The following is a 138,937-nucleotide window of genomic DNA, read 5'->3' as shown; positions in this document are numbered from 1 at the left end:
TCTTCCATTCTTCCCTTTCTACTGTTGTATTTGAAAAACAAAAGCTCTTCTTATTTTTTTAAATGTGTAATTTTAATATTTTTATTTTTTAATTGAGATATTTCATTTTTTACCTTTAAAAAATTTACGATTTTAGTTTCTTATAATCAAGATATTTCGTCTTTCACTTTTAAAAAATCCATAATTTTAATTCTTATGAGAAATTTTAAATAATGATCTATGTATTCTATACTCTATAAATATTTACTGATATATGTCTATTTATTATTTATATGATAAATGTTTTTTTAAAATTATTTAATTGCTAACAAACTTGTAAAAAAAATACATTGTCAAGTCTGAAATTAAAAAAAAGGATTAAAATTATAATTTTTTAAAATTAACGGACCGGAATATCTCAATTAAAATATAGGATGATTAAAATTACGGATTTTAAAAAGTAATGGACAAAGTGCCTCAAATAAAAAATAAAAGAACTAAAATTGAGGATTTAAAGAAATAGGGAATGAAAATTACATTATAGCTAAAATAAAAAAAATGATGAGAAAGAATGAGAGAGAAGAAAATGAAATAAAAATAAATAAATTATTTAAATGGAGAAAAAGTCAGGACAAAGGATGATTGTTCTATTTGTTATATAAAAAAAGTGAAAAATATTACATTTTAATATAAAAATTTCTTTTCTTGTATAAAATAATGATAATTTTTTCTTAATCTTGAAAAAGTTATACCGTGTGAGAATAAAACTGGCATTTATTTATTTTTTAGCGTTTTCTATATAGGCCTTGCTAGTTTTTGTAAGCGGGAGAAATATAACATTTTAATATAGATTTTTGTTTTCTTTGAATAAGTGGGATGAGTTTTTTCTTTATGGGCCTTACTTTTCTTCTTGCGTAATTCTATTTGCATTCTCCCTTTCTTTTTCTTCTCCGTATCTCTTTATTTTTTGTTTGGCAACTTTTATATTTTCTGTTTTGCCGCCAATATATTGATGCAGAGAATCTGGATGACTATATGAACAAACCTAATTCTAGTAGGGCCAACTAAATGTTGGTGGTAACTTCTATATTCTAATAATATTTTTTATACGTATTTAATTTCTAAAATTAAATTTCAGACTTTTAGAATTTTATAAAAAAATATTTTTAAAGAATTTCATTTCTGGAACTAAATTTTTTACTTTCAGAACACACTTCAAACTACTGAGAATACGTTTCTGGAGCAGTTTAGAAATTACTCAGTTTCCCTTATATTTGCGTACAATTCCGGAACCAAAGACATATTCAGAGGATAAAAACATAACGAAATTAACACCATTCATGCAGGGTGTTCCTACCATTCAGAGCATAAATGAGTCACTCCCAATCAACCTGAGTGAGAAAAGGTACAAAGATGTTGTGCAGGAGGGGTGAAAGAACGTTATTCCATTATTAAGGAAAATATATTTTTGTTGTGTAATTTTTTTACCTCTCTTATAATATACAACTAGAATGTGATTTTGTTCATAATGGAATTACCTTTTGTTGTATAATTTTGTTACATCTCTTGTATAACGATAATATGATTTCATGGTTAAATATATAATGGAAATGTGATTCCATTAGATAACTTGCTCAATGAAAAATCATTTTTTGTGCTAATTTTTTATAATTTTTTTAATTAATTAAATATGTTATTTTTAAGTAATTAAATTAATTATGATATAAATTATTATTTTTTAATAGGAGTTGGTATCGTATAGATTATATTTTTTAATTAATTAGATAAAAGTAACCATTTCAAAAGTAATCGAAGTAATTATCATATGAATTACTCTTATTAATTTTATATCCAAATAATTTTTTATACTAATTTGTATCATAATTAATTCAATTATAATTAAAAAGAGTAATCTATGTCATTATTAATTTATATTTAAATTAAAAAGTTATTATATTGTAATTAATTTTATTACTGCTAAAAAAGATAATGAGATAATGAGTGTCGTTATTAACATGATTTATATCATAATTAATTCAAGAATAATAAAAAAAGTTAACCTTTTTACAATTAATAACATCTTTTTTAGAAAAAAAATAACAAAATCAAAACATATTTTCATTGAGTAAGAGAGGGTGCAAAAAATACACAATGAAAATTCATTTGTGTTGTATAGAGTACTCAACGGTTTTTGTTGTGTATTTTTTCACACTCCTCTCACTCAATAAAAACATATTTTTTATTATACAAGGAAGAATATTTTGGGAACATTATTTTACAACTCCCATCAGCTTTTATTTGACTGGTAATTTCTCCACAAAGAAAAGAAATTATCCTTCCCTTTTATGGGTATGAACTTATGAGTGGAAAGGAAGAGTTTTTTTTTTCTTCTTCACATTACTCTATTCTTCCCTTTGGAAGGATTGAAAGTAAACTAGAAATTATTTTTTATTTTATTTGCCTTGTCCGTTTTATTAGATGAGGATTATACATTTTTGTTTTTCTATTTTAGAATATCATATTAGGTGAGTGGTATAACTATTTTATTTCTTACTTTCCTTTAATTTTTCTATTATATTAAAAAAAATTACCGAAGAATCTAATTCAATTAATTGAATAAAACATATGAATTGTTATAAACCTCCTAATATTTGTGCATATTATTTTTTTTCTCTCTCAATGAAATCAAACAACTTTCTAAATCATGTGAATTTACTTTTTGTACTTCTTTCCCACAATTTTCTTTCCCTAAATGTAAGCACTTTGTCAACTTTTTTACGATTCTCTCTCTCTTTCTCTGCAACGGTGGTGTTGATTAACGCATGGGGGGCAATGTATTTAGAGCTGAGCAGGGGATATTTGAAGCAGAAGCATTGGAAGGAAGGAGGTGGTGAGCAAAAAAAGGAATACACGAAGGCGAAGATCATCTAAGACTAATATTCAGTGCAAAAACCATAACAACATAGTTAACAAGTACAAATCAAAGAAGGCAAAGATGGTCGCCGCCAACACCACCAATAACTCTTAAACAATTTTTAAAGCTAAACCAAACCTAGACTTTTCCAATAACCAATAAATCACATACGAAACATCAAGCCCCTCTATTTTGTAGAACAAATCCACAGCATCTAAAACGTTCCTCCCTTGAAAAACACGTTAATCGCAATGGCCATCACAAAAATCAAATCATGCGAGAATCACGATTTCCTATTTAGGGATTTTTGGTGGTTTTGTTTTCCAATGACACAAGAAACGTAATTTGCTTTTAGGGAGTTTCGATTATTTTTTATCTTTTAGGGAGGTCAATGACATCATTTCATATTTTTAAATTTTAATTGTGCTTACGTGTAAAATTAAAAATAAAAAACAGCAAAAGTTATTATTAAAACAATTAAAAAAACTGGTCCACCGCAAACCAAATTCACTAGTGATCCACCAAGAGTATCAAATATCATATTAAAAACATAAAAATGAAAATAATCTAATAATTACTTATATTGGATTAAAAATTGCATTCCAAGTTTTACTATAAATTTTGTTTTCAAGATAAAAGTTTTTAAACATAAGTTTGAAGTTGGATTCAACGTTTTATGAATGGCATTCAAAGTTTTTAACAACGTTGTGTTCCAAATAGTTAAGAGCTAATAGCATTCAAAAACTAATGAGCAAAAGTAACAGCAGCATCAAAATGTACATGGCAAAGCATAAACTTCAAGCACATGTACGCTGCCAAGAACTTCAGGCAATTAAACTCTCCTCACCATGGCACAATCAGCTCTTGTTAAATAATGCCAATAGAATGAGATGCAACAGTCAATTCAGTCCGAACCTGTTTGAGCAAAAAGTAAGGACGCATTTGTGCCTCCGAAACCAAAAGAGTTTGACATGGCAACTCTAATTGGCATTTCTTCTGAAGCAGACAATGGCATGAAACCATCACCGAACACAGGATCTGGCTTAGTTAAATTAAGAGTTAATGGAGCAATACCCTGTTACAACAAGCATCACAGAAACCATTTTATTATATTAAGCATACAGGCCTGGCTCTTAGATTAAGCACAAAAGCTACAGTATTATGTGCAAAAATGCTTCCCTACAAGTTGATGCAAGTGGGCAAAATAAATAAATAAAAACTGCTTACATGCCGTATTGCCAAAACTGCAAAAATTGCTTCAACAGCTCCAGCAGCGCCTAGGAGATGACCAATAGCACCCTGAAAAAATTGCTACAGTTAATCACTTCTCCCCATCCAAATAAAATCAAAACTAAATGGCATCTAACATAGGTGAGAGCTAACATCTAAGAAGCAACCAACACTAGGATTATATGCTCAATCAGATAAGTATATAATTTGTTGGTCATAAAGCTTGCTTTACCTTTGTGGAGGAGAGGGCTAAAGCAGACGAGCTTGCACGGTCAGAGAACATGGTTTTGATAGCATTAGCTTCTATTGCATCGCCTATATAAAGGATACGGGTGAGACAATTTATGACAATAGCACAAACTCGCAGAGATGAAATATTCAAAAATAATAATATTCAAGCTTAAATTGCTGGAATCAGTAAAGGTCCACTTCACTTGCCCAAAGGTGTAGATGTAGCATGTGCATTTATGTAATCCACTTCAGAAGGATGAAAACCTGACTGCATGTCATGAAAAAGCAATCATTTAAAATGATCATCTAGACTATGGCAAAGCCTAATGCAAGAGTAAAAAAAAATACAATATGGCACAAGAATTTAACTTATAATTATTAAGACTTAATTTCTGCTAAATAAGCATCTAGAACAGTCTCAAATAATAAATGCTAAAAGCACTGAAGTATCTACCCTTTAACAGGATAATCTCATTTCACTTTCAAGCTTAGCTAACATCTAATCAACACTGATACTAATAATGGCTTGGCCATCTTATCACTGTAACATAGCAGAAGCTTCCATTCCCCGAACTTGATAGATCTCATTTAGGGAGGGCAATTGGTAGAGTTTGGGTTTGGATTTGGGCAAGGTAAGGGTACTACTATAGTATCCATCCCCAAACTTCATTTAAAAAAATTACTCGTTCTTAAGACCCATACATGTACCCATACCTGCAATTTTTTACGGGTAATTACTCATACTTGACCTAAACTGTGGGTAATTACTCATACATATGTCTGTACATTTATATGATATAATATGTAAAAAAAACATTGGAGAGAGAAAAAAAATAGACAAAGAATGGCAGGTCACACCATCAGGTCATGCACAAACCAAAAGTAGGCAGCTTAGCCAACAGAAAACCGTTAATGATGCATGAAAAATACAAATCATTACAGGAAGATATAGGACACCTGTCTTAAAGCACGAGTCATGGCCAAAATGGCTCCTCTCCCATCACTAGGAGGTTGAGTAATATGATATGCATCACCTAGTCAAAATCCACATGAAATAAGTCAACCAAATATAAACTAAGGCTAGAAGAAAATCCTACATATCCTGCAATTAGACAAACTACCTGACATCCCATAGCCACGGACCTCTGCATAGATTTTGGCTCCTCGGTTTTTTGCATGCTCAAATTCCTAAAAGATAGGAGAAACAAATAAATAACAAAGATCAAATATTATAAATAAAGTAGGTCAAGAGGAATTGTAGGGATAGATGATAGATGCACAATAAATTTCTTAACAACCAACCTCCAAGACCAAGACTCCAGAACCTTCACCTATCCTGAGTAAAAGTATAACTTTGATGTAAGCAGCAAGACAAACAAACCATGAAAACCAATAATTTGTGGTCAGACAACAAACACATTATTATAATGAGAGACAAATCTACAATGTTATTATACTCACACAAACCCATCTCGACCACTATCAAATGGCCGTGATGCTTCCTGTGGGCTTGAATTATATTTTGTTGTCAAAGCTCGAGACCTGCAAGTCTCCAGTATCAGATATAAATATCAGAGGGAAAAAGGATGCAAGGCATTGGTCATAATTTACCTGCAGAATCCTGCAATTGATAATGCATCAATGCTGGACTCTGTGCCTCCAGCTACCATAACATCTGCATCCCCAAATTGAATCATTCTCATTGCATCACCAATAGAATGTGAACCAGTGGCACAGGCAGTGACTGCAGCATGATTTGGTCCCTATATTCCAGAATAGGAAACACGTGCTTGACATGCTCAGGATTATTAATGATTACAAAGATCATAGCATAAAGTGATATTCTAATAGCTCTGCAACAACAATAGCTATACTATATTATTTTTCTGATAATTTTGTTGACATATGTTATAAACTTATAATTTTTCTACTAGGACATATAATTACTCGTATCCAAATTAACATGAAGGAAAGCTCTGTTTCAGAAGGTTGTTATTTCTCATTGGATTATGATGTTGGAAATTATTATAAGTTAAAGAAACAAGGAAGCAAGAAGATATATTCCCTACATCTGTTCTATGGGAGGCCAATTCATTCTGCAATAAAAAAATAATTTTCATCTTGAAATCCATGTTTATATATATATTTATATATTAGTAAATGAAAATGCAGTTGCCTGTCTAGCACTACAGCAGCTGAAGGACGCTAGGAGCTCATTCATATTTGTAGTATAAAATATCAGCCAGTTGAAAGTCGTGTCTTCACCTGGAACCCATATTTTATGCTCACATGACCTGATGCCATGTTGATCAATATCCGCGGGATAAAAAATGGACTAAGGCGACGAAGGCGCTGTATTCAGGGAAGAAAAAATTAAACATCAAATACAGTATAGTTTATTTAAATTACCAAATCATTTTTCTGTCATAACTAAAAGCACTTGGGAAAAAATCTTAAACAGGGAAAGATCATCAAAGTTCTTCAATACCAGTGAGTTTCAACAAACTGACCTTCTCACAGATCAGTTGTACAGAATCTAAGATGTCACTAACGCTTCCAGTTCCCCCACCAATAGACACCCCCTGATAGTTTTTGAAGTTATAATACAAGTCACAAGGGAATAGTTGTCAAAAAATGACTTATTACCCATTAAAAAAAATGCATACCGTTCTTTCCTTATCTTCTTGTTCAATGGGAAACCAATTAGAATCCTTGAGAGCTTCATCAACAGCACATAGTGCATATGCTATAAACCTTGCTATTGATCGATGGTCCTAAGGGAAATGTCACAAAACTACAATGACATCAATAAGCATAATAGAAATCCAGATCCAACATATGCAAGTAAAAGCAAAGCAATGCCAGAAGACAACATTAAAAAGCAGAAGAAACTACACAACACTTAGCTAAAGGTTAGTGGGTTACTGATTTCATGTTAGCAAGTTTTCTCCTTCTCATTTAAAGAGAGCAAGCAACCATGGGTTACTTTTCATGTTAGCAAGTTTTCTTTGACTGTGTACATATATACAGTTGTATCTTCAACACACAAATTTATATTAAAACTCCAGCACTAACATTACAGTTGCTTCAAGTTATCTAGAATATATAATAGTTGATATTAGCCCTTGAATTTTTTTGACAGTGATGCACGACAGCCTTCATGAGCTCTTGACAATTTATAATTCTATTTCACTTAACTTATTTAACATAACACCAATTGCTGCGGCATTGCAAGAATATAAAAATGTAAATGTCATGTGCCAATGTAGCAAACAACAACAACAACAATAGTAGTTAAAATACCTTAGAATTAAGCCAGATTTGGTCGTCGAATTCGCCGAGATGGGTTCCTGTAGGAACAAGAGCAGCAACCTTGGATGTCAACTGATCAAACGTACTCAACTGAGTTTCCTTGTCAAAAGAATTCATCTTGAGGTCTTCCAGAGACAAAGCCCTCACCCCACATTCCCCATCGACGAGGCGCTTCCACGTTGTGTCCACTCCACAACCAAGTGGCGTCACCATGCCTAACCCTAAAAGACCATCAAATGAAATGAATAATACATTTCCTTTTCGCTTACCCATCCAACCCACCTTATATTTTCAAAATGAATAATAGATATATGTGCAGTGAAGTAAGAGAAAGAGAATTAGTTAGGAGTAAGCAGTTACCAGTGACAACTACTCTTCGGGAAGAAACAACGGGAGGAGGTGGGAAAGTTGAAGAGGAAATGGTTCGGTAAAAGGAATTGAAGAGTTTTCTGGCGCGCATTGTTGGCATAGATATATACTAAGAAGTAAGAAGAAGAATCTGAAAGTAGAATTCCCCAATCCTTGATTCCTTTCTACTTTCAATGGGGCTGAGAGGAATATGAACAAAACGGTGCGTATTAAGGGTCCCTTTGTTTTCTTCCGGTTTGGTTGGTGATGTTCAGTATCTTTAACCTACGACCCCTGCAGTGGCTAACTTCTCTCTCTTTTTTTATTAATTGTGTTTTTTTTCTTAAACTTTTTGCGAATTTCAAAATTACGTATTTGACAAAATAAAGTCACCAAAGTTATATTTAATTTTTAATTTTTTTTAATTATATAAAATAAATATTTTAAGAGTTTAGGTTACTGGTTAAAAAATTAAAAGAAAATTCTTTTATTGAAAATCATGGGAACTACATTTAAAAATCATAGAAAAACGTATTTGTATGTATTTTAATATTTTTTTTCTTTAACTAGTATTCTTAATACACCGATTAGTATATATTATATTTTAATACTAGAAAAAAAAATAGTTAAGAAAAAATTAAGGAAGTTGACGGTCAAAAAGTAAGAACAAAAAAATAGGAACGTTGATCAATATAAAAAGTTTAGTGAATAAAAAATTGAAAATATTCGACAACTAAAAAATAATAAGAGTTTAACGTACTTAATATAATTATAATTTAATTACAAATTATGATTATATGATTTTAAAATATATATATATATATATATATATATATATATATATATATAAAAGTCAACAAAAAAGTGTATCTTATAAGCAAAATTCTTTTTTTATGATAATCTAAAAGCAAAATTCTAATTCAGCAAAAAAACAAAAATCTTAAGCAAAATTCTGATATATACCTCGTATAATATGACCACACAATCTGATACCTCGTACCAAAGACGGCGATAGTCACGATGGCTTGTGTGTTTCATTGAATCTGAATTCCATTTTGTTGGTATTCTGGTTTCACTGCTGTAACCATTATTCCATTTCATTCCTTCTCGATGGCTACTACTCAAGGACAAGTCATTACATGCAAAGGTTCTCTTTCTCTCTTCTCTCTATTCACTATCAAAGCCTATCTTCTCTCTCTCTCTCTTTGTTATTATCATTTACACGTGAATCACTGAAACGTACCGTTTTCATGGTGAAGCCGCGGTGGCCTGGGAACCCAACAAGCCATTGTCCATCGAGGACGTTCAGGTGGCGCCGCCGCAGAATGGAGAGGTCCGTATCCAAATTCTCTACACTGCTCTCTGTCACACCGATGCTTACACTTGGAGCGGCAAGGTACATTACATTACATTCATACCTACCCATCTTTTGATTTCATATCAGAGTTTTTTCTCTTTTGATTTGATTAGTGTTTTCTGTTTCTGGGTATAATACTAGGTCGACAATTTAGGATAAAAAAATGATCTTTTTCTTTTGGGTATCTACGTTGGTTTATGCACTGCAAGATATGTTTGATTCATGCATGGAGGTTTTTCTAATATGAATTTATCTTGAATTGCTTTTGCAGGATCCAGAAGGTCTTTTCCCATGTATACTTGGTCATGAGGCTGCGGGGTGCGTATAATATATGGATTAAAAAAAATACGTTTTTTTTTTGTTTTCCACGTGTATTCTCCTTGGAAGTTAAACTTGTTCCAGATATTAAACGTGGAAGGAGATTTGTCACATTATGAGAGACTAATTACTTTTGTTAGACTAAATCTTCCACTAACAAACCAACCACCAACATTTGACATTAAAAAAATAGAATGAGTTTTGAAGTATATGATAAAAGCATTTACTTTGGCACACTTGATTGTTGATGTGAGTTTATGTTTTTGGAACAGGATTGTGGAAAGTGTAGGAGAAGGAGTTACTGCAGTTCAGCCAGGTGATCATGTCATCCCTTGTTACCAGGCTGAGTGTGGAGAGTGCAAGTTTTGCAAATCAGGCAAAACCAATCTGTGTGGCAAAGTTCGAGCCGCCACTGGAGTAGGGGTCATGCTGAGTGACCGCAAGAGTCGTTTCTCTGTTAATGGAAAACCCCTCTATCATTTTATGGGAACCTCCACATTTAGTCAATACACTGTCGTTCATGATGTTAGTGTAGCTAAGATCGATCCCAAAGCTCCTTTGGACAAAGTTTGTCTCCTTGGATGTGGTGTTCCAACTGGTAAGTTATGTCCTTTTGTAATATGAAAATTGTATTGAGACATTGCATGTTAAGTATAAAGTGCTTATCCCTTCTTTGCATCATTTTGTCACGGTTCATAGCCTGTAAGCAAGTCATGAAATGCCAGTGGACAATGGTGTTCCATTTGCCTGTGGGAAAGCATAGTGTGGTCATGAGAAACTTCTTAAATGCTGCTGATTAAATATTTTTTTCTTACCAGGGTGACAAATTTAACTCAACTTGCTGGCTAGAAATAGAATAGCCCCTTATATACCTTTTGACGAAACCGTGCTATGAAATACTTCTTCTCGCTTAATTTTCTAAATATGAACTTTGGATGTATTTAAGTGGTTTAGCTAGGTAATGGAGGGTATTTGTTGTATTGTTGAATAAAAATTTTGAGGAGAGAGATTATGGGATGAATATATAAGTTTCGGTTAACCATGTATGATGCATCCATTTTGTTTGAGTTCTCAAAACAATGTTTCTATCCTTATTCTCTATCCCCCTATTTTCAGTTTGTTAATGAATGAAACAAATTGAAGACAATGTGGTTTTCATTTTTATTTCTTACTCTTTTTTCTTTCTTCTATCTAAGCAATATGGTGTACAAGAATTGGATGGTGTATTTTTATGGCAGTTATTTTGTTAATATCTTATGCCCAATTCAATTACTGTTTTAACTGTCTTTTTAGGCCTTGGAGCTGTCTGGAACACAGCAAAAGTGGAACCCGGGTCAATTGTTGCTATTTTTGGCCTTGGAACTGTTGGGCTTGCTGTGAGTTTCTAAAATGACAGTAGTAAACTTTTGCATTTTTGCCTGGTCTTGTGGCTTCCAATATGAGTTATGACTCAAAATTTACACTTACAGGTTGCAGAGGGTGCAAAAGCTGTTGGTGCATCACGGATTATTGGCATAGATATTGATAGCAATAGGTTTGAAAGAGGTACACCGTAAGCTTGTTGACAGAACTTTGACAGTATGCCTTTAATGCTGTGTAGTGATCTGCTGTCATGTATCTGTACTATGTTTTGACGAATGCTTTTCCAAATTCAGTGTATTGACTATCAGCTACAGTGCACCATACAATAACCAAAATTTTTACTATGCTATCTGATAAAGATGATTCCATTTTTGAATAATTTCATTCACAAGTGGAATAATATAGCTATAATATGATCCCAATATCTTTGCTCTTTCGGTTTGTATTTGTATTTTATCGATTTGTTGTTTCGGTCCTGACACAGCAGTAAAATCGTGCCTTGGTGACCAGTTGGTCATGGGTTCAAATCCGAAAATGACCCCTTTGCATATGCAAGGGTAAGGCTGTGTAAAATGACCCTCCTCCATACCTTCAGATAGCCTAGGGTTCGTTAGTTTTAACTGCTATAGGCCTAAGAACTCGGTCTATTTATATTATGTGCTACTTTTTGTTGCTGTTTGCTTTCAGCTTTGGTTTTATTCAGTTTTTTTGATTTAGGGATGGACATAAAATGCTAAAGCCTTCATGTAATTAGTACATTTCTTTTATTTACTGGTCTTACTTTACTTTGCAGCAAAGAACTTTGGAGTCACCGAGTTCATTAATCCAAATGAACATGAGAAACCAGTTCAGCAGGTCATAGTTGAACTCACAGATGGTGGGGTTGATTATAGTTTTGAGTGCATTGGAAATGTCTTGGTGATGAGGTCTGCCTTGGAGTGCTGCCATAAGGTGAGTGTTGCTGCTTGCCTGCTAAAGCCTACCTCATTGTTGGCTCAACTTCTCATATCATACACTATACCATGGTATCACTGAGCCCGTAGATCAACTAATATGGGTTTGTTTTAGTATAACTAGAGGTCTTGAGTTGGAGTCCTAAGTTTGCAACTGCGTTAAATACTCACAGGAAGAGTTTTGCAATCCATAGTGATCCTATCCGATTCCAACCGTCTAGACAAAAACAAAATAAATAATATATTTTTTTGTTTGAAAAAATTGCAGGGCTGGGGGACATCAGTTATTGTGGGTGTTGCAGCATCAGGGCAGGAAATATGTACTCGACCTTTCCAATTGGTGACCGGGCGTGTATGGAAAGGAACAGCCTTTGGTGGCTTCAAGAGCCGCTCTCAGGTGCCTTGGCTTGTAGACAAGTACTTGAAGAAGGTAAAAGTTTTGAACTTGAATGTTGTAGTTGGAAAGTGGAAATGCATGGTTATGAATAGTTATGAGCATTATATGAATATATATGGTTCACTGATTTTGCAGGAAATCAAGGTTGATGAGTACATTACCCACAGTTTGAGTCTTGCGGAGATCAATAAGGCATTTGACCTCATGCATGAAGGAGGATGTCTCCGTTGTGTGCTTGCAATGAATGTATGAGGTGGTAGTCTAGTTAGTTTAGCCTTTGCTTTTCCCTCTTATGGTAGTGGTTGAAGTAAAATAAATCGTTAGTGTCTATAATTCATCACGTCATGCCTTTATAATAATATGAACGTTGTATTCCTAAGTTACTTTAGCATGAAACATGTGATGAGAATGCCTTTTGCAATCGATTGGAGTTTTGACTTTTGTTATCCTTTTACTTGTCAAATGTCAATACTGAATAACCATTTGCTCTCCATCAATTGCGCACCACTCCAGCTGTCTTGATTAACAGTATAATAAGAGAAAATATATTATGTATTTCACACTTTAAAATAATTTTACACTATTAACTAATTCTAAACTATTATATATATGATAACTTCATTAATTTTTATAATAATTATAGAACTACCTCAAAAATCATACTAACTCGATGATTTGTGATAATCACTAAAATATGAATAACATGAGCAATTGAGCACGTTAAGTTGTGCAGCCTCCAAAGTCCTAAGGATCATCATAGTTGAACTGGAATCTCAACTAGCATATTACATCCAATGAGTCCCCAAAGAACACAAAATCCACACACTATACAATTGCAGCCCAAGGCACTAAGGATGTGCAAAAGCCGATTCGAAACCAAACTAATTTTAAAGAATTAGTTCATAATCAAATGAGTTGAACTAGTTCTGAACTGATTTCAAATAAGCCTAAGAACCGAACCAATTCTGAATTGGTTTTCAAACTACTTCTTTTAGAGAGAAAAACTGAGTTAGAAGAAAATCAGCTTGGTTAATCGAATTCGTTTAGAAAAAAAATTGGTTCAAACCGAACTTGTTTTGAAAACCAATTCAGTTTGTTTCAATGTGACCAGTTCAACTCCAAACTGGTTCGATTCAGGTTCAGTTCAAAGCAGGTTTTTTGCACACCCCTTAGGGTCCACCTTACTGCAGTGTTAGCACCAAAACATCTCCCAAAGTGTGGTGTCAGAGCAGCAAAGCAACCAGCAACAATTGTGGTCACTGAAGTCCTTCCAACAGCAATCCATCGCCCATATTTTTGGAACTAAATTTATTTGTATATTCATAAATTAAAATTTTGGAAGTTTAATTCCAGAATACATACAAATACACTTCCGGAAGTTTAATTTTACAATATGTAATTAGACTTCTAAAAGTTTGATTCCGAAATATACCATTTTTTTTTACAGTTCAAAACATAACAATTAAAACTTAGTAATCACACGATTGCTTAAAAAGATCCTTACATTTGTTTTTTTATTTTCAATTATTCAAATAAGATTTAATCATTTATAGCTGTTATCATTTTTTAATTAATTATTCTGACCTGAATAACTCCTACATATAATCCATCTCTTGCTGCTAATTTAACCCCTATTATTGTTTTTTTTTTTTCATTTTTAATTTATTCCCTGTACAAAAAATCATAAGACTGAAAAGAGGTAGCGTGCAAATGATTGTAACAAGGTATATTTATAAAGAAAACGTTTGGAAACTAGAATGCACCAATTATCCCTTACCAAGGGTGTGTCTAAGTGAAAAAGTAAATAGGACATTCTACCTATTGAAAATTGAAAAACATTATGCACCTAGAACTTGATAAAAGTCTAGAACAAAACCTATCAAATTATACATGTACCAAAAAATCACAAGCTATATCAAATTAGACTTTGTTCACTAGGTTACAAGAGAGCAAAAGAATTAGACCCATTGAAAGGAGGTTCCTCGTATTCTAACACTATCATTGGCACACACTAGGACCTGCCTGAAATCTTTCACTCACCAAACAACTGCAATTAGCAGGTAACTCTAGTTTAAAAGGAAGTGCAAAAAGTTGGAAGAACTCAGGGCAATCTTCAAGACTTCCAGGTTGAGACATTAACTCTTGAATCTAGTTATTGCAAAACATGTCTGTTTGGACATCAGCTACATGTTGCTTCCCTCATATACTTGGAGGTGCCCACTTCCCAGCTTTGAACTTGCCATAAAAGCTGGATTGCTTTGAAACAACATAGAAGACTGCAAAGACATCATAATCAGAGGAAATTCTAAACAAACCAAAAAAGCCACTATATTTTCAGGACTACATTTTACCTGGGATCCCAGGAATGATGAAATTAGGCTCTTTGAGAACATCGTGGAGTGTTCTCCTTTCGTTCACTTTGATCCATTTAGGGGGACCTGTGAACATAGACAACCACATCATATAAGTTTTTGTGTTAAGGCACAGAGAGACCAAGACATAGCAGCATCACTTGAACTTGTCAAAAACCTCCAAACAAATGCAAGTTCAAAGGGTGTACTACCAGTGTAAGAACATCCTAGCTACAGCAAAACCCACACATGATCAAAGGATATAGACTAGAGAAGAAACCTTCAGATTAGAAGTCTCTATTCCTTAGACAAAGTACACGCAAAAGCCAGACATACTGGTTTAAGACTTCACATACTTGACAGTAACCATCCATTAACATTTTATAAATTGTAATTTTATCGATCCAACTATTAAATTACAGCTTTGCAGCTATTTATCATGTTGATCTTGCATGTTAAATTTTGAAAAAAACAAACAACAAAAACAATGTAATCAAATAGTTTATATTTTCTTATAATTGATTATATATTCTGTTAAACTCATGTGCCAATGGAGTATAATAAATAATTTTGGATCAACATTAAACTTTGAGTATGGCCTATATTAGAGGGAAAGAGCATAATTATGTTCACAGCTTTTCTCTAAAAATTTCAAACTCAAATCCAAGCATTATCAATCCCTTGTTCTATTTTGTTAGAAAAATCAGAATGACAATGTATTGATTCTCTTTTACTTGATCCCATAACTAGAAAGGAGAAACTAAATGGCTGAATTCACATGAGGGAGACAAGCATAAATCAGGAATGTATCTGCACTGACATATTTTCATATAAACCAATAGCAAAGAAAGGGAGTACGTGTAAAGTGTAAACAAAAACCATGAATATGTAGTATGAATACATGTAAGACGTGATATTAATTAAAAACTAATATAACTTTCTTTAAGCACTAAGATTCATCATTTCAACATAAATGACTACATACAAGCACAGAAGCACTGCATCATTTTTCAGAAAAAACTGCTATTACTGGAAAATAGAACTAATTACTTAACATCAACATGGTTTGAGATATCTATTAGAGAAGTCATATAAAACCATTGACTTCACCTAACAGCTTAAGTTTTTGGAATAGTTGGTTTGTAGCATGATATCTAAGCATTTATGACCAAGCACTAGCAATTTAGAGTTTGTTTATCCTTGATATCCTCATTCTTCTAACAGAAGGTTGAATTTCAGCAGCACAAGGTAGATGGGTCTGTGCATTATCCGCACTTCAATCCTAAAGGACCCTTATGTGAGGGAGTGTGACCAAAGTAATATAAAAATCATTCACGCATCTTCATGCTTTTAGGATGGTTGTATCATGACAATATCATTCAAGAATTATTTAATCAATCCAAGAATACAGCTCCTACCCAAGTTACATGGTTGGCTACAAGACCAAAGGATTTAGCTAATGAGAGATTCACTTTAGAGAGTAAAGTGAGGAATTATAGTCGTTGATTGAAAAATCAATGGTTAAGATTTAAACATGTACATAATTCATTATACATGTGCATATATTTAATCATAATTTAAACAGTTGATTTTTTAATCAATAGTTAGAACACCTCGCTTTACTCTGAAAAATGAATCCTTACTCTAGATAAGTCAAATACAAGACATAAATTTGGCAAAACAAAAGAAGTTTATGAAGTACATTATGGAGACATTTGCCTTGCAAGTATGATGGGGCTATTTTTTAAAATGTTATGAGTTTTATAAAACTTCGTACCCCATTGCCCAGAGGCTCTTCGCTATGCGAAGGTATGGGGGAGGGATGTTGTACGCAGCCTTACCCTTGCATATGCAAAGAGGCTGTTTCCGGATTCGAACCCATGACCAACAAGTCACCAAGGCACAACTTTACCACTGCACCAATGTTATGAGTTTTATAATCACTTAAAATTGAACAAGTTCTTATTTGATCAATATCTTAATAGAAACAATTTTTAAAAAAAATCCATTAAAACATTGGTCTTAAACTAACTAGTTTTATTTGAAATGGAAGTTTCTTCATTGTTGCCTTTTCTTTTCTGTAATTTATCTGAACTTTAAAAGGGATTTACCGCAATTTACCAAAGATATTAAACTACACAAAATCAAATTTAAGACAAGCCAAGTATCAAATTCAAATAATCTAAAAACCAGTTTGAACTCAAAACAACTATGAAATATTTCTTTATTATCCAAAACTAACACCTTATGAGGTTTAATTGTAAGGATTAGACAAGTTCGAAAAGTTTTATCATACGTCATAAAAAATGGTTCACCATAAATTAGAGCAACACATGCTTTCCCCATTGTTTATATCCTCCTGATTGCTCAGGTTATAATACTTAAACTTCAGAAGTAACTAACCCGTGTGTTGCTTATAATCCTCAATTGTGTCTTTCTCTTCATCACCAACACCTTCCCTGTGAGCAGCTGCAGTTCCCTCTAATAGACAATGAAGAAGTTTTTCCTTTGATAGACTAACTCCAGAACCAGCCTGATAAAACAAAGACCAAGGGTGAGAAAAAAAATGCTTTTAAAGAATAAATAGCCATACATTTGATACAAAATACGTCAATAAGAACTATGCTGCCAAAAATTGATGTTGTAAATATCATCTAAGCAGTCCAAGTTAGTAATACATAAAATGTTTATAAAAGAAAAAGTGGAATGTGGTGATAACTACTCAGCAAAGAGTCAAAATGAATTAAAAGATTAGGATTATGACAACTCCAATTATCTACTTAAGTGGTATCTGAAGCCGATTTTTGCTTTCATTTACAATTTTCCCATTCAATTTTGATCACCAATCAAACCAGTAGATAATTTTGAGATCAATATGTGCAAACTGAAGCAACATTTGATATGATTTTAGATCCAGCACACAAACTTTGAGCATTTACGTAAATAATCACAATTTCTTTTGTCTGCCAAAAATCCCCAATTGCTGACACCATAACTCTTGGCATGCCCAGCTGGACAGTACCACATCCTCAAGTAAGAGAAACTAAAGATGAACTGTACACAGTTGAAGTATACAACTGATATTGCCTTGCCCTGTGTGAAATTCAACATTACCATTTACATATCTTTCAATAACAAAATGTGATCACATTACATTTCAGGAAAGCAAGCAAAGTCAAAGTGTCAAACTACAAAGGTATTTCAAAGATAGCTTACCTCATAGTATAATTCAACAAATTCACGTTTGTAGTTGGTTTCAACATCCCATGACAACAACTGATCTTCTGCAAATACGTTTGATAGATAAGGCTGTACATAACACATTCATATTCATAAAAACTAACTTACATACAACCCATATACCATAAACCACTTCACAGAAAAGGATATCATATCAAGGTGAACCGAAAACATGTCAGTCTCACAGAAATCCTCAATGAAGTCGCTGGACATAACCTCTGCATACAGAAGAACAACGGGCCAATGAAGGATATTACTTTTATCCAACACAGGTTTCCGTAATCCAATAAGTTCTCGATACATTGCCTTTCCAATCTTCAAGCCTCTATGTTCTATCACAGACGCAAGTTCCTGCATAGTTTTCGTTTAATAAACAAGGACATCAACCACCATACAACCAAAACAGATATAAATCAAACACATAACAAAACAGTTCAAACAAAACTCCATACCTTTGTCTCCGCAACGGCCTTGGAGAATTCAGCCTCGTGCTTCTCCTTCTCTGATATCTTGAGACCTATCAGCCGGTCAAGCTTCTTCAAGTCCTCATTATTGGGATCAAACTGAAGACCCTTCAAGCAATACTCTCTAGCTTCAGCCAACATATCTAGTGAAAGAGAAGCCTTGGAAGCTCTATAAATTGCCTAATCACAGTTGGCATCACTTTTAAACATCAAACCAAGCAATTATAATTACAATAAACAACCAAAAAACCTCAAACACAAATACCTTAATATTTGAAGGGCACAACTTGAGGGCCTCATTAGAATCTGTGAGAGCACGTCTAAGATTCCCTAGAAGCAAATTCACATGTGCTCTATTTGCAAAAAGAATAGAGGTCTCAGAGTCACTCAAGGCTTTCTGATCAATTGCCCTTGTGTAGCAATCAATGGCATCAGAGTAATGCTTCTTACCCATCTTCACATATTGGTTACCCTTTTCCTGAATTTGAAGGGTGGGTGAAGTGAAATCAAAAGCCAAAGAGAGAAAAAGATTGTTTTTTTAGTATTCACAGAGCATTAATATACCTTGAATTCAAAAGCAGCAGACTCTTTGAGTGCAGCAATGGCTTCAAGGTCTGCTTTTTCGCTTTCGGTTAATGGCTCTGAACCCTTTTCCATCCATAGCGCCATCTTCACTTTCTTTCGCTACTGGCTCTCACCAGTCACAGACAAAGCTTAGAACTCTTTCTCAGTTTTTCTTTTGATTTTAGAACCCACCAGAAACTATGTGTTACTATGTTACCATGGACTATGTAGTATGTAGTCAAAATATCAATTAAATAGGAAAAACTTTATATATATATATATATATATATATATATATATATATATATATAAAGAGAGAGAGAGAGAGAGAGGTGATGGAGAAACCTTTGTAACCTAGTAAGTTTTTGTTTGACTACTCCCTCCATTCTTAATATTTTTACACATATATTGAAAAATATTTATTAATCTATATAAATTTATATTTAAATATCCTCATTTATTATTTTACAACTTTTGACAAATGATCATTTTATGCAGCTCTTTGAAGAGATGACTATATTTTTTCAAAGCAAATTCTACTAAAAAATAGCATTAATGTTCTCTATTATAAGTATTGTCTAAAAAAATTATTAATATTATATTGAGAAATATTCTTAATTACTCCACTGTATCTAAAGATATTATATAATTGAAGAAAACTTCAACAATAAAAATATATAATTGATGAAAAATGCACAATTATGTATTAGAATTCTAAAACAACAAAATTGGGAAACAAAACAAGATGTTAAATCAACCCAAAACTAGGGACTAATGTTTCAGAAGAAGCCAGAGTATTGGCTAAGAGCATGTTTGAATTTGCAGTGCAAAAGTACTTTTGAGATATAAGTAATTTTGTCAAAGGATCAGAATCATTATTTTCCTTTCCTTTTACTTTTATATGTTGAATTTGCATTAGAATGTGTGTCGTAACAATTCTAACTGCAAACCAAACAGGTTGGTAATACAACTTTTGCTGCCCAGTTGAGAGCTCGGCTGTGAGTAAACATCATATGACCCATTGCAATTTCTTGGTACTTCATCCAGTTGTTATTAAGTTGTCTCCGAATTCTGTATTACCGAATCCAGCATCTCAATCCGCTGCAAGGTAATACAGAATTTGAAGACAAGTTAATAAGACCTGGAAGGAGATGTCCTGGTCTGAGTGAAGTACCAAAATTAGTTGAAGCTGGTAATGGGGAACTCTAGCCCAGCTTGAAATTTTTTTCTCTGAATTTTCCACAACTCAGTTTTATCAATTGCATGACAATGATGTGCCCCACTTGAGAGATGGTGCTTGATATTTATGGAGTGCACACCTGCTGTTTTGGCATTTATCGATTTCACTGGGAAAGCGGTAGATGAAGAAGCCCAAAAGGATGAAAGATAAAGGCTTAAATAAGTCAAGAGATGTTGAACTTGCCTTAAAGAAGAATGAAGATGAACACATGATTGAAGAAGAATGCCAGAGAAAAAATGGACGAAAAGAAGGCAACCAAGCATGGTATGTGGTCTGCAGGGGACGCTACTATAAATTTGTTGATGAAAATCGCCTGTCAAAGGAGTTCTTTTGTTTTATATTTATTGTCCTTATAATTTTTAATAAGGCTTGTGTATAAAGAGGTGGGGAGGGATCAACTGTGACTGTAGAACGTTTTGTTTGTATCTACAGGACAATGGTAAGCATGCTGTTAGCGTGGGGCAGTACATATGGTGGCTGTAGTGAATGAGCTTTTGTTGTTCACATTAGCACAACTTGTGCTAGACATGTTCTGCATCAATAGAAGTTATTGGCTTATAAAAAAGAGAGTTTCGTGATCAAATTAGTCTCTTTTTGAGAGAAATCAAATTAGTCTCTTAAGAACACTAGAAATGGTAAAAAAAATAACTTTCCTAAGTCTTGTAATCAAATTAAGCTATTCCATTTTTAATTGGTTTCGTTGGTTAAAATTGATTCATGGTTGCCTACTATTTTTTACTTAAGCGACGGGAAATATTCTCTAAATATGACTTAAGCAAGGGCCACCAGGAAAAATAAGAATCCTTCCATCATGCCATAGTATATAAAGATAGACAAGCATTGTAGATATGGATAACCAATTAACAATAAAATATGGAATATGGTGAGAAGTTTTGCAAATAGCTCCAACAACTAAAGGCTGATATTTAATTGGAGCCAAATTCCAGAAGAAAATAATGCTATTGTCTACAATTTGTTACACGAACTTGTATTAATTTCTCCAGAACTTGGCAGGCCAATAATTTGGATATATATGCACAACAATCTCTGCCAAACTGGAAGGATTAAAGATTGCCTAACTTCCATGGTGTGTATGCGTATTGCATCATTGACGCAACATCTGTTGTAGCTGCAGCACTTGATTTCGTTGTTCTGGAGGAAGGAGATTTATCTGCTCCGGTGTGAGGCTCATGACCTGTTGAAGCAGTGCCTTCTCCATATCTGGTGTCAACTGCATGTATGCAAGAAAAGAATATCAATAAACTGCAGAACTATTTACAAAAACTAAATGGTAATTCAAAATAACTACCGCAGGAGGCCGAAGAGGCTGATTAGCAGCACCCATCTGACCAGAAACTACATATGGAGGTCCAGGAGGACCAGAAAGATGTGCTAGGTTATCTGAGGGACCGGGCATCAAAGAAGCCCCTCTGTCCACTTGCATAGCATTTCCAGCTTGATTGCCAAACTCGGGCCCTGAAGGAACATTTCCAACCTAACAAGCAAGCATCACTTAGCACCTGAATAACCCATTACTACAAAGCACGTTATCACGATGGATACTGCTCTTTAAGTCCTGCTATTTAGATTTACTTTCTTAATCAGCAAAATCAACTTGCGTACCCCAATTTCAAAATTCAAATGGAGCAATGATAAATTTGTTAGGAATAAATTCAGTTAGGTACAGAGAAGATTCACATAAGTGGCAGGAAAATTAAATGATATCTGAAAAATTCATGTTTCAAGTGTGGGAAAAACTGCTAACTATAAATGTAAAAATAATTTTAAAAAAAAATCTGGCAAAACTAGGATAGAAAACATACTGTTTTCCTGTTATGCCATTACTATTATTAATCGGCTTTCCATAATTTGATCATGTCAAATATGTTGTTTTTAAGGGTATGTTTAGAAGTTGAATTTTGAAGAGAAAAGAAAGGGATGACAAATTTTTTATTTTTAAATTAAAAGAGTTCAAAAATAAACAAAAAAAAATAGGAAACTAAGTTTATTCTAATATATTATTTTATTTCTTTTATTTCAAAATATTATTAACTTAAAGAATATTTATTAGAAATGAAAAATTCCCCCTCCCACTTCCCTTCAATAACCCAACTCCAAAATATACTCCTAAACAAATATAATTCTTTTGTTGTAAAAGCTTTATAAGCCAGCATCATCAATAACAGTGCAATTACCAATCGCAGATAGCTTAGTGACTCATAACTTAGGGGGTAAGCCCTATATTTAAAACAAAAGACTGAGCTTTAATGCAGACAATCATAAATTCATAATGGTAACAATAAGGCCTTGTAAAAACCAATAATGCAGGTGCCATAGAGCCTAATTGCTCTCTCAGAATTCATGGTACCAACACACAGTCTTTAAGTCTTAACCATCAGTTACTGCTCAACGTACCTGATAAGGTGGCTGAGATGATTTTTGACTTGGAAGCCCCTGTGGGAATGTGGATCCAACACTAGCAGGAGGTTTTGTGCCTGGCTGAAAATTTCATCAATAACACAATATTCAACTTACATGAAACATGCCATTAGATTATGAATTGCAAACTGAAAAATCCATCTTACATGAAACATGGACTGCGAAAGATTGTGAGAAGCACCAGCATGTTGAAAACCTAAGTTTGCACCCATTTGAGGGGGATATTGAGGATGGAAGGTTGGCATTGCAGGTTGTCTAATCTGTGGTGGCAGAGACATATGTGGAAATCCAGGTGTCAGCAATGGATGCTGTAAGTGACTGGAAGCAGTTGACATTTGAGTTGGATGAAGAGGTTGTGACAATGAATGAAGAGAAGGCGAAGGTATGTTTGGAAGTTGTGATGATTGTGGAAGAGACGCTAGAGCCACTTGGGGAGCCAGATGTCCTTTAGGCTGTTGTGGCATTGTCAAAGATTGTGCAGCCATGGGCTGAGATTGATGACTCAATGCAGGAACAGCAGATGAAACTGGCACTGAAGGTTGGTTCTGGTGTTTCCTCAGAGGAATCTGGGTTTGAGATACACCTGCTTGATCCTGTGCACCACCAAGCCCAGGCAATAATGGAGCAGGCTGAATATTTGGTTTTTGTGTTGGTTGTACTGACTGCAGATTGTTCTGCGGAACCATTGGCTGAACTTTTGGAACCTAGAAGCAAACAATTTTTATCATCCAAATTTCTACCACGGGATGGTAGTGAAGAAGACATCAAAAGAAAGTCAAATGCATACCGTTTGAGGTGCTTGCACCATTCCAAGCATAATTTGTGCCTGATTAAACAACACAAAATTGACAAAAATGTCAAAGAGCGTGATGAGGCTGAAGACCCTCAAATGAATACTTCAGTTTCTGAACAATAAAACCAAATCAAAGCACGCACACACACACACACTACTGTATTCATTAAAAAAAATTCTGGACTGCACCAAAAATAAATAAGTTTATTCTCATACACTTGAAGATATTAATGCTTTAGTAAGACTACTACTAGAATAGTGCTAAGACAAACAAACATGAATCCCATTGTTCTGAATATAATTCAAAGGAAGTTCAAGAAATGCATACACTCATACACATGAATCTTAAAGTATTCAAAGAAGCAAATAAATCCCCATCACCTCAAACTCAAAATCTGAAACTAATATTGTAAAGGGCATCAACAATTGAAACACGAGTAGTTTGCCAAGGGGCCCACTAACCACGAGTGAAGAGTGAGAACTGTTTCCTCAAACAAGACAATAACTCAATAAGGTTTAGGGTTTTATCTTATGACAAAGCATTAGGGAAAATAGCTCCTTTAAATGTAATCACCAGAAAATAACTAAATGACTGTAAATGTAATATTTAAGTGAAATTTAGAAGTTGCATGAGCGAAATTGGAAGCATTGAGTGAAGCGACAAAAAGAGAAAAAAGAATTGAAAACCCTAAGAACCTGGAAAAGCGCTTTGGTTAACATGGGGTTTTGGATTAGGATCTGCTTGGCCTGTTGCTGGTTCTGTTCGATCAAACTCTGAGGGACAACAAACGAAATGGTTAGCATGTTGTTCTTCGTGAGATTGAAGAGTGAAAAATAAGAAGAAGAAGAAGAAGAAGAAGAAGAAATGTGTGTACCTTCATCTGAGACATGATATCGTAGAGCTGGTTCTTCGACATTCCAGCCAGGTTTACCGATAGGCCCTCGCCGCCGACCTGTTTTCCGGCCATTGCTCCGCCCACAATGCCACCAACCACCGGGCCAAAGAAGATTGAATGGGAAATAGTTTGCTCACTTTGTGCTTATTGATTATTCATTGGGAGTTGCTAGGTGCACCTAGCAGTATTGCTGGTGCACCCAGCATTCCAAGAAAAAGCCAAAAATGCCCCTGTTCCTCGCACACATATGGATCAATTTGATCTGTAAGTAACTTACAGATCAAGTTGATCTGTAAGACTTCTGCGGATCAAGTTGTTGATCCGTAAATAACTTACAGCTTCTGCGGATCAAATTGATCCGTATGTGTGCAGAAGATAATTTTTTAAAAATTGAAGGCTATTTTTTTAAAATTTGAAGCTTTATTTATTTGGGTCATGACCAATCAAAAAAATATTTACAAACTAAAATCCATTTGAAAAAAATTAAACACTTAAAAGCTAATTGTTATTTTTATATTATTTTAATAATGTAAATAGATTAAAATAATTAAATTTATTTTATGTCTCATTTGTTTATGTAAATAAAATATTATCCTAATGGTTATCTTTTTTGTTATGTGTTACCATTATAAAATTAAGTCTAATGAATGTTTAGTTAAACGTAACATTCATACTATTTCAACGAAATTGAAATGAATTTAGAATCAAGTAATTTAAAAATAACACTTAAACGTTTCCACTAATATTATAAACAAAAATAACTTTAAATATACAAAATGTTCAGTAAAAAACAAAAATGTTGTCAAGTACAAGAAATGTATATACATCGAATATCAATATGAAATGTGTAAAGAAACTACGATTGATCCATGCGACGCCTACATCGTGACCTCACGTACACAATGCGGTCTTCCGTGACACTCCTGACAATCGTAAGGCATTCTTCGATGACCTCATGTGTTGATGTGTCTGGCGTGACTACCCCTAGACTGAGATGACGCTCCAACCTCTTGGCGATCACATCGCAAGCCTCCTATTAAATAGAAAATAAAAAAATTAGACAAATTAGTATTAAAAATTTGAAGTAAATGACATTTCATACATCTAACCATATAGTAACACTTACCACTACATGTATGGGCTCGTCGACATTAGACCTGGCAAGATCATCTGGGACCTGAGGGACATATCTGGGCTGCGCAGCATGTGCATTTGGCAGAGGATTTGATGGTTGTGTCGCGGTCATGAGTGGATGAGAAATGCAGAAGAAACAATCAATGTAGTCTGGCGCAAACTGACCTGGCACAACGCACATCTCACATGTTGGCGCAAGATGGTCAGGGTAATGCATCCACCTGTCGTCTATGTCATTAAGTGACACCCATGAATCGACAGGCGGAGCAGGAATGGTCTGCACGTATCCAAACTGTCACATGACCCTCTCTGGTCGGTACCTGACAGCAACATGCCCCCAACAGAGTTGACCGGAATATCATGAAATCAGCTTAAACGCCTGGACCGGTCGATGCTCGGCATATGGCATCCAACAGACATCTGGAATCCTCAGACGATCCAGACGCTGCATGTACGTCGTTGTAGATATCTTCTTGACGGTCTTCTTTGTGGCAATTCAACGACACGCACATGGTGACACCTCGCCGTAGTCAGGATCAACGTTGCACTCCGCAACTGACGAAAAGTGCTCGTATATCCAACACTACAGAGTTTACAAGAACATCATACAAATTTCAAATGAACGTCTAAAATAAAATACACTCATTAAACCATTATTGTAATTAACTTATGAAAAACATGTTAATTACCTGTAACAACGTGATGTAACCAATAACCTGTCGGCTAGTGCTGATACTGGCATCATTAAGATGATCGTACGTATGGACGAGGCCAACAACTCCCCATGCATACCTCTTAGTCTGAGTGAGGTCACGCAGGGCGTCTAAGAATGGTCCACAACACTGTCCTATCTCGGCGATGGCTACCTCTAGTGAAACCATCAGTAACTCAACCAGCATCAACACCACCTCGTCGATGTGTAGAGGCTGGAAGGCATGGAGGTTGCCAATGATCGAAAGATGAAGAAGACAGGCGGCGGCGTCCAACGTGATCGAAACCTCCCCCACAAGAAGATGGAAACTAGAAGTCTCCCGGTGCCACCTCTCAACAAACGAGGATATAAGTCTCTGATCGCCAGTGTCTACTGAACACGCGATTAAGGGACTTAATCCTGTCCCAGCAACGAGCTCCTCAATTGCAGGAATAGGCTTGCCTAATTTATGCACCTTTCTCCCATGGGAGGACAACCTTAACTCATGACGTTCCTGAATTGAAGTATACAGGAACAAACAATTTGTTTAAAGCAACCAAAAAAACTCAATAAAAAAGAATACTTAGCTAACTTAAATTGAATACTATAAATACCTCTCCGAACCATACGCTCGCTGCAACATGGTCAGCATAGCCCGTAAGCACAGATGGGTCCTTAGGTCCACCAGGAAACCCCTCAACATCATCCGTAGCATCGTCTGCATCGGTATCGTGTGCGTCATCCTCTGCACCGGTGTCTTGTGCGTCAGCATCAATCATCACCTCATCACCAACAACAGGAGGCTCAGCCGCAGGTACCGCAGGCGAGTTTGCAAGTACCGCAGGCACATCATTGGCAATAGTAACAGGTACCCGTTGCCTGCGCGCCGATGCGGTCGGCCTTCGACGTTGGGGAGCACCGTCAGAATCATGACCATCCCCTCTCCCCAGACCTCTGCCAACAACACTACTTAAGGTACGGCCTGATCCTCTAGTCTTAACCATGATCTGCATTATTTCCACCAGTAAATCACACAATTTCATCACAATATTAGCCACTTACTCTTAATAGTTTTTTATGCCATTTTATTATTCTATCAGTGGTAATGAGTTGCATAAGACTTTGGGCAAAACTTGGACCTGCACTATCCATTAGCCACTTACTCTTTCAGTGCCCATGTTCTTCCCTTATATGGAGTCAATGGTATTCTAAGGTGGGTATTTTAACAGCATCTCCATGGACTGTTGGGGCACATTTTAATCAACATTATGTGTTCTTAATTAAGAAACTAGTAGCTCAACAGAGAAAAGAATGAGAAACTCATAATTCATTACTTACATTTATCAAAATAGTATATAAGTATACCTTGAAAGTTGTCAGTGCCACAACAATGTCTTTCATAAGTCTTAATTGCAAAACCATATCATTTTCATCTACTACTCCATGTTCTAGCAATTTGAGTTAAATTCAAAGCTAACAGACTCAATTTGCACGATCCACTTCTTCAATCCTTTTAATTAGCATTAACAATTATAGTTTTAAAATCAGTAACAATTTTCTTGACTTTTACTTAAATAACATTATTCGTAAACCAAATGACACTCGTAGCACACATCCAAGGATATTTTGCATTTTTTGTTATAGAGTTAAACACTCATCTCTATAAGGTGAGGTAAATGTAAGTATTTTTGTATCTGTTTTGTGTTTAGAGACTCCCTGCCTTAGACTAGGGTATCATCTCCCTGGTCTCTTAATTTTCATGTACCTAAAAATATATTGTTAAAACATATAATCATGCATTCATAATTTGTTGATGTTGAAGCAAATTTTCTTGGTGGCAAAATGCTATTATTACATACCTCTTGTAAGGAAGTATGAGATTAATCAATCAATTATGATATTTAACCAGATTATAGGCATGTTATTCATGCATGAGATATGCAGTAGCACGGTCAATACAATGTACAACATATGATAATAATCAAATATGAAAGATGTGTATCAATTACAAACAAAACAACTAAAACAAGGACCTAATTATTCTTGTGGTTCTGATTTATCTATCTTAAAACTGAAACATAAGCCCATGATCTTGTGGTTCTGATTCTAATTCTTGGGACAATTTGGTTCTACAATCAGTGAAAGGCTCACTCCAGATTCTCGGCCGTAAGATTCTTTGGATGTTTGATCCTGAATCATTTTTCTGTCTTGCTTGTACTACCACCATTTCATTTCACTATTTAAAAAAGATCTGAAATGCTTTTGTATCTTCCTTTCATAGTCTATAGAATATGTGATCATGGTTGATGATGATAATAAAATCCAGATACTTTGATTTCCGAATGTAAACTCTTTTGGATCAAAAAGTCATTTCTATATGGTATAAAAAAATGTCACATTTCTAATTATGTGTTTTTTTCTTCTTTTTCGAACTTCCAATCAACCTCCCTTAACCGTCTTCGATAACTTAAGAAAAAACCAACTTATACATTTTAAGGGAACCAAAATAAATTGATAGGTTGTAGCCACTAGAATGAAACCACATCATATATATATATTATTTGTTGTAATTTAGTTAGTTTGTTTGTTTATTATATTGCTAGTTACGGTTAGAGACTTTCATATATAAGAGAGTCATTAAGAAGTGGTGCGTGTAGTCAAGGTGTGAATGATAAAATTCCTCTTCCTATCTCTTTCTCTATCTTTGTGAGTGTGTGTTTCAACAAATTGGTATTCAGAGCTGTGTTTGTTTTCCTGGAATCACATGCTTTCATGCACAAAGATGGCATCCTCTAATGGAAATCTCCCCGCTTCTCTACCCATTCTCAACAGCAAGAATTATGATAGGTGGTGTGTCCAAATGAGAGCAATCTTTTGCTTTCAAGATGTCACAAAAATTGTACAAGGTCTTCAAGAACTTGGGACAAATCTCAGTGAGGCGCAAATGGCAGCTTATCATGATGCAAAACAAGAAAGATGGTAAGGCGTTGTTCATCATTCATCAAAGTGTAGATGTAGATATCTTTGAGAAAATAATGTTTGCTAATACTGCAAAGGAGGCATAGGACATTCTTGTTAAGTCCTATGGGGGTGTTGGCAAATTAAATGAGCTTCTGCAGATGAATGATCAAGAGAGTGTGGCTGAGTATTTCACTCAGATTCTGACCCTTAGAAATCAAATGAAGAATTATGACGAGAAGCTCGAAGATGTGATGGTCATTGGCAAGATCATGAGAACCTTAACTCCAAGGTTTGATTATATAGTGGTTGCAATAGAACAAGGCACAGATCTTGAAGGGATGAAGGTGGAAGAGCCGACAGGGATACTTGAGGCACAAGAGTTGAGGCTCAATGAAAGAAACTCATTGAGATCCTCTGATCAAGCCCTTCAAGCTCAGACATGTAAAGGAAATTCTAATAATGGTGGCAAGAACAAGAAAGGAAAGGAAAATGGAAGAACAAAGGGAAGAACTCTGGTGAAGATCCAAGCAATTGGAACCAGAGTCATAATGAAGAAAACAACAAGAAGAATGGTGGAAAAAATAAGGGTGGCAAGAAGAAATTCAACAAGAAAGGGATCCAGTGCTATAATTGTCAAAAATGGGATCATTTTGCTGATGAATGTTAGGGCAAGAAAGTGCCAAGAAAGGAAGATGAAGCTCAATTGGCATATGATGAGGGTTCTGATTCTGATGATAATGTATTGCTAATGGTGACTACCAATTCAGAAGATGATAATTCTAATCTCTGGTATCTAGACACAGGATGTTCCAATCACATGATTGGCTATAGAGAGTGGTTTGTGAATCTTGATGAAAAGGTGAAGAGCAAGACCAAATTTGCTGACAATAGTACTCTGATTGCATAAGGTATTGGCAAGGTGATGATCTAAAGAAGAGATGAACAACGATCCTTCATTAGTGATGTGTTGTATGTTCCCAACATGAAGAATAATCTTCTCAGCCTTGGACAACTATTGGAGAAAGGCTACTCAATGAACATGGAGCATAACCAATTATAGGTGTTTGACAACATAGGAAGACTGATCTTGAAGTCTCCTCTTTCAAATAATAGAACCTTCAAGATTGAGATTCAAATTATGGAGCACCAATGCTTAGCCACAACAATCAATGATGGGAGTTGGGTGTCCATCATAGGTTTGGGCATCTGAATTTCAGGAGCTTAAATCTATTAAGAAACGAGTGTAGTGTAGGGTCTTCCTTCAATTGGAATGCAAAAGCAATTGTGTGCTGATTGCTGAATGTTGTGAGTCCAAGCAACCAAGAAACTCCTTCAAGTCAGAATTACAAATAAGATCCAAAGAGAAGCTTAAGGTGATATTTTCATATACGTGTGACCCCTTTGAAGTTAAAACATTGGGAGGTAACAACTACTTTGTGTCTTTTATTTATGAATTTACTAGAAAAATATGGATTTATCTCAAAGAGAAAGAGTGAAGTGTTTGATATATTCAAAAAGTTTAAATTACTTGCTGAATAACAAAGTGAGAAAGTAATCAAGGTACTTAGAACAAATGGAGGGGGTGAATACAACTCACATGAATTTCAGAAATTCTGTGATAAAGATGGTATAATTCATGAGGTGACATCTCCTTACACACCTCAGCATAATGGTGTTGCTAAGAGAAGAAATAAGACAATTCTGGACATGGTCATAAGTATAATGAACGGGAAGAAGATGTCTCATCACTTCTGGGGGGAGGCAGTATCTACTACTACCTATATCTTGAACAGAAGTCCAACTAAGAGACTGAAAGGAATTACACCTGAAGAGGCTTGGTCAGGGAACATGCTTGATGTTAGTAATTTTTGAATATTTGGCTCTGTGCTTCGAGCATGTAGCTGAACCAACTAGAAGGAAATTGGATGATCGTGCTATACAAATGGTGCTTCTTGGATATTATCCAACAAGTGCTTACAAGTTGTATGATCCAAAAATGAGAAAGGTTGTCATCAATAGAGATGTTGTAGTGGATGAAACAAGGTGTTGGAATTGGGAAACAAATTCTACAGAAGCATTGAAAAGACTGGTTATGAACCTTGAAGATGATCAACATAAAAAGAGCAGTGTAGTAGCTAGAAATCAGCCTAGAAGATCTCAAAGGGAGAGACATACACCACAAACATTGAATAATTATGAAATGTTTCCTGATACAACAATTACTACAGAAGGAGACTTAGTGTAGTTTGCTTTGTGTGCTAAGACAAAACTTGTGAGTTTTGAGCAAGCTCTACAAGACTCTAATTTGTTGGTTGCAATGCAAGAAGAATTGAAGTCAATCGAGAAAAATTAAAGTTGGGAATTGGTCTCTTTGCCTCATCAAGAAGAGACCTATAGCTGTAAGGTGGGTCTACAAGGCTAAAGTGAAGCCAACTGGAGAAATTGCTAAATACAAGGTTAGATTTGTGGCCAAAGGTTTTTGCAAAAACCTGGCTTGGATTACCATGAAGTTTTTGCTCTAGTTGCAAGGATTGAAACAATTAGACTTGTGGTTGCAATTGTCTCTCTCTTCTGTGGTTGCTGTATCAATAAGAGGTGAAGTCAACCTTTTTAAATGGCCCCCTAGAAGAAGTCTATGTAAGTCAGCCACCTGGATTTGAAGTGAAAGGACAAGAGGACAAAGTGTACAAGCTCAGGAAGGCTCTATATGGCTTGAAACAAATCCGTTGAGCCTGGAACTAGAGAATATATAGTTTTCTTATGCAACAAAATTATGGGAAATGCACTACTAAACATGGTGTTTATATTAGAAACTCAACTGCTTTGCATCCATTGATTTTGTGTCTCTATGTGGATGATCTGTTAGTGACTGGTAGTAATAAAGTAGAAATAGTTGAGTTCAAGAAGAGGATAATGGAAGAATTTGAAATGACATATTTGAGGGTGTTATCCTACTTCCATGGGATAAAGTTTGCGGCCACCAAGAAGGGAATTTTCATAGATCAAAAGAAGTATGCGACTGATATCTTGAAGAGATTCAACATGACTAATTGTAATCCAACCACTACTCCAGCTGAAACAGATCTCAAACTTGAAAAGGAAGGAAGTGAGCAACTGGTTGATGCTATATTGTATAAACAGATTGTAGGATTATTGAAATGCCTATGCAACTCTAAACCTGACTTGGCCTACAGTGTCGATCTGATAAGAAGATTTATGAAGGAGCCGAGAACACCTCAACTCTTGGCAACCAAAAGAATTCGGAGGTATGCCAAAGGAACATTAGATTATAGCATATTGTTTCCTAACGATAAAATGAGTGTAGAAGCAGAAATGTTTGGCTACTCAAACTCTGATTGGTGTGGTGATAAATATGATCAAAAGAGCACAACATGATATGTTTTTATGTTTGGTAAAGCACTAATCTCTTGGTGTTCAAAGAAGCAAGGTGTGGTAGCATTTGTCTTCATGTTATGTAGGATATATTGCTACATCTATGGCAGCTTGTCAAGTTGTATGGCTGGAAACCTTATTAGAGGAGTTAAATCTAAAAAGAAGTTAAACCAATGAGGTTGTTGGTTGACAACAAGTCAGCAATTGACTTGGTTAAGCATCCTATTGCACATGGTAGGAGCAAGCACGTTGAGACACAATTCCACTTCCTGGGTGATCAAGTGACTAAAGAGAAGCTTGAATTAGAGATTGCAAATTAAAGGAGTAAGTTGTTGATAGTTTGACCAAGCCTTTGAAGTTGGTCAAGTTTCATGAGTTGAGAGACAAATTAGGAATGCTTTCTCTAGTTAATCTGGATATGGGTGTGCTAGTTGTAAGTTGGTTAGTTAGTTTGTTATATTATTAGTTACCGATAGAGACTTTCATATACAAGAGAGGTTTTAAGAAGTGGTGTGTAATCAAAGTGGGAATAATAAATTTTCTTTTCCTATCTTTTTCTCTATCTCTAAGAGTAAGTGAGTGTTTTAACATATATATTATAAAAATTTATTTCTAATTGCCTACAGTGTCGATCTGATAAGAAGATTTATGAAGGAGCCGAGAACACCTCAACTCTTGGCAACCAAAAGAATTCGGAGGTATGCCAAAGGAACATTAGATTATAGCATATTGTTTCCTAACGATAAAATGAGTGTAGAAGCAGAAATGTTTGGCTACTCAAACTCTGATTGGTGTGGTGATAAATATGATCAAAAGAGCACAACATGATATGTTTTTATGTTTGGTAAAGCACTAATCTCTTGGTGTTCAAAGAAGCAAGGTGTGGTAGCATTTGTCTTCATGTTATGTAGGATATATTGCTACATCTATGGCAGCTTGTCAAGTTGTATGGCTGGAAACCTTATTAGAGGAGTTAAATCTAAAAAGACGTTAAACCAATGAGGTTGTTGGTTGACAACAAGTCAGCAATTGACTTGGTTAAGCATCCTATTGCACATGGTAGGAGCAAGCACGTTGAGACACAATTCCACTTCCTGGGTGATCAAGTGACTAAAGAGAAGCTTGAATTAGAGATTGCAAATTAAAGGAGTAAGTTGTTGATAGTTTGACCAAGCCTTTGAAGTTGGTCAAGTTTCATGAGTTGAGAGACAAATTAGGAATGCTTTCTCTAGTTAATCTGGATATGGGTGTGCTAGTTGTAAGTTGGTTAGTTAGTTTGTTATATTATTAGTTACCGATAGAGACTTTCATATACAAGAGAGGTTTTAAGAAGTGGTGTGTAATCAAAGTGGGAATAATAAATTTTTTTTTCCTATCTTTTTCTCTATCTCTAAGAGTAAGTGAGTGTTTTAAAATATATATTATAAAAATTTATTTCTAATTGATATGTTGAAGGGTAAACGAATGAATTTTTTTTATGTTTTTTAAATTATAAAAACTAAAATGCCTTAATATTTTATTTTATCTATATTTTCATTAATTTTAGAAGATTATAATAATATGATAATTTTTTATTTTTTTTGCACATCAAATTAGGAAGACCTTTTCTTTCTCCCTTCACTCTCAAATCAAATTAAATGAGGGACTCAGTCTTTTCCTTTCTTCTTATCCGTCAATTTTTTTTTAACCTAATTACATTATAAAAGTATTTTTAGATAAAATAAAAGAATGCTTTTTATCTATAAAAATTAAATACGGTATAAAAAATTTATAATATTTATACATTCTGCTTAACTAACTAAATTAGACCTTAAAAAAAATATTCAAGAACACTTAGAGATTTTTTATTAGAAGAGAAAATAATATAACAAAAGTTTTTAAAATAAGTGTTAGTGTTGTCACTTTTTTTCCCCATTCTATTCTAACAATTTTAGGTGTCGGCTGGACTTTGACCCGTATGTTAGGGACCTGTTCTGCGGGCATGAATAGTAGCGTGACGCCTTTTTATTGCCTGCCTTTTCTTTTTGGATCTCTAGCCCCTTCTCGTGGACCGTAGCCGCCTACCAATCTAATTTATTCTATTCATTTTTTATTACTGGATAAATTATTTCATTTCATTATGCGTTTTTTTTTACGGAACATTATGCGTTTTTATAACATTAAAATAATATATTTTTTATAAACTTTAGAATTAATCTTTTTTAACGTAGTTCAACAACTTTGAAAATGGAAAGAACTTTTTACTATATAAATCCAAAAAATAATAAATTCATATTAATAACCAATAAATTTCTTGTTCGATTAATATTAAACTTGATTTTTTAAAATAAAATCTTAAATTTAAACTTATGAATAAAAAAAGTATAATTCAAAGGAAAAAATCCCCTAAAATAATCAATCAATTAATCATTGATAAAATTAATATGATCAAAAAATATTTTATACCAATAAATATTAAAAGGGGAAGAAAGCAGTCTTGAGCAAAAGTAGGGTTTTTAAAGTGGAAAAGGTTGCGCTTTGCTAAACCCCCTAGTGATGATTTGTTGAGAAAAACGATTTGTTTTACCTTTTCTATTCAAGGGAAACCCAAAAAGGGGATTACACATTGACAATGTCCGTAATAGACTGCACTTTATATACACCTAATATTGCTTAGTACTTTAAAAGAATAAGAAATTATTGAAAGTTTTAAAAATAAAATATAAAAAATGATGAGTGGAGGACATAAAACGTGGGGATTTCCCTTCCGGTCCTTGATTTGTTGGTTCTGGCAGCCTCAAGTGTTATTGACGCTGAGTTATTACAAAATTTATATTTCATGCAAATCGTTGATGAAAAAGGTTGAGAAAAATGTTTATATTTAATATCGTGAAGATGATTATTTTTAAAGGAGAAGAGAAGATAGATGAAAAACCAAATAAAAATATTTATTTAATGGGAACAAAAAATGTTACACGCGTTGCAATCTCACACGACACCGACATGTAACACAACCCCCGCGCACGTTGCTAACATGCGCCGCCCTCCCTCTCTCTCCTTCATATATCAATCTCTCTGCAAAGTTCACTCCTTCATATGCTCGATTCCTCTCTCTCTCTCTCTCTCTCTGTTCTTTATTCTGCTCATCATATGATTTCGTTTTGTCAAATCTGAGCATCGAATTCAAACAAACACGGTTTCTCCTCAATTCCCATTCAATCATTCATTCATGTTTTCTTTTTGCTCTGCTAAGTGCCATCACTCGTTTTTGATTTCATTTCCAACAACGCCAATTTCATATTGCCTTGTCTTGTGATCATTCTCTAGTATTTAGCATACCTGCAGAAAGTTCTTATGTCTCCCCCTTTGGTTTGAGCTCTCAGATTACTCACTACTCACTACTCAGTAATCAAAATCTTTGTTGTTAGCTTTAGGTTTTTTCTGATTTGGCTCTGTGACCTATGAATCGGTGTTTGTTTGTTTGTTTAAATTGAAATGCAATGAGGAAGCGCCCCGACCAAATGGAAAAAGGGGCAGCAGCAAAGAACCAGAATTCCCGCATTTGCTTTTTGGCATCCCTTTCTGCCTTCTTCTGGTTTTTGCTCCTTTACTTCCATTTTGTGGTCCTTGCAGGAGATAATAGCAATAGAAAGATTAGTTATAATAATCAAGTTGATCTTGATCACTCAACCCTATCAACAACACCTGTTTCTGTTAGTTATGAACCTCCCCCAACCCATCAAGTGCAAGCCCCTCCTAGAAAGATTGGCTTCCCTGACACCGACACTGACACCCTACACGCCACCAAGAAGAGTTTCCCTTTCATGAGAGCAATGAGAGCTTCTGAGAACAAGAGTGATCCCTGTGGGGGGAGGTACATTTATGTGCATGACCTTCCCTCCAGGTTTAATGAGGATATGTTGAAGGAGTGCCGGAGTTTGAGTCTTTGGACTAATATGTGTAAGTTCACAACCAATGCCGGTCTTGGTCCACCCCTTGAGAATGCTGAAGGGGTGTTCTCGAATACTGGCTGGTATGCTACCAATCAGTTTGCTGTTGATGTGATATTTGGCAACCGGATGAAGCAGTATGAGTGCTTGACAAATGATTCCTCCATTGCTGCTGCGGTTTTCGTGCCCTTTTATGCTGGATTTGACATAGCGCGTTACCTTTGGGGTTATAATATTTCAACGAGGGATGCAGCTTCACTTGCTCTGGTTGACTGGCTCATGAAGAGGCCGGAGTGGAGCACAATGAATGGAAGAGACCATTTTCTTGTTGCAGGAAGGATAACCTGGGATTTCAGGAGACTGTCTGAGGAAGAATCAGATTGGGGCAATAAGCTTTTGTTTTTACCAGCGGCGAAGAATATGTCCATGCTTGTGGTTGAATCCAGCCCTTGGAATGCAAATGATTTTGGAATTCCATATCCTACATACTTCCACCCTGCAAAGGATGCTGATGTGTTCATGTGGCAAGATCGAATGAGGCAACTAGAGAGGAAGTGGCTTTTCTCCTTTGCCGGTGCTCCCCGTCCTGGCAACCCCAAATCAATCAGGGGTCAGTTAATTGATCAATGCAGACGGTCAAATGTTTGTAAACTGTTGGAATGTGACTTTGGCGAAAGCAAATGTCATTATCCCAGCAGCATAATGCAGATGTTTCAAAGCTCGCTTTTCTGCTTGCAACCCCAGGGTGATTCATACACGCGAAGATCTGCTTTTGATTCAATGCTGGCTGGTTGTATACCTGTCTTCTTCCATCCAGGCTCAGCATATACACAGTATACTTGGCATCTTCCCAAGAATTTCACAAAGTATTCTGTCTTCATTCCCGAGGATGATATTCGTAAGAGGAATATCAGTATAGAGGAAAGGCTTAGTCAGATACCCCCTGAGCAAGTGAAGATCATGAGAGAAGAGGTCATTAGTCTCATTCCAAGACTAGTGTATGCTGATCCTCGCTCCAAATTAGAAACTCTTAAAGATGCATTTGATGTTGCGGTGCAAGCAGTAATTGACAAGGTTACAAATTTGAGGAAGGATATTATTGAAGGCCGTACAGATGACAACTTCATTGAGGAGAACAGTTGGAAATATGCTTTGCTGCCTGAGGGAGAGCACGAGGTAGGACCTCATGAATGGGATCCTTTCTTCTCCAAACCAAAGGATGGTAATGGAGATTCCAATGATTCATCTGCTGAAGTTGCAAAAAACTCTTGGAAGAATGAGCGAAGAAATCAATCATGAAAGGAAGGGGGGAAAAATCTACAGGGCGCTTAAGGCTTAATCCTGACTTAACAATGCTTTGCTTGAATTGGAGAAGAATTACAAATTATTGTTGGGTCTTGCAGTGCACTAACATGTCTTGCTTATATTGAGCGAGCTTCCCTCATGGAAACCCTCGACATGGAGACATATTGTTTGCTATACACATTTTTGTGTTATAGGTTTTTCTGATTTCTGCTTCATGTATTTCTCCTCACTACTTAGTGGTTCCAAGAATGATTTGGGAGGTTTAATAATTCCTTTCATGTAATAGTTTTATTCATTTGATTCATATAGGAAATATAAACAAAATTATTACAGTTAATGGCACCAGAACAAGTTTAACCATTGAAGTCATGGATAGATCAGTTGAAGTTTCATTTCTCCGATACATCAGCCTGCCATACACGAAAATGCGTTGAGAAAATGTATGAGCTGTTTTCATTTTAGTATATTGGGTTATTTCATTTTGCTGAATGCACCTGTGTGAATGGCTTGTCTTGTTTAACTACCTGTAATGGAAGCAACTAGAGAAAATGTATGAGCTGTTTTCTTTCCACGCCAGCTGCTTTCTGGTTTATATAATTCACGTTTCTACATTCTGGGTTAAAAAAATTGTAGGCGCAATTAAAATATGAAATTCTATGGTATTGCACAATACTATGTCCAATTGATATCAATTTAATTTGTTAAAAGACCTTTGAACAGTCGGTGGTAGTAAAGAAGTCACTGTAAAATTCTCGAAAGTACGTAACGATTCATTTATTTCTTTGATATGAATGAAATTAAACTCTATTGAGTATTGACGTGTAGATTCGCTTTGATGAAATAATTCATCATATTTTGAGAAAAATACCAGAAGTTTCTTTCCATACAGTTTTTTTAACATTGTTTTTAGCAAAGACAGTGTGGTAAATGGTATTTTTGTCCTTAATGAAAATGGTTAGATGGAAGTGCTGAGCAATTGTCATTGTTTTTAGCATTCTGTTTTCCCCATCTGCGTGTAATTTTCTCCTGTTTTTGTCATCTTCCATCTGTCCACCATGATTATTTTATAGAGCAATTTTCTCCTTAAAGTACTGTTCCCCAATAGTGTGATGCAACACATAACTATAATTAATTAAAAAAATACAGCTGTTTATAATTGAAACCATTGGCATTTGGCACCATAATCCTGATGCGAAGAAAATCAATTCAGATTGGACCAGGCCCAGACCAACAATTTGCACAAGGTTTTGATTTGTCTGTCTTATGTCACGCGGAAAATGATCAATGAAAAGGAAAATCCAGTACAAGTTTGACTCTTATTCATGTTTTAATTTTTTTTAATTTCTTCTACTACTAGGAGGGATGGGAAGAGAAGAATGAGACATGTGAAATAACATGTTTAATATATTAGAGACAAAAAAAAAAGAGAGTTGTAAACAGATATTATATGAACAAAACAATTCTTCTTAGAAAACCAGTGGGAAACAAATAAAACTTGGCGTTTTGTTTTTTCAATGATTGATGATACTTCTACAAATTTATACTCGTATATTTTATTTTTTACAATTTTGTTGTAAATCTTTAGATAATAGATGACACCTTTTTTCAATCTGTAACCTCTTCAGAATTTTGAAGTGCTCACATTGTTGACATACCGGGACCCAATACTGTCTCTGGGAGAGCCAGAGCCCACACAGCTTTCATTGCTGAACTAGACCAAGGCCGGTGCACATGTAACGTTAGAGTATTTAAGTACATTAATTAAGAAATAAGTTTAAGATTGCTATGAGAAATTACAATTTATAAGAGTATATTAATAATATTTAAATGTTATATTATTTTTTATAAAATCTTTTTATGTTGGACCTCAGCTATGTATCAGAATCATGGCAACAGAACATGGCATTCCATGAGTGACTGACGCCAGTTTCTCTTTGTTACTGTTAGTCCAGCATTAGTAGTGGTAGGGTTATGATGACTTATTATGGACAAAAACTTGCATATAGTTCTATAGGAGCTGGTGTCCGATTAGAGTTAGAGTTTCACATTGGTAACATGTATAATTCTTTAATGAAAACTTTTTTTCAGTGAAACTCCAATTTTAATTGAAGAACAACACATGCAGTACAACACCTATTGAACTGTAAGTTTTTTCCTTTTACTTATTCCTTAATCGAAACTCATGTTACACTTCTATATGATCTAAAATTTGCACTCCTAAACCTTGAGAATATAACTCACTTAAGATATTTGTTTAAAAAAGGTGGTTTAACAATCCTTGATGATCCTTCTATGTTTAATCCATGAACAGGTTCTATATAGACAGTTAGACACATAGACCCATGAATCCATACATCTTGATCGAAGAAGAACCAAAACTGATGAATATCTCTCTCGAAACAATCCAAAAGGAAACAAAACATACTAAGATATTAATATGCAGCATGTTGGGGGTACTATATTTCCTGACAGTTTTTTGCTTATTCAAAACATAATAGAAGGAAGTCATTGAGTGATGAGCTTTCCATCCAACTTGTCTATAGAAAACAGATACATGATAGCCAAACAGCTGCAGGACAAGCAAAATTTCATAAAATTTTGGGGGTGTCAGAAAAGACATTAGTATGTGAATTGAAGTTACATGCACGCCAATATATCATTTCACTCGGGTTTTATATGACTATATTGTAGAACACAAACTTCCTGAAAAAGGGCAAAAGAATAGAAGGGCAGAGTTAGCACATTGACTCATTTTTTGACAAATTGCAAACCATTTGCATTTGAGTATCGCTCCATGAATCTCATGAATCTATCCCACTCCCTTGGACTCCGCATTACATACTTGGCTTCAATTATTGAGGGCTTCCCATTGACAAATTTAGCACTTACATCAACCGACTGAAGGACTCCTTCCTCATCAATCATGTAAAACCCGGTGATATCACCTATTTCACCGGAAGAATCGAATACCGAGGGTTGATCAAATGTGAAGATAGCCATGCCATTTGTTCCATCCCTTGATTTGGTCAGCCTCACATCGGGTATTGTTTGTTCATCAGTTCCCTGGATGAACTGTATTTTTGGTTTGGCCATCATGATAACTGGCATGTGCATGGGAGTACTTTGTCTTAGCACAGGTAACCTCAAACATGGCATGCGTAAAGTTTGACCATTGAATGAAGAGTTTGTACTTTGATGAACAATTGAAGATGGGACTGCATAAACAAAGAGGCTGTTATGTTCACCAGGAACATCATAACTCATAAGCATTATTTCATATTTTGCTAGTGATAAATATCATCAAAGAAACAAAATATGCATATATATCCAAAGTTCAAAGAACTTCTACACTTTTGGATCAAGGGTAAGGGTCAAAGAAGATGATACAACAAACTGCTCTACACATATAGAATGGCGCAATGTAGCTTGGAACTAAAGGGGCTTCTAAGATTACTTCATATACTTGACAACATTAGAAAATTGTATATTCTTTTAAGAAAATTGTAGATTCTCGGTTGTCCAGTCACTTTTCTCTACAACATGGGATGTCATCAATCAAAACATACCATCAAAGCAACATATCACCTCTTTGCATGTCTTCAAGAACATGACACATTTTTGGTCCATCAATGTTTTTATGTTCAAGTTGGAAATTGTATCAAATTGATGGAAGTTTGAACACTTAAAATCTAAACTTTAATGTAATGAGTATGGCATATAATGAAAAATGAAGCACCATATCAATAATTTTATGTTGTCAAGAAAAAAAAAGAGGGCAAAAACAAAGGAAAAGAAAACAATGCCACCTCATTTAGTTTATCCTATTTTCTTATTTGGCCTCCTTGAATGCAAAGTGTCTCGTAACAGAGGCAAACCATATTGAATTGAAAATGATTCAAGGACCTTAACAACACAAAAAAAATTAATTCGAATGCAATTATGGAATTTCAGGTGTAGAACTTTAGATGAACCATTTAAGTTGAGTCCCCAAGAATGCCTAAGAGAAGAAAAATGAACATTTTTTTTCCTAACTTAACGCAAATATGATCAAATTCAATAGGAGAACATACATTGTCCAACTTAATCTCATCACCCTTGTAAACTAGTAAAATCATCTCAGACTAAGTCTTTGCACATTTCATAGAAAAATAGAAAAAAAAAATAATGTTAGAGAAGATAATTTTGAAGAGTGTTATGTTACCTGCATATAAGTGCGGCTTCTGAAGTGAGTTGGAGAGTGGAGAGGACAATGCAAGAGAGTGGAGGGTTGCCATTTCCAGAAGGAGAGAAAGAAATGAAGTTCACAGCACCTCTCTCTCTGTAGCATAAAGGAGTGCAAAATTGTGGTCCAAAAAAAGTGCTTGGTGTGTAACAAACTTAGCCATTCACTTATGATAATACTTTTGCATTTTGCAAAGGATTGTGTGAGAGACAGTGATCTGATTTGTCATAATCGATTGAGGATGCTGACATGGCATCTCACTAATGATACACGTTACACCAATTATGATATTTGTTATTTTTTCGTTGTTTCGGCTAAACTAAGTGTTGTGTTTTTTTTTGTGTGTGTGGGTAAATCTATGCACCACTCACATGTGTCGCACATGGTTGGTATCTGAAAAAAAAATAAAACTCTAGCCCGTATAGTGTTTCACCAACTCAAAAATGGCCACCCCATATGGGCTTGTTTAGCTTTCTTGATCTATTATGACACAGTTTTGTTCTCGTGGAAAAAGATGACAATAAATTTTTTTTTGGGGGGGCAGATACTATCGTAAGCATGATAGTGAGGTGATAATTAATGAAAATCCTCCCAAAAGTGACATTAAGGATTGAGATGAAAGGCTATAAAGAGAACCATAAGACTGCATCTTATGTTTTCTTTTTTTTCTCTCTCTTTTCCGTATCCACAAGCACCCTTTTCAAAATTCCTAAGGGTAAGCCGTAAGCCATATAGCATACCTTGATTACAAATTAGCGTATTCAATACCATGAGGATAATTCATCTTCATCTGTGTTTTTTTTTTAATGTTTTGATTGAAGTATATTATTTTACAAAAGGGTATTTTTTTCTTCACTTTCGAAATTGCTTCATATGCACTTCCCATGTTGTCATTCCGGAAGCAATATGAGAAGTACAGAATGAAACAATTGCCTTTACAAAACCACGTTGTAAACAAAACTGAAGCCCAATATGTGTTGGGCCTAAAATTCATGGTATGTGTTACCTGACTTGCATGTCAAACAGTCAAAGTTTCAATTAAAGAGCGCCCAAAATTCGTGTGGCATTTCTGTGTAAAGGGGAAAAAAAGGAGGAAAGGAAAATAATAGAGCAAACACACACAGAAAAGATTAAAAAAAATCGAAAATGTTTGTTTGTTCCATCAACTAGCATGTACATGTGCAATTAGGAGCACTATGATCCCGTTTTAGCATCTCTTTGCTGTGTGTAAATATGGACTTTTCTTTTTCTTTTCATTTTTAAAATGGTGAAAAGGCTGGTTCTGGTTTTCCTTGGCATAAAGGCACGTGGACACATGTAAGCAATGTTCTCAATTTAACATCCTCTCCATTGTAGCACTAGCACCCCCCCTTGGATTCCCATTTCCCACGATTAAAAAACTAAAGGGTATAAGAAAGAAATCAAATCAAATAATTCAAAATATGACTAATTGATTATTTGAAATCCTCACTCTCTGTTAGTCTCTCTCCAATAATAAGGAAAAAAATGTACTTCACCAGGATGCTGCTATATTCACGTGGCATCCATCTGTTTTGGTACATCAACAGGTGCCAAATGTGTTCCAATTTCCGAACAATTAAAAGGGCAGTGATATATAATGATTACTTTCTTAAACCCAACACTCCACATGCATGCATGTGAATATTGGAAAAGATAAAAGTGCAAAAACAAAAAAAAATAATAAAAAAAAATTGATCTGAAAGAAGTGGCACAGTTGGTGGGCTCAGACCATGATTGATTTAGCGCAGCTAGCACCTTGCTCCCATTTCCTTCTGCTTTCTAACTTCTCTAATACTTTATTTTCTTTTCTCAAGGCCATCAAATTAATATCATCTACAATAGTTTCGCATGCTTCTGAAAAGAAAATTTCCTTCAGCATTAACAAAAATAACTCCCAGATTCATTTGAGGACTTTTGGTTTTGTACTATCAAATTGTAGTAAAACAATGAAATTTTTTGATACATTACTTGGGTTCCTCTCTTGGCTGGTTTATTTGCATTTGCTTCTTTGCTTCTAGTATGTCACAAATGATCAATTAAGTGAATGTCACTCTAGTTCTTAAAATAACTGATGCTCTAGTTTTAAGAATACCTCATTATCATTTTTGTAGCCCTTTTTATTTTTATGGAGGGTAGAATTTGTCTTATTTTCATGTTTCCTTCTCCCTGTTACATGGAAAGATTCCCTTCTCTAAATCATAACCAATAATTAACATCTAAGGCTAAAACCATGAAATGGGCAATGGATAATGGTTCTCACATTTCCTTTATTATATTTTCCCTTTTTCTCTCTAATGTCTCTTCTTTTCTTCCTCCCTTCCTCTTCCTATTGGATTACAAAATAAGTGGGGGAGAGGGGTACACAGTTTCTTCACTCTTTTTTCTTAAAAGACTCCCATTATCACATGGTTTTCAGATTTAGGTTTGAATTTTGAAGAAAAAAATTAATGAGTACACCAATGTTCTGGTGGATCCTAACTTTAGCCGTATGTTAGTAGGGCCATTTATGCATCATTTCTGAATCTTTGTCATGGTTAGAAGTTACCCCTTAAATCCTCTTGAAATTCAACTTTTACAATCATGGAACAAACTTAAAGTAGCTTAATGAATTTATTTATTAAATGTACTGGCAAGGCAAGATGCTTTCTGCTAGATACTGTTTATTAACAACCCCAAGGTTCTGAAAGCTGCTATCGTAAAAGATGAAACGAGGTTATAAAGTTTACCTTCACTATGTACTGTGGGAGTTCTATTTTTTTTTTTTAACTTCTTAATTATCTTTTTTCTCATTTCTGGTTGCTGATTGAATCTCAATCATAAATTGCTAAATTCATATCATTTTTGTGGACTGATTGGAAATGAAACTCAGATGGAGTGAAATATTTGTTGCATGTACATTTATTTATTACCTACCTAGAGAAGCTAGACAAAACACTTAAGAGAGAAACTAAATACATACTTCACCTCGATCTGTCCATTAAATGCAGAAGATCTAAATTCTTTCATTCCTTTATTCACATTTCACAATCTTTTAAGCAAGAATGTAATTGCCGTAAAAGGGATTCATAATAAACAAATAAGAGAGAAACAATAGTTGTTTTTTTATGTATAAAAAAATACAATAACTGCATCATTATTCCTCCTTCAAGTTGACAATGATCAGATGATTACAGATAAAGGGAAGAATTAGAAACTAAACTAGTAAGAAGGGCCACATTCTCTCCCATGTTTTATGTCGGAGGAGCTTCAAATAATTCCAAAGCTTCACTGTCCTTGCATGAACATTACTATCTGCTTTGAAATACCAATCCACTAACCTGAAAAGCCCTTAAAAATTGAACACATCTAATCAATGGTTTATTATTAGCCTACAGTATTATATATCGAATCAACTACTTAACCATCCTCCTTTGTCCTTTCCACACAAACCTGAGATGTCACTCTCTGTCAGTGTTCTGTCCACCCCCCACATGATCACCCTTCTACTCCAGTAGAGAGTGCATGCAAATGGTGCACAACAACTGAGACACTGATCAAGCAAAAGAAGAACAACAATAAGAAAGATGCAGATGAAAACTCAGTTTTTCTTCTACTTCTGTTGCATTTGCTGTTTCTCTTATGGCTATGCAGCTGCAGCAAATGATGAAGTAGCTGCTTTACTTTCTATAAAAGAAGGACTCACTGATCCACTGAATAGCCTGCATGATTGGAAATTGGTGGACAAAGCAGAAGGGAAGAATGCAGCTCATTGTAACTGGACTGGTGTCCGGTGCAACTCCATTGGAGCCGTGGAGAAGCTCGATCTCTCCCGCATGAATCTGAGTGGCATTGTGTCCAATGAGATACAAAGGCTAAAGAGTCTCACTTCTCTAAACTTGTGTTGCAATGAATTTGCCTCATCATTGTCATCCATAGCCAATCTCACCACACTGAAGAGTCTTGATGTGAGCCAGAATTTCTTCACTGGTGACTTTCCATTAGGTCTTGGAAAGGCATCAGGACTAATAACTTTAAATGCATCCAGCAACAATTTCTCTGGCTTTCTTCCTGAGGATTTTGGAAATGTCTCTTCTTTGGAGACTTTGGATCTCAGAGGCAGCTTCTTTGAAGGGTCAATTCCAAAATCCTTCAGTAACTTGCACAAATTGAAGTTCCTTGGTTTATCTGGGAATAATCTCACCGGGGAAATCCCGGGAGGGCTGGGACAGCTTTCATCACTGGAATGCATGATCATTGGATACAATGAATTTGAAGGAGGGATTCCACCCGAGTTTGGAAATCTCACCAAGCTGAAGTATCTTGATTTAGCAGAAGGTAATCTTGGTGGTGAAATTCCAGCTGAGTTGGGAAGGCTCAAATTGTTGAATACAGTTTTCTTGTATAAAAACAAATTTGAAGGCAAGATTCCACCAGCAATTGGCAACATGACTTCATTGGTGCAGCTGGATCTCTCAGACAACATGTTATCAGGAAATATTCCAGGTGAAATAAGTAAGCTGAAGAATTTGCAGCTTCTGAACTTCATGCGGAACTGGCTATCGGGTCCTGTGCCTTCTGGCCTTGGTGATTTACCTCAACTTGAGGTGCTTGAGCTATGGAACAATTCCTTGTCAGGGACATTGCCTAGAAACCTTGGCAAGAATTCACCATTGCAGTGGTTGGATGTATCATCCAATTCACTCTCTGGTGAGATTCCAGAAACTCTTTGCACCAAGGGCTATCTCACCAAGCTCATACTTTTCAATAATGCCTTCTTGGGTCCAATTCCCGCAAGCCTATCAACATGTCCTTCACTTGTTCGTGTTCGAATTCAGAACAATTTTCTTAATGGGACAATTCCTGTGGGTCTGGGTAAGCTTGGGAAGCTTCAGAGGTTAGAATGGGCTAACAATAGTCTCACTGGTGGAATTCCTGATGACATTGGTTCTTCTACATCCCTTTCTTTCATTGATTTTTCCAGAAACAACCTCCACTCTTCTCTTCCTTCGACCATTATTTCCATTCCAAATCTGCAAACTTTAATTGTCTCCAACAACAACTTGGGAGGTGAAATCCCTGACCAATTCCAGGATTGTCCCTCACTTGGTGTCCTTGATCTCTCATCAAATCGATTCTCTGGAAGCATTCCATCTAGCATTGCATCATGTCAGAAATTGGTAAACTTGAACCTACAGAATAACCAATTGACTGGTGGAATCCCAAAATCATTAGCAAGCATGCCTACATTGGCCATTCTTGATCTTGCCAACAACACTCTGAGTGGTCATATACCTGAAAGCTTTGGTATGTCTCCAGCTCTAGAAACATTCAATGTCTCACACAACAAGCTAGAAGGTCCTGTCCCAGAAAATGGCGTGCTAAGAACAATAAACCCGAATGATCTTGTGGGAAATGCTGGCTTATGTGGTGGCGTTCTCCCTCCATGTGGCCAAACCTCAGCATATCCATTAAGTCATGGGAGCTCACGTGCAAAGCACATTCTTGTAGGATGGATCATTGGAGTATCATCAATACTAGCAATAGGGGTTGCAACTTTGGTAGCAAGATCTTTATACATGAAGTGGTACACAGATGGATTGTGCTTTCGAGAAAGATTTTATAAGGGTAGGAAGGGGTGGCCTTGGAGATTGATGGCCTTTCAGAGGCTAGATTTTACGAGTAGCGACATTTTATCTTGCATTAAGGATACAAATATGATTGGGATGGGAGCAACTGGGGTTGTTTACAAGGCTGAGATACCACAATCAAGTACAATTGTGGCAGTAAAAAAGTTGTGGAGATCAGGATCTGATATTGAAGTAGGAAGCAGCGATGACCTTGTTGGAGAGGTGAATCTTTTAGGGAGGCTAAGGCATAGGAACATTGTTAGACTACTAGGATTTCTTTACAATGACGCCGATGTTATGATAGTTTATGAATTTATGCACAATGGAAACCTTGGAGAGGCCCTGCATGGTAAACAAGCAGGGAGATTGCTTGTAGACTGGGTTTCCCGATATAACATAGCTCTAGGAATAGCACAAGGACTTGCTTATCTTCACCATGACTGTCATCCACCTGTTATCCATAGAGACATCAAGTCTAATAATATACTCCTAGATGCAAATCTCGAGGCAAGGATAGCGGATTTCGGATTGGCCAAGATGATGTTCCAAAAGAATGAAACAGTTTCCATGATTGCTGGATCCTATGGATACATTGCCCCTGGTGAGTTACTAGTTCATACATACTTTTGCAGGTTAATCACATTACTATTATGCTTTTCACTTTTCAGAATACCTAAGACTGAGTTTGTTAGTTAAACTTAGAGGCTCAAAAATCATAATTTTCTATCAGCAGATTAAGATACAAGAGAGACTGTCTATATTCATATCTGTGAAGAGATGTTTCTTCCTGCTTAATGTGCAAGATTTAAATTTCTAACCATTTCAGTACTTTATTACTTGGCAGAATATGGATACTCCTTGAAAGTGGATGAAAAGATTGACATTTACAGTTATGGAGTGGTTTTGTTGGAGCTTCTCACTGGAAAGCGGCCTTTAAATTCGGAGTTTGGAGAATCTATAGACCTAGTAGGGTGGATTAGAAGGAAGATAGACAACAAATCTCCAGAAGAAGCATTAGACCCCAGTGTAGGAAACTGCAAGCATGTTCAAGAAGAGATGCTATTAGTTCTCAGAATTGCACTTCTTTGCACTGCCAAGTTCCCCAAGGATAGACCCTCCATGAGGGATGTTATGATGATGCTCGGAGAGGCAAAGCCTCGGAGAAAGAGTGGTAGGAGCAGTGAGACATTTTCAGCAAACAAGGAGATGCCAGCTATTAGCTCATCACCAGTTAATGGCCTTCTGTAGGAATCAAAATTGAAGTTTTCCCAGGCCAGAAATTTTCATTGTACTTAGAACAGTAGTTTTGTTAATTTCTTGTAATTTTGTAATCAATTCAGTGGTTCACATTTGTTGTTAAAATATGTACATCAAGATGAATTAACTTTTGCAAGGAATTTTCTATGTACTGTGGTTTTGGTGATGAAGCATATATTTCAGTCAGAACCAAATAAAGCAATTGTACCTACTTTCATTTGAATAGCACTGATATATTTTTTTATATAATTTTTTAGCATGTGCATGGTTTATGTATGTACATAAAGTACTTTTTCATTCCTTAAGTCAATGGAATTCTTATTTACGAATCGTTTGTGCTTTGTCGAAATCAAACGCTATCTGCATCAAAATGAGGGCCACAAATACCCGAAAGTGATGACTTTAGATCAAAGTTCCAGCAATTATTCTTTTCAAACCCAAGAGATTGCTTGTGATTCAAGTTCTTGACCACAAGATTGATGACAAAACAGATCTTGCACACATTTTAGCTTTGTCTAAAAGCTACAACCATGGATCACATGGGTGAGGGCTTGCACTAAAAGCATTTTTCTCACAATTTTCAATGAGTGCTATTTTAAAATTATGGTACCAACAATCAATATGATCAGACTGGTCATTTTTTAAAATAGGTATTCATTCAAGGGAAATTTGAATTACCGTAGCAGGGAACTAAAGTTCAAACAAAACTTTATAGCTGAAATAGTTAGCAAACATTCCACATTTACAACACTAACAAGCAGTCTGACTTGTATGATTAGTTGTATTGCATGAAAATCTATGATGCCTGCACCCTCCAAGTGAGATGAATAGAGAGGCCGCAACAAAGATACCAAATTAAACAAACAAACTGAATTAATTAAGCAAAAGTGTGAGATTTTATCATTCAAATCTCAAAACTTCATACATTTGCAGTATTCCTATACTTTTCTGTTTCGGTTTTTCCTCTTCATCTATTTGACAGGTTTTTCATGTCCTTAGCCATGAAAACGGAATCTATATGGGCTTGCATCTCTTTTTTATGTTTTCTTCCAATCTCGGTGCTGCAAACAAGTATGCATTAGCAAAAGAAAAACATGGGTAAGTTGTGTTTGGAAAAATAAAGCATTTGCTTACCAAGTCCATTAGCCTCAGATGTCCTCATGATTCTTAGCCTCCTCACTGAGCTAAAGAACATCCTGATAGCAATTTGAAAGAGCAAGATAGATGAATATCAAAGCAGAGGAACAAAGATCCTCACAACCAGTGTTAAATCATAAAAAGACAAGCTAAATGAAACTACAAATATGAAATCTTTTTCCTTGTCCAAGAAAAAAGACATGACCCTATCAATCTCTTAATAGGATAGAGTATAGCACCAATATTTGACATGTAGCTTTTAGAGTATAGCACCAAATATTTTTACCAATCTCTTTATTGCCTGATGAAAACATTACATGTACTATTGGACAATTAATTGGCAACACATTTTTGTACTGCAGTATCAGTTTTAACATCGCATATTTGATGCTAAAATAAAATTGATGTTTGTGGACCAATTACTTACCCCCAGGGAACATCCCCAACAAGCATCCAATCTCCTTCCTTGTCTTCATAAGTGAGCACAAACTTGGAAGATCCATCTAATAATTTTGAATGCCTTTCTCCTCCGATAATAAAGCCATAATCCTCACCATTTGATCCTATAAACAATGATGTCAATACCATTGGGGGAAAGAATAGAACACAATGAAAACACAATTAAATGGAATAATCCATCTCAAAACAAAATCCTAAAGAGAGAAGTAGAAAAAATGACATGCAATAATTATTTTAATGATGAAAACATAGCATCAAGGTGTGGTATGTTTGTTTACATTTTGTCCATTGTCACTGCGTTTGGAAAGTAAAAAATAGTAGCTTCATAAAAAAAAACTCCTAAAAACACTCTTGCAAACTGCAGTTGAAGAGAATCTTAAGTAGGTTGTTGCTTGGTGGTTTCTTATCTTTAAAGTTTTGTTATATTTTGAAAGCTCATAGGTCAAAGAACCATAATAGATATGCCTGAAGAAAAAGAGTACAAAGAAAAATCTATTCTTAACATGGCAAGGGGAAGATGAGAAAGGGAGAATAGAAGTTTAAACCCCTATCATTAAATACAACCTGCATAAAGTATTCCACGTATGCTTCTCAGTTTTTAAGTTTTCACCAAACTTAAGAATAAACAATTTTGAGTTATTCACATGATATGGCTAGAATTTACAAAGTTGAGAAGAGAGGAAGCATTAAGTTACTGTTAAGCCATATTTAAAGCAGACACAAAAGAAATGATACAAAGTCAACAAAATATTCATCAAGCGGTAAAATCTCAGTGATCATGAAATATATCAGAATTCCCTGAAGGAGATGCATTCTCTTTATTATGAGTATAAAGACCAACAAGGAAACTCACCTTTACAAGTGGTGACTGTAGTTGATTCATTAAACATATCCTCTAATGTTTGCGCTAAGGTTTCATAGGAACTATGAGCACTCAAATCAACCTTCCTTCCAATTGGTATCCCATCCATATTTACCTTGACAAACAGGGAACTCCTGAGGTGTCTTTTCTCTTTGGCATTTATGTTATTATCATTGCCATTGTCATTAGTCTTCCTGGCCACAGTATTATCGGTCTTACTTTTCTCAGCCACAGAGTTGAATACTTCAGTTGATTTTGCATGGCTATTGAAGCTATTCACTCTATATGTTCGAAGTGGAGGCCATCCAACTACTTGACTGTTTGGTAAATTCAATCACAACAGAAATGACAACCCCATCAGTGAAGAAACGAGAAAAAAATGGTAATTATTTGATTTGCTTTGTTTCAAGAAAGGTAAAGCAACACCATAGACTACTGGTTGGATGGCAAACCACTTGTTGAGAAATAGTTAAATGGAAACCAATTCTTTTGGAAATAGTAAAAGAAGGTGACAAATTAAAAGCAAGAAAATCATTCTGCAACTCAATCTACTGGTGCCAATTGATGATAGTTCTGTATACTTTCACATCTACGGGTAATTCCAACTCCATAATAAGATCCAGCCAGCTGCTTTATTTTTGTCCAACAAATCTATTAGGATATTGACATGACCCACAGAACAGACAAAACATACCATAGGTTTTTACACAAGCTGAATTATGTATTGCAGTTAGGGCATAGTTTTTTACACAAGCTGAACTATGTACTGCAGTTCGGGGCAGGGATTATACCAAATCCTCTTCAAAATCACACATTCAATTTTCATGATGTTAAAAACATTCTCTAAGAAAATAGAAGTTTAGCCCTCTTTCATCTTCCACTGCTGATTCTAATTCTGATCCTGACTATATAAATTGCCTTATTCTTTTAAAGTTGCTAACTATAAGGAAACTCAGGAATCTCTTAAGCATGCATTAGATTACATTTTTTAGATTGTACATTCATCAATGGAATTCAATATAAAAGTCAATATGTTTAGTTTCAGTTACGTTCAAGGAAGATCATAGCAATCTTTCTCTTCAGAGTCACAAGAATGAAAGACTCCAACGTTGAGAATTATGATATAAAATTCTCCAACATGTATGAAACCAAGTGAATCTAGATCATCATAAACACACAAATACTCACTTTTAAATACCACAACCATTCCTCTTCACCGTAACTATTACCAACCCCCCCCTACGGATTGTAGCAATACAAATCGAATTCTCAAAGGGCAAAATTGTTTTAAAAGGTAACCTCATAATAAGATACTAATATTAGAAAAATACAACATCTAGTTAGGTTATATTCTATTAACTCGTTTAGTCATTGAGCTTTCCAAACTCAGTCAAGCAAATTGAATTCCATCGGGTAAGTACCACCATGTGATTCACAAACTCACAAATTAAAAGGAACGAATTTTAGACAGCAGCACAAAACCCAAAATGCATAATTCCACATCAGATAAAAAATTCAACAAGATCAAATCATAAAACTATTGTACTAACAAAGAACTAAGGTAACCTATTCAATTTCAAAGCAAGACAACATAACCACATAGGTAAAAAAAAAAGAGTAAATTAAGATAAGAAAAAGATGATAGATACCTGGGACGGTTATTGGCAACAAGAGAATCAGCAGCAGCTCTCTTGGTGCCAGCAGTGATGTTGTTGGGAGAGGAAGAAGAAGAGGAAGGTGATGATGATGCTGCTGCTGCTGCTGCTGCTGCTGCTGCAGAAGAAGGAAAATCCTTAGCAGTGTAAATTCTAGCATGATGGTGGTGATGAGATTTTGATGAAGAGCCAGAGGAGAGGCTCAACCCAAGACCCAATTCAAGCTCAGACTCTTCTGGGCATGAAGAGTCCTCCGAAGAAAGCGCCAAGTTGTCATCTTTTGACACAGTTGACATCGACCCACAAGCTGAAAAACCACTCGGAGTGTAAAAATATGATTTTTGGGAGAATTGAAGAAGAATAACGAAAAGGGGTAGTGGAAGAATTAGAAGGGAATTGAATAGTTTTGAGGGCAGAAAAAGAAGAAGAGTATGATAAACGGGACGGTTAGGTGGGAATGCTGATGGAAGTGTGAGAGAGAAGGGGAAAGGGCATTAGGCAGTGTGGGCCCACATGTCTGGTCTGGTTCGTGCGGTTCCTCCATTGATGTTTTCACTTTAACTTGATTGTACTTTTATTATTACTATATTTTCTTCTGCTCCTAGATTCTCTCTCGTCCTTTTCTTTGTCTACACTCTGGCTCGCTCGAGTCAAGCACAATTGCTGAATTGCAATTGGACACTACACAATACATTCATCATCAGTCCCCAATTTATCGTCCTCCTATCGTGAGATGCACTATTACACACATACCGTGGCATGATATATTTAAAGATTAATTGAATATAATTTGTTCAATCTCATTTTTTTTATCAATTACAAAATTACTATTCAAAATTATATAATGAAGTGTTTCTAAATTTTTACTATCAATTTATAAAACCATACAAAACATTTAATTTATCTTTTAACATAGTTAATATAAAGAAATTTTTAATAGTTTTAATTTTGAAAAACAACTTTCAACAATAACAATAATTATAGGTATTACCAAATAACATTGTAAAAACAATTAACACATTTGAAAAATAATCATTTTTTTAAAATAACTATTATTTTTTTAGTGAAATACAAATTTATTTTCTCTATACTTCAGGCAATATTTTTATTTTTAAAAATAAATCTAAATCTTTGATATTATAATATTTGGTACAACTTAAAATATTTTCAAAAATAATACAACATTCTTCATAATTCATATTGGTTCGAAGCTTTCAATTGTTCAATTAATGTAATTTTAAAATTGTAGCCTTACTAATAAAAATAATAACATGTAATAAATTTAATGCATATGTATTGAGAATGTAAAATTACACTATCATTCAATTATATATTACCGTTTAAATTACTTTAGGATAATTATTTTAAAAATTAATAAATTTATTATACATGATAATTATTTAATTACAATAATTACGTAAAATTTGTATACTTTCAAAATATAATGTTTTTTTCATATATAATAATTCAAATTAATAATTAATATATATTTTTTAAAAAAATATATACAAAATTTTAAGCCTTAAATAATTTGGGGGCTAAGGCAACTGTAAATGACTCGGTCCTGTACTGTGGGATTATTGGGAGGAAAGGAAAGGTTGCAACGCAAACCAAAGGGTACATTGTACATTTTTTTTTTTTTTTGTCATTTATAAACATTATGTACTAAAACAAATTTACTTTTATTTGTCTGATATTTATGCATGTTAGAGCGGTTTTCAATTTTGTAAATTCACATGATGTTGTTGTCTAAAAATATTTGCAATAGAGAACAGTTATTTGTGATCAGCTAACAGCTAATTGCCTAATTCTAATTGAGTCGGTTAATTCGGTTGATGGTCATTGATTGGTTCGGTCTCAATCTAAATGAATTTTAACTTGACTTAGTACTAAAGATGATTATTAAAATAATCATCTTTTAACTATTAAAATAATTGTTTCTGATGTCTAATAATTAAAATTATCATTTTTGACATTATGACGGCTAACACAATTAAATTAGACCGAGAAGTGTCATAATCAAACCTTAACTGTGAAAAAGAGTTGCAATTAGTTTTTCAAAGGATAAATGTATATGAAATCATGGTTTGCTAACAAAGAGAGAGAGAGAGAAATAAGTAGTGAAAGTTAACGACTCATGAAAAATGTGGAAAAATGTTCAGATTCTTTGATAACGGCTCATGAAGGAAGCGTGTTTCCATAACTCTCATATATATGTAGTTATCGAAAATGGCAGATGTTTGTAACACTTCAAAGAACATTATAAATATCATAAAATATGATGTAAACTAGGTTCTCTGCCAAAACAACGAAATTTATCTTTTCAAGACATTTTTCTTTTATTTATATTTATTTATAGATTGTCTTGTTATTTTCCTTTACCTCAATTTTGTAGGAGTAATGTTGCATAAAATTTTTGGTTCAATGATTGCTAAAATGTTTTTTTTGGAGTGGATCAATAACACAATTTCTTTCTTGAATCAGTCGTTCTAAAAAGAATTAACCCGTTGATAATTAATCATATTTCATGACTAATTAGTCACAATGTCACACCTACACATATATAATTATATCTACTTTTTTTTTTATTTTGTTCTATGTACACAAATTTTAAAGTAAACAATTCAAAGAACAAGAAAAAAAGACAATTTTCTGCTGTCTCTTTTTAATATTTATAAAATAAATTTAAATGCTTCTAGTAAGAAATTTGAATCTCAAATTCAATACTACATGATTAGCTCGCTTTTTTTATAGGAAAATACATGGTTAGCTTTTTTTTCCAGGAAAATACCTGATTAGCTGTACCTTTAAAATTATAATGATTTTCGAATAAACAACTACACGAACTGGAATTAGACACAGTTTAGGTAGTTTCTTTGACCAAATAAGTTTTAAAAACTCACAAATCAACCAAATCTCTTTTGTTTGATAAAAAAAAATCAGTTTGAGTTACTTAAAAAATGTGAAACATAAGATTTACTCAAAGTTGTATATATAGAGAGAGAGAATTGCTTGTGTGATTATACAGAAACATGCAGCAACAACTAACAATGACAATTAAATAAAAATTAAAACATAATAGATGATTAAATTAAAATTTAATTATAAATATTTTTTATGAGACTACTTGATTATTATCATCAAATTTATTACAATTATCATCTCCATCACCTCATATTATTAATCATGGCTATTATTATTAATGTCATCATTATTGTCAATCTCATCGTTAATATTATTATTCTTAACTTTTGAACTAATTAATAAATAGGATAGGATAAAAAATAATTTTTCATCCATAATTTACTAAATAATAAATTAAAATGGATATAATAAAACTTCCTGTTTTATTTTCTTAATTTATCTTAACCATCTAAAAAGCCAATGATTTGAAGCAAAATTCATAAAATTATTATATACTGGTGAAGAAATGAGTTGGGGTGTGTCATCATTAGTCTTCCCCACCAAAAATCAAAGGCAATGACTCACGAGGAGATAACAATTAACAAATGGTCAAAGTCTATTTGGTACGATAAGAATTAAGTTTTTGGTAGTAATATAATATGTTTCTGAGCAAGTAATTTAATGGTATTATTTTTTAGATTTTACAAGCAGCGCGAGCGAAGACGTGAGAAGAGAAGAGATCGATATTTGCAAAAACGGGGCGTTAGAAATAAAAATATATAAAACTGAAAGAATGGGGGAGTGTGGTATGCATTCCAAACGACAAGGGGACAAAGGTGGGACCAGACATCACACGACTCGGGAAAAGTAAAATTGAAGACCACCACACAAGACCGTGACCCACTCATCCTTACAACCCTTTCGGTTCAGTGCCTATGTGTGGACACAGGGATTTTGAGAATTAGGTTTCAAGTTAAAAATTTGATTTTGAGGTTGTTTGATTTCATTGATGAATAATTTTAAATTGATTGTAAATTCAAGTAATTTTGAATAAATTTTATGTTGGGATCTAAAATTTTATATTCAATATTACTGTTAACTCTTAATTTCTATTATTTTGGCTCATCTTGTGCTTCTGTAATTGCTTGGAGTTGGGTTAATATCATTTCTTTTCTCATTTAAAAAAATACTTGATTTTATAATAAAAAATATTTAAATATAAATTACATCATTTTAAAATTAATTTTATAAAATCAATTATATTTAAAATTAATTTTACCAATGCTGACATGAACATGTTTTTGTAGAACTAAGTTTGAGGCAAAAATTATTTTATGGTCGGATCAAAAAATTTTCTTTTGTGTTTTTTATTTTATTTTATATTAAAATGAACATTGTAACATTTCTAACTATAAGTCAAAACATGCACTTAATTGTAAACCAATTTATATGTATTTCTTCTGTTTCCACGATAAATTTGCCCAATCTTGTTAGTTGTGTTATCACACGTAAATGTATGAGTGCGACCTTACCTCTGTTTCTTTCTTTGATAACAACTTTTGGTTCGTGCTTGCTGCTTTTGATTTTTGCTTTTAGCTTCCAAACAATTTACTCCTTTATAAACCAAAACAAAGAAAGGTGATTATTTCTTCCTAATAAAATAAGAAAAATCTTTATTGACAAATAAATGGTAACAACAATAACAAATTCTTTTCGTAATAGATTTCTGCTCTATTTTTTTTAAGATAATAACAAATAATAGTTTTTTTTAATTTTTTTTCTTTTATTTAGTTGTACTTTTGATCCCTTAAGTTTTGTAATGGTAAAATTTCAGTTTCCAAAGTTCAGTTGCATCATTTGTCCCAAAAAAATTAGTTTCAATCGCAATATTATGAAATTTAAGAAACTAAAAATGTTACAACTTTGGTAACTCAGAGACCAAATTGAGATATAAAAGATAAAAATTACGCAATTGTGATAGAGAAAAAAATACAATTAAGTCTTTTTATTTTTGTTTTTACCAATTCTCATTTTTCTCTCCCAGGCAAACACAAGTTATCTTTTTATTTTTTGAATTCAGTGGGACTTTGCAAGTTGCGGGCTTTGCGGAGTCAGGTTACCAGCATACCCAACTCTGATTATGACTGAAAATTATCTTAACAAAATATATCAAGAGATGTAGCTTATTAGGTAGAGTTTTAAGTTAAAAGATAAAGGTGTATGTATATTGGGAATTGAATTTTTATTATTAAAATTTAGGTAGTTTAAATGTAAAGTAAAAGATTGTATTTTACTAGATGAACCTTAGTTGAATGGATGCATTAGAAGTTGTTTTTATTTCAATTTCTTATTATAACTGATAGCAATTTTCACTATATAAATAGAGAAGAGAATTAATGGAGAAACATAACACATGAAGTGTGTGAGAAGAAAAATTGTGAAATAAAATCACTTTGTTGAGAGAAAAATATCTTTGTGTGAGAGTATTATCATTTCTTGTAACCATTGAGTGAAGTACTCGGGTTTATAAAATGATACACTTGTAGTGAAATACTTTTTAAGACGATTTGGTGGACGTAGACAAAAGGTGTTAAATCATGTTAAATTTTTATATTTATTATTATGTTTGTACGGTATAATATTTGTGTGTATTCTCACGATCCTCCTTTGTGGGCGTGGATAATTTATTTGAAAAAGTTTTAATTACCCAACATGCTAAAATAAGAGTGTATACATTAGCAAAATGATAATCATATTGTGATTCATATATCTCTTTTAAATTTAAATCACTTTATCTTTTACCTTCGTATAATTATTATTCACACCAAACCCTATATAAAAAAGTTGGAAGGTCTGATGTAAATAAATATTTTTACCTTCTCTGTACATATTTGATTTGATATAACAATATAATTTATTCACCCTAAACTCTAAATATAGGCATCCTAGCTGCTAGGAGCAATTCATAGTGGATAGTATCTGGAATGGAAGGAGAAAACAGGACGAAGTTGGAAGAATGGCTGGCAAAAATAGTGTGTGGGATCGTTTTAATTATTTAATTATTGGCCACAACTGTCCAAGATAATTGAATATGATTTTTCTGTAGATTTGAATTTTGAAGGTTGAAAGGCATATTGCTGGAATTAGAATATTGAAAATTAGCATACCGTGCTTGGTAAAAATCGAAGCTGATGACCTCAAGCACTTAAAGGATGATCTATATTTTTCTAAGATTCACATTTTACTAAAGTAGTTGGAATTCTGTAAGGTACATCTGCTGTGAACCGTATTCAAATTTGAAATTTGAAGCCTAAAATTGCTACAATTAGGGAGTTTGAGTAGTTGTTTTTCTCATGGTTCATGGTGTTTGTGATTGGAAACAATGGCTGGTCTTTAGGACATTGGAACCTCTTTAAGTGCAGAAAGTATATACACAGATTTTTTTTTTTAATTAACCAGAAATGGAAACACCATTTCCCCTACACTAGAACCTGCTTGTAATATCTCCTCTACTTCAGAAAGTTCTACGTTGTAATGCCACAAGTTGATTTCTGTTTGTGTGTGTTGTACCCTATCTGTGGCATTTATTTCTATTTTCCAACTTTATGATCCATATTGGCTGTGACCTTTTGTAGGTACTGTATATTTACCTTGTGACACAGCAACCAAATTAAAAATATCAAAGTTACTCAAGGTTTGTGATTATGTTATATTGATTTTTTTCCCATTATTTGCTTGATAGCACTGAAGTTCTGAGACTTCAAAATTCAAATCGCAAACTTTCTGCACGGAGGATGTTGGGTGCAATCCTACAATTTCAGTGGGAGCACCTGCTTCAATTAATTGTGAATCACTCTTTTTTAATTAACCTTTTTAGTTTTTTCTCGTTTTTCTCATATCCTTAGAATATAATAACAGAGTCATGACATTAATTACAAAAGGAAGATTTTTCTTTGTTTTATCAACTTATTTTTTGTCCATGCACACAAATAATGAAGTAAATTTTAAGGGGCGCTCAAGAAAGTTGTGAATAGATAGAAAGGATAGACAACACATTTCAATATGATTGAAGAGGCAGCTAATATGATTCAACTATGCTAGCAGGCATCTAGTGCTGGGGTTTTCTGGATCTTTCTGCATCATGTGCTATGTCTACTGTATATAACTTAAGAAAATGTTAAGATTCCAGTGTTTACTTTACCAGACTACCTAAGAAAACAATTTCTTCTGGATATCATAAACAAATTTATCCGCCAGCTGAAGTAGATTTTAGTTATAATTTTTTAACTTTCCCTTCCATAATAGTGTTACTTGACCATGAAAAGTGAAACATAGAGACAAAAAAATAATACTAAATATAAAATAAAAACTAAAAAAACAAAAGATGGATATCTGAGCTCGTAATAGAAAGAGAAACAACTAGTGTTTCCTGTTGAAAATAATTAAACTCGTTAAGATATTGTCAATTCACACAAAATTACAAATTGTCAGATTTTTTAAAAATACAGAACACTCTAAAGAAGCACTGGCATGTATGATCGGCCAAAACTTCACTCTCATAAGAATTTCCTATTTCAAATTGTAATTATAAAAGCCCAACTCAATGAACCTTCTTTGATGTCTCTTCTTTCAAGCATGGCCTCTTAAATATTAAAAGTTTCTAACATGCACTTTGGAAGGAGTTTTGCCTTTGTTGAATGCCTCACATTCCTCCTTGTCCGAATATTTTCCTTCCTTCACCTGAATAGACAAAACTTTAGCTTGGCCTTCTATCTTCACTTTTGCATCGTTCTTTCTGCGAGCTGAAGATACACTGTTGTTCAAGTCATTTATGCTTCCAATTAATCCATCATTTTCTGAAAGCAAAATGATAGTTCATACCATTTATTAGAATATTGGCTGGATGTGAAAACATGTATCTTAGGAGAAAAAAAGATAACAGTTTATGTTTCCAACTTTTTGTGCTATCTTCACATAACATGAAATTTCCACCAAGAGAAGTACTAACAACAGATTCTCTAACGCATCTAATGATAGATAATGAGTTCAAAATAGTGTTAAGAGAGTGTATTACTAGCATTTTTCTCTTCCCACTAATAACAATTACCGGGACTAGATAAGACTGCACGTGGGCGTATAACAGAACAAGCTCTTGCATTTACTTTTGGACTCTCACCAACTCGTTTGATACTCTTGAATAATCCTGTGGAAGTTGAAACATCATCAAAATCTACTCCAGTTTCTACCTTTACCAAAAGAAGCAATGTTAAAGAGATATGTGAGGGAGATCTCAACCTTTAGTTGAAGGGGTGGATCTCATTATTACATGTTGAGTACAAGCCTTTGTGCTTTCGGAAATTGAGGGTGGACATTCATTCTGATTCTGATTCTTCTCTTCTGATCTCAAAGATAAGAACTTAGTGTTATGTTAGAAGACAATTCAAGAAAAGAAATTTGCAAGGGTAAGAGATAGACATTGTGGCTAAAACAAACCAAATCCAACTACATTCAAAGGAATTACCTTTAAAGTATAGTAACTCAATTAACTTTGAAAACATCCAAGTTCCACTATTGTTTTCCGGATGAACAAGTTCTTCTTCTTGCTCTGGGACTCTCACTTTCACCTTTGGATTCACTTCAAAAAACAACACAAGTTCATAAATAAAAGGTGGGGGGAAATGATTAACACTGTATGATATATACTAGTGACAAGAACTATACACAGAATGACAACCAAATAAAATATTGTACGTTGTTAACAAGAATTGAAAAATGGATGAAACGAAAAGGGATCTTCTGCCATTTTTGTAATTGAAAATTCCAAAGGATGGTTTCCCAATTGCAACTATATGAACATGGTGTCAAATATCATTTGTAGTTTGATTGGTTAAAAGCAAAGTGAAAGAACATAGAACAAGGGAACTTTGACACGATTCTGTTAAGCATTGCAATAGAGAAGATGTGTGAAGGAAACTCACTTATATGTGCTGTTTAAAATCAGAGTTTGGAATAGATTTGGTGTTGAAAAAATGGAACCCTTCAAAAGTTGAAACTTGTTGTGGTTTATATAGGGCAGCCTCTATGCACAACAACCAAGCCGTTGCTGTTAAATGAGTAAAGAAGAAGTAAAAAAAAAAACAAGAAAAACTGAAAAGTGGCAATTATATTTCTTTACTTGAACACCAAGTCGGTCCAATTGTTCAGAATTCAGATCACATGAGTGGTACACTGGTACTAAGAACTATGGCATTTTACTTATAAAAGCAGAATCTTAATGTATGAAAAACCTAATGGCGGTTACATATAGGTAAAGTGGATTCTGGTGGTTCCATTAGCGATTAGGTAAGGTGGAGCACTCCATGATACTGTTAGCTAATTGCAAAAATATTATTTTAAAATTTATTGTATGTTGAAACTTTTGAATTCTATTTTTTTATGTTAATAATAATAAATGAAAAATTACGCAATAATTTAATAATAATCATATAATTAAAAAAAAAATATACTAGATGAAACATTTTCAAATTTATGATTCAAATATATATAAAAATATCCTAAATTCCTTTAATTATTTCACAAAAAAAATTATTTAATTAGTATAATTGAATTTATTTGATAATTCATATTATTTTTCCAAATCACTCTTAAAATTATTAAGACTCATAAAAAAGAGAGGAGATAATCCTAATTATTACAAATAAAAAAATCAGTTTATTTTTTATTCTGAATATATTTTCTTTTTTTGTAATGTTTTTTGTTCACAATTTTTTCTTAAATACAATATAAAAAATTACTGTCATTCTAATAATTTAAAATTATTCCATAATATATAAAATCATCTTTAAAAAATCAATAAATAATACTAAAAATAAATTTAAATAATAATAATAATGCAATGATACATTTTATAAAAAAAATAAAAAATATAATTATAATTGGCGTGAAATCGCACGGTAACAGTAGTATCCACGTCACACTATAGGGTATAAGAAGGGTATAAGGAGAAGAGAGAGTGGTGAGTGCTGTAGAATTAGGGTGAGAACAAAATTGCGAAGAACCCTAATTGATTGATTGATTGATTGATTCCCATGGCGTCCCGAAGAGGTGGAGTCTCACTCCCAGAAAGACCAAGCAACAACTCAGGCTCCGTCCTGGCGAAGATCTCGCGCTCCTCCATCGTCACCCGCGGCAAGGAAGCCGCCGTCGACGCCGCATTCGTCGCCAAGAAGCTCCTCCGCAGCACCGGCAAGGCCGCGTGGATCGCCGGCACCACCTTCCTCGTCCTCGTCGTCCCTCTGATCGTCGAGATGGACCGCGAGCAGCAGCTCAACGACCTCGAGCTCCAGCAGGCCAGCCTCCTCGGCACCCCCGCCCCCAAATGAAAATTTGAGGTTTTCTCTCAGATCAGATTTCTTGCTTTTAGGGTTTACGGTTGCAATAATTTTTTTTAACTGTTCTGGATTTTGATTAAAACCTTACTTTGAGGAGTTTTGTGTATTCCTACGATTTACCATATGTCATTAGTTGTTAAAACGCGGGTTGCTGAGTGTAATTTACCTGCTGCTTAGTAGAATGATTCTATTTCAGTATGCGTTATTTCTATTTTGTGATGACCTTGTTACTTGAAAATGGGCTTCATATCCTAAATTGAATGATATTTAGCTACAATTAAGATCATATTCCATATGTTTAGACTAGTTACATACTGAAGATCAAGCTTAACTGTTCCTTTTTTCTTTTGGGGATTGTTTTTGAGACACACTTCTATAGTTTATGATTTGGTAACTGTCAAGAGTAGTTTTGGCTACAAATACGGTGCTTGGCATTGGAGATTGATTTGGAAAGGGAAGGTGGGGGAGACATGGGGAGCTTGAATTCTTTTATTGATGGTGGGGCGCTGTTAAATTCTTTCACTTTATTACAAATAAACATAATCTCTTGTGGGGATATGTTTTTGTCACATGATCCAAATTCAAGTATCATTTCAATTTTATCCATCATCTCTTGTGATTTCTTTTCCTGTTGAAGTTCAAACCGTTTCCTCTGCTTGGCTGATTTAATAAGAATCTTCTATCTTCCACTGTACTGTCACTTCATTGCTCTATATAGGCTCACTGCCACCAAAACCGATTTTTGTTACTTGGAGGATATTATTGTCCACTAGATCTGTGGTTTATGTGGTTGGTTATGACCAGCACTATCAAAGTGCCAGTTGCTACTGATGCTGCGTTGGGGTCTGGTGGTTTCTGATTCTTGTGTCAATTCACATGGGTTTTGGAATTAGAGAAAAAATGGAGAGGAAGTAGTTTTAGGATTGGCTGATTGTTCCAATTGGGGAAAACACTAAACAACCATTCCTGGAGTATGGAAAATAACTTACGGAGGAGCATTTGACAGAATGGTATAATGAAGGCTAGATTACTATTTCGGGTCCTCTTGATTTCTCAAATTCATGATTTTGGTCCTATTAAATTAATTATAAATTAATTAAAACCATTAATTATTAAAAAAATTATTAATTTTAATTTTTCACTACATTGTGTTCCTTCTCTTTTCCACAAACATCTCTTATACCTCTTTTGTCACACATGATTTCTCAGATATCAACATTACATTAAAGTTAATAGTCTTTTATTAATTTTTTTAATGAGTAATAATTTTTATTTAATTTATAATTAATTTAATATTTCTAATAATTATAATTATTAGTTAATAATCTACTTGGGAATCAAAATCATCAATTTATAAAATAGAAGAATCAAATGTTGTAATTAAAAATTAAGGAAATCAAAATCATGAATTTGGAAATTTAAGAGATGAAAATTATACATGGGTCAGCTTGATGTTCCACAACAAAATTTGTTTGTTTTTCAATTCACGAGGTTGCATTTCAATAATCCATTCCATTGGTCTATTTTCACACATCAGCGATCCGATGTTGATAAATTGGGGTTTGCTGCTCTTGGTTTCTTAAATTGTTTGTTTGTTGAGAGCTATTATATTCTCGAACGTATTTTTCCAAACATTAGTAGCTATGTTTGTTTTCCCGTTCAATTTATGGCAGCATCAATTCCGATGCATCTCACCGCATAGCTAACACTTGGGTTCCTTCACAAAAAAGTTGGTGGAAGGTAATGCATCAATGAAACAAACATGCATGTTATTTATTTGAATTTAATGAAAATTATGAAACTATACGGATTGTTTTCTATTTTAATGAGTTTCACTATAAAAAAAATTGGTGAATGATGAGTTTTATTATTTGACAGTTTTTCTAAATTCAGTAAAAAAATAAACAGTTTTTCTAAATAATAAGGTTAAAATATAATTTTGTTCCTCTATTTTTGTAATTGGTAATTTTTGTCCTTTTATTTTAAAATTAAGATATTTAGTTTTTTAACTTTGAAAAGTTGGTAATTTTTGTCCCATAATCCTAATTGAGAGATTGAGTGTTAAATATTAACGTTGACTCATCAATCTTGAACCAAGTACTTCGCTCGTTCCAGCCAGTTTTGTTCCAATAGTTTGGAAGGTGCACCCAAAGCGTCAGATTCAGTAGAGAGCAACAATCTTTATAACATCAATTTTAAGAACTCCATTCTAGATTTCCCGAGTTGGTTTGAAATGCAATTATTAATTTAATATTCAATCTGAAACTTGAACTAGCAAAAACAAAATAGAAAACGGAGAAGAAGCTAGGGAGGCAATGGTGCAGTTTCCCCCATAATATATATTATATAAGACTTGAGACTTTTCTTAGGCTTAAACATTTATGTTTCTCCTTATTTGACCCGAAATAATAAAACCCCTAATTTTTGTTTTCAGGTTTGACCCTTTAAAAAATAAAACCCATAATTGGTCGATTGTGATTTATTGTTAAGAATCAACGATTTTGGGCTTGCAAGGTTGAACTTTTGGAGTCTTCGAGGTTTGGAATGTTCATGATTGTTGATCAGTTGAGTGCTGACAATGCTCATAGTCAACGATGAGTAGAAAAGGAGGAAGAAGGAGGAGTGCTCATAGTATTTTTATGGAGGAAGGTAGTCATCTATTTAGCACAATTAGAATGACAAAAGACCAAAATCATAAAATTAGGACACTTAAAGAATTAAACGTGCAATTAAGTCTATCTATTTACATTTTTCTAATTGTTACGATTTTTATTTGACGTTTCATTATTTTATCAATTGCATATATTTTTTGATAAATTGTAAAAACTATAATTAAGCATATATATATATATATATATATATATATATATATATATATATATATATATATATCTGTTAAATTAATATAATTTTACCATGAAATCATTAATGATATATTAATTAGTTGCTAGAAACTTAAACTATTGTATATAACCCTTCAAATACAATGGTAATAAATTTTTTTAAAAGGTTTCATTATTCATAAAACATATAAAATATGAATGGGTTTAATATTTTTTGTTCTTAAACTTTTTTGGATTTTTGTTTTTTAATTCCCAACCAAAATTTTTAGCATTTTTCTTCTCATACTTTTCCATTGTTAATAATTTTAACCTTTGCTATCAAGACTATAAGCATGTTTGGTTAGCTTCAACCCAACCTAACCAACATTCTTTTAAAGCTTCATCTGATTCATGTATTAGGTGCCTATGAATGTGTGAAATCCCGTTTGACTTTGCAATGGTAAACCAAGCACCCAAAATGTATTGTTCGGTAAATCATTTTAGGAAATAGTTGTTTATTAGCCGAAAAAAATTTGCTTATTTGGTAAATAATTTTTTAGTAGCTTTTATGGTTTTTTAAAATATTATTTCAAGTAATATTTTTTAAAACTCTAACTTTTAACTATTAAATTTTTATATTTTTCCTTAAAATATTTATTAAAATTTCTTATTATACTTTTTAAATAAAACAAATTTTTAGTACTCCTAGGATTTATTAATTTTTTTTAATTTAACAATTACACTAATTATTTATTATTTCAACATTATACGTCAAGATATTAATAATGATATATGAAAAGTTTATTTTATTTTTGTTATTATGTTTTATATTTTCTATATTCCACCATTTGTTTTTACTATTGTAGTACTATTTATAATATTAAACTTATAGTTTTAGCATTATACTTAACGAAATTGGCAAGATAAATGTTAATGTTTTAGTATTTTTAATAATGTTATACTAAATAATTTATTTTAAGTATCATGTTGATTAACATAATAAAAATATAATACCTACTTTGTATGCTTGCTTTTGTTTATTTTATGTTTAATTACAAATATTTTAAGATACAATACAAGATTAATAATGGAATACAATATGAATAAAAATGTAATAATTGAAACTATAAATTTTGTTTATAAATAAAAATTAATAAAAAAATATTAAAATTATAAGTCCTCAAAATATTTTTTTTCCATAAAATAAAATTAAAAATTATATAAAAATATCATAAAAATATTTATATTTCCATCACTTTATATTATTTAGCTACTTCAACATAAAAATTTATGGAACACTTATGATTTAATAAGTTAGTTTAATATCTTTTAGTTATCAATAACTTTTTTTGTTTTAAATTAACTCTTTAGTTAATTTTGTCATACATAACCCAAGTAATAACATTAACTAATGACATAACAATAATGCTAATAGTCTAATATTTTGTCACATCACCACGAGTTTGACAAGACAATCATATAATTTTGTTTGGAAAATTGTGTTTTCAATCTCTTATATGTCTAGATTAATTGATGACATCAAATTAGTTGTTTAAGGATTAAAAACATAAATTACTAAAGAAAATACATGTGATTGTTTTTCCAGACTCATCAATGATATAACAAGTCATTGGTGAAACTATTTTGTTATCAAGTTATGCTTCCTCTGTTTCTATATATAAGATTCAAGTAACTAATTCATCGAGATTAATTAAGTTGATAGAAACATATTTGTCTTAAATTTATAACTTTATCAAAAAACTATCATTGTCAATAATTAATGCAAGAAACATTATAAATTGAGTCTTATAAAAAGGATTAAACATCATTTCAAACTTGAGTCTTATAAATAAGAACAAAGGAAGTAACCATCAAAAACCAACTTGATATTAAGTTATAAAATTTAGGGAACTAATTTATCATTAAATTATACTACCTCCATCCTATATATAAGTAACAAATGATATTTTTCTTTGATTTTAATCATAAGCAACAATGATTAGTTTTCAAACTTATTTAGAGTTAAATATCTTTTTATCCTTAATTTATTGCTAACTATATCTATTAGACATTCACTCATTGGACTATGAGTATTAACATGAGACCATCACTTACAACATTTAAAATTAATGACACTTTTGAAATAAATTTTAAATTTATGATAATATTAAATGTGATCATCAATTCTTTGTATTATATTACTTATATTTAGGACATGTAATATAACATATGTAATTATTGCACTTTATACATATTCATGAATTAAATTGTCATTAATTTACACAGGGACCAAAATAGTCATTTATTCCTAAAAATAAAATGAAAAAAATTATGAACTGATATTACTAAATTTTGTTATAAAGGATTAAAATCGAAAATTAATAAAAATATAAGGACACAAATATAATTAAACCTAATATTTTATACACAATTTTTTTTCTCTCATCTTTCTTTTCTTCTGGTAAACAGAAAAAACTCACAAAAAAAGCTAGTAATATTATTTCTTCCTAATTTCAGTTTTATTTTCTTCAAACCAAATAACCAAAAAAAGATCTTTTTTTTTTCATTTCTCTCTTGTCCAATTTTTTCTCCCTTCTTACATACAAAAAGAGTGTAAAAAATGGACCGGATCAAGTTAGTTTATATTTTATATTTTGAAGTTTGATTAAAGATTCTGTTCATTCCAGCTCAGTCTGGTTTCTGGCTTATCCGATTTATTTTGCCAATTATTAGAGTCCTATTAATATTTTTAAATGATTAAATTAACAACACGAAATATTTATTAAAAAAAACCCAATTTACTGAATTTAGATACCAAGTTTGTTTAAAGATTCCTGCTAACCGAATTGCTGAGAAATAATTAAATTTAAAACTAGAGTGTTAACTCAGTGACTGAGCCTTATTTCGGTCCCTCCATTTCCTCGCAACAATCAAAAAATGTTGGTCAGCATTCAGAAACTTTTCGTCTTCGGTTCTCTAATTTGTTTTGTTTTGTTTTTCCCTCTTTCGCTTCGACTTCACCACTTTCCAATAAGAGCTTTTGCTCGCCAGCGACTACACTCTCTTCTCTCTCTCTCAGTTACTCTTCCTTCCATTTTTTCCTTGTTCCACGATCCTTCTGGTTTTCTCGTTTTTTACAGTGAAAAATGTTTTCTTTTTGTGTTGATTCCAGGTTTTGATTGTTGGAGTAAGTATTCAAGTTTCGACTGGTAAGATCATTGTTTGTTGTGTGCCAATTTCCCATTGCATGTTTTTTTTTTTTTACTACAGAGACTGTGATAAAATGCCTTTTCAAAATTTAGCTCAAAAAATTTCAGTGCGTTTCTGTGTTCTTTCATTTCACTCACTTCATTCGACTTATTGCACTTACGTTTGTCAGCATTGTCCCTTTTCCTCCCCACATATTGCGTGAGGAGCACAAAGCACCTGCATTGTCTTTCAACTCTTTAAATGTTACGATCATGTGAACAGTGGTTGCCTTATTAAGTTATATGTAAATGTATGTAGTTTTATCTATTTTTACCTCTTTGAATTTCAAGTCTAGGATTGAAAGATTATGATGATAGGGATGTTGAAAAGTTCACTTGTCTCATTGATTCCTTTTGGGTATTTTATTGTAAACAAAGAAACCTAGAAATAGAAAGGGTCATATTCCACTACTTACGGCAGGCTTTCGTATTAGAAAGAATATTGATCGTATGAGATATTGTATTTATATGTCCAAGATACAGAGTTTTCTTATCATTGAATTTCTTAGTTATTGTCTGGGTTTTGGTTTATGTACCTAATTTTTCTGATTTTTGAAAAACTGGATAGCTGATATTTCAGTGTTCTCCAAGCTTCTTCTTTCTAAGTTACTGCCTAAAGAATGTTTAGGTCTTCTGGCTTAATTTCTCATATATTTTATATTGTATTTCTCTTCTCAGAAATCTTTGAAATTTAAGGGTGTTTTACATTTGGGAACCTGTGGTGAAAGTAACTGTTGGCTGATTATAAAATGGTGCCAACGCCGAGTCAAAAAGAAAGAGCACTTGCGGCATGTCGTGCTATGTCAAGTCTTGGAATTGATGATTTGAGAGTGAAATCAGTGTTAAAGAAACTCCTCAAAGTGTATGAAAAAAATTGGGAACTTATTGAGGCAGAGAACTATAGAGTTCTAGCAGATGCTATATTTGAGGATGACGATAAAATGGTGTGTTTCCCACTTTATGTGCTCTCTCTCTCTGATACCCACACACACACGTGCGTGCATGCTCCGTTTCTTCTGCATCCTTACTTCCATGGATGGATTTTATCTATCAGGTGCCCGAACTGAAAAAGAAAAGCCAGGCAGCCAATGTACATAACGCTCGTCATTCTTTGTCTTCTTCCCTTCAAAACAACCAGGAAGCAGAGACAGAGTGTGAAGAGGCTCAGATGCATATTGAAACAGCCCGACCTTTGAAAAGGTTGCGATTACAAGGCCAAGAGAGTCAGCCTTTGCATCCTCTGGCTAACAGTGCCCCCAGCCCTCCATCAAAAAGACTTAAATTAGATGATAATGCATCTTCTAGGAAGAAGCTTCAAAACAAACCAGTGTCTTCTGATGGGAATCCAAGGATTGAAGCATGTTCACTTCCACCACAAGATTGCATTGTTGATAAGGGAAAGCAACCTGCATCACCCGAAGTTTATCATAGAGGAAGAAGACTTACATCTGAAAGAGTATCCCAATCTATACCGTCTAGAGAGCCAACAGTTGAACCTGGGAGATTTCTATTGCCAAACAACCAAATGCCCCATACTCAGACACCAATCATACCCAAGGACGAGCCTATTGATGAAATGCCTGATTACGAGATGCCCATTGCAGTGATTCCTCCTGGTATTCAATGGACTATTCCCTCATTGAATTTTTCCTTTTGTTTTTAGCGGCATGGCATATTATTTGCAACTGGCATGTTTGGATTATAGTTTTCAACCCATTGCTTTACCCATCAGACAAGCAATATTTTCCCAGTTTCATTCAAACCATGGATGTTGTGGTTGTGGTTGAAACATGTTAGTTGTGGTTGAAACTCTCCAAACCTTGAGGTTTGGGATGTCCAAACTGCAACCAAACATGGTCCAGTATTTGCTTAGTAGCATTGTGTATTCGAGAGAAATTGCTTTTGTATGAAAGTACAGGAAAATATTTAATGCTACCATCCATCACAAGAATATTGAAGACAATGTACAAATTTGGTATGGTGTTTGCATTATTGCTTCACATTATGGGGAGTGTATTCAATTAGGATTTTAAATAATAGAAATAAGTCTTGTGGTATTCAATCAAGATTTTTAAATAATAGAAATAAGTCTTGTGGTATTCCATCAAGACCATTAGGATTTTTTAAGAAATTCAATAAAGTCCGTTGGTATTCAATTAAGATTTTTTACAACTTAAAAAAAGTCTTCTGGTATTCAAAAGTATACAAATTTCGATGGATTCTTTCTTATGATGCATTTTAATGGATTTCATGAGACTTTTTATGAGAAAATATATACTAAAAAATCTCACCCAAACCCTTGAGCTTTAATGGGACTTTCTTTCTTTCTTTTCTTGCAAATTGACATGTTTTTCTTTTCCATCACACATAATCCCCTGTCTCTTTGTTAAACATTCATAATTTTTTTACTCTTTCGACCATATGAGAGATTTTTCCAATTCTTTGAATTTGTGGGGTATCTTGACTATGTGCTTATACATATAAATGAATGTGAATATATATGAACATGAGAAATATATAGTTTTAATGAACGTGAGAAGCTAACTCATGTGCAAGTGGATAAATATATGAATGAGGTTTGAAACAATTGTTAGACATGTTTTTTGTTCAGTGAGATTGTTATTGTGGGAATAACACAAGTATCCATACTATTGGCAGACATTGTGGTATATAACTTTTATACAATTAACATGATGATTGAAGGGGAATGAATCTATTGTGCTTGTAAATATGCTAGGAAAATTAATTTGTTATGTAATGTAACAGCTTTAGGATTGTTTGTATAAGATGTGTTTTATTTAAAGTGTTAGGTGGGCAAAATTTATCAATACTTTTGAATTTTTTAAAAATTCATGGAGTCCTTTAAAATCTTAAAAATTCATAATATTCTTTCAAATCTTATGAATTCATATTTTGTAAATCCATAAAAATCTGAACTACAAAATCCTAATCATAAAAGTTTTTAAAAAAAATCTTAAAAGTCATTACATTTTTACAAAGTCTTTTAAAATCCACATGATTTTTTTATGTCAAAATAGTCTTTTATAATCCTAATCCAATACACCCCCCAGTTTTCTACTCATAGAAGTCAGGCACTGACCACTTTATATGCTCTAATTAGCATATACAATATCCAAGTATTTACCAATTTATGTGTTTCTAGAAACTGTCATAACTCAAAAGATGATTTATGATCTCCGTTGTTTTTTTTAATGTAAATATAGCCAGGGTTCTCTCTTCTGACTCCGTCTAAATGCAGATAACATGTTACTTTTGTCTCAGTTATTCTTTTAACTATTGTGTTGCCAGTTTTTTAGCTATTATGTTGCCAATTAACATTCATTCTGTAAAGAGGTTGCTTAATGATTTCTCTTCCTCTCAGAATCATCAAGTGTAAGGAACTGGTCAATTAAGAATGGTGTAGCTGGAAAACACAGTGGTCGTGCTACTGTGGCATCATCACAAAGCAGAGATGGAGTTGTAGATGAAGATGTTATTCGTACCTCAAATGGAGAAAGGACTTGTGATGTAGAGATAGCCTCATCAACTCTTGGAGAGGTAAAACTTTCTTTGAGCTGCAGCCCAGCTCTTTGGGGATCAGATTTTCATATGCCTAGTCAAGATCAACTTATAGAAATGATGGAGGATAAATGTCTGCAATCATATAAAATCACTGACCCAAATTTCTCTGTGAAGAATCTGTTGAGAGATATATGTGATTGCATGTTGGAATTCAGAAATGATAAGTCACAAGAGGGTTCTACGATAAGGTCCAGTGTTGATGTGTTGAAGGAACCACATGCACCTGACACACTGAGTGTGGTAGGAAATAAAGATTTGGACAGATCTTCTCACTTTTCAAACGGATCCATCAATGTTAAGTCTTCTGATGCTTTGGTTTCTCCCCGAAGTATCCTTCCTCTAGCCCACCCGAATGGTCTGAGTGATGCTGTACTGGTTTCCAAGATGGACGGAACAAATGATTTTTTGCAAAGTAATGTCAGAAAGGATCTGGAAGATCCTATGTCTCCAAATTCACAAAGTTTAGTGTTTGTTCCACAGCATCAGCTTACAGTTGGTGATATAAGGTCTTTTCATGATGCTAATGACCTTACAAAAGGAGAAGAAAATGTTGAAATTCCATGGGTGAACGAAACTACTAGTGATTTCGCACCATCTTTTAACTACATACCCCAAAACCTTGTGTTCCAAGATGCTTATGTTAATATTTCTCTATCACGTATTGGTGGTGAGGATTGTTGTTCAACTTGTATGGGCAATTGTGTCTTGTCTACTACCTGTGCTTGTGCAAATAAAACTGGTGGTAAATTTGCATACAATACTGAGGGCCTACTGAAGGAAGAATTCTTGGAAGAGTGCATTGCAATCAGTCGCAACCCTCAACAACATTTCTACTATTGCAAAAATTGTCCACTTGAAAGATCCAAGAATGATGGTTGTTTAGAACCGTGTAAAGGACACTTAAAGAGGAAGTTTATTAAAGAATGTTGGAGCAAATGTGGTTGTGGGAAACAGTGTGGAAATCGGGTTATCCAGCGAGGAATAACTTACAATTTGCAGGTTGGTGTTTAAGTAATCTGTCACTTGTAAACAAATTTCAATGTTGATTAACGGTTTATATTCCTAAGTTATATCTTGGGCGTTATTAAAATGTTTTCTCTAATAAATGTCTGGAACTTAGGCATTTTTTACTTCAGAAGGAAAAGGATGGGGTCTTCGTACCTTAGAGGACCTGCCAAAAGGTGCATTTGTGTGCGAGTTTGTTGGAGAAATATTATCCATTAAAGAGTTGCATGAGAGGAGCATGAAATGCACTGAAAATGGGAAATATACATACCCAGTTCTACTGGATGCAAATTGGGATTCAGGATATGTGAAGGACGAAGAAGCTTTATGCTTGGATGCAGCTTCTTTTGGAAACACTGCTAGGTTTATCAATCACAGGTAATGAATTTCTCACCTATTGTTATAAATTTGGCTCTCTAAGGTTCAGGAATAGGCAAGCAGACAACAAATTTATTGAGTCAATTATGAGCCTCAAAATGTTGAAACCCTACAGCTCTAACTTTGGTTGCCATGTTTTAAACAAATAACTTCTTGGCAATTTATCCTTGAATAAATGTCAGTTTTGTTTCAGTAAAACCTCTTGCTACTACAGTTCTATTGACATGCATTACTTAATTGTGCTGATTATTGATACTGAGAAAAACTGAAGACAAATATTCATTTAAATAGTTATTTGATTTATAATTTCTATGGACAAAGATATTTGCATTCATTTTTGAAATCTGATGCTTCATATGGGTATTTGGTATTTAACTTTACAACCTATGAAGCAAAAAAGATCATTATTGGGAAAATGTCATTAAATTTGGTATAATTTATGAATTATGATTTATATGAACAAGATTCTGATGGTTGATTGTGTATGGTAAAGGTTTGATACTTCTCAGTTCTCACTGTGTTCTCCTTAATATGAACTTTTATTAAAGAGTGGTTTGGCAGACATTTGGCACATTATCTGGAAATTGAATATTTAGATGATTTATAATGATTCTATTTCATTTTTCCAGATGTTCTGATGCAAACTTGATTGAGATCCCTGTTGAAGTTGAGGATCCTGGTCATTATTACTATCACGTGAGAAGCTATTAAATCTTTGAAGGTCCATCCTGGTCATAAACTAGCATATTTTGCTTTCTGATGCTTTTAACGTGTTAACATGTGCAGTTTGCCTTTTTCACTTCAAGAAAAATAGCAGCGCAGGAGGAGCTAACATGGGTAAGTTTGGTTATGTAAATATCTTCAATTCTTTGTGATGCTTATTAATTGTTCTTTTTCTTTGAGTAGCGAGCAAATTAGCAACGACTATCAAGGTCAAGATAATTTGATTTATTCATGGTAGAAATTATTTTGTAGTTTTTTTATGGCTATTGAATTAACAAATATTGAGTAGTTGGCAGACCATTGAGTTTTTTTTTTTTTTTTATGAATCAAGTATGGTTATACAGACTTGTGTCTTCTCATTTTCTGTAATTCAATTTAATTAATCTTGGAATCAATTTTTCTTTAGAAAAGCTAATTTGTTTCTGCAGGATTATGGCATTGACTTTGATGACCATGATCATCCTGTCAAGCTGTTCCAGTGCAGATGTGGCAGTAAATTCTGCAGGAACATGAAGAGATCAAGCAGTAAGTTCAATCTACAGCTGTTGGGTCATTTGCAAATTCTTTTTGCTTTTCATCATTAAGAATGTGCTCTTTCAACTTTTCTTTGGACACTGTCAATTCATATGCTTTGTTCACTACTTTGATTTGTATGGTTTATTTCATGTTTCAACACCACAAGCCCACAATGATAATTAAGAAATATAATGCTCCACTTCAGTATTGGGCTGGGCTTTTATTGATAGATGCTATTCATATTTTCATCACATCTGTGTCTGGTTGATGTCATGTAACATGGAACCCTATTAATAACTTTCATTGTGAGTTGTAATTTCAGTAATAAAGTTAAAATTTTGCCCTTTATTGACGCAGGATCTTTTAGATCTTCGTCAATTGCAGGATGATAGCCTTTCTCCGTGAAACCAATTTTGTTGTCTCACTGTGCGCTGGATGAGATGTAATGAGGCCGAGTTTACTACAAGTGGTGTTTTTTTTTTAGTTAAAGGTTGGGAGACTCGTTATTTTGTACAGATCTTTGAAAACTATTATAGGCAGACTGGCCTACGAAAGTAAAGAGTTAGCGTTCATTGTGGGATTTATTTTGGTATTCTTATTATTAGAGGTTCTAACTCAGACAAGATCAAAATGGATGTTTGCGAAAAAGAAAAAGACGGATAGAGGTTAATTTATTTTGATACTTGTTACTAGTGAAGGTGAATATTTTAGTTTTTAACTGCAGCGTTTGTAGGGCTTGGAAATATTTTGTTAATATCGTCCCACTGAGTTGGAATATTATGTTATGAAATATCTGTTAGAAGCATATGCCTTTGTTTTGAAGTTATTATTGTTACTCTATTTTTTTATAACTGTATCACATTATATCACAGTAATGGAGAACTAGCATTTTTTGTTGCATCAGTGAGCAAAATGTTACGTGTACGTGAGAGATGAGTTGATGACTTTTATAAATAAATTGACCATGAGTTTTTCTTCTTGGTACAAAAATTAACCATGAGTTTAATTTAAGATAAACAGTATGTGTTTTAATTAAATTTATTAATTTTTATCATGCTGCTTTTTAATATTTACTCTTTAAAATTTTTAGACAATGTCATTTGTATCAGGTGTATGTAATATGTATCATGTATGAGATATTCATATTGTAATCAGCCACAGTAGGAATAGAAGGGGAATTAGGCCTTGCTTGGGAGAACTCAAGATGAAACTGAAAGGTAGGTTGATTTAGGAACTAATTTAGGCGTTACATAAAGTACATGATAACATTTAAGTAGAAGTGCTATATTTGCAAGTTGCAACAATTGAAAGAAACCGCATGTTAAACATTATTTCACTATCACAAACAGACGAGGGATTTTACTTTAGTTCTGTGAGGTGGTTCACTTATGACTATTTTACAAATGCTAGTGTAGCTGATGACAGTGATTCCCTTCCATGAGGCCTGCAAAGGCTTTCATGCTCAGAAGTAGAAGGCATAGCGGGTCTAATGCTCCCTGGATTCAGAGGAAAAAGGATTTTGTAGTAACCATCCATAATCTCAGTAAAATTGCAAGTAGCTGCCACCTTCGGAATCTGTCAAATGCCATCACCACGTACCACACAGTATTCAGCACGAAATTATAATCAACAACACAAAAATTGATGGGTAGATAATTTGAAAATCTTCATCTACCTGATAAATGTCACGCATGTAGGCATGTAGATTGGTATACTCACACAGCTTCTTCTTAGTGCATTTAAAAAGAACGTTATACGCAAGATCAAACCTAATCAGAGTAGTAAATAAGCAAATATCCACAAGAGTCAATGTGTCTCCACATAAGTAACGGGAATTAGCCAAGTGATCCTCCAACTTGTCCAATGTAGAAAACAAGTCATTCACCGCTCTATCATAAGCTTCTTGACTCTGCGCAAATCCACACCTGCAATTACAAAAAAAAAAAAAATCCAACTTTTATCATTTTACATTCTCAGCTACTTCAACACCCATTTTCAAGCTTTCAAGATTAACTTTTCAACTAGTTTTGCGAGTCTTGCCAGAATTTTTCAATTCTCAGTTGTTGTTAATTGTTGACTACTGACTAACCTATAAACTCCGTTGTTAACATTTGGATATATGATTTGATACCATTCCTCAATCTGTTTCTTCAATTGAGGGGGTGAGAGATCCAACCCTGGGTTTTGAGCTACGCTGTTTAATTCGGAATTGAACAAGTGAATTATATCGTAGCTCTCGTTGCAGACAACGTCTTTAGAACCCTTATCCCATAGCATTGGAACTGTGGATCTTCCATCGTACCCACCTCTCCGAAGCCTATAAACTTCCTTCAACGTGTTGCATCCATTCGCTCTATCCAAACTCGGAGCAATTGTATTTGTGTCGGGCCCACCGGCCCGTTTGAACTCCCAGGAGCCGTCGAGGCCCGGCGACGCCACCGAGACGGGCACGGCGTCTTCCAGGCCCTTCAGCGCGCGCACTATGAGGGTGCGGTGGGCCCATGGGCATGCCAGGCCCACGTAGAGGTGGAGGCTGCTGCCCTGGGAAGGGGTGGTTGAGGAGAAGCGGAATTTGGAGGCGGGGCGGGAGTAGCCGCCTGAGGAGTCGGAGGGGGCGAGCTGCGACATCATGAGGTGCCACGTGGAGTTCCAGGCGGTGCGGACGGTGGCGACGAGGAGCCCCGGCGGGAGCGATTGGCCCCATAGTAATTTGGTGACGGAATTCAGCAGAGAAGAAGGGTTCAGCTTTGAATCGTTGTTGTTAAGGGACATTCTCAGGTTTCGGCGGATCGCGTGGTGGCGGGAAGTGCTCGGCGGAGGATTCACAAGGAGAAGGGAAGAAGAACAAGTGCACGACGCCATCGTTTTCGAATAAGCTCTTTTGCTTCTTGTGTATAATAATAATAATAATAATAATAAAAAGATAAATAATTATTTTCATTTTGAAAGTGTAAGGCCCTAATAAATTTATCTTTGAAATATCAAACAATGAAATTTAATCTCTGAAAGTGTAAATAGTGAGGTCAATCTCTCCTAGGATTAAATTTTGTCAAGTAACATTGGGGAACTCACTTACGTGGTATGCATGAAAAAAAATGTTACGAAATTGATGTTTAGGTGAACATAGAGAATAAAATTACTGAAAAATATATTTATAATTTAACAACTTATTAATATTTTTATTCTTCAAAAGTAGTTGACATCAATAACAAGATATATGTACCAACAACAAATTAGATTTATAAGTTTATGGTTTTGTTATTGTAAATATTTACTATAATGTATTATAATTATAATTGTATTTATAATGTTAACTTGTCATAGAGGAATCAAGATTCAAGAGGAGGCAAGACAGAGGTAGGTTCTCAAATAAAAAAATTAGTTTGTCAAATCTTAAATAGATCATTCACAAGTATACAAACATGAGAGGTATAACAACTAGAACTACAATGCTTTATATTTTCTCTACTCAGTTGGTGACCACCTATATAATTATAATAGACGTCAAAGAAAAAAGTGGCAGATCATCCTTTCAAGTTATGCAATAACAATATTAGAAACTTTTAAGTTTAATGTATTGTTAGTGCATGTATTTTGTTACTGATGTCAACTAATTAAGTTTATGTACTTATCAAAATCCATAACTAGTACACATCAGAATAGAGACATGGCTAAGGTGCGCTCCTGGATTTCACACATCAGACTAAGAGTGACCTTTGTTAGGAGGACAAGAGGGAAAACTTGTAAAACAAAAGACTCCGACATCCAAATAAGTACCTGAGTTAGGAGAGTATGAATGAGTATATGTATTCGTATGTGAGTAGGTGTGTATCAAAGAATACAAGGAAACTTTGTACTTATAGTGTGGAGAGGGAGTTGCGGGTCCTTGTTGATACGAGCTGTTACGGTGACGTAGCAGCGCTTGAAAATAATTATCGACTTGTAGATAAAGATGACTTACAAATAATATTGTAGATAATATATAGATTGAAGATAAAAGCTAGTAGATAATTATTACTTAGAGATGAGTTGTAGCTTTGTAGATAATTGAATACCGGCCAAAGAGATAAAACGATGACAGTATATTCGAATAATAATAGGTTAGAAATAACCTGCTAGTTGAGAGTCTGGTTGCTAAGGGTCGGATGTTCATGCTCCTATGTGAAGGCTAACATGGAGGATTGACATGTGTCATTTGAGTGTCAGGTATCGTACCACGTGTATTTTGTGGACCCTGGTCAGTACAATTTATATATTATGTGAATATATTTGTCAGCAAGTTGTATAATCAAATGACGAAAACGTCAATAAATTGTTAAATTTAGGGACATGTTTGTTAGTAATTTTAGTCTATATGTCCATGTGAGCATCAATTTTGTGACATTTTCAATTCTAAGTGTCACGTAAATGAGTTTTTCCAATGTTAATGGACGAAAGTTAACAGTGATACAAATTTCACTTCTTATACTTTTGGGAATTAAATTTTATTTTTTCAATTTTCAGGGATGAATTTGTCAACATCACACAATTTAAGAGACAAAAATGACTATTTACTATAAAAAAAAAGTTAAGATAATTCCGTTTAAAACCTTTTTTATTAATAAAAATGTTTTTTTTGCATTTTTTAAACATATACTAGTTATAAAATTCTTTTGAATAATATTGCTTTAATTATTCATGTTTAAAACCTTTTTTATTAATAAAAATGTTTTTTTTGCATTTTTTAAACATATACTAGTTATAAAATTCTTTTGAATAATATTGCTTTAATTATTCATTTACATTATGAACTTGCATATATTTTTTTTACCTTATTATTATTATTATTATTATAATCAAGAGGGATCTAATGCTTATATCTAAAGGTTTTTTTTTTTTGACAAGTTTGAGCACAAGAAAACTAAACATATTGCATTTTAGGACAAACTAGAGTTATATTTCAAGTCATTCCAACTCAATTTAATCTGATTTGTTATGGTAAAAGTATACTTATCCAAACAATTAAACATTATTAATACAACTTCTTGACTTAATAAATATGTTTTATGTATCATGATATATTATAATAATATATATATCTTAATTATATTTGTTTTGATCTTAAATTCTTTAACATTATCATGATTATCTCATACGAGAACAATGAAGAATTTATAAACATCCTTGTCTCTTAATTATGTATGGACAAAGATGTTCATAAACTCTCATTGATGAGACTTTTTGACATGTTTAAACAATTTTATAGTATATAATTCTTTAATTTTATGAGTTCATCATACAATATGAAGTTAATATATTGTGTCAACAAGTGAAATTGACTCCTTCTTGTCTCAAATATTATAGTACCTTAAGTGATTCAAATTCATGTTCATAAAATCAATCCCATCAAATTTTCAGGTTGAGTAAAAAGGTAGGAAAATTGGGCTTAATTAGTCTCACAAACACCTTTGTTTAAAAGATAATGTTTCATATTTTTTCTTAAAAATTTAATAGTTATGAAAATTAATGTTTAGAAATATAATTATGCAAATAAAATATGGAATTTAGTTAAAGGTCTTTTTAAATAAATGCATTAGTAAAAAAAGAGTATATGGTATAAAAGTTGTCGAAACAAAACTGAAAAAACGTGACTTGTGTTTGTGTGATTGAACCCACCAATAAAATAAGCCCAGCCCATGGAAACCCTAAAACCCTATTCGTTTAGGGTATATAAAGAGAGAAACATTAGGGTAGGAAGGTAGAGAAAGAGAGAGAAAGATGTCGAAGCGTGGTCGTGGTGGTTCGGCGGGGAACAAGTTCCGCATGTCGCTGGGTCTTCCAGTGGCGGCGACGGTGAACTGCGCCGACAACACGGGGGCGAAGAACCTCTACATCATTTCGGTGAAAGGGATCAAAGGCCGTTTGAACCGTCTTCCCTCGGCCTGCGTTGGCGACATGGTGATGGCCACCGTGAAGAAGGGAAAACCCGATCTGAGGAAGAAGGTCTTGCCAGCTGTCATCGTTCGCCAGCGCAAGCCATGGCGCCGAAAGGACGGCGTCTACATGTACTTCGAAGGTACATACATACAAACCCTACCCCTTTCGCTAATTGATTTAACTTGATCTCGTTTTGTTTAGATTTAACTATATCACTATTCTGTTATGTGTTGCTTCTATAGTTCTATTATTGTGAGTGCCCCGTTTTGTGATTGGGGCATTCACTCTGGGAAGCATATAGTTGTGAAATTGCCAGTTTTAAACAGCATGATGTTTATTATCTCTTTGCATTGTGTTACCTGTCTGCTGGTAAATCCCTTATTATTCGATCAACTTAAACCCCCAAAATTGTCATTGGTTTGATTCCTGCATTGCTAAATCTCTAATATAGATTTATTGTGTAATTTGTGCCCTTTAGACTTATAGGGATTACCCATTCAATGACACTTCTTAGTGTTTTAGGATTAATTGGACAATTTTTGCTCATTCAATGACACTCCTTAGCTTTTTAGGATTTATTGGACAATTTTAGCTCAAGTTTTCTTTTTGATCCCGTTTAACCTGGATAACCTGTGCTTATGTTTTCTTCATCTTGGTATGCTTTCTGCAGATAATGCTGGTGTTATTGTCAATCCCAAGGGAGAAATGAAAGGTATTTCTTTTCTTCATGTCTCTTGTATAATTTTATTTGCATGGTAACAGAATGTATTACATGTTGTGAGCATCTAGCCACTGTTACTTTTCTTTCTTTCATAAAGAAACCAAAAGATATGACGTTTCTTTCATCTTTTGCCGTTTCACCTTTCTTTAATGCATTTACTGGTAGTAATCTTGGTTGTGACATGTTTCAATGTAGGTTCTGCTATCACTGGTCCCATTGGAAAAGAGTGTGCTGATTTGTGGCCTAGGATTGCAAGTGCAGCTAACGCCATCGTTTGAGTGAAATTTCTTGTTATGTTTAAGCTTGTAGGATTTAAGTGTCTCAGATTTTGTTTAAGCTTGAAATTGAAATACAAGTGATACAGTTTTTTAATCATTCGTAACTTATAATCAGCTTGCTTTTTGAAGAGACGATATTAATTATTAGTTAAGAATTTTGTTTTTTGTTTCTTGTTCCTCTCTAATGTTTTACCCGATCCTTTACGTTAATTTCAATGGCTTTTTGTTGTTTCCGAATTTATCAGTGTTTTGACTTAGGTATTAATTAAAGAAAGATGGTAGATATTCATTCTATTTTTTTGAGTCGGAGGAGCTGAGAAACAAAAGAGTAGGAGTAAGAGTAAGTAAAAGAGGAGATATTGAGAGAAAGGATGAGGTAAAAATAGATGTAGATGCCAAGTGCCATGAGTGATAGTTGTTGATACGGGCACATCATCATTTCTTTATTCTTAGCAACTAGCATTTCTCTCTTCCTCTTCACCTGTTAATTATCATTTTGGTTCCCGTTATTTTTCATTGTTGTTTAAGAAAGTATAATAAATGAAAGATTTTTTAAATAACAAAGAGAATAGGTGTTATACACTAACAATGCAAAACGATTTATGATTAGATGATTGAGTATATAGCTGTTTAACTCTTAATATAAAATTTGTCTTCTTTTTAACCAAGTACACTTTTATAAAAAAATTCAGCCTAATTTAGAAATTTGATAAACATTTTTGAAAGTATATCCACCATCCTTTTTTTAATAGCTTTGCTTAAATATCCAATATCCTTCTCTCTCTTACAAGTTATATTACAACTTTTTTTTTTATGAAAATATAAAATAAAATATTTATGCTTTTTAAAAACTAATTGTGTTGTACACTCTTATTCTATAACTTTCAAAGTAATTTATAAATCTTATAGATAGATGCTTTATTCCTTAGAAATATGCTGTTTTTTTAATTAAATTTATTTTATATTTTTGGATCAGCTTTACCATTTAACACGTGTACTACACCAACATAAAGTACAGGAATGATATTCATAACCAATGGAGTGCTTTTTACCTTTTATCCTTATTTTTTTATCTGTCTTTTTCTTCTTATTTTGTCATATAATTTATCACATATTTCATGTTTTTTCATTTTTTTCCTCTCATTTTCTCTCTCTAGTGAGAGACACTAAAGGCCTAAAGCAAAGATGTATCCTTTCATAATTTCATTTCCTGCCTTTAGTAGCGCGTGAAGCTTACATGGAGTTTTTGAGGAATTTTGTTCTTTTGATTGTTTAAACTGTACAACAGACTTGCCCCTTGCTTATGGGCTTGGTGTAGGCCGCTAGGCTTTTCCTTCGAGCTTTAAAAGGATGTTGTTGTTATTGCCACTACCAGCTTTGATATTGGCACTAGCAACACATACGAAATTCCTCTTTTGCCCATTGAGTTGGTAGTGTCAATAGCTTCCCCTTCCCCTTAGACTTCTTCTCCCTTGTGCCAACCCCACCTCGTCATCCAGCACCGCACTCCCCCACTTCCATCGAGAACCGTCATGCCTCGCCAAGCCTATGTTGTGTGCCACCATGCCGTCATCCTCCTCACCGATGCAAATGAATCTGTCTTGATTCTTTTTTTTTATACTTAATGAATTAATGAAATTGGGGGGGGGGGGGGGGGTGGGGGGTGGTAAAACAGAAATCTTATTATTCCTACCTGTTAGTAACATTTATTTACTTAAAACTTCCGAGGATATTTTCGGATGTGTTGTTTATGCTTAATATTTTCCTATTTTACCAAAAATCATATAAAAAAAACTTTTTAGAGCACACCCTTCCACACCTATGCACCTACACCCAACCAAGCCCAAATTTGTGTGCCATGCCTCCGTTGCACACCACCCATCATCATCGTTGTCTATTGTGTACACCCCAACATTGTCCTTCAACACAGTCGTGTGCACCTCCCATCAAGAACTGCACCACACCACCTCAACCTTGTCCAGATCCACAACACATGTTGTGAGTGTTTGTTGTTTGTGCTGTTGTGGGAGGGAGAGTTGTTGTGTTTGTAGGGGAAGGGTGTACAGTCAAATTGTATTTCTGTTTTGTAAAAAAAAAAAATAGAAATATGATTTCATTGTACAATGTACAACAAAATCATATTTTTGCTACTTTATTTTTTTTCGCATATCCAAATAACAATGGAAACATAGTTTTGTTGTGCACTTATGCAATAAAATCGTGTTTCTATTGCGTTTAGGTTTTTTCATCCGCATTTATGTAATGGAAACACATTTTTGTTGTGAATGTGTTTCCATCCAAGGGGTAATTTTGGAATGTTGCTAGAAGGCATCAACGTGAGTAGTGCTAATAGCAAAAGTGATAGTGTTAATAGCAATATCTGCTTTGAAATGCATTCCCTATTGACTCAAAATCATTCATGATAGAAAAACAAAATGACCACAAAGCATGTTTCCTTTTGAAAAAGTAAAAGAGACTAACATTTTGCAGATATTGTATGTTTTTTTTTTTTGGGTATAAAATGAAGGCTATAAAGTTTAATTTAGTACCTTATCCAAACTCCTGTCAGGCTGATTCTAGTGGATTTCATATATTGTATAAAAAGATGAGAACAAAATGCTATTTACCTCATATTTTTATCCAAAAATGGAAAAGCGTTTGACACAATTTTTATTTTCAGATTTAATTCGGATTTCGCCGCTCTAGAATTGTTTAATGTTTGTTAAGCCGTGACATGTGAAAACTACTATTGCTCCAACTTACCGAAGAGTATATTGGTATTACGAGGACCTTGCTTCAGTAGCTTGACTAGGCATACAGGTATATTTGTTTCACCTTATGCCTCCACTTCTTAGCATTAGGCCATTCTTGTGTTACTACATGATAAGTTGTGTTTTCCCCCTTAATAATTTCACCATATTAGTTTTTTTTTATAGGTATATATTAGTTGTTAATTATTTTTTGTTAGTAGGAAATCGAACCCACAATCTTTTTCTCCTTCCCTTCTCCCTTAACTATTCAACCCACCTTATATCTGGTTCAACATATTAGTTAGCAAGAAGATGAATTTGATTGAAGGAATGCTAAGTTTTAATTATTATCCTCAATTCATTGGAAGTACCTATTGGTAAGGTTTGATTAAATAGGATGCAATGTGATAGATTTTTCTGCAGTTCCATTTCACATCAACATCATGGTGTGCTTTACTTCAACAAGAGGCAAGCTGGCAGGGTAAAATTTTGTATTTTGTAGCACTGTCCATCAATGTCCTATAACTAACTGCCAATTTGATTGCATTGCTTAACCAACATTTCTAACAAACTGCATTCATTTTGTTCCTATCAGTAAGTTATATCTGCCATAACTGCTTTTGATTCCAAACATTCTACATCACTCATATAGTGACTTGTTTTAACTTTGGCACAACGACCGGAAGGAAGATTTTAGTGATATTTTATAGTTTTTGAACATGGATGTACCATATTGGTTAGCTCTCACAGTTTTTCTTTGTTTGAAGGCAGAAATTTGGAGTATCTTATCGTATGTATGCTTGTGACTAACATACTAAATTTTGTAATCTATGTGGTGCTTTCACGAATTATCCACATGAATGTTAATATTCTCTGCTTTCAAACTTTCACTTTAATAAAAGGTTTGAATTCTAAAAGTTAAAGTAGGATTTAATTTCTGAATAAAATTGATGTGGTGAGGATATGGATGTAGGAATATCTTTTTTTATGCTTTACTTTGGCAAGACACGTACATCTTTTGATGTAAATTATATTTCAATTTCTCCTTATATACCTTTTGATGCGTGTAAGCATGTCAGCATGATATATCTGTCCCTCAAATGTGACTTGGAATTCATTCGAGACTTTATTTTATATGAAGTGTGGTCATACTTTTTGAAGAGGGAAGAAAAAAGCTAGTGAAATTCTGATCTGGTTGCGTAGGAATTGCGTGTACCTTTATGTCTAAGAACCGACCTCATTCAAGTACTCCATCGTAGAACCATCCTAGGAAACTTTGCCAAAATCCTAGACTAGAGTAAAACACAAGAAAAATCACAATGATATACCCTAACAACTATATACAAGATTGTCTTCTAAAAGGTGCTTAATTGGAGCCTTGAACACATCCAATTGATGTTACATCACTATTATAGGACACCCTTTAATCCTTTAATCACGCTGGGACCATTATGACCGTGGAAAGGTAGCAAAGTTAAAGTTTGAGGACTGTTCATGATAATGTTTTTTCATTCACCACACATCAGAAAGTGGCAATAACTGATTGCTTTGTGGATGCTTAAAAGGCTCACCTATGATGCTTCATTCCTCCTCCCACTCCATTCTCTCTTGATTTGTTTTAACAATACAAATTCTCACCCTTGACAAAACACGCGTCTTTAAGCCATTGAAGAATGAAAGTCTCAAAGGTGTATAGCTTTCAAAGAGATCAATTCATGAAGTTTCATAGGAAAACAAGAGTTACTTCTTCAGTGACACTTGGTAGTGTCCAAAGAAGGGCACCACTAGGGTGTTACCCTTCATCATGCATCTTCAGGCAAGTGTATTACAAGTTGAAGAGTAGATTGAAGCAAGCTTTGGTTTGGCAAAGGAGAAGTAGTCCGCAGTATAGCTATGATTTTCGGAGCTATTCGCTCAACTTTGATGATGGCCTTTCAAATGATCATATTCCACCTCGCATTTGTTGATGATATATAGGGTGTGTTTGTGTACCAGGTATATTGAAACCAGCTTTTGTCTCAACGAGACAAAAGACTTCCTTCTACATTTTGTGCTTAGGGAAGTGGGAATGTCTGTTTGAAGCATCTCAAACGGCAATCCAAACACACTCATTCTTTTTGTTATAATTTTCTCTTTTCTGAGTAATGAATAAATTGATATGTAACAGTTTGTTGATATTCTATATATAGCCATATGGTGAAATACTCCGCAAATTGCATAATTGTAAATTGACTCTTATGATATTTCTAATCCAATTACTTTTCTTTAGCCATGGTTGAATCTTGGCACTGTGAATGAAGTTATGTAACTATTTTCAATGGCTTATTATATAAGTTGACATGCTTTTCTGGGTTGTTTCCTTGTTGTATTGTATCCACAGAGAGTTCTTAATTAATAATAGGTACCTCCTTCCAAATGATCATTTGAATGAGCTACAGTGGTGCATATTCTCTTTTCTATCATGGCATATGCTGTGTCTTTCTGTTATGATCCATTTTTAATTTCACTTTCATACAGGGGTAGAGATGTGGAAATTAGTAAGGCAAAGAAAAAATATCTGAAATCAACACTTCAATTATTTCTCAACAAAATAATGGTACAAAGTAAGAAAACGAGCTCCATAGATTTGAGATAGCTAGGATGATACATTTGACATTTGATGGGAAATATGAATCTTAACATCGTTTTCAAACAGAATATGGATTGTTAGAATAGATTGTCATTGGCTACAAAAAAATTCACTAACCTGTTTAAATATTTGCATCTTACTATGCATAAATAGTTGCTTAAATTAATCCTATCTGCAACTTTTTCTGTGTGTTTTTGGGTGAATCACTATTTAAGAACAATTCCAATCCTTCTCTGCCATAAAACTAATACATATAACTGATTAGACGCAGAGAATAAAAGGAAGAAAAGATGATATAATCCAAGATAAAATCACGGCTTAGTTTTTGGGTTTGCTCAAAATTAATTAACACTTTTACAATGATTCGTTTGCTCTGCTGTCATGGATTAAGGAGAGAATTAGGAGACCACAATCAGTGGCACAGATGACGGGCCTAAATTCTGATTAGATAGAATAACTGAATAAGCAATAGAGGAACTTTTATTTTATTTTAGAGAAATTTTACTTGAATAACAGATTGTACAATAAATATACAATTACGAGAGTGAAAAAGAGAGAAAAAAGAAGATAAATTTAAATTTTGAAATATAAAAAAATAGACATAAAATATAATGTTATATAAATTATTATAGATGTATCATTTTTGTTTATTTTATTTGAATTCACTGAAGTGCTAATGGATAAACTAAGTAACTGCAATCGTTAACAGAAAAAATTAATGATAAATATTTTAACACATTATGTATATCCACGCCATTGATATTTTTGTCAACAAGTAAAGTTAATTTTTTATTTTTTTAATTTATCCAATAAAGAAAGAAATATTTTTTCTAACTTGAAATGATGAACAAGTATACTACTACTATTGGTGTCAGATCATAAATTTCATTCATCGAGTCATTGAATAAATCGAGGATTGAAATTTTCTCTCATTTGTGTGGTGTCATCTGTTACATAGTACTAGTATTTCATAAAGAAACAGTACATGCCATGCCATTTAGCATTTACAATTTCAGTGTGCGAAGCCCATCGTGGAATTTACTTCACACACTCATTTACAATATGTCCTACCACACAGCATTTGAGTTTCTTGACACAATGCATATAAATGGCTCTGGCATTTATCTCATGATCATGAATCATCTCAAGCTTCATCATTGGCTCAGTGAGTACGGATTGAGATTTATTGAAACAAAGACATAGTTGAAGGATCAATGTATTATGTATGTTGAACTAAACAAAGGACATGTTTCAATATAATCATAAGCGTTTTTGAGTGAAAATATAATTTTTTTTCCCAATATATAAGCTTGAAAAAATTCTTAAAAACATTTCTATCTATGTATCCAAACAGACTCAAAACACCGTTTGTGGAGAAACACATTACATCATCTTATTCTTCAGTTTCTAATACTAAAACTGTAGTTCACTCAATTTATATTCTCACGAGAACCTTATTTTGCACTCTATTCATTAAAAGTAGTGTGGTTTTGGACAAGCACTTGAGTTTAGAATGTAAATTTAGTTTCCGAAATTGCTAAGTTGGCAATTGTGTAATGAAAGAAGTCAACGGGAAACTTCACAGCCAAGAAAAATAAAGAAAATGATGGAAAAGAAAACATAATGAAAAAAATTATTGTTGCATGTTTCGTAATTCTGTCAACTAAATTTTTTCAAAAGGACTAAGAGTTTGAATTTTATAAATAAAAACTTTATCGCACGCCATTAAACAATTAGTACCCCATCTCCCATGGTTTGGAGAAGGGTGTGTCAGTTTTTGATGTTACTGTGTGTGTATATAATATACTATGCTCATGATCAATAATTCTGAAGCACTAATTACCGTTAATACATTAACTAATTTATTTTAAGATGATAATTGGGTGTAGTTGTCTCCACAGGCAACAATGCACTCAGGAGTCAGGATTATGATTTCTCTCTGGAAAATAGCTCATTTTCTTAAGGCAAGAAGGTGTAGTTTAGATTAGCAAGGCAATTGCCCTTAAGGGTTAATTAAGCCCAACTAAATTATTTCAAAAGGACTAAGAGTTTTGATTATTATTGACCATTTCTATAGTTTTTCTTTTAGTGCCCATTTCTATAGTTAAATGACCATTTAATTGTTTTTTAACATTATTAATTCCTCCGGTTTAGATATGAAGAAAAGAAAATCATGTATGCTTCAAAGTAAATCTTAACTAATTTCACCATATTAATCTTTATCGAAATATTCTCCATTTAACTAAGATGGTAATTTTAATAATTTTTTTATTCTTGATATCAAGTTTTAATTAAGAATAATCTAGAAAAAATAGTTTTTAAATAAGATCAATAAAGTTAAATGATGTTAATTAATTTTTTAATTAACATAATTTCTTTTCTTATATTCCAGAAAGTATAGAGTATTTGGCATACATATTTTTTGTTAAACTTGCATGAACTGTGATTTTCATCGAAAACCTATTTTATATATTTTTAATTAATATATTTTTTAAAATTGTATTGATCCATATTTGTTGTTCGAGCATCTCTTCTCTTGCTACTGTTATTTGTACTAAATAGCAGTGTTGTTTTAACATCATTTTTTCTTTCTTTCAAATTTCTATAACTTTTTCATTCTTTTTATTTTAATGACGTTCATATATCATCAAGTCTTTCGAATAATTTAATTTACCTATGCCTCAAAGTTTATAGACATGGTCCTGTTTGCCTTTTTATCCTTTTTTTTCCACATTATTATTGAAGTCACTTGTGAGACAAATAAATCTTGCCAACTATTTCGATTATGTTTATGATTTGTTTCTTAGGCTGATAGGATGTAACTTGAAGCCAAGTGATGGAAAACTGGTTTATGTCATGACTGGTTAAGATCCAATGATAAAAAAAGATAGGTCCCAATATAATTTTCGTTTCAAATGTGTTTATAAGTTATAACTTCACTGTATGTGGCATTAAGCGGTGCCATAGCGGAATTACTTCTTTTTTTTATCGACAATATTGATTTATTAGTTTGACTCTGGAAAATTTGAACATGTAATCTCTCCTTTTTTCTTTCATTCTTCATATTACTGAGACAATTTTATATCTTTTAATAGTGGACCTACTTACATTTGAGGGTCCAAATGCACTCAATTTTTAAAAAGAATTAAGTATACTTTGTATGTTGTTGTTTTTTTTACCGTCTCTATTTTTATAATTTGAACCTTCGGACCTCAATTTTTCAGTTGTTTTCAATTTTTATCTATTATTGACTAGTTACTTTTTTACATTTTGTTTTCTTTTCAAGAATTATACGAAAATCAAAATTACAATTTAATTTAATTATTATTAATTTTTTTTAAAAAAATAAGTTGTCCCATCTGATTGAGAGTCTCGAATCTGCCACTCTAGTGCATTGGTTCACTCTGCCTTTTAATTGATATTGATGTACATGTAATTTATATTCTAACTTCTATTTCTATCTGAACTGAAAGTTGTTTCAATAATTTTAGTAAACATCTGGTCTTCGTAGTGGCTTGGCTTGATGTTTTAAGTTTAAAGGAGAAAAGGCAATTAGTTATCTGTAACCCACTCTAATGTAATCTGTAGACTTACTGAACTTTAAAAATATCATGTCATTAAAAATATAATTATTTATTAGGAATTATAAACTAATAAAAATTAAATAAAGAACTAACATAAAAACAGAAAGAGTATAAATAATAACGAATATCATTCCTATGTTTCAAATCTTTCAATATATTTTTTTATTATCCTGATAATGATTAATTTGTTAGATTTGTGAGTGGAAATTAAATTCATCACTTTTTTCTCTTTTTTTTTTATTCTCTTTTTTCTTAACCACTAATCTATGGTTATCAAACTATTGAGTTAACTCGATAACTCTTATGAGTTTATATCAGTCCAGTTCACTTGTTCTATGAGATGACTCTTGCATAAACTCTTTTTTTAGTAGACTTTGGGTAAACTCTATAAACTCTAAGCTCGACAGACTCAGTCTACCACCGAGTTAACGAGTTAGCAAGTTAAAAAAATTAGATCAAAATGCAAGTAATTTTTTATTGTTTATTTATTTATTTAACATTCAACATACTTTCATTTAGCGTGTTATTCTCAAATATAAAATTCTCACCTTTAATCATATCAAACTCTTATTCTCTAATAATATCAAACCCTTGATGAGAATTATCTAACTATTGTAACATCTACAAATTATTATCTAGTAGTGACATATTATTACTAGACTTAGTTATTTAAATATTCTGAATTTTATGTTTTATTATTTTATTTTATTATATTGTTGAAATGTTTAATTAGTATGTTAATTATAAATATTTTGTTACTATTTTTATATGAAGTAGATTTTTATGAGTCTATGAATTGAATCAACGAGTCGAGTCTATAAAAGTCTCCCCAATTTAAGTAAACTTTTAAATTTGATAACCTTTGCACCAATCAACTTTATATAAACTTATTATCTAATGGAACATCAATAATATGAGTTGCTAAAGGAACAACACACTTTTATCAAACTATCTCAAAACAAAAGATAACGGAAGCGGAAGCAAATTTCTTGTCTTGGGGTAGGCAATGACGACAAAAGAGCTCTAGCACTGCAAGGATGAAGATTCCAAATCAATTAGGGTTCTTGCTTTTAAATGAAGGGTCTTACCATAAACTATTATGTTAATAAAGTGTTGGATTGCTTAAATTTGGACAGCAAATTCAACACACCAGATAAATTGCTCATAGCAACATTTTGGGCGTTGTTCTTTAAATCCAACTGAGATGTCATATCTCGATTATGGAAAAGAGAAGGGAATGCCTATGTTAAATCTACCAAATTCAAACTCAACGTGAGAATAAAGATAAAATTAATCTTTAATTCTGTATTTAGGTTTTTTAATATTCTTAAGCTTTTAATAGATTATTATACAAATTTTTAATTAGAATATCATATAATTTTTTTTTATCTATTTTAAAATTAAGTTACGTTCTGTTGTATTTTTAAGTACTTATTATGTATGAAAATAGTTTTGCCTTCATTTGGATGAGTGCATCAAATGAGAAACCTAACCTTTCATCCATTTCAAAGGTTTATGAGTTTGCAACATATATATCATTGTATTACTTTCTACGCCAAATCCCACTTTTTTTTTTTTTTTTTTATAATAATCCCACTGTTTTCATGTTGGAAAAAAAAATGCTATTTAAAGGAATCAATATCAAAATGATAGGTTCGTTTTCTGCAACATGTTTATTTTCACCTTATTCTTCTTCCCTGCTAAAGATATGCTGGGAAAGCATTGAATATAATCAACTTTATAGTGTCACATGGTTGCTGACATGATTTTCAATAATGCGTACTGATGCACATAATTAAATAGCAACAAATTTCAATAAAGCAAGTGATATTAAGATACATCTCTTAAACATTAAATATTCTTTTTTTATTATTAAATTTCTTTAAATATAAACAGTTCCTTCAGATTTCTTTCAAAGCCTGCTTATAATACTAACAAACAAAGGCCCAATTCTTTCTCACAAGCCCATTTGTCAATCATCCTGGAACCTTGCCCTCTTAATTTTGAAACAAAATTATTAATTATTAATTATTTATTAGAAAAAGACATTGGAGTGAGGTTGGAAGTATTCTAAGAAGGACAACATAGAAAACAACGGATGTTTACATATTTTATTGCCATGATACCAACTTAATAATTTATGAAATACAAAGTCGCATTCTTATGTCTCTAATCACCAATGATTAACTTTGACTTAAAAAAAAACAATGATTAACTTTGAAAATTGAAAGAAAATTAATCTGAGCTTCCTCTACTTGAAGGAGTTCAATTTTTACCTGGCTAGAAATGGTTACTAGTTTAGGAATTTTTATTTTATTCGAGCTTGGAGCCCCTTCGAATAAAAAAATTTGTTGGATTGTGGTTGTGTCTTGTGTGCATCTGTTTTCTTTGAACAAAAAAGAAAGAAATAAAAATCTTTTTACATAGAATTGTCACACCAATAGTCAATTAATGTATATTTTTCTTAGTGCACTGATCACCAACCTCACCAGTGTCCAGTGGTATATTACATAGAAATTCTTCTAGCTACACAAAATATGCCATTTTAAAAGTTGCATATCTTTTTTTTTTATATGATTATCTTAAATTTTAATCTCAATTAAATCAACATTTTGTTACATAAATCTTAGATAAATTTGATATTGCAATTTAAATAAATGACATATGCACTATCTTATCTGATCATACACTTTCACGTATAAAAAGTTTATTTATTTTTATAATAATAACTTAAAAAATTATATATAATAATTTTATTGATTGATAATATAAAATAATTCATATTGACAGATAAATTTATGTTATTTTTTATTATCATATTATAAGTATGGAGTATTTATCAAATATAATTTTTTTTACTAATATTAATTTTTATAGAAAACTTGGCTAATTAATTTTAATAATTTTTTCTTCAATCAGATTTTTTTTATCATAACGCTCAAATTCTAAATATTAAGAGATTCAAACTTAATTTCAATCTAAAGTTGGTTATCTCAGTTAAAATTTTACAATTTTTTGTTATATTATAACAAAAAATTATATTTTTATATTAATTTAAAATTAAGTTAACATATAATATCATCATTATCATTATTTTATAAACTGAAAGTGAAATATATTTAAGCTTATTTTCGAATTAAGAAAAAAGGATATAATAACTGAAAGTGGATATTCCTTTAAAAGAAGCAAAATTCGAATTCTAGAGACGCCGCGTAAGGGGAAAAAACTAATCATTTAATTTGAAGAAAAGAAAAAAAAAGATTGTTTTTATCTTTTTATTTTTGTTTAGATTACAAATATATTCGAGTTGAATATAAGTATTACAGTTATCCATTAAAATATTTAATAACAAAAAAAATACATATTCAGCATTAGAATGTTCTAATATCTGTGATTAAAACAGGAGTAATCCTTTGTTAGAAAGTTGATTTACATGCTGGTGAATGTTTATAGCTTTATTAATAAAAAACGCAAGATCCAATTCATATAAAAATTTTCGAAATTGCATGCAGGTGCAGGAAGCTCAGAGAGTCCACGACACGCTATCGAGAGATTGTTGAGCACGCGAGTGGGTGGCGCGTGGATGAGCCTTATGCATAGCATAGCAAAGCAATAGCACAGTGCGACAACATAGCGCACTTGTTTCGTTGATCACCGTTCTTCACCTGCCGGTGACGGAATTCAAAAACACCCGCCTCTTTCTCTTTCTCTCTCTGTCTGTCACCAGAATCTGTTCCATTCATCTTCTCTGGTTTCGATTCCAATTCGCTTGGGGGTAAGAATTCGATACAACGTTTTCGTAGTTCTGTAGTGGAATTTCGGGGTATCTGGTCTCTCTCTCTCTTTTTTTTTTTGCTTCATTTTCACGTTTTTATTTTTGTTGCGTTACTTCACTCCCCATCGCATCGCATTGCATTTCCCTAACTCCGATGCTTGCTACGCTGGTTTTGCTACCACCTCTGTTACTATTTCTCACTTTTTTTTTTAAATTAAGTTTGTTGTTTATTCAATCGATTTTTGATCCCCGCAACATCGTTTGTGATGTGGTATCAATTTGCATGCCTATTCCTGTGACTATGAATTGCTTTCATCTTTTCTTTATGTGTTTTCATCATCGGTTTATGCGTTCCTTTTTTTTTATGTGTGTGTGTGTGAGAGAGAACTATAACATCCTTGTCTTTACAAATAGGTGAATTGCTGAGTGTTAGAAGGAAAAATGATTATGAATATGAGGAAGCTATGCTCATGCTCTGTACTTTAGTTTAGCTTATGATAAACTTGAGTCATGGTCATAGGTATGTTGCAAAAATGAAAAATCAGGGCTGAGAATTTCACTCTGTATTTGAGGGTTATTGGACTGCCATGTGTCATTTGTAGAGTAGGTATTGTGTAATTTGAGAGAAAGTTAACAATGCTATGGTTGTCTAATGATTACAAGTGGTTTTGAATAGGGGAGAGACAGAAATAGAGAGGAAGTGGTTGTGACTTCATTCTGGACCTAAATCACTATGAACTATGAATTATTATCAAGCATTGAATTATTGAAAATCTATCTTACATTGAAACTCAGGTTTGTGATCAAGTGCAATGATGATTTAATTTACATTTAGTATGTTTCTGTTTTTACTTGTTTTCAGGATCGGGCATGCTTTTTATCTAGTCTGTCTTTGATGATGAGGTTTAATAATCTTCAGAAGTTCTTAATAATGAGTTGTTTTCTTTTTGAGTAACTTTTTATATTACAGACTAGAGTATTTTTTTCCTTTCACAGATCTGAAGATTGATGACAAATAGTCTGGTTCTGTACCAATAACAAAAATCAAGTTGAGTAGTATTTTGCTGGTGAGCATTATCACAAGGGAAAATACAGGTTTAAGATTTTATAAACTGACTGAAAACTGACATTTTATCCTTTTAATCAACAATGAAGGAAAATAATGGAAGCACATCCTACTTTCTCCATTGAAAGTTCAAAGCAACTCAATAACATGGGGATGTCTGGAGCACTTTCTTCATCCTTGTCAATCCTTCCAATACCCCCAGAAGAGTTGTTTCCCAAGCTGCCTGAATCACAGCTGGATTTTGTAGAACAAGAGCTTATGATAAGACCTTTTACTCATTCAAGTTATTTGAATTCCGGTGGAGTAATTGGGCATATTTTTTCGTCTTCCCCTGGATATTCAACTGATCTTCATCACTCAACTCTTTCATCTGCTGAAAAACATTCTACTAATGCTCATTTGATTTCACAATCATCAACTAACATCACCCAATTTCCATTATCATATTCTTCAAATACTGGACCACCAGCTTCAGCAACACCAAGTCATTATTCCAAAGAAAACAGTGTTTCCTGGCATACAGATTCCCTGCCAGGCTTTCTGGATTTTCCTGAAAATGGCTCTATTGATAATAATCCGGTAGAAAGTAGTGCCTGCCCTATAATGGCATCTGAGGAGTATTCTAAGCAAAATGATTGGCAGGAGTGGGCTGAGAGGCTAATCAGTGATGATGGCACATTGACTTCTAATTGGAATGACCTTCTTGCTGACAACATTCAAGATCTTGAGCCAAAGGTGAAGTTTTTCATAATTCAAATCAATATTAGCTTTCAGAGGAAACTGATTAGTAATTTATTTAAGAAATGTGCTAGGATCTCATTTTATTGCTTTAGGGGCCATTCCAAGTTTCAAAACCACTTTCACAGATTCCAGGACATCAATCCCAAGGTCATCAACAACTTCCTGCTTCATATGGAGAAAATTGCGCTGGTGCTGCCCTCTCTTCCTCAGCAAATTCTGCTCCTGCTAAGTCACGAATGCGTTGGACACCAGAACTTCATGAGGCGTTTGTGGAGGCTGTCAACCAACTTGGGGGGAGTGAAAGTGCGGTCATCTTTTTTTCCTCTGTTTGTTAAGTCCTTAGCCTTAGTTTGCTAGCCTCTTTCCTTATTTTCCCCCCTTTTTCTGTCTTCTTTCTACAGAAGCTACTCCAAAGGGTGTGCTGAAGCTCATGAAAGTTGAAGGATTAACTATATATCATGTTAAAAGCCATTTGCAGGTATGTGCACTTTGCTTTTAACTCCTTTGGTTTGTTCAGTAGCATGCATTTTTACTGAAACAGATTTGGCTTGAAATGAAGAAATACAGGACAGCTAGATATAGACCGGAGTCATCTGAAGGTACACAAGACATGTCTCGTATAATATGTAGTACTTACCAGCATGCATGAATTATAAATACCTGTTTTGTTTGAGTTAGTATTTGATGCTGGTGTAAAATAAAACCAATCCATCACTGCAAAGTTTACTGTAGGAATAAAAGGTCATATCATGTAGATCATTCTCGATTGGAAACTGGTTTTTCTTTAATGTGATTTTGAAATCCAAGAATGTTTACTAATTGATTAGATACCTATTAATGCATAATATTTTTATTTTGTGCATTCAATGGTTATATTAATGCAAATCACCTTGAATCTGAAGCTATTGAATTGTGTAAAGTGCTTAATCTCTTAAACTGGTGTTAATGGGTTTAACCCTTTGTATACAAGATTTTGAGTAAGATGTAAGTTCACTTGGATCCTTTTCCTATACTGCGCTTATAATTTAGTTGAGAAGTGCCTAAATGTAACATTTTTAGAATGTAGAAACTTTCGCACATATCCAAATATACACATAAAATTAAGGCTTAAATAACTTTTTGGTCTTTATAATAATTGATTCTTTTCGTTTTGGTCCTCTTAATTTTTTTTTCCTATTTGCATCCTTATTAAAAAAAAAAAATTGTTTCATTATAGTCCCTGAAGTTAGGGGTCACTATTGAGTGATGATTTGGCTAACACAGATTGAAAAACAAGCCTTATGTTTCCTAATAACAAGGACTAAAATGAAAATCTTCTAATATAAATGAAACAGTTTGTTATAACAAAATTTTACAGTTTTATAGGGACTAAAACAATAATATTAGAGACAAAAATGAAAAACAAATTAACAGGGACACTGTTAAAAAAAATTAAGAGGACCAATGAAAAAGTGCATATATTATATGGACTAAAAACCCATTTAAGCCTAAAATTAATTTTAGTAAATGACAATAAGGGGATGTAGCAATTTTTAACTAATCTAAATCTCTTGGATCTTTCCCTCTCTCTCTCTCTCTCTCTCTCTCTCTCTTTCCATGAACCTGCCTTGTATCCAGAAACCTGTGCTTGCTCAAGAAACTAAAAAGATTGTCTTCTAATTTGCCCGAGAAATTGATCTAGATTGCTGTGATTGGTGTCTGGAAGTGGTTTACCCTGAGTCACTTCCTTGAATCCTAGAGCCATACTCCTCTGTGTTGTAAGCTAATCTACAGTTTGTTGACAACTGTTGGCAGGAGTTATGGACAAAAAAACAAGTTCGGTTGAAGAGATGTCATCTCTAGATTTGAGAACGTAAGTATACTATTCACTGCTATTTTAAATAATTTCAGTTATGTAATATTACCATAAATGTTGATACATCAAATAGATAGACAGCATTTCATTCTTTAATGTGACTTTTCTGGTATAAATGTTACATTCTCAGAAGAATTTAATTTGATTACATTGCATGGAATGTATGACAATGGAATTTAGCCCTGTTAAGTTTATTTCTACCACTTAACTGGAGAAAAGTACAAATAAACTGTCAATTAAGGGGAGGTTCAAGAATAAATATAAGGATTAAAATAAAAGAGAAAGAGGCTTTGTTACTGTACCATCACAGGCTATGACAAGGACCAAAAATTATTAGAATAAGGATCAGCAAGTGATTTGTTTAGAATTTTTAGTGATCCAGGATTAAGACCACAATAAGGGCGATATATGATTCCATGTAAAGATTTTGGCAATATTTTAGACAAAGGAATTATTATGCTGACTTTACTATTGCATTATTGACAGTGGTATTGAGATCACTGAAGCTCTACGATTACAAATGGAGGTTCAGAAGCGGTTGCATGAACAGCTTGAGGTTTGAACTTCATTCCTCTAGGATTTCTTTCTATCATAATAAAATGAATTCTATTAGAAGGGTGGTTCAAAGGTTTGATCAATTTGCAAGCTTTTATTCTATTGCAATCAGTATTTCACTAGTCATGATTGAACTGTGGTCAATATACTTGCACACACACACACACATGATAGGTGGATGAGGGGGTGGGGGGTGGATCTCACCTTACAATGATGCTACTTGTGCACCATTAATAACTTTATATAGAATGAGATTTTTATCTATCTAATTATTGTATTATAATTATATAATACCTTAATTGTTTGTGTTGAAAATTTTCAAAATTGGACAACTACAAGTAATCAAAGGGTTCTTCGGGCTTTCAGTTTTGTAGGTTGATTGGACAAAATATCAGATCAATCACTGGTTTTTCAATCAAACTAGCTGGTTTGGTTTTTAATTTTTTCAACCATGGTTGCAATTGCCATGATTATAGAAATTCATGTTTTATAGCACAGTGGCACCGGTGAGAATAAACTTTTACTTGTAACTGAAGTCAACTACAATTGAAGTCTGTGTCTTTGTAAGTTGGTGAAAGAAACTGAAGGGATGCAAATCTTCTCTGCAGAAAGAATTTAATATTGTTTATTACTCATCTTGTTCTTTGCATTTTTTTATAGGCAAATGTTAGTAATTAGCATGTTATGTTAGTGTAGGGATTTTAACCCATGACCTCCTTATCACTCCAACCCTTATGCCCCTCCCCCTCCCCCTTCCCCAACCACCAAACCACCTTACACTCCTCTTGTTCTCTGCATTTTGATTCCTACTTATTAATTGTATCTTTTAATAAATTATCAGCTTTATTTACTGGTCCTTCCCAATCATATATCTCAACTTGTTGAAGATACAAATTTTAGTTCTAAGAGTTACAGCACTTTCTCATGAATGTTGTGCTATGTCATTTTCATCTTAAGAGGATCAAAAGAATATGATTAGTTGGTTACCATGCTTGTTATGTAGGCAATTGGTTTTTATTTTTGGCTATATTGGTGAGAACATTTGTTTCTTTAATCAAGTGTGAAACTAATTTATGTAATACTGTTATTAATATTAGGGGTTTATATTTCAAATTGCAAGAGGTTAATTGTCGGAGGCATCCCACTTGTTTCTCTTATACTGATCATATCTTTTTCATAGGTCTAATACCGTTCTTCTCCTTCCCTTCTTTTTTCTGTCAGATTCAAAGAAACCTACAGTTGCGAATAGAAGAACAAGGTAGATGCCTCCAGATGATGTTTGAGAAGCAATGTAAACCTGGAACTGAAACGTTCAAGGCACCATCATTTACCACCATTGAGACTCCATTTGGGATGTCTTCAAATGCTACGAAAGATTCCCTTTCCAAAAATGAAATGGAAGCATCACTAGTACTGGACCATTGCAGTTCAGGACCTGATCAGGTTAATGGCAGTACCAGAGTTGAGGAAGGCTCATTGGAAAAGTGTGGGAAGCCTGATTCTCCCAAAACTCAACATGCTATAGCTAGTGAAGATAGTGCTCAAGCCCCAAAGCGTCAAAGAACTGAGTAATTAAGCTATATGAATCTGCTGAATTACAGTATCAATAGTGATACTACAAGACAATACTGAATCATGAAAGATTTAATTTTAAGAAAGATTAGGCTGAATGATTGGTCGAGCTCGTAACTTATGAGTCCCTCCTGTCCAATTGTGGTCAATGAATGAGTACAATGTACATTTAGCAAAAGATATGGCCTCGGTTACTTGAAAGGCTGATGTTAGTTTTGCCGTTAGAAATCCACCTTGGTAGAGTTTGTAAATATCAGTATCACTGTAAGTGCCATACTAAACTTGTGCACACTCTATCCTTAGAATGCGGAACCCTTCCTGAGCTCTATACTTTATGCCCCAGAAAAAGAAAATAGCAAAAAATAATAATTCAAGTCAACGAGCTCAACTTGATGATATCCGAGGTTCAATTGGGCACTTTTCTCTCTCTCTCTCTCTTTCCTTGCACCTTTAATGTGAAAGAGATAACTATGGCTTCTCATCTTCTTTTATCCTCATGAGAGAGAAAGAAAGATCAGCAAATTAATTTATCACATTTAATTAAGGATTTTTTCGTAAAAATATTAATGAAATAGACATTTGAAGCTAGTATTTTTTGGTAGGTAATCATGTAATAAGTAGAAAGTATCCATCAAAATTTTTGATAACTCATATTTGTCAAAAGACTTGACTATAGTTCATTTAATAGATTTGGGTTCAGAAATTTGTTTGACCACAAGCTTTCAAAAATTTACTTAAGAGATGAGTTTACTTCTATTCGAACTAATAACATGTTGGTAATTTAAAGTGAGTATTATAAAGAATTAAAAGAATCAAAACAAAAGGCTCACATAAAAAAAGATGAGATAGTTTAACACTTAATAAATAAATAAAATGATTGTTTTGGAACTAAAAATATTTTATAACATGTTTTCACAAGAAAAAGTGTGTAGAATGATATTTATACTTCTATAAAAAAATTAAAAAACGCAAATAGTTATGATCAATTTAATTTTGTAAATGTTATTGTAGTAAAAGAAAAAAAAAATATTAATGTGAGGTAGTTTACACTTTACGGTGCATTCTAGTTAAATTATATTTTCTAGCACTAAATTAAATTCGTCAATGTATTTGATGTTGAGAAAAAAATTATATGTTAATAGCCTAAAAATAATTGTTAAAATTAAATATATTGATTTCATACAGAAGTCATGATCTTTACATAAAAATATTGCATTTTTCTTTTCCAGTGCTCGTATATAATTAACAAAGCAATTGTTTTATTCTTAATTGGTTACTTACGTACACTTCAATAAAATGCTAATTATAAATTTGTTTTCACAAAAAAAAAAGCTAAATTGCAACCTATTCTAAAATTTTACTATACGTTAAATCCAAAGGGTTTGTACTATATATTTAATCTTTATTCTTTAATCTACGTACTACACATGGTCGAGTCAAACCATGGGAATCTGTTCACCAACCTTAAAGTAGACTATGTTGCCCCACCCCCACATCAAATTATCGATAGGGTGGTGGATCGTCAATTGCAAATGTGTAGGTGGAAATGCATAATATATAGTAAGTGCTGTAGTTGCACATATATTTATATATGTAATATTTTGATCTTTCAAAAACAGCATGATCTGGACCAGCAACAAAATTTATACTAATATAGTTTTAAGCATGTTTTGTAGTTGTGGAAATAATGAAGTTTTTAATGTTTTTGTTTAGGGTTCATATAGTAATTTCATAAACAAATTTTTAGTTTATAAATGTTTAAACACTTGTTCTTATTTATAATTTAATTAAAATGGATTAACAATATAATTAAAATGTATATTCAGCATATTTTGAAGTGAAAACTCACTTTAGAGAGTCAAGTAAGTAATATCAGTTTTTATATATTAAAAATTAACCGTTGATGTTATATGTGTATATACATACACAATAAACTATGTATAGAAATACTAACCATTATATTTTTAAAAAATAATTAACAATACTTATTTTATCTTTACTTATATTAGAATAATCAAATTAATCAAAAAATCATAATTTTTACAATAATCATTTTAAAAATTAATTATAAATATATCAAAACTAATTTATTATCGCACATATAAATGGTTGCAAACAATTAATTAATGTATATGCTATTTATGGACGAAGCTAAGGGATATTACAATTGATGAGTTGACAGTCCTTTAATTATGACTTTATGCCCATATTAAATTATTTTTTGAAAAATATTAATAATATATTCTTTATCACACTTTTTATTATTGATAAAAAAATTATTTGAAATTACAAAATATTATATATCTCACTTTTTATATAGTAGTTTTACTCATAATTTTGTATATTAATATTCCAATAAATTTTAAATAATGTATTATTAAGAAGAATATGTAGATAAATATGCTAACTCTCCTATCCTTCTACCATGGAGTCAATCAAGCAATTTACAATCTCAAATGCCTCTTAATTAAATATTTAAATTTAGGTATAAGTCTAATTGCGAAAAGAAACTTTAATTACCGTGTTTAATTCCTATATATTAGAAAAGATTAACTTTAGGTATAAGTTTAATCAAATCTCACAAATTAAACTTGTAAAAGAATAGATTAAGTTACATCTGGCTTCTAGTTTTGAAGTAAATCGATCAGACAGATCACGATCAATCACAACTACTTTGTGCTGATATACAAGAATCAATCAATCATAATGTCTCGTAATTAAGTAACATACATCATTAGTAATGCTCAATGAGAGTACTACTTCTAGCTAAGTTCCAACTATAGTGACCAAAAACTGCCCAAGTCTCATCATGTCGAGAACCGTGCACAGATTGAGATTTGGTTCCCTCATTTATTCACAAAGTTTTTGTATTGTACCATATGATAAGGTGGGGAACGTGACGCTGCAACCTGAATTTGCATGAACATTTTGTTTTATCCATTAAAAATTTAGGAATTGAAGGACGCCTTTGAGGCAAAGCAATCTAGAAAGTGCAAACAATTACTATGAATCTTATTATGTTCAAACAATTGATATTTTATTCTCAACTCACCAATGCATCTCTTACATCTTAGACTCAAATTAACCACACGTACGACTTCCCAACTCACTGTTTGATATATGTTTTTCTCCTAATTCAAACACTTATGGTTGATATTTTACTATCAAAGTCACCACTCTGCTCTTCTTCTACATATAAATACCATTTTCTTCTCACCATGGCTAGAATCATGATTAATTCAACACCACTGAATTTAATTTTCTTGGCATCTATATATCATCAGCTGGTGCTATAATCACTGGATCTGACTCCCGAAATGAATGATCCTACTTAATTCTCACAAGATTCTGAAGCATGGTTTGATGAGGTATATATATATATATATATATATGTGTGTGTGTGTGTGTGTGTGTGTGTGTTGAGACTACCCTGCTTTTACTTTGCTGCTTTTTTGGTCCAAAATTCAAACCTTGCAAGTTATGTTTGTTATATATATATGCTACACTTTGATTTTTAACTTCTGTAACTTAAAAATGCTTGTTTTCCCTTCTAGTTTCTCTCATTAGCCACTCTCCTACTCATGAATTGGATCAAAGGAAGATGTTCTGTGCATTTCCTTGTGGACCCTATAATGTAATATAATGGACTTCATTTCGGGAGTGAGAGCCAGTGATTATGCCAGTGCAGCTAGCTAGCTCTCCATTCAAAAGCCTTCTATAAACATACTTCGAAAATTAAAGGTAAGCTTAAGTGTAAATGTTTGAGATTATTTTTGTGTGCCGGAGGCAATAATCGTTTACTTTAAGGAAAAAGATTTTGGGGAGTATGCAAAGAAGGAAGAGAGATAAAGAGAGAAAAAAATAAAAGAAGAGGGAAGAAATTATAGTTGTAAACTTGTAATAGATTATGTGATTTTTTGAATCAGTATTATGATTTAATTTGGAAAATCAATCTATTTTCTTTCTGAAACTAGTTTCAACAATTTTAAAAGAAGTATAAAAATTAGTCTTTAATATCAAAATTAATTTTAAATAAGGCTTAATTAGTCTTTGAATTTGAAATGTGTGTCTTTTTTAGTCCCTAAAATTTAAACTTTTTTTTTCCAAAATTTAACAAATTATTCTTTTTAGAATCTAACATAATAAATTGATATTTTGTGGAATTTTTTAGTTGCCATGAATTAATTTTTATTTCAACCACTTGAAGTTATATTTTAAAACTTATAAAGTGTTAAAAATCACCACAAAGTACTAAAAACGTCATCAAGTATCAATTTATTATTTTAGGGACTAAAAAAGTAATTTTTTAAAATTTAGGAACTAAAAAAACACATTTCCAAAATTCAAAAGCTAAAATAGTAATTAAGTAAAAAATATTACTAGTTTTTAAAATAAATTAAACTGAAATAGGTAATAACTCTTATTGATGAAAAAAAAAGTCTGGCAATACACATGATGCCAATCATGTGGTATTTAATTATCATTTGATTAAGACACAAAATCGTCAAATAATTAATGAGAATTAATATACAATGTGCATGGAGGGTAACAATAAAATATTTTCTCCTCATTTTTCCACAAATAAGGTTTTCTTAATAGAAACGAGACAGTATTTTTCTTGAGAAATGACTAATGAAAGTTTCTTAATTTTATCATTTTATATATGTATTTATTTATGGTGATATTGCCCCCACATGCATGAGACATATAAAGCCCCGAACAATGAAGAATTCAAAGTGAACGCACTGTTAATTGGCTAACTATATGTGGCTCAGAAGAAACTAATTCTAAAAAATGTGGATAATTAAAGCATCCCGTGGCGTGGGAATATGGCACTGATAGATCATAGACACCACACCAGGATTGATTCAGGTTTGAAAGTTTTCATTCTATTAAGTTTTTGTTTGATGTGTATTTCAATGTTGCCACAAAAAGAATAAGAAAGAAATACACAACACTTATAACGAATTCCGGGGGGATAATAATAATAATTATTCATAGTTATTTAATTTAAGTTAAATGTATAAACGAACTTATAAATAGTTTTATTTATATGAATTTGTCTAGTCTAAAGTGATATGTCTTCTCAAATTCTTTATCATGAGAAATTCCACGTAATTTTTTATGGAGTGTGTTTTTCTAAAATTCTCAAAATGTTTTTCTACATAGCATATGTATATTATTCTTGCATGGTTTAACCGAGTTTTATTTCTTTTCATGGTTGAATTCCTTTTATACGGATACAAAAGTTTTCTTTATATATATATATATATATATATATATATATATATATATATATATATATATATATATATATATATATATAAACGTAAAATAACCTTTTTAATATGTGAGGATAGGGATCATATATACATTAGAAATTTCGTTTAGCCTAAAACTATATATTGGTATTCTTAAATATCAATAGCATGTAAGTCTTATTGTATATTTTGTTTCATAATTTAAAAGGTTAAATTTTTTATTTAATTAAATTTTAAAAATTAATTTTAAATTAATTTAGTGCTTATATAATATAGATATTTTACTTAGACTTGGTTGTCTTAATAACTTGGTCTTCAAATAACTTGGTCTTTTAGACTGAATCTCACCTTTTTTTTTTAACTTGGTTAAAAAAACACTATTTTTTTATTATAATATTTGAATTCATAAGTTTTCTAGAGAGTTGTCTTGCTCTTTTCTGAGTTTCTTGGTTCGGTCAAGCTCGAAAAGTAAATTATTTTGTGAGGTAAAAGATTAACCCAAGTTCTCTTACGTGTTACTTAAGTGCATTTTAACTTTTTCATGTTTAATATGACACTTGATCTGCTACAACAATAATCTCCCAATTAAATGCCTATTATCTAGGTTAGGTCCGATTAATTATTGTTCAGAACTCATTATCTCTACCATACTTCTAGATTATTACCGTCCTGTCACGTCCAGATTCAATTAATCAGAAACAATTGTAAGGTCCATTCTCATATTATCTAAAAGGTTATTCCTTAATTAAATTATCTTACTAGTAACTTTGTAAGTCTTCGGTGCTTGTATACCTTCAATTTTACACATTCAACTATTCAAGACAATTTTTTTTAACTTTAAAAAAGTAATAAGATTATATTTTTTTTAAGAAAATTATTCTACCGAAAAAAATTCTTAATTTTCATTTTATTTATACAATCATATATTATAACTTTTCTAATGTATCCTTTAATAAAAAAAATATTTTAATAGCTGAAACAAATAATCGTTAATAGAATAACTTTTATAAAGTTTTTGATATAAAAAAAAAAAAAAAACACATACAAATAACAAGTTAGCTAGCTAGAATGAAAAGTTTAGCATATGTTTTTATCCCGTGTCTAGATTTGTGATATCCTGACAAAGATGAAGGGGATCTTTTTCAAATAAATATATATGTTTCCAATAAAATGAGGGATTTATTAGTGTTATAATTAATAGCAAGGATTAAAATCATTAGTGTTATAGAACAAATAATTTTTTTTGAGGAAGAAGACATTAGTGTTATAGATGACAAGATGAAGTGTTGTTGGAGTTTTACGTTAGCTGACTATGAAGTCTAGTCTAAGATGCAAAGAAATGGTCCTAGAAATTGCATTATTGTGTCTTAGTTGGACATGAGATTAGCCACGATTTATAGGGTGCTAAGGCAATGAGCTAGGTTTGTTCGAGTTAGACATTATTGAGACTCGGTTCAAAATGAAAAGGATAATTTATTTATTTTTTTAAAAAGTATAATGAGTCCATATTAGATTTAAGGATTGTGAAAGTGTATGATAAGATCTGTAGAACAAGAAAGTAGAGTTTAAGTTAGGTAGAAGACACGAGCTCTATATATATATATATATATATATATATGCATACTACTTGCATGGGCATGCAGACATAGCATAGCACAGTAAGCAAGTGATCATCCAACAACTGAAGTACTTGTCACCTCAGAATCAAACCCTTGACTTCCCTATTCTCAGGGTGTTTCATTTGATGGTTACATTGTTCAAGTGCTTATCCTTCTTCCTTTGTGATCACTCTTAACCCTCCATTTCTTATATTAATATAATATACCCTTCTGCTGATCTCTCCGCAATCCACACTTCCTTGTTGCAATGGCCATGAGTGCAGTCTTAAACACTGGTTCTCACTCCCGAAATGGATTTCGTTTCTCGGAAGAGGTATTCTGTTTTACTTAATTACTCCCCTCAAACCTTACTTTGCGTACTTGTTCAAATTTTATTACTCAATAATTAACTTGTTTTCAGTGTCTCTACTTTCGTTAAATCTTGTTTTTAGTTTCCGAACATTCATATCATGTAATTTAGTCCCCTCAACTTTCATATCATTAAATTTTGTTTTTAGTCCTTTAACTTAATTTTGGAACAATGAAATATAAGTGCTAAGGGTACACTGTACATGTGTCTTTTTTGCAGGAAAATGGAGATTTCAACCAACAGCAGTGGCAACACAATGATGACCAAGCATTCTCTGCGGCCGGAAGTGGTGAACATCTTTTTTCTATTAATTTAACTTTGGAAACATAAACAAATTCTAATGCTAAGTTGCTAATTAATTATATGTTGATTTCACCACAATGGTTTTCCTTTCTCTGGTTTTTTGTTAATCTATACACACTTTTCTGAGTTGGTCTTCTGTTCTGTAGTTGCTAATGAGGATTTTGAAGGGCAGAAAGCATTCTACAGCAATGCAGAGAAACGGAAAGAGAAGAGAAGTTTAAAGAGCAATGACCAAGCAGAAGATGACTACCTGTAAGTTGTTGTCTTCTCTCAAATACACCATTAATGAATTGAAGAACTCATAATCTACGTAGACTTAAATTTATATATACTGTCATTATAAAATATTTGTCACATCCTATTTATTAATGAATAGGATGAAATATTCTGGATGTTTATGCAAACATATTTTACACTAAATGTGTATAAATTAAAGTCATATACATATATGTAAATTACCTTTTTCTTTGAGTTTAATTTTCATTTGTTGTTGGTGCTATGTGACTTTTAAAGTAGTAATTATAGAAGTCAACAATTTTATTCTACATGACAAGCTATGATCAGATGACAATATAAAAAACCTTTTACACTATAAATGCATCCTGATTAAATTCTTCTTTTCACCTCTTATTGTTGTCACTGCAACCATGACTAATTTTTGGAGGTGTTGCTCCTTGCAGTTTGGCTGAGTCAAGGCAACCTTTGTGGTGCAAAGTTCCAATATCTTGAAGCCTAATCAATCCGTATCGCATGGTCATAATCATACGTCTCATTATCCTAGTTTTCTTCTTCCACTTGCGCATAACAACTCCAGTGCATGAAGCACTTGCCTTATGGATAACCTCTGTAGTCTGTGAAATCTGGCTTGCATTGTCTTTGGTTAGTAGACCAAATCCCCAAGTGGTTCCCCATTACTCGCGATACTTACCTTGAACGTTTGTCCATAAGATTTGAGCGTGAAGGGGGGGAGCCAAACCTTCTAGCACCAGTTGATATCTTTGTGACCACTGCAGACCCTTTGAAGGAACCACCTATTTTAACGGCGAACACGGTTCTGTCAGTGTTGTCTGTTTGATTATCCTGTTGAGAAGGTTAGCTGTTATGTCTCTGATGACAGTGCATCTATGCTTTTCTTTGATACCTTGTCAGAAACTGCTGAGTTTGCTAGAATATGGGTTCCTTTTTGTAACAAGTATAACATTGAGCCAAGGGCACCTGAGTTTTATCTCTCTTGGAAACTTGATTACTTGAAAGATAAGATGCACCCAACATTTGTTAAGGATCGCAGGGCCATGAAGGTGGGGACTACATATATATAAGCCATGTTTGATTTTCTTTTTATGTTGTTCTATTATCCGTGTGAGACTTGAAACATTTTCCTTTGCACTTTTGCAGAGAGAGCATGAAGAATTCAAGGTGAAAATTAATGAATTGGCTGCAAAGGCTAAAAAAAACAAGAAGAGGAGTGGGTGATGCAAGATGGTAATCCATGGCCTGGAAAGAACATGGATGATCATCCAGGAATGATTCAGGTTTGGCAACTGCATTTGGATTTTGTGCCCATGACAAATGTTAATTTTTATTGATTTCGGCCCTCTAAATCAAATTGGAGGGAGGGGTTGAAATTCAGTCTGAAAAATTAGTATTTCTTCAAAACTTTGGATAGTCAACAAACGAAGAATATAAAAATATAACCATGGACTTGTCTTTGCAGGTATGTCTAGGAAGTGCTGGTGCACTGGACATAGAAGGCAAGGAACTGCCAAGGCTTGTGTATGTTTCATAGGAAAAACGTCCTGGTTATCAACATCACAGTAAAGCTGGTGCTATGAAATGCTCTGGTAAGTAGCGTAAAGCCCAAAACTTCAAGTATATAATTCAATTCCATCCAGTTATATGAACAAGATATAAGAAAAACAAATTATAACTCTTACAATGCTGTATTTCCTCAAAAGGTTCGAGTTTCTGCTGTGCTTAGCAATGCACCTTTTGCATTGAATCTGGATTGTGACCAATACATCAATAATAGCAAGGTTCTTAGGGAGGCTATGTGCTTTTTAATGGACCCCCAAATTGGAAAGAAGTTCTGTTATGTCCAATTTCCACGAAGGTTTGATGGCATTGATTGCAATGACAGATATGCTAATCACAATACTGTATTCTTTGATGTAAGGAACATTCTACTAATCCCAACACAAATTGCAATTTCATTAACTCATCCTTAACTCCTTCCTTGAATTTTGCTTTGTTGGTGTCATAGATCAACATGAAATGCCTTGATGGGATTCAAGGTCCTATGCATGTTGGTACTGGATGTGTGTTCAACAGGCAGGCATTATATGGCTGTGAGCCACCTTTTGATAAAAGGCCAAAGATGGAGAGTTGCAGCTGGCCTTCATGCAGCAGCTGTTGTTCTGGTGACTCTCCTCAGTCTTCATCTGATGATGACGAGACTGATCAAGAGCTTGAGGACTTTGATGAGGATGAGGAAGAGGAATTGTCCTTCATTTCTTCTGCTTTGATGGAAGATGGTGGACTTCAAAAAGGAACCAACGCTCTCGATTACTGATTAAGGAAGCAATTCTTGTTATAAGCTGTGACTACGAAGAGAAAACTGAATGGGGGGAAAAGAGGTAATCCAGTTATTACAATGAGCTCTTTCCCTTTTGCCTTGTTCGAGAAAAAAAAAAGTCCTTAAAATGAAAAAAAAAAAACATTCTAGATTTGTTGATAGAAAGCTCCTGCACACATCAAGAATGCATTTTAATTTTAATTAGACATTTATTTCCCCATATGTAAGCCCATACTTAGAATTTCATGACTTCCAAGAAATCAAAACATCTTGACTTTTTTTTTCCTACAGATTGGGTGGCTTTATGGCTCAGTCACAGAAGACCTCTTAACTGGGTTTAACATGCATTGTAGAGGATGGAAATCAGTGTACTGCATGCAAAAGAAAGCAGCTTTCAAGGGATCTGCTCCTATAAATCTCAGACCGATTACACCAAGTTCTGAAATGGGCTTCAGGTTCTACTGAGATTTTCTTTAGTGACTGCCCTTTGTGGTATGGCTATAGCAGAAAACTGAAATGGCTGCAGAGATTGGCCTACACTAATTCCGTTGTCTATCCCTTCACTTCCATCCCATTGTATCTACTGTACAATTCCAGCTGTTTGTCTTCTGACTGGAAAGTTCATCATCCCCACTGTAGGTGCACAATAGTCAATTTATTACATTCAATTAGCTTGAATGCAGTAATCCTTCCTCATTAACTATATATACATGCACAAAATGATCATTTCTACCAGGCTCCCATTCTCACATTGAGGATGTAAGGGGAGCTATGTGAAAGATAGGCCTAAAGACTTCTAAATGATTTTGGCTTGTGCGAACACCATGGTTAGTTGGTTTATATTAAATGGGAAATATGATTAGAAACCAATAGTCATCTCTTGTGATTACTAGGATAACTCAATTTGTTAAGCTCTGATACACTAATACTTTTAAAAGAAAGGAAAACAATGTAGGCATTAGGTTCATGTCTTCTGACCAAAGTTCTGTTGTGTGCAGCTGTCAAACCTTGCTAGCATTTGGTTGATGGCGTTATTTATCTCCATCGTCTTAACCTGTGTGCTAGAGCTTCGCTGGAGTGGGGTTAGCATTCAGGACTGGTGGCGCAATGAGCAATTCTGGGTCACTGGGGGAGTTTCTGCACACCTTTTTGCTGTATTTCAAGGTCTCCTTAAAGTTGGTGGAGTACACACTAATTTCACTGTGAGAGCAAAATCAGCAAATGACACTGCAGCATTTGGACAGCTCTATCTCTTCAAGTGGACTACTCTTCTCATCCCACCAACGAGTCTTGTAATCTTAAATATGGTGGGAATTGTGGCTGGAATCTCCGATGCCATTAACAATGGATATGATTCATGGGGACCTTTCTTTGGGAAGCTTTTCTTCTCCTTGTGGGTCATTTTGCACTTATATCCTTTCCTCAAAGGTCTAATGGGAAGGCAAAACAGAACCCCCTACCATTGTAGTCCTCTGGTCAATAGTTCTAGCCATAATTTTCTCAATGATTTGGGTGCGAATTGATATTTTCTTGCCCAAGCAGACAGGTCCAGCACTCAAACAGTGTGGGATAAGATGCTAAGGTGGTGTAATGGAGACGAGTATGGATATCTATCTTCCCATTTCAACTGAACACGGTGTGAGAGGGTCTCTATATAACCATAAAGACCACTAGTTGAATTACGAGTGCATGCATATATATGCACAGGCTGTGTATCCTTGATAGCTGGATAGATTTATAGTGCAAGATTCATCTAAAAACTAAAAGATTGCTTTATGAGATATATGATTTTTGTAATCATTAAAGCATGAAATATGAATATGATTTCAGCTACGCTGCAAAGACATGAAATATGATTTTGTGTTATAAGCTGCACCTGAATTTTTATAGTATAACTTCAAAGCCAAGTACAAATTGCAGTAGAAAAGGAAAAGTCACACTCAATCATGTTAAAAGAATAAAAAAAATACATTCCCTGCACAATTCACACTCTCCTTGAATCAACACAGTATTGCAAACTTCTAAAATACACGAGGAACATAAGCAGAAGAAGCACCTCTATTCAAAGCCTTCTCTAATCTTGTCTCAAAAGGGGTTGAGTGCCAATTCACTCTCTTATCCTGCAATACCACACAGCAGTGCATGTCCAAATCAGAATCATTCACCCTCAACTAATGAGTAATAGTATCTCTTAAAAGTGTTCACCTCATCTTTACCTCTCTGTACTTGCTTGTTGAGTTCGGAATTCCTTTAAAGGAAGAGACTGAGCCAGGATCCTCAGCAGAGCCTGCAGCATTCCAGTAGGTTCCAACAGTGCCAATAATAGGCATCTCATCTGGACTCCTACTTGGTGACTTCCGTGGAGACGAAGTAGCCGAGAACTGTTTGATCTCTTCCAATGTCAATGCCCCTAAAATGGGCCTATCTTCATGACTTATCACAGAATATGAACCCTGTGAGGTGCTCCTATCAGGGGTACCAGCAAAGGATGCCACTGAGCCAGCCTTGCTAATAACAGGTGTAGTTTCTGGTGAGACCAACCAATTTGACAGGCTGGCATCAACTCGGATCTCCCGGTTCAACTTCTTCGGTGTGTCGCTTTCGGAATAATTCAAGCTGAAAGGTGATCCTTTGACACCAACCCCAAAATCATTCTCTTTCTGAGGCCTTATTGGTGTTCTCTTAGCCTTAAGAACTTTCCACTGAGTGAGATTCTCCACTGGATTCAGCACAGGATGAACATAAGCACTTCTGTCTCTCACATTAGGGTTGGACCCAATGGACTTCACACTAACCTCTTCTTCAACAAACACATGATCATCAGAAACAGTAGTTGCCACTATGCCATCTTCCCCAAAGTCCTCACTCACTTCATTGCATTCTTCTTTGATGGCATCATCATCATCCTCATCACCATCACTAAGATCACTGTCTCCATAATCAATCTCTTCCTCCTCATCGTCACTGTCGCGGCAATTCTGGTACCTATGGTTGGGAGGGTTCGACCCCGTTGAAGTCACAGAACTATCTTCAGAGGAAGATGACTTTGGTTGGGCCAAAGCTTGCTCATTTTTCCTCTCCACAACTTCATCCGCTAAAACAGGCTCATAGGTCTTCACATTGGAATCAAATGTCACTTTCTTTCTGCTGCTAACACTTAGTTGCTCCTCACTTTCATCCCTGCATTAACAAAAAAAAGAAGTATAAAAAAACCACATATATCTATATCAAAAGCTTCCAAAAATAGTATGTAACTAATGGAATTGAAGGTCGTAGATGGGAATTGCTTACTGGAGTTGGGGTATAGGGTTAATAGCATTTGTGGAGCAACCATGAACCAAAGAGACACTATGTTGCTCTTGCTTGCTATTGCTACTATCATTTCTCTGAAAAAAAAAAAAAAACTTAGCTCTGTTTGGCTGCTGAGAAAAACAAGAAAAGGGGTTATGGCATTGAAAGAAAAGATCACGTTTTTATCTGGAACAGAGAATAAAAGAAACCGAAAAAGAAAATCTTGGGGTTGTTGTTCAAAAGGGGTGAGGGGAATTGAAGAGTCATAGACATACTTGAACCTTGTGCTTGTGGTTTCTATGTTTGGAGGAACCAAAACAACCGAAAAAGCAACCCATTCAGAGGAAGAAGGTTTGGATGATGGGAATGTGTGAGGTGATGGGTGAGATTGGTGGCATCAAATACATGTGTGTGTAATGTGTAAGTGAAAGAAAGAGGAAGAAGAAGAGAAAAAGGAAGAGGAAGAGCGTGTTGTGTTGGGGCCAGAAAACGGTCAACAAACCTGAAAGCCTCTTTTTCCCTTTCACCAAAATATTGTATTTCATTTGAAAAAGTGGAAACTGACCGTTATAAACATGATGACTGTGATTTACACCCTGTAAATTGCAGTTTTCTTCTTTCTTTTTATTTTTTCAATTAATTAATTAATAACTTTTCCTTTTTTTCTTACAGAAAAGTTCTGGTAAGTCGGATCTCTGGATTACAACACTAAAATTCAAAGTTCAAAAAATACTTATAAAAATAATTATAAGTTATCCACCTATAAAATTTAATTTTTATATGAGAATCCAACCTTCTTACAAATTATGATTTCGTTCCTTATAAAACTGAAGAACCTTTGTTGTTCAATTAATAACATGAGGAATTTTATTTATTTATTTATTTATTTCAGTAATCTAACGATTACAACAACTTACAAGAAATAGGCCGTTGACGGATTTGTCATGTCTTGTCTTTTGCATTGCTACTGTCGTCTCCCCTAATGAAAATAAAATACTGTTTAGTACAAATAAAATTTCGTACTAAACACACGAATAACATGACTTGCTTGAATATCTCTCTTCTGCAGTTTTAATTTCAAATAAAAACCCGTTCATGGCTTATGTCTTGCTTCTAATACTCTATTTTAATATTATAATAACCTTAAAAAACTCTGAGTGATTAGGAATATCATGCATCCCTTAAAAAAAAGGGAATATCTTGCAAATTTGGAAGATAAATTTGATAATGGAGAGAAAAATTACCCACTAAGTTTAATTCCGGATATAAGTATTAGTATTTACTTGCAAAAATTTATGAGATAAGTGTAAGTTGAAATTATCTTGTTTTTAAATTACTCTAATAGGATCTGTTAATTTAGATTAAGTACCTGAATAAGCTTAATTCCGGATATAAGGGGCAATATATAAGAATGGATATTTGAATGCTGCTGTTAATTTGTAGTAAGTTTAATTGTGTTATATACAGGAGTGGATTTTTTTTTTTAATCGTGAATACAGAAACACTTTATAATTCTTTACCCATTATTATCCATACCCATATCTTAAGGACCAGATTTTTTTTTTGGGAGGATCTTCAGGACTAGATTCTCAACCTAAATTCTTGAAATATTAGAGTTTTGTTTGTTATTTTATTTTTAAATAAATATATGTCTACCATCTCATTAGTTAATTAATTGGTTTTTTTAGCACTGTGGAGATCGGGATAGATACATAAAAACTTAAATTTGATTCTCATTATTGTCGTTGTAAAAAAAAAAAAAACACTAAGACAGCAAGACTTTCAACAAACATTTTTTTTATGGATTAGGAACCTAAATTCTTGCTATTTAAGATGAGTATTGTTAAATGTGATCAGAGATATTAAACCAGGCCTTGGTGCAGACTTTGGCATAGGGTTTGCGCTAGTGCATACACTAGTCATGCTGAATAGTTATGTGTGGCATTGACACTAAGGCATTCAAATAAGTGCCTTAAATCAAAGTACAAAATTAAAATTGTGTAAATATATAATTAATAAATTATATAAGTGTTGGCCATTCGTCTGATTTTGATTTAGTTTCCTCCTCAGAATTGAGTCCTACCTCACCCACAGAAGATGTTGGAGTCAATTCATCATTTTTTGTATCTGCTGCCTCTTCAAAATCAGCATCCTCTAATTGAAAAGTAATGATAGAAGTTGGTATCAAATTTGAAGTGTTTGAGTCAACATAATAATCTCTCTCCACTAATGATCCCTCTCCAGGGCTAAATACTGTGTCTAGTGAAGCCATTTTTGCATCAATAGCAACTTCTAATTCATGTTTTGCAACCTCATCTTTCTCTGCATCCAATGATGTATCTACTACGTTATTCTCTGAAGAACTTATATCATCTTCCTCGGAAAAATTACTTTCATATGCTAATTGATTGATTTGGCTCTCATGCTCATGTGACTCCTCTTTGATGGTAACTGCAGGCTCCTTTGGATGCAAACTTGTTTTCTCAAACTCCAACAGCTTTTGAATTGTTTTAGTAGCAGCATCTATAGCCCAATCATCATCATCTACATCTCTATAAAGGAAACACCAGTCAATGTTTGAAACATTGGTTGCTTTTAATACCATGACAACCTCTTGATGACTATTATTTAATAATTATTATAGAGAAGATTATGAAGGGGCTCTTTATGAAGAACAAAAGAGAGAAAAAGGAAGGAATGGTATGAATTTGGAAGAACCATGGTTTGTTACAAATGTAATCGAACAAGAGACTAGGGAAGACTTGCATTTAAGGATGCCAAGAAATTATTGCTTGTAAAATTTATGTATGTGCATTTTGTTCAAGAAATATGTGGCATGTGTGATTAGACGGTTTTGAGTTTGCACTTTACAGAGCTATGATTAATAAAGAACTCTGAATTTCTCAAGCACTATAAATAAGAATGCATTACTTGAAAGGGTCTAGTCCGGCTGAATTGAAGGTTGATTTCATGAGAGTGAGAAGGAGCAAAGGATCGCTGGAGAAATATCCTCCGTACATTCCAATTTCCACCAAGAATTGCACATCCAAAATAAACTGCTTAATACAAAAAAGAAAATGGATGGATGAGAATCACTTTACAGAGGTAAAAATCATGATAATAGTTGCCTTGTTGTCATGCTTCATAACCTCATACATTTATTTTTCTAGCACAAATTGGTAAGAAAGGGAAGAAGCTGAACAAAATGTTTGTGCACAAAAAAAAAAGAAGCATATATTGGTAAGAGTTGTACACATGAATTTTGGCACCAAAAATGGCAAGCATATAAATATGTCAATATACCATGGGAAAGATATAGTTTCAGAAATATCTCCACATTAATAGAAAATTGCAAATTAGCTGTAATGATGCTTTTACTCTTTTAGCATAGACCTAAAAGAATAAATAGAAGGGAGGGAAATAAAAACCTGTTTGGCTTCATCGGTTTTTGAGCTCACATTCTCTTCTGTAGTTGCAAGGATCTCTTTGTTGTTGGAAACCCAAATGAACATAGACTCCATTAACTCTCTTAGTAATCCCATCAACCAATTCACTTCAAACACATTTTCTTCCTCAAGTTGTTCTATTTTCCTTAATTCTAGAAATAAAACCTGTCCAGAACAGTGACAACAAATTAAATCAAAATATAAATCTTGCATGAGCTTTGGGATGCAAAAGTAGATAGGAACTATTTATCCATAGCTATCTACACCTTTTCTTTCTAGTTATAGTAACATTTTTTAATGACAATTTCAAAATTTTAGTAGTGTTGCAATTGAAAAATCATTCAACCACCCAGTGTCGCAATCTATTGTGTTCATATATCATCTTAATCAAAAGTCTTTTAAGTGTTTATTTGTGAAAATAATACCTGAAAAATACCAGAGGGCATTGGATGGGGGACAGTGTTAGCATCAAACTGGTCATTGCAATGACTAGCTGAAAACATTTCATGCCTGTGGTAAGTAGACAATTCTCTGAGAATTAATTGCTGGCAGAACATATTTCTCAACTTATTGGAACCCTCTTCAATAAACAATAGGAAATCATCAAGTCCTTGCTGCTGATGAACAATTGAATGATTTTCCAATACTTGCAATTCTATGTGATCACTGCTGCTAAAGATATTTTTTACCATGATAGTGAGAAACTGCACTAAAGTTGACAAATTGGCCAAAATAGAAACCTGTTGAGGTAGTGACTCAGCTAACTTTATTCTTGGACTACCTTGTTCTGTTGAGCTTGTTTCATAAGTAAGGGCTCTTTCAAGTATGACAATATACTCTGCCAAGAGGTTTGTGATTCCACTAATGACTAAACTCCCCATTTGAAGAGAAACTAAAGGAGAAATATCTTCCACAATGACCTGATTATAATTAAACAACAACAAATTAAAAAGAAATAGTAATAGACTCTCCTCTTTTTTTTCATGCAATGGTTGTCCTTTTATAATGTAAACCAAAAAGAAACAATAACAAACTTCTTAATATTTGTAATATTAAAATCCACCAAGTCATCTTTTGCAATACAGTTTACATTAAAGAGCAATCTAATAATGCATAGAACAAACCTGAGAGATATAATGTGAGTTGGATGGTTAAGCTGAAAAGGGAAGAGGGGAAAGGTCGCAGGTTCGATCCCCTCTGCCAACAAAACTAACATCTAACAAACTGATATTTGCCGATAAAACAACATAGAACAAACCTGCAATAGTGTCAAAACCTTCCGGCCACTGGTGGTTAACAAGCAATAGTCATGTTGTTCCCCAACAGCTAAACTTGAAGATCCAGCCCCAACAAACACTCCAGACACAAGGTACTTCTCCAAAATCCAAGCATCACTTGCTGAGAAGATAGAAATCACTTTCTTAAAATGGTTGATATGTGTATTTAGAACCTCTTCCATGCAGGGAAAGAGATTCTTCACTAAGTATGGCCGCAACACCAATTTCTGATTTTCTAACAAAGAACAATACATGACAGAAAAGTTGACAGCCTTTATGGCAGAAGACAACCCTCCACTTATTGCTGAGGTGCCTTTGACGTATTTATCAAAACAAATGATGAATGATTTTGTTTCTTCATATGCAAACAACATAAGTTCTGAGGCATAAGGAGATGTTTCTCCACACAACATCACAAAGCTCCTTGCCGCTTGTGAAATCACTGAGAACACAAACCTTGCAAGTTCCCTCATGTATATCTCAATTGAAGATGATTTTGCCCACCGCAAATTATCTGTTCCATTCGCAACACGCAAACGGTAATGTTTAAGCAACAGATTAACAGCAAGTTGAATATCACCAAGTCTGCAAAGCCTAGCTAGTGCCCTTTGAAGATCTGGTCCCGGTGTTCTTTTATTCTCAACTATTTGTGTCAATTGTTGTACAAGCATGGACTTTTTCTCAGAAATTGCTGATTCATATAATATTATCTCACTATGGGAACAATGTTGCAATTGAAGGCTTTGACAATGTTCATCTGCAGATTCTAGAAGGTTCAGGGCTTCATCTATCTTGTTTTCTGATATGAGAATATCCAAATTCTCAAAACATTCATTCATGTGAGCTTCCAATTCGGTGGGGGGAGAAGGGACAAAATTTATATGATCTTCAAAGGTTATGTCTATGGACAATATCTTTGGATATATTCGATCTATAAGATCCTTTACTTGCCTTTTATGAGATAGGAAATGGTTTTCCAGTTGCACAAGCTCATTTTCCACTCCTATCACTTCCTCTAGTATTCTACACACACAAAAGCATAACATCACCTCAATATTTTATGCCATTCTACCATCTAATGAATAATAACAAGCAATCCAGTTTTTTAGTTGCAGGGTCTAATAAATATTTAACATAAACTATCCTCATTGTGTTACAAAAAAAAAATTACATCCTTTTTCCTCCCCTTAAAATAAAGAATTTCTCTTTCATATCACTTAATAGTTTATTTCATATAAAACGGTTGTAAAGGAAGGGTATAAATTAGTGATATAAAACATTACCAAAAACAAGTAATATGAAATGACATTTTTGTTAGGAATTACAAGGGTGGTTTGAAAAAAAAAATCAAGAATGATAGCTGGGTAGGTTTAATTTAGGGATAAAAATAGCTTTGTTATGTTTTTACTTTCCTTTACAGTTTGCATTTTTTAACAGAAACTCCTCATGAAACAAAAAATAAATAAAAAAATATTCATTTCATATCATATATGTTTTACACTCTCTTGTCACATGTGACAAAATGCTTAGTTAGAAGAAGAAAAAATAAAGAGTAAAGAGAACTCTTTTCACGAAGTATAAAAACAATTATGTGAACTAATTAGATTGTTAGGGAATTCAATTAATACTAATACTCGAAGAAGGATCCTAAATCATATAGTAGATATTGTTCACGATAAACATTAAAAAAGAAAAAGTTGGAGATGTTAATTACCTAAGGAAAGTGGAATATTTGCTGAAGATGTTTTTCTGCAAATCTTCATTTGCTGCTTCCTTTAGCTCCCGAAGTTCATCACACAGATGCATGATGCCCTGTCATCATTAACCCAATCACCAATTTTATTATTAAAACTTCCTTACAACTTATTTTAATTTCTTTTTTTTTTCACGCTAAAACATAAATGAATACGAGGAATGTTAACAACACTCTCTTTTTCTTTGTTACAAACATTAATTAAATGAAAGTAGACAGAGAAAAAGTTGGAAATTATAGAAAGTACTCTTCCGGTCATGGACTCGATTTCAAGGTCGGCATCAGGATGGCGGATAGACGGTGACATGGCAGAAACGACGTCGGAGCCCAGCTCCGATGAGTTCTGAGATTCCGGCTCAGAGTTATCTCTGAACCGGAACTTAGGAGGAGGAGGAGGAGGCGTCAATGAAGATTCCATTTCCATGCAAAAACTAACCAAAACGATTTTCTTAATTTGATACTAAAATGAAAGTGAAGCAATAAATTCATGGTGCATATATATATATATATATTCGGAGTTTGGTCGTTAAGGCTTCTTCTTCGGTATTTCCGATTCAAACTCTGTACTTTCGTCCTTTGTTTTTTGTCCTTGTTATCGTCGTTAAGCACTACAACTTACGTGTTTTCAAAAACCAACCTTAGTTGTTCGATTCTCACTTCATTGTTATTTTCACCAATGCCTCTTTTTTTATTTTGCATGAATTAACTTCCTCCAAACCTGATGCTTGATGCCTTAGCCAGTTTTTTGTCCCTTGTTTTACATCGCATGTTGTACTTTACTTGGATCAGGATCGATCCGTGATTCAAATCCAATTGTTATGCAGTTAATTTCAAATAATTAATCTTATAGCATAAACCTTAAACATATAGGAGTAATTCATAATCTTACACCCTGCTCATTATGTTCTATGTACAAATACATGTGTGTAGAGATATATAGGGTGTAAGAGACTCGTACACAAATACGTAAGCATTAGGATAAGGTGTGTGTGTGTGTGTGTATATATATATATATATATATATATATATATATATATAACTTTAGGATGTGATCTGGTGATAAGTGACAAGGTGGGGGGCTATGGTGATCTGGTGATAAGGTTGGAAGTGCATGAGATAAAAGATGGGCAGATCGATCTTTCTTAAAAATACTTTTTTTTTTCTTTTTCTTTTGGCTTCTGTTAAGGAAAGTTCAAGGAAACCGAAGGAATCATATTCCAAAGCTAGGATATCTAACGGATCTTTACAATTGTTTTCAAAAGTCAAATTTAAGTTAAGCCTTACACAGAGAAATGATTAGCTGCAAAAAAAAAATAAAAAAATCGAACCTAAGCTTTACCATTGAAGTGATTTGAACATTTGAGAAGAACCTAAATATTCACCTACATTTCAGTCCGAGAATGAAAATTCACCTACATCTCCTTGTTGAAATAGCTTTTTGAGGAATCTTTATATTCTTGGGAAAGATTATTCCCACAAACTTTTTTAAAACCTTTAAATTGATTATGGGAATGTCAGAACCAAAGTTCTGGAGCAAATAGAATTAATTATTTTTTCGCACTAATTTCCTTTATGAAAATAAACCCTTCTAAATGAACTTTATCTCCAGTATATACTTATTATATTGTTTAGTCTTTTATACGTTTGAATTATCTATTACGTGCATCACTCCTACATCTATCAATTGTAACTTCTGCATTTTTCACAAAAGATGTGATTGTACCCACTTGAGACGTATGTCAGCACAAGTTAGTCCCTACATAGTGAATATGGATACCAATTTAGTTCCTAAAAAAATTAGTGACCAAAACTGACCCTTAAAAAAATTTAACTAGACTGATTGAAGATTCCCCCAAATTTTTAATTTTGAGAGATAATTCGTTAATTATTTTCACCAAACCAAATCAAGTCAAGTGATCTATCAACAATCAAGATGTATACTTTCTTTTAAATTTAAGTGGGCCAATCCAAATTGGCATTTTTCTGGCCACATTATTGGCCCGTTTCATAGGTCCCCCATAAAAGCATATAATTGTCGCAAGATTAGTGGGAAAACATGAAATTACGAATAATATCTTATTTAGGTAAACATCTTTTTTTCTAATCACAATATTGATAAGTACTTTTTCAGTTTTCAATCACTTATTCAACCAATACTTGCACCGTTTTCTAGCAACAGTCAAACTTGCTATGGTGATGCTTCTTTTTCATGTCACCTTTGAAGCCTACGGTTTATCTTGCTGTCACGTAGCAGTGGGACCTCAATTATGTTATTTTGATCGAGAATTAGGGAACCGCATCCTCTACACTTCATCAAGGAACACAGTTAAGTAGTTGAATCCAACACTTTATATAGTTAATATATTCATATTAAAGCTTCTCTATAGTTATAAATCAATTAAATTTAATGGTTCTGATTAAAGGTGCAAGTACTTTTCACAAATGCTGAATTTTACATTTCCTTAGAGCTTTGAAAACTCATGTTTGCGTACAAATGTTATGGCTTTGAACATGACTTGCCAACGGCAAAACAACCATTTTGTATGATTAGCAAGCAAAATAAAAGTCACTACTCACAACTCTAAATGAAAATTTGAGTACTGAATAGCATAATTAACAAATAGTTTCAAAATTATAAAAAGAATTCAAAAATACAAAAAAGATGCATGATGAATGTCACAATGTGCCATAAACCCGGACTACCTCTTCTTTATCTCTAACGAATATTTGAGTTCCATGTGACACCTTCTGTCATCATCTTCAAACTATAACACAGCAAACAAAGAGTGTCAAGTTTATACAAGTAGTTGTGCAAATTACACACACAAAAGACGGTGTAAAACACATACTATTGTCTAACAACTTCAGCAACTAGGAAAACCATATAAATCATTACATCTTCATTCATTTGGATTATGAATTCGTAAAATATAGCCTTTGGAAATTAAAATAGTGGCTGTAAAATATAAGGGCAAATTAGATGACTAATCCATAGATGATTGTGATAAGTATTGATGCCTGACTATAATGAACTAGAGCACAATGGTAAGTAACGAGTCTTTAGGATTTTCAAATTTCAAGCACTAAACACAGGTGTGAATCAGTATTCAGGCTGTCTAGAGCATGATATGAATCAAACAGGTACAAGTTGAAATCTCTCAAAGGCAAAAGAAAGAAAAAAGAAAAACAGGTCGTTACTTTCAAATGTTATGACAATATTCCTCAAGTTGCAGATCTTAGATGCAGGTATAAAATATACATATCAAATATCAGTTAATAAAAGTATAACTATGCAGATAAGTAACCATATATTTGCCTTTAAAATTAAGACACTTGCAAAATGCATTGTTTACTTAAAAAATACTTCAACCAGAAGGTTCAAGACAGCAAATTCACTACAAAAATTAGGTAAAACAGACATGTGTAATTTTACTTTTCATACCTTAATCTTAGCAGAGTATACACCCCTTGCAAGCACACCAGATGGAGTGATGTCCTCTTTTAAGGCATGTACATATGGTTCTTTTTGGGGAGCAAAGGTACCCAACATTCCTTTGCTCTGGTCAACTGAAATGCCCAAGAATATATATGAAATTATGAATTCTCAATGTAATGCACTAATGCATAAAAAAGATGTCATCACCAATTAACTAATGTCAACAAAAGATATATGTTTTTTGTACAATCATACTACCTATGAAAATAGCGGTGGCAGTGCAATTGACAAAAAGTAAGTTCTAATAAATAAACCAGGTAATGAAAATTAAGATTTGCTTAAAGAAGCTGTTATTTGAAAACTACTAAGACTTAAACAAAGTTTTAATACTTTATTTTCTTTTCCAACTTATGAACATATCACTTCAAGGAGAGGAAGATTTAACAGAGCAATTACTATTCCACAGGCAAGCCACCATTTGCGTTGCTCCCTTTTTTCTCCTATGGAGGTACGAAAACCTAATGTTCCCACAAGTATGATGAAAAAGGAATCTAATTATCACAAAAAATGCAAGGCCAAACCCTGACTTGAAGGATGACAAATAGATCAAATAATCAGTAATACTTTCAATTGCTTCTCAAACACATCAAAAGTAAGTTCCGTAGAGCATTTGCTCCAGAAGCATATATGATGGTATTGAAGTTCCAGATTCAAACTGATGAACTTATCTAGGTGAATATTGTATGATCATTATTTTAGATTATACAAAAAAGTTAGAGAGCCAGGTTTCCAGAGTCATGAGCCAAGACATTATTGTTTTAAACCCACGAATTTTAAAGTCAATTAATAACAGTAAAATAATAATCATCCAACAAACTCAAGAATATCTAGCAAGTTAAGCAACAAACAAATTGTGGTTACAGTTGCATTGTGATCAGCAATATTGCGGGCAAATGCAGCCATGTATACAGTTGTGGATACCTCAAAAACCACAATATTTCAATTCAGCCAATTGTTGTTGCAAACCACAATTTAAAATCATGTGAGAAAAGTGTTGACAGTTTACCTTGAAGCCCTCCTTTCCACACAGTGTTGCAGTATGTCAAGCCAGACACGATGTTGTGCAGAACACTGAATTTGAGCTTAAGCTGATAATGAGAGCCCTCCCTGAGAGTAAACAGAATATGACCATTTTGGCTTTCATCCACAGATAAAGAAGTAATAACTTCACCAAAATCCTCAGAGATTATTCCAATGGAGTGGAATTTCACTTCAGGATGTATCTGACCTACATGGATAAGGAAAAAAAAACTTATAAACACAACCAAGCAAAAGTGCTGTGGAGGTTAAACAAGGATAATAAACAAACTCCTTAAACACACCATCCAAATCACTTTCCATGCATCCTAACAGCTTCTCTTTCCATCTCCTAAGGCTCTCATCCTCCTGCACAGCACAACCAACATTCAAATAAAAAAAAATCACAAGCAAAAGTCACTTTCTTAACCGATTATGAGAAACTACCTTGGAATATACATCAGGAAATCATTTGATTCTACGCAGTGTTTATTCACAGAATACACGAGAAGCTGTACATAATAAAATACTAATGATCTAAAAGACATTTTGCAAATATTTACAATTACTTGAACGGTTTTATATTGAATCATTCAAGGTATTCTATTGTAATCTCTACCTAATTTAACCAGTGAGAGCTTTCATCAGAATACATGAATTGAAAACAAACAACCCATTAAGCAAAAACAAATAAATAAAAAATTAAACTTGCTGCCAACCCATGATTTTAAAAGTAAAGGGGGGGGGGGGGGGGGGGGGAGAGAGAATCGGAAAAACCTTGTCTTTTTCGATCTGATCCTTGAGAGAAAGGAGAGGACCAGGAACAAAGGTGATATTTTTATGCTGACAAACGTCTTCTTCTTCCTCTTCCTCGGTTTCTTCTTCTTCTTCTGCCTCCTTCCTATGATGAAAAGTTTCAGGTGGGTTTTGTTGTTTAGTTGAAGCAATCCCAGAAGAAGAGGATGGCCCTGCTTCTTCATCTGTTATCCTCCAGTTTGCACCCTCCATGTCTCTCCAGAAAGTGAAGTAGAGAAGCTCCTCTCTCTCTCTGTTCCGTTCTGTTTTGTTCTCTGTAGACACTTTTTCACAAAAAAGGCAAAACTGAGGGTCAGGGGAGACAAGGAGTGTTTAGTACAACGTATAAATACACTGTCTGCCCTTGTTTTGCATATTCTCTCTCCTTGTCCCTTTTATTAGGGATAAGAGCAACAGTAGACTCGGTTATGCAATAAAATCACTAACTTTATTTATACGTTAAATTTTTCATTAACAAATCTTAGTACCACACATAATTATGTAATAAAAAATAAGAAAAATGTAAAAAAAAAATAAGAAATATATAAAAAACTGTTACATAAACATGTTCTATGTTTGGCGACACTAGCTTGAGTCCGGTAATGTCCCCAGCTTCTGAGTTTTTCGACCATCATCTAACACTTAACTAGTTGTTAGTCTCATGTTCAATCTCGAAGTACTCAAGTGCCTATGACAACTAAGGACATGTTTGAGTACATGTTGCAACGGATATTTCCTCATTCTGAGGCGTAAAATGCACAAGTAATAAAATTGTATATTTTGTGTTTTGTGCGTTGAGAAGAAGGGAAGTACGTTGATAAATGCTACACATACAGATGCCCAAAAGCTACACATACAGAAGTAACTGCTACACATCGAGTCAAGCAAAACTCACGTCCAATTTCTACGTCTACCTAAAAGCTACTCTTTACAATTAACTTCAAATATTTAAAATGTTGATTCATGTTTTTTGAGTTCTAACACAGAACCAAATATGCAGAACATGTATGAATATTGACAGTAGTAAACATTTAAATGTATCATGATATATACAGAGCTTGTTTGAATGAGTTTAAAAAGCGAAATAAATGAAACTTATATTACTAACTGCATGTTTGTTTGCATGTTAAGAAATACATTGGATGTAAATATTTACGCCTTCAAAGAAATTATGACCTAATATCTTGATAGGTAGAGGTGGGTATATGAGTTTGGACTTGCAGACGGTCCATCTAATCTATAGACTTAGTATGTTAAGATCATTTAAATGCCAGTTTATTTGGAATTATTTGGTTAACTCACAGGTCAAATGGGTTTGGTTCATGGGTTAACGAGTCATCCCACAAACTAATTATTTTTTAAAAATATTTTTATTATTTTTATAGATTTTTTACTTTTATTTACTTAGAACTATTTGATGTGTGGTTAAATATCATTAAGGATTTGATAATTAATACTTAGTGTGTACTATATTACTATATGCTGACATCATTCTTATTAATTGAATATTTAGAATTTATTGATGTCAAAATCTAGATATTGAGCTTTTTTTACATTTTATTTGATGTTTGAGTGATATAGATGAAGTTTTATTTTAAGTTTTACTATTTCATTAATCCATGTACATTTTCTTTTTTTTTTTTTATTCATCTTATTTTAGATAATTTTCAGTTTTATCATTTTTAATAATTTTTCAGATTTTTAATATATCTATTGTTTTTTACAAATTTTCAAAGTTTTTATATATTATTAGGCCCACGGGCTAAGTCAGTTGGACATGGATCATTAAAAAAAACATGATCTATTTAATAAACAAGTCAACAAAATAAATCGAATTAAACAGATCATTGATTCGTACACTCACCTATATTAATAGGCACAACATATAACACTTAGATAAGTATTGTTAAGCTTCATGACATATTTATATGACGTAACTTTGGTTGAAACAGTATCTTTTCTATTTTATTTTATTTCTATTTCTGTTTTCCTTTTTCTTTTTTTCTTTCTCTGTTTCATTTCTCATCCAAACAACCATATGAGAGTGATATTCCAAAGTCATTAGCTAATAAAGCCTTTCGTGTGGTATTCCAATTATAATTTATCTATGAGAATTATTTATTGACTTATTGTTTCTGGGGTTTCCTTTCTAAATGCATTTTCTTTTGAAAGTGAAGTCTAGAAGAGAGAGAGACCAAATCAGTTAAAAAAAAAAAAACTTGATTAAAAATAATGGTGTTAATCCAACACCTCATTCACGCCAAGCGTCAACCATCATAATCTCTTAGCCTGACCTTAAAAAAAATAATCCCAGATATGGCTTATCGTGCTCATGCAAATGGTATCGACATCAAAAATATTAAAAATACACTTTTTTTATATTAAAAATACACTTTGATACTCATGAGTGTGTTAAGGTGATGCTTACAAAAATGAAATATCAAATATCGAAAACGCAAACAGCTAAACAGGGATTAATATCATAAGGCAATTTAAATAAAGTGAACCCTTGAATATACTTCATGAATTCACCAAACAAAAATAATAATGTACAAAAAAAATTATTTAGATACAATAATTTAAAAAATAATCAATGTCTAAATATGTCATGTCCAAAATCATTTTTGCATGAAAGAGGAGTTCGCAAGCAAGGAAATCTAACTCAAATCAAATCATTATAAACAAGAAAAAAGCCTCTATTTTTTTTTTTTTTACTTTTCCTTTTATTACTTTCTGAATTGACCTCTAAAGAAGCATGTGAAAAAGTATACATGAATAGTTGAATACGTCAAGCATGAATCATTGCATCACAAAACTGCTTGTAGAGTTTGCCAACTTTTTCTTTTGTTTATTACTATTGCTTCTTATGAACTAGCCTTCCAAACCATGATCAATATCTCTCTCCTAGCTATCCTGAGACAGAAGGATTCACAGGAAAATTCCTTGCTATTTAATCTCTAAAAGAAACATGCTTGCTCTTTTGCTTCTACCAGTAGACCAGCCATCATAGAATGAGTCATCTGAAAGGTTCAACAGGTGCAGATTCTTCAAGAAAGTGTGCTGCTTGAAAACATTCGGCAGCTTCAACTAATGATGATGCTGTACCCTCAGCCTTGTGAAGAAGGCCAAGATTATACCAAGCAGAAGCGTTGAATCTGTCGTGCCGTAGCGCATCCATCAGAAAGCTTTTAACTGCTGGATTTGATTTATTACTGCATCGTTTAAGAACTACAGCAGTGGAGATTATGCTAAGGACATGGCCAGGATCAATGTCCAAGGCATCACCAAAAGCTTTTAGAGCCTCTTTGTATTGACCTTTTGCTTCGTACACTATGCCTGTGAAATTTAACAAACAAAACAACCCATATGTCTGAGAAAGTGAGAAGCAACTAGAATGGAAAACTTCATGAGTATTCACCATGTTATCAATTTCAATAAGATTGTACAATATGATACAACTTATTCTGCTGAAAATAGCACACTTTCATCAATATATCATGCTACATATGTTTATGATTTTTGAAGCTGTTATATATGGTACTTTGTGAAATATATTTAGTTATGCACGTAGACAAAGGTTAGATTGTCATCACTATCAACAAATTTGGATTATGTTATTAGATCTATTTCATTGTTTTATTGTTATTTGGAGTATGCCCCCGGGGTCTCATCCAATCTTTTGGCACCTTAGTGCACCAACATATTGCATAGCTGTATATAAAGAATACCCCAAATAAACAATATTCTCCACATCAAACAATATCTGGCAGTTATTTTCAAGTGATGAAAACCTGTTAGCATCCTTTTCGTCTCGGGGAAAATTAAATGGAAAAAAATAAACTCAAAAATAAAAATCAGATATATTTACCTATTGCATGACATCTGGAAGCAGAGAGTGGTTTGATGGCCTCGGATTTTGAAAGACACACCTCTGCATCGTGCCACTGTAAAAGACTGATATATACATAAGCAATATCATGCCATATTTCCACTTCCAAGTTCCTAGCACGATCTCTATTGTCCTGTAATGAGGTAGGGGAGAAAAATTAAGCAGCTAGAACAATTTGTCTTATTGCACAAGTTAAAATTAAAAATTATTAAAAAGGAAAAGAAAAACTTAAGAGACAAAGAATACAAATAAAATGCATCCAGATTCAACAATGTTTATACTGAAGCAAGAGTTAATTTTTGAAATTCCAAATGCAAACAGTCATTCTAAATTGAACATTAATGGCAATTGCATATGTCTAAATCCTATATAGTCTTGCATGAACCACATCAACTTCAACTCATCCATAAAAAATGCTTCAACACGTAAACTGAGCATTATGCAGGTACAACAAACAAAACATTTATATTTTGTTTTGAAAAACAGCACATCCTGGTAGATTGCATCTAAGACATGAATGGTAGACCTAGAAAGCAACCATCTAGTTGCGGAGCACATTCCGTCACCAAATAGTTTGACAGATCTGCAGACAACCGACCATAAACAGCAAATACAATAAGATGAATTTAGTAACGAACAATGTTCAACAAATCCTTGTGCCTGATTTCTTTAAGTAAATGTTCTTTTAATGGATCTTTAAGGAAATGTTAAGGTATGTATATTTCAACAATGTGGTATACAGTATGACTTAAAAAATGTTTTTATAGCAAATACAGTTGATCAAACTAATGCCACTAACTAATAAATAACAACTCTTAAGCTTGAACTTGGAGAGAATGGGGATTTAGTAAGTATGTATCCTAGTAATAGCCAAGTATGAGTTGAATAATTCTTCAGGCACAATGTGTGGACTGTTCGGATTCCAAAATATGAGATTGAGATACAATGGAATGATAAATAATAGATTTGAAATTATGACACTTCAAGAATGTAGAACCCAGACAAACCTAACACCCTCTTGAAAGGGATGTGTGACTATGTATGCTACTATTTTAATTGAATGAAACCCTTATTCAAGGAGGTAATATCTGGCATATAGGAAAAAGAAAAAAAGAAAAACTCTCAAGAAAAGAAAAATACTACACAATAAGAATGTGTTCCTATTCAAATTCTAAAGGGAAAGAATAAGAAAGCTCAATTGAAGGAAAAATCAGCATAAGTTATTACAACAGCAAACTGATAGAACTGAAACCTTATATAGCTTCTTCCCAGAACCAAATCCTTTACTCTGAATTTGAAGAACAGCAAGTAACTGCGTATATGTCTCAATGGCATTCCTTAACTGGCCCTGTGCAATTTGAAGTTTAGCTTTTGTTCGCAACAAATCACCCTGATCCCATTTTCCAGTTTGATCCAAAGCAGTATTGACAATAGATTCAGCATCCAAAAACTGTTTTTGAGCAGACAATATCCGGGCTAACAATAACCATCCTTTAACATTAGAACCACCTTCCAGTTTTAGAAAGCACTTTGCATAATAAAATGCAGCATCCAACTTCCTTTGTTCTGCGTATTCTAAACTTAGATGGTATAGTACAAGGGGGTTTCTCATTCTGCCAGCAGTTTCTAGGGCGTGAAGTGCCTCAGATTGTCTCTTAAGCCTCTCAGAATCAGAAGCAGCCAATTTCGAATGTGCTGAAAGTGAAACACCAAGAAAGAAATTGGCATGATTTTCTAGCTGATTACATCTACCATCCAAGTTTTGAAGCACTCGCTTAGCAAAGCTTACTCCTTCTTCCGCAAGAGTAGAGTTCTCACAACAAATCTTAGAAGCCATTAACAAACCAGGAACATGGTGTTGATCCTCTCTACTCCTCAACAACTTTCTGAGAAGATCCAGGGCTACCAAGTCCTTACCTGCTCCATAATAACAAAGAGCTAGAGCATAGTACCTTTCACTTCGATGGATAGTCGCAGGAAGCAATTCTTCCAATTGATTGGCTAAAGCTGTCAAATCGCCTGAAACAGACAGAGCAAATGAAAGGTGGTCTAAAATTGAAGGATCCCACTCGATTCTATTCAGAGAGACCTTTCTTAATAAAATCATTAAAAGAAGTATAGCCTCTTCTATGTTGTTTCTAGGCACAAATGAGCCATCCATTTGGGAACGGAGATTAGGGGGTGTTGCTTCTCCTCCACTATAAAGAAGAAAAACAACGAATTCTTTCTGAATCTTTGCTATAGTCTCTGCATCAAGATTCCAATGATGAAGGAGTGCTCGTCGGTAAGACAAAATAGATTCACGTGGACAATCAGCAAGTTTCCATAATTCTGGAAGCAGCTCAACTGCCTTGTTGAGGGTCTCCTGCAATTTACATTCAGCACCAAAGTTATCAGGCATGCCTTCAGGCAATGAAGACTCCACTATATCCAGAATAACTTTGCAAGATTGGGCAGCCTCTGCATGAATGATTGGAAAGATACATTAGAATATGCTATGACTTCTCATTCTCATGGAGCTTATCAATTTCATAGTTTTCAAAACCACTCAAGTTCAGAAAAACTCCATCCTTTCATCAAACAATTTCTGCCAAAAATGTCAATATTGTGGTTACTGGAATCTCCAGGTAATGTAGTTCTCAGGTAAAAAAGATGGACAACACAATAATCAGGTCAAGTAACAGGGTATATCGGGAGGGGCCATATTATGGAAAGTAGCTGGCCGAAAAGGATTTACTAGGTGCAGATTGAAAAGGAAATATGCAACAAAAACCCAAATCTCTTGAAGTGAAAAAAAAAAAAAAAGACAAGACTTTGAATCACAAAACCAGTGGGGGTACCTTTAAACCTTTCAAGAACCTGCAAAGATTTTGCTTTTAGGAATACAGCTTCCAATAGTAAGCCAACAGAATGTATAGACATTTGTGGTTCAGCATGATTTTGAGAATGTCTCTTGCGGCGTTCTCTGCTTCGGGAAAGGGCGATTTTGATCTTAGGAGTCACAACACCTATATCTATTCCCTCAAAGACATGCAAAGCAGCTACTATATTCCCTTTCTGATATTCATATCTTCCTAGCAGAGCTCTAGCTTCCTGCACATTATAGACATGTTTTTCTTTAAATAATAATAGTAGCCATAGATAATCACTAATTTAAAATAAGAAGAAACACATACACAAACACACTAAGTTACTGGCTTTATTGACTTAATTTAAATTCTAAAGTCCAAAAAAATTGCATTGTTTAAATCTAATAAATGGACATCAGATCAGACAAACAACATGCAATAGCCATGATCTCAGAAATATAGAAACCAGTGCCTTGGTCATATATTTAATTAAGATGAAGTATTTTGTCAAACAACAACAGATAGATGCCGACTTTCCAGTGCACAATGACAAGCATAGACAGAAAAGTCTGAAAGTAGTTTATACATCCACACCACAAATAACCTAAACAAGAAGAAACCATGCTGACAAGCCTGCAATCATTTCAAACATATATATATATATACACTCTCAGTCTCTCGAGGGCCTAGAGTAAATAACAAAGAACAAATCATATCTGACTATTCAGTATAACAACCAAAGGTAAGGTGTTTTGATGAAATCAACCTCATAGTTCAAGATGCCACTCTCACGTAAGGATGATTCAGCTTCTTCTATGTTGCCAGTGTCCGGCTTCTTATCAAACTGTTCAGCCAGGCAAGAATTTTCACTAGCTGAAAAGTCCTTGATTGCACTTGCAAGAGATCCAGATGACGAAGGAAACAACACTTCATCGTCAGCTCCTCCCAACGACTCCCCGGAGCGTAGGCACTTCATTATCTTCCCTGCAAACTCACCTCCCTTCCTCTCTCTCTCTAATCCTGCTTCTTCCCATACTTCTCCTCTTCACTCAAAATTCTGCAAATCCAGCAATGTCACACACAATTCAAATCTCAGACATCACAAAAAACAACCGTTTCAGAACCTTATACTCTCCTGTTCATGCATTTAGATTAAGCAAAAATCAAGAGCGCCGCAAATTTGGAATTTCCAACAAAAATGTTCGTACTGGGTAAACTGTATGCAGTGGAATTGAAATCCCATAACAGGAAAAACAAACACAACAGAAAGATTATAAAGTAATTAGAAAACAAGTATAACCCTTTAAGTCAAAAACCACAAACCCCACCACTAAAAAGTAAAATTCGAGTCAAACCCATTCAGATTCCCTCATCTTCGTTCTGTTGTATTGACGCAAACCCCTTTAAAATTTGTATATGTCAAATAAAATTGAGAAAAAGGATAATGGAGCCAAATTCACAAAATTGAAACCGACCCACAATGACTCAGCAACTATAAAATTCATAAGAAGGAGGGAAAAAAGGCAAATCATTTCCACAAAATTTGCTAGTGAATTCAGTTGAGCAAAAGGTTTAAACTTTGAACTTGAACCGTGTGAAACCAGTAGAGTGTAAAAGAAAACAAGAGAAAAGAAAGCTCTCACCGTTTGAATTTCCAGAAAGAAAAGCAGAGGGTGCAAAAAACAGCAACACCCATTACTGAATTTGAGCAATCAAATCAAAGCCACCTTTGAATCGACGAGAGCAACAAAAAAAAAAAAGCAGAGAACCTTTCGTTGTTTTACTTTTCTATGCTTCTACTCTATTTTATTTTATTTTCCTCTACTTGTGTGTGTGATGATATTTACTTGAAGTGAAATTGGTGTAGAAACAGAAGAGAATGAGAATGGAAGGAAGAAGATCTGACAGAAACAGCAACAGCAATGAGAGGGTATGTATTGTATGTATGGTTAAGGTTAATGTTACAACTGTTGTGGGGCCCAGTCCAGTAAATGTTTTATTACCGCTGGTAACAGTAACAGCGGAGGGAAAGTATTTGCCACGTGGAATAAGTTTCAAAGTCGTGCGCTGGCTCTCATTCACTCTTCACACTCACTCATCAATTTATTATTATTTATTATTAGTAGAATAGAATAGTACACACGCCTACAACAACGATTTTTTTTTTTCACTTTTCTTATTCAAGTCATTTTCAAAATGACACAATTAGCCCCATCAATCATCATATCTATCCCTAAAGTTGACATTGTCAGTTTAATTTCCAAAATTATTATAATTTTATAAGTAATATTGTTGTGGAAATTTTTATATTTGCTATGAAAAATTCAAAAATATCACCTAAAATTTGTAGGATAATTGACGTATAATTAAAAAACTTTTTTCTTTTTAATTTGTGTTTCTTAAAAAAATAGTCAAATGACTACTTTTGTACCCAAAAGTGTTATGCGCTGTGAATTTATAGGGGTGTATTGGATTGGGATTTTGAGAGAATATTTTGACAAAAACAATCTTGAAGATTTTAAAAGATTATGTGGGATTGTATTGATTTTGTGGGATTTTAAAAGATTTTTTTTAAAAGACTTTTTACAATCAGGATTCTTAACCCAAGATTTTAATGGATTTCTAACACAGATTTTTAAGATTTCAAAGTACTTTATGAATTTTTAAGATTTTGAAAGATTAATACATTTTAAACAAAAAAATAACAGAAGTTACAAAAGTGAATGAAAAAGATGATAAATAAATTATAATGTTTGAATAAAGAAAATAAAAACGATAGAAATTTTAAACCTTTTAATAACAAAGTCATTATTGCCTAAAAAAATAATAACAAAGTGATTCTCACTTCATGTTCGCCTAATTATTAGCATTTCTCCACATATCTGAACCTATATTAGTCCTCCATATATTAGCATCTTCTCGTTCCTGCTCTTGTGTTTGAACAATGGGTTCATGATCATTGTCTTCGTAATTTGGTAACACTAAAGATGAAGATGAAGACTCGTCAGTAGGTTCCACTGGAAATTCATCAGAACGACATTCTTTGCGAAGAAAATTATGAAATGCTGCACATGCCAACACAAGTTCTGCTTGTATTTTAAATAGAAATGGAGGTGCTGACTTAAAAATTGTGAACCGCGATTTAAAAATACCAAATATCCTCTCAATCACATTCCTTAAGGATGCATGCCGAAGATTAAATAATTCCTTTTCATTTTCAGGGTCATTACCGTGACCTGCAAAATCTTGTAGATGATACCGTACACCTCGATATGGGGCTAAAAATTTACGTCGATTAGGAAATCCACAATCCACTAGATAATACTTACCTTGGGGCACTTTAAGTCCATTCTTCCTTGCCAAAGCATCACTTAACACCTTGGAATCATGTGCTGAACCCTCCCACCCGCTAAGAACGTACATGAATTCCAAATCAAAGTTACAAGCAGCTAATACATTTTGTGATATATTTCCATGACGATCACGATAACTGCTTACATCTCGTCTTTTTACTGATGCGGGAATATGTGTATCATCAATAGCTCCAATGCAATCCTAAAGTGTGTGTATCAATAATCATAAATATTATTATAATAATCACAATTATAATTATAATTTTGTTATAATTAGATAATGATCACATACCTTAAAATAAGGATAAAACCTTGTGCTTTCCCTTATTTTTGCAGGCACAGTTGAGCCTGGTCTAACCATTAAATCAGGTGCTAATGAGTTCAGAGCTTTCAAAATCTTGTGAAAATTTTCACTTGTAGCAAATTGTGATCGGCCAAATGTATTGCGGATTACACAATATCGAGTGTTCTGGCCGACAATCTGTAGGAATGATGCAAGCATTTCTTCAACACAAATAAATCTTGTATCCTCCAAAGGTGTTTTTTCTCTTATAATCGTGCACAACTTTCGAAATACATCAGGATACATCCTATATACTTGTCGAAAGATTGCAGGATCATCGTTTAATGCTTTGTGTATATAGTCATATCCCCGACTAGTAATTTGTCGTCGAGTTAATGGACATTCAATATGTTCACCACGCATCATATTCAAAAACTGATTTAATATATCTATTAAAGCATAAATTGTCATCACATATGTGTATGTGGCTTCATAAAATTCTTCATTTGTTTCCTCGTCATCTATATCTTCATCATTTGTATCTTCATTATATATATCTCCATCCATTTCTTCATTCTTTATGTCATGGTCATGGTTATAAGTCAATATCAAAGTTAATATCAAAGTTAATACAAATTCATATATAAAATAAATATAACTAAAGTTTAACCACAACAATTTCACAAAATATATAACCTAAATACTTCAACCATAATAGTTCGACCAAAAAACAAACCAAATATTTCAACCAAAATACAACCATAATAGTTCGACCAAAAAACAAACCAAATACTTCAACCAAAATAGAGACCCAAAAGATATAGTTCAACAAACTCACGATGTTTAAAATAATATGTTAATAATAGATGATCAAAATATTAATTATTCCCTAACTTAAAGTTTATCCAAGATGAGCGTTCTTCTGGTGACATCTTCAAGAAAAAATCTTTTTTTGCTTTAGTATTTAACAATTCAGCTGTCTTGAAACGCGTTATGTCATCCAAATTTGGAATTTCTTTTATAACATCCCAAATAATACCCTCGAGCTCTCTATCTCTATCTCTATCTTTTTCTCTTTTCTCCATCATGTTGGATATTTTTTCAAAATTCACAGCAATAGTCCCAATGCCAACAGAAAGATTTTCCAGAACGTTGCCTTGATTGTTGATCCCAACAGCGCTTGAACTCCCTCCATACTCGGATCTCCTTCGCTTGTGACAGTTTTGTTTTTCTATGGGAACCTCTGAATCTAAAGGGGGGTGGGATGGTGGACTTGGTTGGTTTGGTGATGGAGGCTGATATGCTGGTTCATAGTTATTTTGTGTTATGAATGTATCACTATTAGGATCATATGAAAATTCTTCTATCCCAACAGTTCTATTTTCTGGCTCAAAAGTTGTTGCATCAGTATCATCTGGATTGACTGATATAGAATTATTCTCGCTAGAAACTCCACCCCCAACAACGATCTTCAAATACTCATAATCAACCATACTTTTTCCTCGAAGTTTGCTGTGACTTGGGTGGGACTAAAAAAAAAATCATTGTTAATATACTACAAATATTATAATTTACTAAATTTATAACTATTAATATATTTAAAAGATTATGAACTTAGCTCACCTTTAAGTAATCTTTCCATACATCCTCATGAGCAGTGAAAGTTTTTCCAATTGGGTCCCATCCAAAGCCAGAGTTGTTGAGCATAAGGGTTGACATCATGTTATACTGGTTTCGAAACCACTTCATCCGACTCAAATAATGACTATAAGTTTTAGGGAATTTAGTTTTTGCATTGAGTTGAGGAAGTATTATTCGTTCTACATTTTGTTTGCTAAGTGACCCATTGGCATCACGCAATCCCCTATTCATAGCATCCACCAAGAGGTGCAACAACTCATTGGTATCCTCCATAGTCCAAGATACATAATTATCTTTTTCTCTACTCTTTCCTTTGTTATTTTCTTGTGAATCCCCCATTTGATCGCTAATATATATATAAGAAACTAGTTATTTGACAAAAATAGTTATTGTTTCCTAATTGTCAAAAGTATAGTGACTATATCCCGAATAATATACAATTCAATAGAAAAACCAATAAAAAACTACCTAATAATAAAATAAGGGTCATGCTAACATGCACACTTAGGGCACATGTTAAGGATACTTCCATTAGTAACTATGTCTTAAAAACAACAATTTTTGACTTTTAATACACTAACAAGTGTCTTAAGGGCACATGTTAGCATTTTCCATAAAAATAATACTCATATATCATAAAATCATTTAAAAAAAAACTATTAACAAAATAACAATAATAATAACACAATAACAATTAAAAAATTATTAACAC

General features: G+C 33.4%; 21 protein-coding genes, 1 non-coding gene and 1 pseudogene across 34 annotated transcripts; 10 read left to right on the top strand and 13 right to left on the bottom strand.

Annotated features, from left to right (window-relative positions):
- Window positions 1–3,546: 3,546 nt before the first annotated feature.
- Window positions 3,547–8,272, bottom strand: LOC114370080 (3-oxoacyl-[acyl-carrier-protein] synthase, mitochondrial-like). Its single transcript, XM_028327363.1, has 14 exons — window positions 8,027–8,272; window positions 7,658–7,887; window positions 7,021–7,128; window positions 6,865–6,936; window positions 6,620–6,706; window positions 5,966–6,117; window positions 5,816–5,896; window positions 5,657–5,690; window positions 5,476–5,542; window positions 5,312–5,388; window positions 4,562–4,622; window positions 4,356–4,438; window positions 4,121–4,192; window positions 3,547–3,968 (listed from the first exon to the last, which is right to left on the bottom strand). The coding sequence occupies exons 1-14, from the start codon at window positions 8,133–8,135 to the stop codon at window positions 3,798–3,800; spliced, it is 1,404 nt and encodes a 467-aa protein (XP_028183164.1). The 5' UTR covers window positions 8,136–8,272; the 3' UTR covers window positions 3,547–3,797.
- A 740-nt stretch (window positions 8,273–9,012) lies between these two features.
- LOC114370868 (alcohol dehydrogenase class-3) lies at window positions 9,013–12,849 on the top strand. Its single transcript, XM_028328269.1, has 9 exons — window positions 9,013–9,161; window positions 9,274–9,410; window positions 9,643–9,689; window positions 9,962–10,287; window positions 10,983–11,065; window positions 11,159–11,234; window positions 11,845–12,002; window positions 12,273–12,434; window positions 12,537–12,849. Exons 1-9 carry the CDS (start codon window positions 9,125–9,127, stop codon window positions 12,651–12,653), a joined length of 1,143 nt encoding a protein of 380 aa, XP_028184070.1. The 5' UTR covers window positions 9,013–9,124; the 3' UTR covers window positions 12,654–12,849.
- A 1,257-nt stretch (window positions 12,850–14,106) lies between these two features.
- Window positions 14,107–19,253, bottom strand: LOC114369790 (tetratricopeptide repeat protein 4 homolog). The gene is made up of 8 exons (XM_028327043.1): window positions 19,021–19,253; window positions 18,722–18,934; window positions 18,445–18,636; window positions 18,143–18,343; window positions 17,969–18,046; window positions 17,156–17,285; window positions 14,753–14,839; window positions 14,107–14,677 (listed from the first exon to the last, which is right to left on the bottom strand). Exons 1-8 carry the CDS (start codon window positions 19,123–19,125, stop codon window positions 14,601–14,603), a joined length of 1,083 nt encoding a protein of 360 aa, XP_028182844.1. The 5' UTR covers window positions 19,126–19,253; the 3' UTR covers window positions 14,107–14,600.
- A 1,800-nt stretch (window positions 19,254–21,053) lies between these two features.
- On the bottom strand, window positions 21,054–24,540 carry LOC114372551 (cleavage stimulating factor 64-like). Its single transcript, XM_028330171.1, has 7 exons — window positions 24,368–24,540; window positions 24,189–24,266; window positions 23,487–23,525; window positions 22,846–23,403; window positions 22,676–22,759; window positions 21,570–21,755; window positions 21,054–21,491 (listed from the first exon to the last, which is right to left on the bottom strand). Exons 1-7 carry the CDS (start codon window positions 24,458–24,460, stop codon window positions 21,366–21,368), a joined length of 1,164 nt encoding a protein of 387 aa, XP_028185972.1. The 5' UTR covers window positions 24,461–24,540; the 3' UTR covers window positions 21,054–21,365.
- Window positions 24,541–29,332: 4,792 nt separating this feature from the next.
- LOC114370235 lies at window positions 29,333–32,570 on the top strand. Its single transcript, XM_028327529.1, has 4 exons — window positions 29,333–29,746; window positions 29,842–30,064; window positions 31,076–31,217; window positions 31,985–32,570. Exons 1-4 carry the CDS (start codon window positions 29,333–29,335, stop codon window positions 32,568–32,570), a joined length of 1,365 nt encoding a protein of 454 aa, XP_028183330.1.
- A 3,066-nt stretch (window positions 32,571–35,636) lies between these two features.
- LOC114372094 (xyloglucan galactosyltransferase MUR3-like) lies at window positions 35,637–38,354 on the top strand. The gene has a single exon (XM_028329494.1). It carries the CDS (start codon window positions 36,047–36,049, stop codon window positions 37,793–37,795), a length of 1,749 nt encoding a protein of 582 aa, XP_028185295.1. The 5' UTR covers window positions 35,637–36,046; the 3' UTR covers window positions 37,796–38,354.
- A 1,942-nt stretch (window positions 38,355–40,296) lies between these two features.
- On the bottom strand, window positions 40,297–42,158 carry LOC114369935 (photosystem II reaction center PSB28 protein, chloroplastic-like). The gene is made up of 2 exons (XM_028327218.1): window positions 42,003–42,158; window positions 40,297–41,016 (listed from the first exon to the last, which is right to left on the bottom strand). Exons 1-2 carry the CDS (start codon window positions 42,073–42,075, stop codon window positions 40,550–40,552), a joined length of 540 nt encoding a protein of 179 aa, XP_028183019.1. The 5' UTR covers window positions 42,076–42,158; the 3' UTR covers window positions 40,297–40,549.
- A 3,040-nt stretch (window positions 42,159–45,198) lies between these two features.
- LOC114371936 (MDIS1-interacting receptor like kinase 1-like) lies at window positions 45,199–49,151 on the top strand. Its single transcript, XM_028329265.1, has 2 exons — window positions 45,199–48,251; window positions 48,495–49,151. Exons 1-2 carry the CDS (start codon window positions 45,608–45,610, stop codon window positions 48,896–48,898), a joined length of 3,048 nt encoding a protein of 1,015 aa, XP_028185066.1. The 5' UTR covers window positions 45,199–45,607; the 3' UTR covers window positions 48,899–49,151.
- A 447-nt stretch (window positions 49,152–49,598) lies between these two features.
- On the bottom strand, window positions 49,599–53,557 carry LOC114371937 (auxin-responsive protein IAA11-like). The gene is made up of 5 exons (XM_028329266.1): window positions 53,015–53,557; window positions 51,357–51,682; window positions 50,472–50,607; window positions 50,042–50,103; window positions 49,599–49,968 (listed from the first exon to the last, which is right to left on the bottom strand). The coding sequence occupies exons 1-5, from the start codon at window positions 53,314–53,316 to the stop codon at window positions 49,922–49,924; spliced, it is 873 nt and encodes a 290-aa protein (XP_028185067.1). The 5' UTR covers window positions 53,317–53,557; the 3' UTR covers window positions 49,599–49,921.
- A 6,768-nt stretch (window positions 53,558–60,325) lies between these two features.
- LOC114370930 lies at window positions 60,326–62,124 on the bottom strand. Its single transcript, XM_028328333.1, has 5 exons — window positions 61,903–62,124; window positions 61,446–61,559; window positions 61,220–61,321; window positions 61,032–61,127; window positions 60,326–60,780 (listed from the first exon to the last, which is right to left on the bottom strand). Coding segments are annotated over exons 1-5 (519 nt in total). The 5' UTR covers window positions 61,904–62,124; the 3' UTR covers window positions 60,326–60,574.
- An 805-nt stretch (window positions 62,125–62,929) lies between these two features.
- On the top strand, window positions 62,930–63,601 carry LOC114370092 (mitochondrial import receptor subunit TOM9-2-like). Its single transcript, XM_028327376.1, has one exon. The coding sequence runs from the start codon at window positions 63,013–63,015 to the stop codon at window positions 63,304–63,306; it is 294 nt and encodes a 97-aa protein (XP_028183177.1). The 5' UTR covers window positions 62,930–63,012; the 3' UTR covers window positions 63,307–63,601.
- Window positions 63,602–69,048: 5,447 nt separating this feature from the next.
- LOC114370305 (probable inactive histone-lysine N-methyltransferase SUVR2) lies at window positions 69,049–76,394 on the top strand. Of its 3 annotated transcripts, XM_028327614.1 has the most exons (10): window positions 69,049–69,215; window positions 69,310–69,346; window positions 70,064–70,329; window positions 70,440–71,001; window positions 72,768–73,966; window positions 74,088–74,350; window positions 74,980–75,046; window positions 75,137–75,187; window positions 75,502–75,598; window positions 75,947–76,394. In XM_028327614.1, the coding sequence occupies exons 3-10, from the start codon at window positions 70,135–70,137 to the stop codon at window positions 75,976–75,978; spliced, it is 2,466 nt and encodes an 821-aa protein (XP_028183415.1). In that variant the 5' UTR covers window positions 69,049–69,215; window positions 69,310–69,346; window positions 70,064–70,134; the 3' UTR covers window positions 75,979–76,394. The 3 variants fall into 3 exon arrangements, with proteins under 3 accessions (XP_028183415.1, XP_028183414.1, XP_028183416.1); XM_028327613.1 differs by having other exon boundaries at window positions 69,049–69,346; XM_028327615.1 differs by lacking the exons at window positions 74,980–75,046; window positions 75,137–75,187; window positions 75,502–75,598; window positions 75,947–76,394 and having other exon boundaries at window positions 69,049–69,346; window positions 74,104–74,263.
- A 400-nt stretch (window positions 76,395–76,794) lies between these two features.
- On the bottom strand, window positions 76,795–78,488 carry LOC114369393 (glutathionyl-hydroquinone reductase YqjG). The gene is made up of 3 exons (XM_028326624.1): window positions 77,679–78,488; window positions 77,265–77,514; window positions 76,795–77,164 (listed from the first exon to the last, which is right to left on the bottom strand). Exons 1-3 carry the CDS (start codon window positions 78,449–78,451, stop codon window positions 76,982–76,984), a joined length of 1,206 nt encoding a protein of 401 aa, XP_028182425.1. The 5' UTR covers window positions 78,452–78,488; the 3' UTR covers window positions 76,795–76,981.
- A 2,810-nt stretch (window positions 78,489–81,298) lies between these two features.
- Window positions 81,299–82,682, top strand: LOC114370464 (60S ribosomal protein L23). The gene is made up of 3 exons (XM_028327824.1): window positions 81,299–81,644; window positions 82,176–82,217; window positions 82,422–82,682. The coding sequence occupies exons 1-3, from the start codon at window positions 81,347–81,349 to the stop codon at window positions 82,502–82,504; spliced, it is 423 nt and encodes a 140-aa protein (XP_028183625.1). The 5' UTR covers window positions 81,299–81,346; the 3' UTR covers window positions 82,505–82,682.
- Window positions 81,735–81,882, top strand: LOC114372765. Its single transcript, XR_003658329.1, has one exon. It is a non-coding gene; the product is annotated as a small nucleolar RNA snoR137 (small nucleolar RNA).
- Window positions 82,683–94,887: 12,205 nt separating the features above from the next.
- Window positions 94,888–101,441, top strand: LOC114372391 (protein PHOSPHATE STARVATION RESPONSE 1-like). Of its 8 annotated transcripts, none has more exons than XM_028329910.1 (10): window positions 94,888–94,906; window positions 94,980–95,242; window positions 96,239–96,309; window positions 96,398–97,043; window positions 97,142–97,352; window positions 97,451–97,527; window positions 97,609–97,648; window positions 98,844–98,901; window positions 99,391–99,460; window positions 100,681–101,441. In XM_028329910.1, exons 4-10 carry the CDS (start codon window positions 96,405–96,407, stop codon window positions 101,029–101,031), a joined length of 1,446 nt encoding a protein of 481 aa, XP_028185711.1. In that variant the 5' UTR covers window positions 94,888–94,906; window positions 94,980–95,242; window positions 96,239–96,309; window positions 96,398–96,404; the 3' UTR covers window positions 101,032–101,441. The 8 variants fall into 8 exon arrangements, with proteins under 8 accessions (XP_028185711.1, XP_028185716.1, XP_028185712.1 ...); XM_028329915.1 differs by lacking the exon at window positions 94,888–94,906 and adding an exon at window positions 96,105–96,145 and having other exon boundaries at window positions 94,941–95,242; window positions 96,239–96,290; XM_028329911.1 differs by lacking the exon at window positions 94,888–94,906 and adding an exon at window positions 96,105–96,145 and having other exon boundaries at window positions 94,941–95,242.
- Window positions 101,442–105,427: 3,986 nt separating this feature from the next.
- LOC114370231 lies at window positions 105,428–112,986 on the top strand (annotated as a pseudogene).
- On the bottom strand, window positions 112,978–114,945 carry LOC114372527. 3 transcript variants are annotated; one of them, XM_028330130.1, is made up of 4 exons: window positions 114,702–114,945; window positions 114,427–114,521; window positions 113,341–114,315; window positions 112,978–113,255 (listed from the first exon to the last, which is right to left on the bottom strand). In XM_028330130.1, the coding sequence occupies exons 1-4, from the start codon at window positions 114,762–114,764 to the stop codon at window positions 113,243–113,245; spliced, it is 1,146 nt and encodes a 381-aa protein (XP_028185931.1). In that variant the 5' UTR covers window positions 114,765–114,945; the 3' UTR covers window positions 112,978–113,242. The 3 variants fall into 3 exon arrangements, with proteins under 3 accessions (XP_028185931.1, XP_028185929.1, XP_028185930.1); XM_028330128.1 differs by having other exon boundaries at window positions 112,989–113,255; window positions 113,352–114,315; XM_028330129.1 differs by having other exon boundaries at window positions 112,989–113,255; window positions 113,352–114,315; window positions 114,708–114,945.
- Window positions 114,946–116,218: 1,273 nt separating this feature from the next.
- Window positions 116,219–120,157, bottom strand: LOC114371052 (exocyst complex component EXO84B-like). Its single transcript, XM_028328459.1, has 5 exons — window positions 119,131–120,157; window positions 118,298–118,792; window positions 117,855–118,037; window positions 117,358–117,482; window positions 116,219–116,978 (listed from the first exon to the last, which is right to left on the bottom strand). The coding sequence occupies exons 1-5, from the start codon at window positions 119,986–119,988 to the stop codon at window positions 116,447–116,449; spliced, it is 2,193 nt and encodes a 730-aa protein (XP_028184260.1). The 5' UTR covers window positions 119,989–120,157; the 3' UTR covers window positions 116,219–116,446.
- Window positions 120,158–122,934: 2,777 nt separating this feature from the next.
- LOC114369914 (rho GDP-dissociation inhibitor 1-like) lies at window positions 122,935–126,587 on the bottom strand. Of its 2 annotated transcripts, none has more exons than XM_028327189.1 (6): window positions 126,193–126,587; window positions 125,721–125,784; window positions 125,405–125,626; window positions 124,345–124,469; window positions 123,606–123,667; window positions 122,935–123,205 (listed from the first exon to the last, which is right to left on the bottom strand). In XM_028327189.1, the coding sequence occupies exons 1-6, from the start codon at window positions 126,421–126,423 to the stop codon at window positions 123,115–123,117; spliced, it is 795 nt and encodes a 264-aa protein (XP_028182990.1). In that variant the 5' UTR covers window positions 126,424–126,587; the 3' UTR covers window positions 122,935–123,114. The 2 variants fall into 2 exon arrangements, with proteins under 2 accessions (XP_028182990.1, XP_028182991.1); XM_028327190.1 differs by having other exon boundaries at window positions 122,935–123,210; window positions 126,193–126,586.
- A 2,301-nt stretch (window positions 126,588–128,888) lies between these two features.
- Window positions 128,889–134,872, bottom strand: LOC114371220 (protein NPGR2-like). Its single transcript, XM_028328665.1, has 6 exons — window positions 134,592–134,872; window positions 133,715–134,005; window positions 132,940–133,192; window positions 131,352–132,559; window positions 130,079–130,232; window positions 128,889–129,546 (listed from the first exon to the last, which is right to left on the bottom strand). Exons 2-6 carry the CDS (start codon window positions 133,922–133,924, stop codon window positions 129,227–129,229), a joined length of 2,145 nt encoding a protein of 714 aa, XP_028184466.1. The 5' UTR covers window positions 133,925–134,005; window positions 134,592–134,872; the 3' UTR covers window positions 128,889–129,226.
- Window positions 134,873–135,687: 815 nt separating this feature from the next.
- On the bottom strand, window positions 135,688–136,469 carry LOC114369486. The gene has a single exon (XM_028326717.1). The coding sequence runs from the start codon at window positions 136,369–136,371 to the stop codon at window positions 135,805–135,807; it is 567 nt and encodes a 188-aa protein (XP_028182518.1). The 5' UTR covers window positions 136,372–136,469; the 3' UTR covers window positions 135,688–135,804.
- An 859-nt stretch (window positions 136,470–137,328) lies between these two features.
- LOC114370228 (uncharacterized protein At2g29880-like) lies at window positions 137,329–138,515 on the bottom strand. The gene is made up of 3 exons (XM_028327524.1): window positions 138,208–138,515; window positions 137,697–138,113; window positions 137,329–137,376 (listed from the first exon to the last, which is right to left on the bottom strand). Exons 1-3 carry the CDS (start codon window positions 138,496–138,498, stop codon window positions 137,329–137,331), a joined length of 756 nt encoding a protein of 251 aa, XP_028183325.1. The 5' UTR covers window positions 138,499–138,515.
- Window positions 138,516–138,937: the final 422 nt, after the last annotated feature.

The sequence above is a fragment of the Glycine soja genome, chromosome 10, assembly GCF_004193775.1.
Source record: "Glycine soja cultivar W05 chromosome 10, ASM419377v2, whole genome shotgun sequence".
In the NCBI taxonomy this organism is placed as follows: domain Eukaryota; kingdom Viridiplantae; phylum Streptophyta; class Magnoliopsida; order Fabales; family Fabaceae; genus Glycine; species Glycine soja.
This window is presented reverse-complemented; position numbering and strand designations above follow the sequence as displayed.

Coding starts and splice junctions, on each gene's coding strand:
- LOC114370305 (XM_028327614.1), top strand. CDS start 70,135: ATGGTGCCAACGCCGAGTCAAAAAGAAAGAGCACTTGCGGCATGTCGT. Junction 73,967..74,087: donor GAATAACTTACAATTTGCAG/GTTGGTGTTTAA, acceptor TCTGGAACTTAG/GCATTTTTTACTTCAGAAGG. Junction 75,047..75,136: donor CTGGTCATTATTACTATCAC/GTGAGAAGCTAT, acceptor TAACATGTGCAG/TTTGCCTTTTTCACTTCAAG.
- LOC114371220 (XM_028328665.1), bottom strand. CDS start 133,924: ATGAAGTGCCTACGCTCCGGGGAGTCGTTGGGAGGAGCTGACGATGAA. Junction 133,193..133,714: donor GTGGCATCTTGAACTATGAG/GTTGATTTCATC, acceptor TATAATGTGCAG/GAAGCTAGAGCTCTGCTAGG. Junction 130,233..131,351: donor CTGGGAAGAAGCTATATAAG/GTTTCAGTTCTA, acceptor ACCTCATTACAG/GACAATAGAGATCGTGCTAG.
- LOC114369393 (XM_028326624.1), bottom strand. CDS start 78,451: ATGGCGTCGTGCACTTGTTCTTCTTCCCTTCTCCTTGTGAATCCTCCG. Junction 77,515..77,678: donor GTTAACAACGGAGTTTATAG/GTTAGTCAGTAG, acceptor TTGTAATTGCAG/GTGTGGATTTGCGCAGAGTC. Junction 77,165..77,264: donor ACATGCGTGACATTTATCAG/GTAGATGAAGAT, acceptor GGCATTTGACAG/ATTCCGAAGGTGGCAGCTAC.
- LOC114370080 (XM_028327363.1), bottom strand. CDS start 8,135: ATGCCAACAATGCGCGCCAGAAAACTCTTCAATTCCTTTTACCGAACC. Junction 7,888..8,026: donor CCGAAGAGTAGTTGTCACTG/GTAACTGCTTAC, acceptor ATGGTCTTTTAG/GGTTAGGCATGGTGACGCCA. Junction 3,969..4,120: donor CAGTTTTGGCAATACGGCAT/GTAAGCAGTTTT, acceptor TTGTTGTAACAG/GGTATTGCTCCATTAACTCT.
- LOC114372527 (XM_028330128.1), bottom strand. CDS start 114,764: ATGGGTTGCTTTTTCGGTTGTTTTGGTTCCTCCAAACATAGAAACCAC. Junction 114,522..114,701: donor ACCACAAGCACAAGGTTCAA/GTATGTCTATGA, acceptor TTTTTTTTTCAG/AGAAATGATAGTAGCAATAG. Junction 114,316..114,426: donor AACCCTATACCCCAACTCCA/GTAAGCAATTCC, acceptor TTGTTAATGCAG/GGATGAAAGTGAGGAGCAAC.
- LOC114370464 (XM_028327824.1), top strand. CDS start 81,347: ATGTCGAAGCGTGGTCGTGGTGGTTCGGCGGGGAACAAGTTCCGCATG. Junction 81,645..82,175: donor CGTCTACATGTACTTCGAAG/GTACATACATAC, acceptor TGCTTTCTGCAG/ATAATGCTGGTGTTATTGTC. Junction 82,218..82,421: donor TCCCAAGGGAGAAATGAAAG/GTATTTCTTTTC, acceptor GTTTCAATGTAG/GTTCTGCTATCACTGGTCCC.
- LOC114370930 (XM_028328333.1), bottom strand. Junction 61,128..61,219: donor ATCCACCCCTTCAACTAAAG/GTTGAGATCTCC, acceptor CAACTTCCACAG/GATTATTCAAGAGTATCAAA. Junction 60,781..61,031: donor TGCAGTCTTATCTAGTCCCG/GTAATTGTTATT, acceptor TTTTGCTTTCAG/AAAATGATGGATTAATTGGA.
- LOC114370092 (XM_028327376.1), top strand. CDS start 63,013: ATGGCGTCCCGAAGAGGTGGAGTCTCACTCCCAGAAAGACCAAGCAAC.
- LOC114369486 (XM_028326717.1), bottom strand. CDS start 136,371: ATGTACGTTCTTAGCGGGTGGGAGGGTTCAGCACATGATTCCAAGGTG.
- LOC114372551 (XM_028330171.1), bottom strand. CDS start 24,460: ATGGCCGGAAAACAGGTCGGCGGCGAGGGCCTATCGGTAAACCTGGCT. Junction 23,526..24,188: donor TAACCAAAGCGCTTTTCCAG/GTTCTTAGGGTT, acceptor TTGTTTAATCAG/GCACAAATTATGCTTGGAAT. Junction 21,492..21,569: donor AGCCTCTTCGGCCTCCTGCG/GTAGTTATTTTG, acceptor GCATACATGCAG/TTGACACCAGATATGGAGAA.
- LOC114371937 (XM_028329266.1), bottom strand. CDS start 53,316: ATGTCAACTGTGTCAAAAGATGACAACTTGGCGCTTTCTTCGGAGGAC. Junction 51,683..53,014: donor GTTGCCAATAACCGTCCCAG/GTATCTATCATC, acceptor TTTACCAAACAG/TCAAGTAGTTGGATGGCCTC. Junction 50,104..50,471: donor GTTGGGGATGTTCCCTGGGG/GTAAGTAATTGG, acceptor AATTGCTATCAG/GATGTTCTTTAGCTCAGTGA.
- LOC114371936 (XM_028329265.1), top strand. CDS start 45,608: ATGCAGATGAAAACTCAGTTTTTCTTCTACTTCTGTTGCATTTGCTGT. Junction 48,252..48,494: donor CTATGGATACATTGCCCCTG/GTGAGTTACTAG, acceptor ATTACTTGGCAG/AATATGGATACTCCTTGAAA.
- LOC114370235 (XM_028327529.1), top strand. CDS start 29,333: ATGAATGATCAAGAGAGTGTGGCTGAGTATTTCACTCAGATTCTGACC. Junction 30,065..31,075: donor GACCAAATTTGCTGACAATA/GTACTCTGATTG, acceptor TCGAGCATGTAG/CTGAACCAACTAGAAGGAAA. Junction 31,218..31,984: donor GTTGTAGTGGATGAAACAAG/GTGTTGGAATTG, acceptor TGTTTATATTAG/AAACTCAACTGCTTTGCATC.
- LOC114372391 (XM_028329910.1), top strand. CDS start 96,405: ATGGAAGCACATCCTACTTTCTCCATTGAAAGTTCAAAGCAACTCAAT. Junction 97,353..97,450: donor CCAACTTGGGGGGAGTGAAA/GTGCGGTCATCT, acceptor TTCTTTCTACAG/AAGCTACTCCAAAGGGTGTG. Junction 97,649..98,843: donor TAGACCGGAGTCATCTGAAG/GTACACAAGACA, acceptor AACTGTTGGCAG/GAGTTATGGACAAAAAAACA.
- LOC114371052 (XM_028328459.1), bottom strand. CDS start 119,988: ATGAATGAATGTTTTGAGAATTTGGATATTCTCATATCAGAAAACAAG. Junction 118,793..119,130: donor AGGTTTTGACACTATTGCAG/GTTTGTTCTATG, acceptor AATTATAATCAG/GTCATTGTGGAAGATATTTC. Junction 116,979..117,357: donor GCCGGACTAGACCCTTTCAA/GTAATGCATTCT, acceptor TTTCCTTTATAG/AGATGTAGATGATGATGATT.
- LOC114369914 (XM_028327189.1), bottom strand. CDS start 126,423: ATGGAGGGTGCAAACTGGAGGATAACAGATGAAGAAGCAGGGCCATCC. Junction 125,785..126,192: donor ATCAGATCGAAAAAGACAAG/GTTTTTCCGATT, acceptor TGTGCTGTGCAG/GAGGATGAGAGCCTTAGGAG. Junction 123,206..123,605: donor TCGTTAGAGATAAAGAAGAG/GTAGTCCGGGTT, acceptor GATGAAGTGTAG/AGGATGCGGTTCCCTAATTC.
- LOC114369790 (XM_028327043.1), bottom strand. CDS start 19,125: ATGGCGCTATGGATGGAAAAGGGTTCAGAGCCATTAACCGAAAGCGAA. Junction 18,344..18,444: donor AGGCCGTTGCGGAGACAAAG/GTATGGAGTTTT, acceptor AAAACTATGCAG/GAACTTGCGTCTGTGATAGA. Junction 14,840..17,155: donor GGATTATAAGCAACACACGG/GTTAGTTACTTC, acceptor CTATGTTCACAG/GTCCCCCTAAATGGATCAAA.
- LOC114370228 (XM_028327524.1), bottom strand. CDS start 138,498: ATGGAGGATACCAATGAGTTGTTGCACCTCTTGGTGGATGCTATGAAT. Junction 138,114..138,207: donor TATGGAAAGATTACTTAAAG/GTGAGCTAAGTT, acceptor TTTTTTTTTTAG/TCCCACCCAAGTCACAGCAA. Junction 137,377..137,696: donor TTGGCATTGGGACTATTGCT/GTGAATTTTGAA, acceptor TTTTGGTTGAAG/TATTTGGTTTGTTTTTTGGT.
- LOC114372094 (XM_028329494.1), top strand. CDS start 36,047: ATGAGGAAGCGCCCCGACCAAATGGAAAAAGGGGCAGCAGCAAAGAAC.
- LOC114369935 (XM_028327218.1), bottom strand. CDS start 42,075: ATGGCAACCCTCCACTCTCTTGCATTGTCCTCTCCACTCTCCAACTCA. Junction 41,017..42,002: donor GAAGCCGCACTTATATGCAG/GTAACATAACAC, acceptor TTGTTTATGCAG/TCCCATCTTCAATTGTTCAT.
- LOC114370868 (XM_028328269.1), top strand. CDS start 9,125: ATGGCTACTACTCAAGGACAAGTCATTACATGCAAAG. Junction 9,411..9,642: donor CTTACACTTGGAGCGGCAAG/GTACATTACATT, acceptor TTGCTTTTGCAG/GATCCAGAAGGTCTTTTCCC. Junction 12,435..12,536: donor TAGACAAGTACTTGAAGAAG/GTAAAAGTTTTG, acceptor CTGATTTTGCAG/GAAATCAAGGTTGATGAGTA.